Source organism: Phalacrocorax carbo, chromosome 2 (assembly GCF_963921805.1).
Source record: "Phalacrocorax carbo chromosome 2, bPhaCar2.1, whole genome shotgun sequence".
NCBI classification, from domain to species: Eukaryota; Metazoa; Chordata; class Aves; order Suliformes; family Phalacrocoracidae; genus Phalacrocorax; species Phalacrocorax carbo.
The window spans coordinates 91,679,691-91,822,483 of NC_087514.1; the positions used below are offsets into that span (position 1 = coordinate 91,679,691).

The 142,793-nt window shown below is 41.2% G+C and overlaps 6 protein-coding genes and 1 long non-coding RNA gene across 13 annotated transcripts; 5 read left to right on the plus strand and 2 right to left on the minus strand.

Annotated features, from left to right (window-relative positions):
* Window positions 1–6,296: 6,296 nt before the first annotated feature.
* KDSR (3-ketodihydrosphingosine reductase) lies at window positions 6,297–30,362 on the minus strand. 2 transcript variants are annotated; one of them, XM_064443473.1, is made up of 10 exons: window positions 30,066–30,362; window positions 23,160–23,249; window positions 22,005–22,061; window positions 18,546–18,611; window positions 18,338–18,433; window positions 17,010–17,201; window positions 14,997–15,080; window positions 12,039–12,122; window positions 10,050–10,151; window positions 6,297–9,695 (listed from the first exon to the last, which is right to left on the minus strand). In XM_064443473.1, the coding sequence occupies exons 1-10, from the start codon at window positions 30,171–30,173 to the stop codon at window positions 9,576–9,578; spliced, it is 999 nt and encodes a 332-aa protein (XP_064299543.1). In that variant the 5' UTR covers window positions 30,174–30,362; the 3' UTR covers window positions 6,297–9,575. The 2 variants fall into 2 exon arrangements, with proteins under 2 accessions (XP_064299543.1, XP_064299544.1); XM_064443474.1 differs by lacking the exon at window positions 14,997–15,080.
* A 470-nt stretch (window positions 30,363–30,832) lies between these two features.
* On the plus strand, window positions 30,833–54,949 carry LOC135311980 (uncharacterized). Of its 4 annotated transcripts, none has more exons than XR_010371574.1 (3): window positions 30,833–31,363; window positions 41,903–41,976; window positions 54,498–54,949. It is a non-coding gene; the product is annotated as an uncharacterized LOC135311980 (long non-coding RNA). The 4 variants fall into 4 exon arrangements; XR_010371571.1 differs by lacking the exon at window positions 54,498–54,949 and adding an exon at window positions 45,880–45,967; XR_010371573.1 differs by lacking the exon at window positions 54,498–54,949 and adding an exon at window positions 45,146–45,866.
* Window positions 41,808–62,221, minus strand: VPS4B (vacuolar protein sorting 4 homolog B). 2 transcript variants are annotated; one of them, XM_064443475.1, is made up of 11 exons: window positions 62,010–62,221; window positions 59,228–59,339; window positions 57,699–57,849; window positions 56,379–56,446; window positions 53,379–53,498; window positions 52,990–53,146; window positions 51,458–51,606; window positions 51,208–51,289; window positions 48,931–49,150; window positions 45,932–46,069; window positions 41,808–44,071 (listed from the first exon to the last, which is right to left on the minus strand). In XM_064443475.1, exons 1-11 carry the CDS (start codon window positions 62,034–62,036, stop codon window positions 43,970–43,972), a joined length of 1,326 nt encoding a protein of 441 aa, XP_064299545.1. In that variant the 5' UTR covers window positions 62,037–62,221; the 3' UTR covers window positions 41,808–43,969. The 2 variants fall into 2 exon arrangements, with proteins under 2 accessions (XP_064299545.1, XP_064299547.1); XM_064443477.1 differs by having other exon boundaries at window positions 59,228–59,365.
* Window positions 62,222–76,306: 14,085 nt separating this feature from the next.
* On the plus strand, window positions 76,307–92,111 carry SERPINB5 (serpin family B member 5). Its single transcript, XM_009514928.2, has 7 exons — window positions 76,307–76,357; window positions 82,035–82,209; window positions 84,782–84,919; window positions 86,002–86,119; window positions 87,529–87,671; window positions 89,144–89,311; window positions 90,646–92,111. The coding sequence occupies exons 2-7, from the start codon at window positions 82,036–82,038 to the stop codon at window positions 91,036–91,038; spliced, it is 1,134 nt and encodes a 377-aa protein (XP_009513223.1). The 5' UTR covers window positions 76,307–76,357; window position 82,035; the 3' UTR covers window positions 91,039–92,111.
* An 8,044-nt stretch (window positions 92,112–100,155) lies between these two features.
* On the plus strand, window positions 100,156–107,221 carry LOC104053482 (serpin B12). 2 transcript variants are annotated; one of them, XM_009514927.2, is made up of 7 exons: window positions 100,156–100,323; window positions 101,935–102,048; window positions 102,394–102,525; window positions 103,381–103,498; window positions 104,716–104,858; window positions 106,530–106,700; window positions 106,817–107,221. In XM_009514927.2, the coding sequence occupies exons 1-7, from the start codon at window positions 100,156–100,158 to the stop codon at window positions 107,219–107,221; spliced, it is 1,251 nt and encodes a 416-aa protein (XP_009513222.2). The 2 variants fall into 2 exon arrangements, with proteins under 2 accessions (XP_009513222.2, XP_064299548.1); XM_064443478.1 differs by lacking the exons at window positions 100,156–100,323; window positions 101,935–102,048; window positions 102,394–102,525; window positions 103,381–103,498; window positions 104,716–104,858 and having other exon boundaries at window positions 106,527–106,708; window positions 106,825–107,221.
* A 13,392-nt stretch (window positions 107,222–120,613) lies between these two features.
* On the plus strand, window positions 120,614–126,742 carry LOC104053484 (serpin B4). Its single transcript, XM_064441791.1, has 6 exons — window positions 120,614–120,781; window positions 121,779–121,991; window positions 123,269–123,386; window positions 123,699–123,841; window positions 124,578–124,745; window positions 124,913–126,742. The coding sequence occupies exons 1-6, from the start codon at window positions 120,614–120,616 to the stop codon at window positions 125,315–125,317; spliced, it is 1,215 nt and encodes a 404-aa protein (XP_064297861.1). The 3' UTR covers window positions 125,318–126,742.
* A 1,467-nt stretch (window positions 126,743–128,209) lies between these two features.
* LOC135311981 (ovalbumin-related protein X-like) lies at window positions 128,210–141,570 on the plus strand. The gene is made up of 8 exons (XM_064443479.1): window positions 128,210–128,257; window positions 133,703–133,887; window positions 134,527–134,577; window positions 135,807–135,935; window positions 136,720–136,837; window positions 137,595–137,737; window positions 138,076–138,231; window positions 140,022–141,570. The coding sequence occupies exons 2-8, from the start codon at window positions 133,720–133,722 to the stop codon at window positions 140,415–140,417; spliced, it is 1,161 nt and encodes a 386-aa protein (XP_064299549.1). The 5' UTR covers window positions 128,210–128,257; window positions 133,703–133,719; the 3' UTR covers window positions 140,418–141,570.
* The last annotated feature ends 1,223 nt before the right edge of the window (window positions 141,571–142,793 follow it).

Consider the following 142,793-nt stretch of genomic DNA (forward strand, 5'->3'; position numbering starts at 1 on the left):
TCAGGGTGACTGGGATGATAATCTCAGCTATAAACTACTCTGAACCTAAAAGGAGGAGAAGGCATGAATTAATCTGTGAACGTGAGCTCCTTTTGACAAGGGGCAGAGGGAATGCACACACGCTGCCCTCCGAGCCTCCATCTTCAGGGTCACGCTTCCTTCACACACCGGCCCATCACGCGTGGCTCACAGGCTGACAGCTCCCCGGCTTGAGGAAGGCCCACCGGAGTGGGGAGGGCGATCGGCTTTCGCGCCATCCAGAAGAAGAGGAGGCCCGGGCATCCCAAGGGGAAGGACTCCCCATACGCTCATGGTGCTGGCTTGTGCCATGGGTGATGGAGGGATTCGTTTCAAGGCCTCACCACGGGATCTGTCTCTAACGTGGACAAACCAGCACCTTTCCAGCCACCTGAAGGGGCGTTCAGGATGTTTAATTGTTTGGGCACCTTTTATTTTGGGGGAGGGGGGGGCGTTAAGGCGCTCGGCACCGTCCCTAGTGACATTTTCCCACCTCCCTGCCAGCTCTTTTCTCCGCCGGGGAGCGCAGAGCCCGACAGGAGGGATGCTCCCGCTGGCCGAGGCTCCGCGGGCGGCAGGCGGTGGGGTGCGGTACGGAGCGGTGCGGTGCGGAGCGGGGGCCGGCAGCGCCGTTCCCCGCCGGCAGCGCCTCCCCGGCGGGCGGCTGTTGCCACCCAGCGGCCGCTGCTCGCCCCGGGCGCGGCGGCTCGGCCCTGGGCAGCCGGGACCCCCCGTCCCCTCCCGGCAGGCTGGGGCTCACCCGCCTCATACGCGCCCGGGGAATTAGGAGAGTAATGCTGTGCCCCCCCCCGCCCCCACCCCGCATTCACTCCCGCCTGCTGATCTGCTGATGTTTGGGACGGGGTTGGTTGTGTTCGCGGGGCTTAAAGAGGGACAGAGGTTGCAGGACAGCAGGTGAAAAGAGGTCAAAAGAAGATGGGCGATGCTTTCCGTAGACACGGGGTAAGGGCTGTGCCCCACCGGTGCACGCGTGAAGTTCACGGCGTGGCGAAATGCCGGAGTGCAAACAGACCTCATCTCTGTCTGTCTGTCAGAAATGAAGGCGTTTGCGATCAGCTGAGGGATCACTTCTGACGGCAGAAACGTAGACAAGAGATCTGTCAACCACATAAAATCACCGCCTTTATATTCTTGCACCAAAAGAGAAAGGAAAAAAAACAAGGTCTCCTCTGAATACAGAAAGTAATCCGACTTTCCCATGTAGCTTAAATGGAACAAGTGATACAGAAAATCAGAAAAGCTGTAACCAGCCGGGCTGCTGATTCAGTCTGTCACTGTGCTGGTGACCAAATCTAATATAGTTGGTCCTGCAACTGGAAATACACCAGACACAGATGTTAAGTAACACAGAAAAAACTGTGTGGGTAAGCTGCACAGCAATGTCATAGCAGGATCAGTTTTAAAGAGGATAAATCAGTGTGGGAGTAATGCAGGAAACAAAGATGCATAAAAAGCCGATGGGCTTTTGTAAGGAGAAATTGAAAATATCACTTGATGAAAAATATGAATTTGCTTAGGGTATTTAACGGTATTTGGTATGCAGAAATTCAAGTAAGACCAACTAAACGAACAGAGTGTAACGAGGGCATGTCACCAGTAAAATGAAGTAGTTTCAGAATTTGTAACTGATTTCTGATAGAAACGGGTAGAGCAAAACTTTATGAGATGCTCTGTTTGGAATGGACTTACTAATTATGTTTTTCCCCCACCGGCTCTACATTCAGCACTTCACTATAGGAATGATAGATCCCAGCCGTCTTAAGTTTAATAGCAAATTAGTGGTCATGGTTTGTGGGAAGGCTTGCTAATACCAAACACAGCTCAGACTGTACCAAAAAAAGAGAAGAAAAACACACGGGAAAATCCTAGGAACCGTTTGCTTTAAGCAAGGGTATTAGCGATGAGTCATGGGAAACAAAAACTGTACCTTGAAGAATGACAAATTGGCACTCTAACAAAACAAAACAAAATTATGTGCATTCAAACAGTCTTTCCTGTTCTTAACTTAATGTGTCCAATGCATTGCATCTGACCTGCATTTATGGCTGCAATTGAAGGGAGTGGCATCTTAAACCCAATTATAATGCTACCTGAGTGGGTGATGAGCATCTATTAAAGTGTCACAAGTTTGCATCACAGTACTGCTCTTTACCTTGCCTGTTTGTTGGAGCCCAGCGGGATAAAACAACAGTTAAAAAGACATCCAAAACAAAAGCAGTATGCTTTTGGGGGTAGATAGAACAAACCTGCAAGAAAGGCTCAGGATTTGTCAAGGAACCTGGAATGAGCATGTAAAGTCAGCTAAGAAATCTTTATGGCGCTTTTAGGTAGCAGAATAACAAGCTGACTACTCAAGGTCTGATCCTGCAAATCCTTCTGCACACACATTTACCTTTATGTGAGCCGGCCCACTGACATTAATCAGCCTAATAAGAAGTAGCAGCTGTATAAAGAACGGGAACTCAATTAGGAATACAAACAGAAGCTCACGTGAAAAAAGCTCCTGTGACAACTACAGAGGTAAGAGAATTGACAACAGGCATCAGTCAGGTCTGGCAGTGTAGAGGACAGATTATTTTCATGAGGTGGCTTTCTTATCCGGGCTTGGGCAACTGACCAAGCAGGCAGGATCCTGCAAAGCCTGCTGGTTCTTTGATAGCTTCCCAGAGGCCCCACGCGCTGTGGATGCATTATTAACCAGTGCTCCAGAAAAGTTCTTTATGCCTGGCAACACCGAACTTCCCGGCAATCTGAAAGTGGACACCTTTTCCCTGTACCTTTGTACTAACATCAACAGGATTTCAACAGCAACTCTAGCTCCTGGTGATCTGCCCACCCTTTTATTTCCTTGGCTCATGAGCAGCCAAGTTGGAGAGAAGCAAGCGATTGTTTAAAGCCCTGCCTGAGCAGGCATGAAACAAACTGGGGTGTATGTTTGCACCATGTGACAGCACTCCAAGTGAGCAAGGGCATTGCCACATCTTTTGCTGTAAACCTGCAGAGATTTTCTTATCCTAGGGCAGACGAAAACCAGAAGATCCCCAACAAAAAACTAAATTGGGCTAACCCAAAAGCAGTTATTTAAATAGAGTGGTATCAGTAAATACAATTACGACGACTGAAGAAGTCCTTTGCCTTATGATGCTCCAGCACAGCTTAAATACTGGGTTTATTGAAAGAGTCCGCTAAGATCGTGCCCACGGGTGGGGAATTTGCACATATAAAAACCAGCAGCCAACGGCACTGTAAGTGCTTGTTGGTGCTACATCCAGGGAGGCATTTGTCTGTGCCACCCACAGCCGTGCTTCATCTGCTTTCCTCTGTTCAAGGCATTCAGTGCTTCTCCTTTCCACGCCAGCATGCACTTGCTCTGCATGCCTTTGTGCCTGCAAGAGCTTTCTAACTTGCCCCGACTACATTTAACCGCCAAGCGAATGACCCTACATGTTTGTTTCTGCACATGAGACCACGATACCCAGGGACCTACGGCATCACTGCCAAACTGCATGGAATGCCTTGAAAACAGTGCTCTTCAAGGGACTTGCATGCATGCATGCAATTCTCTGCTATCAACTGTACATCATTTATTGCTAAGACCGTTTAATCTGTTTTGCGCTCAGCGTGCTGCCCAACACTGCTGTGTAGGCAGCAGCTAGGGTCTGTTGTATAAAATGCTTTAAAAAACCAGTTTTCTGCATGTAAAAAGTATAGGGAAAAGTAGCACCCATGAAGCCTGGATGCGTGTCTTCCTAATTTTTAATCAGGATGGTGGCAGGTTAACCTGAACAAACTGCTTCGCTTCCTCAGAGTGCGTTCCTGAAATGGGAGATTGCCTTTCATCCTGCCAGTGTCGCAAATGCTACAGGTGTGGAGTGGATCCTTCTTGGCTGGAAGCACTTGCAAAGCCAAGAATGCTACTGTAAAATGCTTAAAGCAGGCTCAACCTGCAATTATAGTTTATTTCATGGGGCTTAATTATGCTCATCAGGAAAGGCAGCTGGATGAGCTACGCAGATAATATCCTTAGGGTCCAACATAGCAAACAGCTCCTGACTTTCAGGCCCCTTTTACTGTACTCATCCCTCAACCATCTTCCCTTCTTGTCAAGATACAGAGGCCCATGGTTTGGATTAGAAGGAGGCAAAACAACTGCATGCAGCTCTGGAAATCCTTCTCTTTGACATCTCGTACTTCGCCATGTGGCAACAAGGTCTTGCCTCTACAGTATCTGAGCTGTCTCACCACCCTTCACGAGCCACCGCCCTGTTCTTGTGATTTGGGCAACACTGCCGATGCCCTTTCTTCTTTCTGCTATGGAAAAAGGAATCGGAAACCAACTTCCCAGCTGAAAGAGCAGAAGCACGAAGGAGACAGTTTCAGCATTGAGGAACAGGAAATAGGAAGCGCCTGCCGGACAAATAGGAACATCCATCTCTGATCCATAAACTTTTATGACACCTCTTAACAATTCTCAGAGTGGGGCAGCATTTTTTGGGGGTGAATGCGGTGAAATAAAGACCGACACACCTCATTAACTACTTTCTGTGATGCACCTGTTAGCCTTGAAAAGGGTATTTCCTCCAGTTACAAGTTACCTAGAACATTTAAAATTTGTTCTTAGGCTTATTTTTATATACATTATTTACAGCTGGTACCTTTACAGATTTAGCACCTTATTTTGGCCAAGGGAGTTGGTTCTCAGTGCTTGGTATCATGACTTAGTTCTAGTCATGCATGTTTTGCTTTCACCCCTTGTGTTTATTTACATTGCTGTAGCAGCACTACTACAGAACAAACTTCAGAGTTGGAACTCGAAAGGTTTAAAATTAACATGGGGATTCCCCTCCAAGCTGAAAACAAACTTGTTTTCAACTTCGAAAAATAAAATTTCAGGGTGGCTTGGTGGTATTCTACCCCAGAGGAGGTCTGGGATTACATTTCTTCATCAAGGCTTCCTCAAACAGCAAACCTTCCCAAATCAGCTTGATGAAATACTCCACCCCGCCCCTCTCCATCAAATTAGGTACACATCTTTGGGGTTTAAAAAAAAAAACCACACACAAATAAAACCAACAAACAAAAACCCAACAGTATTTGCACTTTCCGCTTCCTTCAGTGCAAGTTTCAGTCCAAAAGCTCAACAGCACTATTTCCCCCCACCGCAGACCACCACCAATGGAAGATTAGGACAGTTGTCTTTTTCACCACTTCAGTGCATGTAGGAAATAAGGAAGGAAAGAAAGGAAATAATAGAAAGAGGATGGGAGGTGTGGCAAGGCAGACACCTCGTTTAAAGGTCTCTGTCCCTTGTGACAGTCTCTCCCTCCCATGACAGAGGAAAGGAAATGACTTCATGAGGTTTTACTATCATTTTTGACAGACAATCAAACATGCACCTACTCTTCAGAGTGCTTGATGCCAGCTGGGCGGGGGCGGAAGGAGCTACCAGGTAATTTGTAGCCGAAATCCAATTATGAAAAGGAATGAAATGTACTTTGGCCTGCTACTTCTACTGAAAAGGAAAAAGCAGCAGCTCCAGTTGCAACATGGCCTCCTTCCAGTTCAAAACTTAATTCTCCAACATTCTAAGATTAACATCACCCCCTCAGCTCTAAAACCCTTTTCAGACAACGTACTCTTTCCTCAACCCATCTTTGATTTTGGCTCTCTGATAACTTAATAAGAATGTCTTTCTAGAAGACTGAACTTTTGCGATTTTGGATTTACATTGAGAGTAAGTATCTGAGGGTTATTCGTCCCCCACGATTATCCTGGCGCTAGCTATCCACTCGAGCCTCCTACCACAGAGCTGAAACGTAACGTAGTCATTTTCCATACAGCTGCATGCTCGGTGGGGGTACAGGAAGACGGCTACCGTAACTATTACTTGGCTCATCAGGATTCACAGCCACGTCCAGAGAGCACAAGCACTAGTTATACTGGCAGCACCTCCTGCAATAAAGGCAGATTTTGCCCGTTTAACCTTACTTTCATTATGGTTTGATGACACTGGGTCTGCTGACAATATTCAGACACAATTCTTTACATCTTTCATCTGCCGTACACCTCTGCCCCAACCTGCCGAAATGGAGGTATATATTGCCCCCTCTGTTGTCCTACAAAATTAAGAGGATCCTGCTGAACTAATCCCAGATTTATAAAATAGAAAAGAGAAGGAAAAAAGCCAAAACACTTAGCCCTGCAAATGAATTTATCCATTGCTCTTCCTCCCCTCAAAGAACTTAGAAGTTACAGGCTTTGTTGATTCTCCATTTATTTTGAGAAATATAAAATATGAAAACTAGTTTACAGTTCTGGCACAAAAAAAAATCATGAAGCAATAAGCACAAAGTTTCTTTTTACAAATAATGCTATATATATTTTACCATTTAAAAGTGCCTAGAGCTTTTCACAGCAAATAAAGTTTATTTACCTATATCTTTTTCCTTAGTAAAATATTAAATCTATTTCAATTGCACATGAACACCTTGGTGAAGTAAACTATATGTAGAGTTACAATAAATCTGTATTTAAAGCAGAGTCATTAGAAACTGCATGGAATGGGAGAGACTATCAAAGCCTAAATCGAATCTTAAAGATTGATCAAGAAAAGAGAAAAGACACCAACTGATATGGCACAAGTGATTAAATTATTGACAATTTGACAAAAAGTAATAAAGCGTATTTGAAGTTCTTCACAGATCTAACACGCTGCTAAGACATTTCGATGCAGAGGTTTTGTAACATTTGAACTGGCAAAACAGTTTTTTTGGCTGCTAAACATTTTTCCACAAGATTACAAGGCATCTCCTTCACTTAATATTGGACCTTAAAATGAGTATATTGGTAGACAGAATGTGCATAAGGGAACAAAATTTACACCAAAGGTTGCTGTAGTTGACAGTTTACTATGCTTTGACAATAAAACATCCGAAAAGTTTAGCAGTTAAAATTAACTGCATTAACTTGCAACAGCAGAAACTAGAACTTTAACAAGGTTATTCTTTACTTGTTCCTTCAAAAAACTTGCCTCCTTCCAATTTCCAGAATTGCTGAGGCATTCAACTTACCATTTTACTGTCAATACAACCACTTACACTATGCAAAACTGGGTGTGAACTGATGTCTCTATAGATCAGGGCCGTAACTTTCACCCACTGTTCTTGTTACTCCTTCACAGACACTTGCACTGAATTGTATCGGTCATTATTTGGAGGACTCTTTGCTCAAGAAAGAGTGATTGGCGATCTAAGATGCCCAACCTGAAATATTTTAGAGGCCCAGCTGCCATACTGTCTTGTGTGTGCTCTGGCCTTCTGGATTAAGTTTCTTACGTGCAAACCCTTTAACATTCCAAGCTGAAGAACCAAAAATTCAAGTATCCACAGTTTTACTGGTTTTAAGTCCTGACCTTCAAGCTTGTGTTGATGTCAAGTCATTTACATAAGCTTTTCTTTCAAACTACAGCACAACCGATTCACCCATTTCGGTATCTTTTGCAGGTGGCCGAAATAGTATTTGATTTGCAACAAAATGAGAATTAAGATAGACAATAGGATCCAAATAGTATTGTTATGTTGCTTTAAGAAAGATGGCAAGGTTGACAATGGATGTATGGTAAATGTTCCATTATGTCACTCACATTAAGCAGCACAGGAAACATATGCACACTAGATTTCTTTGCACTGAAGCCCAGCAGTTTAAAAATGCAGGAATACACTCTATTGTCAAATTTAGTATTATATTATAGGCATGCAGAACTTCACATATCTAAACAAAATCAGGAGGCAGGACCTAAAACATAGCCTTTGTGAAGAATTCAACAATGCCTCAACATTTGCAATCTAATGAAAGTCTAACCACTTAAAATGAGAGTGCTGATGTGACCCTCCCCCAAAATATATTTGTAAACCAGGTATTAAAGCAAGTTTAGTCTATGTGAACAAAATTTGCAAAGTGATCGACCAAATTCAGAGATGGAAAATAAACAGACTCAATAAGTTACATTTTAAAGGTTTTCCAGTTAACCATCTATTATTTTTCACCTCAGTTTAATTGAATACCTCTTCTTAAATAGACAGAGAATATCTTAACAAAAGCAATCAATTTTGCCTATTTTGTTGTTAAGTACTACTTTCAAGGAAGTGAAAGTGCCCAGTTTTACAAGTAATTTTAGATTCAGATTATGGACTGAAAGTGGAAAATATGACACTGAAAACACAGCAGTGCTAACAAATACAAAATATGCAGCTTTTGGAAAAAAAAAGCAGCTCACAAGGCACTTGCTATAGTGGTCCATTAAATAAACAGTATACATAGTGCACCCTTAAAACATGATTGTTATGCATCAAGCTTTTTCAGTGTTAAACTTCAGATTAGAAACGGCCACTAGGTTCTGTGTATTCTGAAGCAGCTGAGCAGCCTTGTTTCATGTAATGGAGATGAAACAGATTAGAAGTGGGGCACAGAAGGAGAGAATTTGAAATAATTTCTTGTCATGCGAAAGTTTTTCTGTATAGGGATAAAATTAAGTGTGGAATGCCATTCTAACACACACCCCTCTCCCTCCTGACCCCCTGCCCCAAAAAGCTACATTCCTGCTACTGGAAGAGCCTGGCATTTTAATTACAATTGATTCTACCATCAACTACTGGTTTGGCTCATCATTTGCAGCTTTGAAAAATAATGTGCATAAGAGTAGCATTAAGCTACTTTCCTTTCCAGAGCAAAAACTGGCAGGTAAGGAAAAGTATCTGTAAAAATTGTACATTATTCCAATGCCTTAAAATGCTGAAAGTCATAATCAACATGCTTGATACTGGTTTGATTCCCTGCCCCCCACCCCCCCCCCAATACTTCAAAGGCCAGAAGAGCTACAGACCCAGACACATCTTCCAGCATTTCTCTGTGGGAACGGGTTCTTCATCTCCCTTTAGAAAGTATGCATATATTAAACCATACTTTTTAATTACTCCCAGACTGAGAAAGCTTGGATGATGTATCTGCCATCTTAAGGTTTCCACAGCTGCATGTTGGATTGAATAAGGAAAGCTGTCACTGGCAGAAGGATCTGTAGATTGGCCAAAGGAAAAGTTAACATTCTAAATTAAAAACAGTCCCAAAACATTAGCAAAAGGTACCAACTTGCTATGGGGACTTCGATCTACTTCAGCCCAGTCTGTTATGGTACTTATTTTGTCCATAAGCACCGAAGTGTGAAAACTTAAGGACTTGTCTAGAATTACCGCACATAGTCCATTCTCAAATTCTACTCTGCGGGATCACTTACAAGTTCCTCAAATTCGCTCCAATTCAAATCACCAAAAAAACCCCATTCTAATCCTCGTTCACACTTCTGCATAGTTTGGCATTTTCTGGAGTTGTACTTTTGTTTTCTTTCATAGCTTTTGAGGGGACTCATCTGTCACATACGCAAGTACTTCCAGTCTAAATCCTTCAGGAGAAAAACTGAGTCCCACTTAAGCAGCAAGCTGTCCACGACTGTTTGACATTCTTCTTTCAATTCCAAGTAAACATTACTCAGTTTTATCTGCACTTTCAGATTTTTCTCTTTGCATCATGCAGTGACGAACTATGCTGTCAAAACTTCCTAGGTAAAATAGGCCAACGATGCGAAAAATGCCCATGCAAACAACCTGGAAACAGAGAGAAACATCTTTCAATTCATTTAAGATCCCAGATTGTAGCATATTATTTACTTGTGAAATAAAAAAAAGGTCCAGGCAGGTATGTTATGTAACCTCAAGAAAACAAACTCATGAAAATCATAACTACGTAACAGTTCAGGACTGAGTAGCAGGTACTAATTTTAGCTTTCCCACCAACTTGCTGCTTCAGCTTGAAAATGCCACTTCAGTTTCCTAAACCTAAGTCTCCACATTATAACAGCCATTTGATGAAAAATATTATCACTGTTTGCATAATGTTCTACATTTTAAAATATTTTAAATTATAAGAAATTGTGACTACGGGCCCTTCCCAAATCTTACCTGCTGAAGACCTTCAGTAATAGAAGTGACTGGTGACATTCCACTTGTCAATATAGATAGCATGTAACCATCTGATCCAACTGAGCTGTTAAAGTTCCCTTGCTGGATGGAAGGAAAAAAGCAATTAAGAAAAAAAATTAAATTACCCAGTTGTGGCAAATCATGATGTGTCTTATTTCAACAGCTACTCTTGATGAACATAGCTGACTGATGTCACTAACAAATATTTTTATGTAAAACAACATTAACACAATTAAGATTCAAAATATTCAAAAACATTTTGTACTACACGGCAATATTCCAAAAGGCATTCACTTAAAAATGGACAAGGAAGCTAACTTCTCTTTAGAGAGGTGCACTAAATTACTGCAGATTTCTTTACAAGATAGAAAGGCTCTAAATTTCTTCTTGAACCATGCTTACTGATGGAGAAAATATATTATGGTCTTCCCATCTGTAAACATATTTCAGAGACAGAATTACACCCTGACTCTGTCAGATAACCAATCACTACTAAAATTGTAGAACAGAACACTGCTTGCCTATTGTTAAAATTAGTTTGCCATTACATGAGATTGTGCAGGGGGTGTATTTCAAATGCTAGGTAACAGGTCCTCCTTCCTCTATGGTCAGGGATTTTTTTTACCTTGCCCTCCTCAAAACCACGAGATACACAGCCTGCTAAGCAAGGCAGCCAGCAGAAGAGGGGGGACAAGACAACCAGGGAAGAGTCGTTTGGTTGGTTGGTTTCTGACTACTCATCAGGAAAATTGCAGCTCTATAGCTCTGGCTCTCAGGGCTTCTCCCATTTGTTTCCAGCAGACTTTATGCTGGAAAAAAACTTTCTGAAACACTGCAGGACTAAATCTATGGAATGTAGAAGTGAAAAGAGAAGGTGGTGTCGTGAATCAGGGTTAGGAATGAATCTATGCAAAGTAGTAGAGGATATTAGATTTGGTTATTTCCCAACACACACCAGAGAGGACTGCAAGCTTCTACAGAACAGAGCTACCTTTTAATTTCCATTTTAGTCTCTCAGCTGACAGCTTGAGTACATAAAGACCATGTCTGAACTAATATATCAACCAAAGTGCTGGAAAGCATGGTGTAGAAATACCAGATGCTTAAGATTAGAGATCAGATCAGTTTTCCTTAAGCACCAAAGCAGAATATTATGTGAGGTAGTACTTGCATACATCGACCCCAATGCAGTACTGCATGCATACTTCCATACGTTCACCCCAAAACCAGACATCATTTTGTGTTTATGTGCTGTATTTGTGAAAATATGGTAGTAGATGTAAGTCATGTTGAAGATCAAGACTATTTGGAATTGCAAAATTACAGATTTTAGGATTTAATGACTGTGCTCTATGAACGTGAAGTTTCATGTTTGTTTCCATTCTGAGGTGCTTTTATTAAGCATGCAAGCATTCCATAGCACAAAACATTAAAAAGTATCCTCAGAAAGGCAATACACCTTTAACCACCAAGAACAGCATTTTATATATTTTAATCACTCATAAATCACATACTTAAGCCATTAAAAGCTGAAAAGACTAGACTGCCTTCATGTATTGTAAAATTTTTATATGAACTCATCTTCAAGAATAATAAGACAGTTCAACAAGCTTTTGAGGTTAGACAAATGGTATTTGATACATAAAAAGTCAATAGAGTTTAGTGCTTTAAAGTCAGTCATAATCTGCCTTTGAGACATTGCATCATACTGATGCATCATTTTGTTCTGTCTAATGTACAACTTCAGATACTTCTTAGTTCTAAGATGTTGTATAAAATCATTTGTGGGCATGGTGGCAAAGGAAGAGTAAAGAAAGTACTTCCTGTTCAAACGAAGCAGCAAAAAGTACTGTTTCATGTAAATTGATTTTGCATTTAGCTCAAACATTGACTTACACTCTTAAACAAGTATTATCTGTGATCCCAGCCTCTAACAAAGAACATACTTTAAAAATATAATTTACTTACTATGGCATCTTTGACTATAACTCTGGCAACTTGTTCTGCTTGGCAAACAGATGAGGTTTCAGAAATTAACTTCGTCTCTAAGGGCTTTAGTAGAAAAACACCAATATAAGTTTGACTAACAACACAAAGGAGAGAAAAATATGAAGGCCACATTTTGGTTTTGGGTCTTTTGTCATGGATGACATCAAGTGGTATCATACTGTCCCCTGAAACATCCACTTAAGCAAAAGTAAAAGCACCTCATCCATAACAGTCTTATTTTATCAAGGGAAATGCCAACTTTTCCTTGAGTATTACTTTTTTAAAATAGTTTACTATGAATAAAATATGAAAAAGTGTTCCCCCCCCCCAAGTATTTTGTTTTCAGTAGAAACTATCAAAATGGTTAAACTATGTCTCCTCAACACCTGTATTAGTTCACTTACGTTTTTTGCCAGAAATGAAGTAAAAGATAGGCCTGAAATATTTTAAGATCCTACAAAACAACTTTTTAAAAAAATATTTCTTAAACTCCACACACTGGTATCCACTACAATCCATCACTGCATTTTATTTCTTCATGTTTTAGAGCATTTATGTCACTTTCCCTCACTAGAAGAAAGCTATTATGGCAATTATTTTAGCAATCACAATTTCTTTCGCAAAAAACCCCTCCAAACCACCAAGTCTGATCTGTTACAACAACAACAAAAAAGGGCAAAAATATACTTTAAAGTATTTAAAAGGACATGAATGACAAGCGTGCTTCTAACAAGTAAAACAATTATGGAGCTAACTGCACAGCAAGCTATTTATGTGCTCAATATATTAAGACAGATGGTTTTGTTGATGAAGAAAACCAGTGTTAAGTTAGGGAGAAAAGAGTACTTGGTTGCAAGTTGACTTGTTGTAATAGCTAATTCAGTTACATTTAATAACAAAATTTAATTGAAGCATTGAAGCCTAGTCAAATACTGAGACTAGTTTAATTCCAAGATTAATACTTAAAAAAAAAAGCACTTACAGGGAAGAGCAGAGCAACTACAGGTTTCTCTCTCATTATCAATCCAAAGTACTACAGAAATTAAGCTTCCCAGAAACAGGCCTATTTCCAAACATATGTAGAATTATGAATCCTGATTTCACTGACCAGGCTCACTGAGAACTTCGGAGTTTTTAGTACATGTATTTTAAGAGAGGGGCTGGGGGGAATCGGTGTCTTTGCCAACACAAATCACATACAAACACCTTCTAAATGCTTTCCTACAATGATACGGCTTACGTCACCAGATCTCCAACTCATAACACCCGTGTACTTTGGAGCTTACTGGCCAGTATCTCTTTCAGATTTGGTTGATATAGGGATGTCAACAATAATTAAAATACTGTAAAAATTTGGGAAAAAAATCAGCTGTTGCTTCTGTATAGCTGCTAAAGCTAGTGACACAATGAGAAAAAGGGAGGCAGAATTCAGCCATTAAATACTTGATCTGGCTAGTCAGCCGGCCAAAGCACGGTTGTAATTTTTAAAGGAGTTACCCCCAAAAAAATAAAAAAGCTTAATGATTAAACACAGGAAAGCTGTATCGTAGTTCCTGACATTTTCTTTTACTATATTCAATGATTACAGAGAAAAATAGCCTAAAGAGATGCAAACTGCAGAGACATGTTCTAAACTAAGTAGTATTGAATAAATGCAACAATAATAAATGAGTATCTGAACTCTCAGAGCAATGCGATATTGCAGAGATTTAAGGTGCACTATCACTATAGGAGCAAGTCACCTGAAGACTTCATGTATGCTAAAACAAAGTATAAGTCTTTGCTTAAAAAGACAACACCTTTGTGACACGTAAGATAAATCTCACTGCATCTCTTTTAAAGAGAAGTCTTAGATGAACAGTATATTTTGCTGGTGACTGTATTTCCCTGAAATGGGCTATTAAGAAGAAAAAAAATCCCAGAGAATATGCAAGCTCTGCAAGTATCTGCAGATGTCTACTTCTGGCACTTTATACGGATGTGTGGGAGTATACATTTAATAAAGAATATCTATATCAAGAAATGATGAAGTAAGAATTGCGTTATACAATCCCTACTGACTCCTATACACAGGGTGAAAGACAAAATGGAATTCAACCCCAATTTCCTATTATACATGATGGAGCATCTTGTAAAGGCTGATCTCATTAGATATCAGGTTTCTAGCTCACAGTATGCAAATAAAAAAATAGACACATTTTTCTCTAGTTACCTGATACTTCAGTCTGAACACAGGGCCTGAATATAGGGTTTTTTAAATTATACTTCATATGTATGGACATGTCAAATGACAAAAGGTGACTAAGTTTTTGAAGGTCAAAACTTCCCTTTTCAAGGTAAGCCAAATGGAAAAGGCCTACTGCTGACACACCCTTCTGTAAAGTGATACTGTCATTTGCACTACAAACACAATGTAAGAGTTTCCTTCCTACTTTAACACTAAACAACAGCCACTACTGAATTGTGTCATTACATATATTCATACAGCATGGTTAGTTTGCAGACTTCACTGAAGGAATTGAGGTTTACTTTGATCTGTCAGAACATCTATCAGAGCAACTGCATGTTATCAAAGACGCAAAATAGGAATATTGGTTTTGGCTCATTAAGCTTTTATATGAAAACAAATAGTGGTTTTACAGTCTACCATTCCACAACAATATTTCGACTGTGTACAGAAAGACTTTGCAGTGTTTCAGATACTAAAAGTAGGTAGTTCTTCCATTTAAAGCCAGAACAATAAGCTACGCAATTATTCTCAAATTGTTTAACTCTGACTAGTTGGGTTGATAAAATTGAAGTGTTTAAAAGTACTTCTTAAAATCGTAATATGGACTGAGTTCAAAAGTACTACGGAAGTGAATGAAATCTGAAATGCACTGCTTACTACAAAGTGAGGCTTTAAAAACATTACAGTATTACTGAAGAACAGTTTACCTTTGTTTTACTTTCTTCTGCAAAGCCAGGTGTGTCAGTATCCGGAGGATAGGCCACTGTTATGTAGATATTATAAGGTTTTACCTGTATTTTACAAAAGTAAGTGTTATCTTAATACTGACAGCCTTTACATCTCCCTCATAAGTTCATTAATTTCTCCTGTACCAAAGCAATACAGCAAGCATGAATTTAAATTCCTCCTAGTGTTAAATTGCTCTCATATTCAGCACTTGCATGACTCAGAGCTTTGCCAAATGAGAAAGCAAAACAGCAGAGATCTTAAAGACGTTTGTGCTGTTTTGTTTAATAAAAATATCTAAAAACTTTGCATTTGAGGTAAATTATTTGATGAATCTAAGCAGTTAGCATTTAGGAGGAGTAGAAAAGTAGTTTAGCTCTACAGTTTTACCATTTTCAACTTAAAAACAAACAAAAAAGAACCCAACACACACACACACACACAAAAAAAGACTAAACCATTGCCAAACATGAGCACCCAGCATTCATAAACACAAGGCCAAAAAGGCTTCCACTGAGGCTTTTTTGCTGGTTTTTGTGTCAGTGTATTTTCACTGCTGGAGAAATATGAGGAAAACACCAACAAAAATGTAAAACTCAAATTTGATATCTTAAAGATACTAAAATATCAATAATTTGTAAGAAGATATAAGGTAATCGTTATATTTAAGATAATTATCTAATAAATTAAGGTATCTTTAAGATCTCTTAAGATAATCTACATAGACAAGTTACAAGGCTTTTCAACCCATGGTATAAACTTGCAAGGGGTCAAAATCTAAGGAGACAGAATAATAAGTAGGAAATGTGAGGAAAAAATGGAAGGTCTGATGTCAAGGATTGCATTTAGTTATGTATTTGTATGTATGTGTCAGAGAATTACATCACTTACTGTACGAAACGACTACGATACAAATCTACTCCAATACAAAAAGCAGCTTCTAATGAAAATACTCAGAGGGCTAAAATAAAGCAGTGTTGTAAAGTGCTAAGCATTTTTATTTATATTATGAAGCATTCTACATTGAAAACACACACCGAAATACCACATCAGAGATCTATAAATGCCCTAATTTTTAGTTTTGAATAATTTGGTCTTCACAAAAATACCTGTCACCAGTTTGAAGAAGGACCCTGCAGTCATGTTGTTCTATTTGGCAGGCCAGAAGTGATTAAGAGGCAGTTTTACTCCATATTCTTATCCTGATCATGGCATACAACTATGTTGTGCAGAACAGGGTAACAACAGGGATTTGCAAGTGTCTAGAACTACAGACAGTTAGTATATAAACACTTAACTAAAACACATGTTCTAAACAGAAGGATAAGGAAGTAATTTCCAAACCAGTTTTACCTACCTTACTACAGTGTACTTACCAACCTCGTACCATTGAATAACTGTTTGTTTGGTTTTTAGTCTTGACTTAAGCATAAGCTTAGATCATTGCACTACAAGAAGTTCATATATACCAAAATTTAGAAGGGTGAACCACTGTCAACACCATTGGGGTTTTTTTTGTGGTCAATCCTCAAAATCTAGCTTGCAAGTTTTACTGTTTCATATGGTTCACAAACCACTTACCATGGCCTCACAAACAAGCTGGGAATCACTGGCCTGCCCCTCACGCATCCATGGGATCTTCAATATCATTCTGCACTTAGAGCCTTGAAAAAGACTTTTACTCAAAAGACTTAAAATCCAAGTCCTTTTAGTTAAGATAAAAGATTTTTAAAAATGTCTGCACATGTGGTCATCGTCAGTTCTAGGAACAGATTCAATCTATTCCCTCTTATGCAACTGAAATCAGCTTAGTTTCTGCAATCCCATGCAGAGCAATAGGATTGTACTGCTGCCAAAAAAAGGGCCAACATAGCACACAGGTTATCGGCAGTGCTGCACAAGACAAAAAGAAAACTATTTAAATGAAAATATGCTGTGCTGCTAGTTAAAAAAATTGTTTACAATCAAAAATACTTAAATTATTGCACACATACCTCCATTTGCAGGGCTTCAGCCAACCCTCGAAGAGCAAACTTTGTTGGAGAATAAGCTGTATAACCAAATAGGCCTAACTGGCCAGCCTGAGATGATACAAACACAATCCTTCCCATTCTTCGTTCCTTCATGGTAGCGATTACTGCTCGACTCGGGTAAACACTACCCAGGTAATTGACCGCCATTAATCTCTGTACAAACAGTATTAATACCATATTTGAGCCATAGGTTCAAAATCCTTCATCTGTTTGGTATTATTTATCTGAAATCCATATTTCAGTCTGCTTTAACAATTAAGTGCACTAGAGTTGTAGTTCTATCAGCTAGCAGAAGGAACAACAATTGTTTTCTATTCTACAGCTTCATAAACTGTTTTATAGCTAAAAACTCTTACTTCAAGCCAAAAGAAACCCAGTCTATCTACAAGTCTTAACAGCATCCAGGATACTGATAATGCTGTGAACCATATGGCCTTCAGTGAAAAAGAATATTTGAGGGAAAATCTAACCTAAACAGTGTCCAGGAAGCAATCAATTTACACACTATGAATGAAAACATACTGAAATAAAAGTTTAAAGATCTTTCTATAACAGGGAACAGGAAAAATTCTATGTATTCATGCATTTCAGAGATTTTAAGCTTTGACAGAATAAAGGAAAGTCTTTACTCTCTAGAAGACCTGAAACACAACTGAGAGCCTATACAAGCAATAGAATGGATAATTCAAATTTATTACAAAACTATGCCTACTTAGTATTTTGAGATGATTCAATGTTACCTGTAGATGACTAGGGGCCTGAGGGCTGTGGGCATAAAGTAATCAAAATACAGGGTTTGGGGTTTTTTTTTTTGGTTGGTTTGGGTTTTTTTTTCTTTTTTGTCTTTTCATCAGAGCAGCAGCTTCTCAAACTGCAAATAATTTGTGCACCTCAGAGCTGAACACTGATAATAGCCAAATTTTTCTTAAGCAGGTTAAAATATGTAAGAAAAAAAATCTTCACCAGAAAAAGTGAGACCATGTAAAATTCAATGCCTTTCACAGTGCATTAAACTGCAGAAATACATGCGGAGCTTTTCTGCCATCTTGAGGAGTCTTTCTACCCCAGAGGGCGAATTAGCTATTCTGACCCATCAATGGACTGATAGGTGAGAAATTAGAGGCAATCCTTGCAAATCTAAAGATACATTCTAATTCTGACAGCTACCACAAATCAGTGTAGTGTACCACTATTCATACAAAGTCTGCAAAGACACAGGAATGCAATCCAGTTGTTGGAACAGTTGAACAAAATATCATCATATAATAAAACAAAGTATGTTCACTCACTTCAAAAGAATTCACTTCAATATCCTCAAATTTTCCTGTAACTGATGTTCCTGCACAGTTTACAAGCATGTCAACTGGCCCCAGCTTCTCCTGAGCCTAGAAGAGGGGACAGAGGTTAAGATGTTCTTTAGCAGGAAAAAAAACTTCCTATAGCATCACACACAGGTAAGCTTCTTAAGATACATAGGTGAATCAGTTACTTCCTCACCTGTTTTAGAACATTCTCCACCTGTTCATAGTCTTTAGATACATCAACAGAAATACACAGTACAACCTAGAAAAGGAAAAGAGAAAGAACATTTTTACAACACAGTAAGTCCAGTAACTGTTGACTCTGAGCCTTTCAAAATGAATCAAAACCCAAGGATGTATCTTTTACAGAAAAAACAAGAAGTCTTTTTGACAGGACAGTTTGCCCTTCTCGCACACTGGAGAAAGCAATACCTGCCCCCACCGAGCTCCTCCCCCTCACATACACATATATTCTGGTATAACAAAGATTATATTAAGAACAAATAAGCACTTCAGGATCCTCAAAGCAGCTACTCATGTGCAAAGTATCAGTTCTAATTTACTGTACTAAGACACACCGTGACTAGTTATTTACAAGAAGTTTAGTAAAAACTATTCTAACTAAGGCAGTCAAAATTCCACGGTGCTACATTTAACTTTCAGTAGCGCTAAGCACAAGTCAAACCATTCACATGGCTTAGGTTAATCTGTAAGAAAAAACTTTTTTTTCCGTATCAGAGAAGGGAAAAGTGTTGCTCTAAAACTGCAGCATTAGCACTGCGAAAAAACTTTTCCAAAATGTATACAGCAAGTGTTACAAACCTGCTAACTTTAGTACTGGTAATGCACACTACCCTTTTTTTTCATAAATTAATAGTAGTAAACTTAGTTGTATACTGATTAATTAGGACACGTCAAGGACAAAACTAGAGTTAAGATTCTGTGAGAGACTGCCTGGTTGCACAGTGTCATAAATATCTAAAAAGTTAAGTAATGTGTATATGTTTACTCCTTGTCTGGAAACCAGAGATTATGGGTTTTAGTTTGAAAGATACAGAAAAGTGAAAATAAGCATTGGCCTGGGGGGTGGGGGGGTGGACAGGATGACAAAACACAGATGACTGTGATATCTAAGTTTTGTTGCAGCTAAAAGTTAGGCCCTGTTTTTCTTGAAAGTTACTTGAAGAACCTTCAAATCAACTTATGGCCAAAGGAAGCACTGCCTTTGGGTTACCACTCTCGAACTGTAAGACTGCTACAAACTCCAGCTTGGACAGGTATTTACAAATAAGCCACCCGCTCTGCTGAGCAACCAGCAAAGCTTCAGGGCAATTCATTGTCTTGAAAGGAGAAGCAATCTCATCACAATAAAAGGAGGGACTCCTGTATTCTTGTTCCAATTTCTATCCTTTCTGTTATTTCATCAGCTCATTTAAACTCAGTCTCAAGTGAAATAAAGTCATCACCAGTTTGTAACAAGTATCATCATGACCACTCGTCACAGAGCACATGGACACACACACATATATAAAAAGAAAAGCTTACCACAGTGTATAACTAACTGCTTTGGCAGCTAGTCATTTGTCAGTTTTGCCTCTAGTCAGACTACAACACCTCTTAGCTGTATAAACAGAATCTGCTTGCAATTCCTGTACAGCAGGTTGGCTATTCCTGCCTCCCAGCACTGTGTGGAGTTGGACATCAGAGCAAACTTGTGGCGCGAGTTATTGGCAGGTCTGCATGCATGTCCCCTTAGGGCATTTATTACATTTTGGAAATATTTCTCTTTTACATAAGTTTAAGAACAAAAAGGCAGTTGAACAAAAACAACATTGATTTATTATCTGGATGTTTTTGCAAGATCAGTGAGGAGGTTAACAATCGCAGTTCTGTATCAAAATTGGAGCAGTTGGTTAATATATCAGATTGCACAGATGAGTTATTCATACTGTGAACACCACAGTTGGGAACTACCACAGCTTTTATTGACTACTGTCACATTATACAATTCACCTCTCTGCTCCTGTTATCATACATTCTTTCTTCTGCTACAGTATACTGATTACCTTCACTCCAGAGCATGCACTATAGGATCGTTGGGCCAGAGCCAACAGTATGAGATTCAACAAGGCCAAGTGCCAGGTCCTGCACTTAGGTCACAACAACCCCATGCAATGCTACAGGCTTGGGGAGGAGTGGCTGGAGAGCTGCCTGGAGGTTGACAGCCAGCTGAGGGGAGACCTTATCGCTCTCTACAACTACCTGAAAGGAGGTTGTAGCAAGGCAGGGGTCGGACTCTTCTCCCTAGTAACAAGCAATAGGACGAGAGGAAATGGCCTCAAGCTGCACCAGGTGAAGTTTAGGCTGGATATTAGGAAAAACTTCTTCACTGAAAGGGTTGTCAGGCATTGGAACAGGCTGGCCAGGGAGGTGGTGGAGTCTCCATCCCTGGAGGTATTTAAAAGAAGGGTAGACGTGGTGCTTGAGGATATGGTTTAGTGGTGGACTTAGCAGTGATAGGTTAGCAGTTGGACTTGATGATCTTGGGGATCTTTTCCAACCTTAACGATTCTATGATTTTATAGATCCACACCTAGGACACAGAATATGCTGCCATAAATAGTGTAATATACCTACCCTGTTCCTCACCTTTTGTTCTAAATAGTGCATGGTGTTGGATCATTAATAAAGCTTTCACAATAAAAGATCAATTAAACTCCTAGTGAAGTAACTGGGAATATTCTATATTAGGAAAGGGATTAGAAAAATATTGCAATAAAACCTCTAAGAGCAAGGATTTCGCTCCATTGCACACTTATACCCCTAAAGGCTGCACTGTCAGCACTCGAAATAAGTCACATGTGAACATCTTTAATAGAACATTTGCCAAGTCAAATGCTAAAATGTACATAGATGCTAAACCCTGGCTGTCAACGCAACCAGATTTCATGTATGTATCCAAGAGCTGAACAGCGACAGCATAGGCTCACATAAAAAGTAATCCTTCCTGAGGATGTTTGCCTCTTGGCTCAACCTGGAGTAAACGTAACAGTCTCTGTGTATGTGATCCATATCACAAAACATATTTCTCTACACTCTTTCAGCAGTCCTTTTGTACAGCTTCTCTCAGTTCAGCTACCCCCACTTCCCAGCTTCTGATATTTTCTGTTCCAGTGTGAGCTCTGCCCCAGACTCCCTCCTTTTCCCAGTTCTGTTCTTTGCATTCAGATCAGGCAGGCTTCCCTGTGACCTTGTCTACAACCCAGCAATAGCTACAGAAGAGCCAGCCTACCTGTCACTCCCCACTGCCTATGGTTAACATGGCTGCAAGTCTAAAGCTGCTTCTGCACACTGGAGCTTGCTCAACCTTGAAGGTATTTTCTGAGATTTTAACTAAACGCTCATGAACATGCGCCAAGCAATATTTTTTTAAAAAGCCCACACCTATCAAGCTTGGACAGATTTTAACAAGAACATCTTGACACAGTGTTTGACAAGGGATCAAATTTAGTGCTCAGCTTGGGAAACTACTATAGCAGCTAAAAGAAAATGTGGGTGGTATTTATTTCTATTTTTTTCTTTTAAATGGGCAAAATACAGTTTCTCCACATCTCAAATGGGGCTTAGTTTTCCAAATAAAAAATAGTGATCTTACCTGCTTGTCATTAACAGAATACTTTTCTATTTCCTTCTTTGTCTGCAACAGTTTGTTCTGAAATGGATACAAGAACAGCTAAAACACTACAGTTGAGAGCACTTTTAGACCAGTATTTAAACAAGGCTTAAAAAACATTCCCTCAAACTCAAAAAGTTATCCTCAACTAGTTATAATACTTTATTATTGCCATTTTACAGATTTATGAATATATGATGAAAACATGAGCTCCATCAAGCCACCAGAACTTGCTTATCTGTTTTTCACTTCATCTTCTAAAGCCAGTAATGACTTGTAAAATAGATTTAATGCTTTTGTTTCATACAACTACATAGAGTGCTTAAGACTGTAGGTATTAATTTTTCTCTTGTATTTTGGTTCTATTTTATATTTATGTAATATTACATGAACTATTCTGAAGAACAATCACAAAAATTAACCTAATATTTGGTAAATTCAAGTTGTCATACTGCTTTCAAGAAAAATTGTATTAATTCTGGCTGCATTCAAGGTTACATAAAATAACGGTAAGTAAACTATCAAAGACAAGCTGGAACTGAGGCCTCCCCAAAAGTTAAGTGCTTTTATTTCCTGAATTTTTTTTCCTCTATGAATAAAATAACAATCCATTATGAAAAGCCATTCCTACTAAATTCTGAGCACCTCTTAGTTAAAAAGAAAAACCAAAGCAACCCTTTCCCCCCCAAAGCTGCCTTGATGAACAGTTTTTCACTGGTAAAAAGTAGGATATAACACTGATTAGACACCAAAATATTCTCTGAATTTTAAGAATTGTCTTTAATCCCCCAGTCATCCCCTACTGTAGGGAAATTCTACAGTTTTAAATGATACAGGGTTTTTCCTGCTTTTGCCCTCTGCCACAGATCTAGACACTGAAATAATAAATGCGATAATGAATTAACAGAAGCAACAGCACTGGCAGTGTTTTAAGGCAAGCAAATCAGAAATTCCATGTTGGGCAACACTCCTTAAAAAGGCAGCCACCTATACTCTTCAAATGCATTAATCTGAAATGCTTAAGATCCCTGCATAGTATGCACTGAAGAAAGTATGAATTATCAATTCCAAAATTATTCCCCACCTATACAGATTTTGTGAACAGAGTTTAGCCAGTAAAAACACACATACACTTACCTCATCCCTTGCAATCAGCGTTATGAAAGCACCTTGCTTATAACATTCAATAGCAATACATTTTCCAATTCCACTGGAGCCTCCAGTTACCTAAAATTATTTGAAAATGGCAGTGTTAGTCCACTATTCCCATCCTTTCTTCCATACCATAAGAGTCAAATCAAATGAAAATTCTAAAAATATACTGAGATTAAAATATCACCCAATGAGATACAAACACAGAAGATACAAAGTTAGTTTACTTATTAAGAATGAAAAAATACTATCTGAATAGATTGATGGAACATTTGTTTCTGTCCAAAAACCAGTTTTACCTCAGTGGTATTTTTCGCTCATTTCTTATGTCAGGCACACTTGGACCCACTCTCACATGCTTTTGACTAAGTTTCATGTTATTTCTAAAAGACAGAAGTAGTCAGAAGTTTGAAGGCACTATTAATGTATCCATAATAATACAATTACATACTGCCCCTCCATACCTGGTCACAGTAGAAATTTTTTGTAAAATTAACAATCGTAGATTGCCTGCTGAAGATATCATAACATAAACAGAAAATACCTTCTTTCTTATTTAAAAAAAAAAATAATCCATTAATTAAACAGTTGGCCCACTGTAGAATATCTCTCTGCCCCCAGTCTGGACCTTGAACTGTCTGTGCCATCCCACAATTCCAGTTTTGTGGGGATGCCAGCACCTAAATTTGCAATATCTTTTGTTCTTCCTCTAAACTGTAGCACTGAATAGTCTTATATGCAAACAGGAAATTAATAGTTCATCTACAGACAAATGCAGGGTGATGACTACAGCCCTGCATTGTACATTGCAGGATGATACACTGCCAAATGATACTAATATACAGGTTAAAGTCATCTTAACACCTCTCTCACTACCCTCAATAAACTTACATATGAACTCCATGTGGAACAAGACATAAACAACAATCCTGATCTCTCTTTTTGACTAAGATAAAAATGTCTGCCTGTCTGACACTGCGTTTAAACGACTTGCTCATTTAAACTCAATCTCAGTCTGCATGTGCCTTTGGTCCTTAAACAAACACTGGTATCTTCCTTATGTACCCAAATTATTTGAATTTTCTTTTAACAGCATACTAAGAGTCTATAATTGAGAAAATATTGAAACGAAATGCCTTGAGGCAGTTATTGTAAAAAAAATTATGTTGACTAAATGAGTTCTGAAATACAGATTTCCTAATAACTGGAAAAAAGTGATTCAGATTACTCTAAAAATTGCCTTTTTTTGTTCTTTATCAAAACCTTTCAAAAGGCTTCAAAGAAAGTAAGGTTATCACTCCCATTTTAAGTATGAGAAAATGGAGGCATTGAGCTAACGAGCGGAAAAGCAAAGATCCCCAATCTCTAACTACATGGACTGTAAAAAGCCTTGTGTTGTCTCCTCATCTGCCAATGCCTCAGATTTTGTTTTCAGAGATGCATTATCCTTAAAATTCTTTCCACTTCTAACTCTGACTTTACTGCCTCCAGAAGTATATTCCCATGAATCACTAAACTCTTCTTTCATGTGAGTATGTAATCACTAACCTTCAAAAATAGCTTAGTGTAATTCAATTAATCCCAGCGAACAAAGATTTACAACATGGTCCATGGTTTCCGACTGGTTCGACTGCAGTCACAAATGGGCCAAGAATGGGTGTAACATTCACAAAGACTAATTTTAGTGCTTTAGGCTTCCTCTATTATTAGAGATAGCTACTTCAGATTAGTTTCTATCTGACTCTCTCTGCAAGATTAGCTTCACACTACACTAACCTTTGTGGATGACTCCAAGATGCATGTCCTGTTCCAGAAATGTGAAAGCTGGCCTGTAGTGTTTTGAACCAAAGGGATGACTGCTTACAAAGTAAACAAAGTCAGTAAGAGCGCAAGCGTTAGTTAATGATTTGGGACTGCAGCAGAATCCCAGAATTAATTTAACGCTTCATGACAGAAAGATGTTAAGGATTTTAGTGTATTCGCAAAATAGCTTGCAAGATTTCAATACATCTCCATAAAGATTAGAAGACTCAGTTTGATACACTCAGGCAGACCTCAGTTCCACAGCGCTCGTGAGCTGCTTCTACAGATTTTCAACAGCAGCAGGTACACCAGCACATGAACTAATCAATGTGCATGGAAGACTGCTCCAGTTCCAATTCTTGGCATAGCACCGAGACACAACTGATTACAACCTGCATAAACCAGTAAGTATCATGAACAGGTCAACTACACCAGCGCTTGAGGAATTCTTTGAAGGTAAAGGTACTGGCACGAAGCCTCTGGCTTGTCAGAGAATGCTAATGCTCATTTCAGAAAGATGAGGTCTGAAGTCATGCAAGAAAAGGAAAAAGGAAGTTTTTATTGACAGTCACACCCAAGACCACAGGATAGGGCTCATGTCAGATAGATCAGTGACAAAAGGCAATATCAATTAGCTGGGAACTTTCCCATTTAGGTAGCAGGCTGTTACTAGTATGTGGGAGGTTGTTACTAATACACACATCTTTCGGGAACATTCACCATGAATGCTAATGTAACAAAAAAAAAAGTCCCTAACACTAATGAAAGCTTTGCTTTGTGCTACAGTGTAGCTAGCCTAAGCAAATCCTTGAAGTCTGTTAGTTAGGTAAGTTGCTAACATAGGTGCTCAGAATTAAGAGTACACATCTACTCCATTAAACAAGATGTTATTACAGTTATTTGCCCTTGTGTCCAATAGTTCTACAGCGCTACTGTATTTCATTAGTTCGAAACATTTCAATTGCCACTGATCCCGTTTTTAAACTTCATTATAAGACAGCCTCACAGGAGTTAGCAAAAATAAAAAACTGGTCACAGCAACTCAAAACACAGACTAATTGACAGGAAGGGACAATTAAAACCTAGTATTAATTTGGATGTTCAGCATGTGATACTCCCAGCTCTTGAGCAGTGTTATTGAGCTGTTTCTGTGTTCGAGAAGAACAGGTACCAAATTAGCTATTCCAAAAAAGGTCTGGCTCCAACTTCAAGCTATGATCCTTGATAACACAGTTCAGCTTCTAAGATCATAGGGTTTATTTCTCCCTTGATAAATGGAAGTATTGGGGCAAAGTACAGAGAATTGCTGTGTTTGACTTTCAAATTTGAGATACTGGAACTTCACTTCAATTGATGAGACAGTCCAAATTAAGAGAACTGTCTTCAGGAACGATCAAGAGTTGATTGATATAGTATCTCCAAGAGAGCTTATTAACTCTCACTTAGCACTGGATGCAAGCTGTTTTCATGCTTTTAGACAGTGCTCCCACAGAAGGTGTTTAGTTCCACTGAAACAGAACATCCCTGTAATCTGCTCTAAGTGGTAAGTTCGCCTGACTAGACTCAAAATGACCTCTTGTCAAACCACTCGGATGTATCCAAACCACAGATCATATCACTCCCAACACAGGAGCTACAATGCCGAGACACCAGGATTGGCCATCATTGAAGTTGACCACACTTATCATGTTGGGCTCTGCAGAGAGGTAGTAAAACTACTTCTAGAGTAGAGATGACCCTTATGCACATGGATTTGGCATCATCATCCTGAACTATGTCAAAGCAAAAGGCCCTTTTCAATCTGAATGGGAGGTAGTCCCAAGCAGATAACATCTTTACATTTCCTGCCATTTTTAGTCCACAAACTTTGACAAACTGCATTCGTATCACCGAGATCTTGGGGTTTTTTTCCACAGAAATCCAAACCTCATTTCAGAATGATTACGGCTGAAACAACGGAGGGAAGGGTAGCATTGGTATTTCACCAAACAGTTTCTGAACATCACTCATGAAATTTACAGAATGCTGCTTTTGCCCTAACATCTTAAGTTTTTGTTGCATTCTGTTCCATCAAGCAAAGTACCTTTGCAGAGAAATGGAATGAAAAAGCAGAGAATGTGTGTAGGACAGGTATAACATCCCTGACAAAGGGTAGTTAAATGTGATGCAAGTGAGCAATGATGCACATGAAGGAGTGGTGACTGCCTTATCCTATTTTCATTTTCCTGTCTACTATTACAACCAAATATCAAATTAATAGCTCATTCTCACAGAATAGGTGATGTGTGCTAGTATGCAGTCTGAGACCCAAGAAGAGAGTTAAAGCTAATGGCAAAATAAAAGACACATAAAATAGCCTTCTGGATTTCAAAGCATAGAGAAGTTCAGCACAAGAAGCAGATCTACAGCACAAAAGATAACTTTTAGAGAACACTTTCCTAGTCATGCTAGAAACAAAGCAAATAGTAATGAACATCTAAAAAGCATTTTGTTTTAAATAAGCTAAACCTCATGCTTAAGCCAATTTGATAGCAAAGTAGTCCTTTTTATTTCATGGTGCTCACTGGGGTCACCAAAACACACAGCAGATAAGAGGGGAGAAAAAACCCCACCAGATTAGACCACTGGTAACTGAGTTCTGTAGACTCTTACTCTGCCTAAGTACTAATCTTGTCTGACAGTCCTATGATCGTGATTCCTTCAGAAAGCATGCCTCACCTAACACAGTGAGTGCTTTCATCATGCAGATGACTCTGGGAGAGGATGGAGAGAAAAAACCCACAAGTCTTCTGCTTCAAATTTCTATCCCAAAAAGCAGTCAGAGTCAGTTACTTAGCCATAACATAAACATTTATTAACTGTAACTGTTAGGAGTGAAGATAAATCATTTTTATGAAGGATTAAGAGTGAAAAGAATGCTGTCTTAAGTTGAAAATTCAGTAACTGGTATGTAATAGCATCCAAAGTCACCCAATAACCTCTCTTCAGAAACTTAAGATATATTTTCATGATACTTTCAACAGGCCCCCAGAAGAGTTTCTATGTAAGACTGACTTTCTCTGCATCAGAAAAACAATTTATTCCAGTATATATTGAAAAATTATATTTACTGTACAATGGTAATCACTTGCCCTCTTGAGAGGGCTTAACCAGCCAAATATGCAATTTGTGGGTTTTTTTACTCCTTTATTATTTTGTTCTTTATCTCAAGGGTTTAACCGAGGCCTGACAAAGATTACCAAATGTTAATCTACAGTCTTATCTGAATCAAGTCATAAACTAAAAAGAATGTATATATGCACAACACTTAAAATAGATTTTGATACTTTTCTGTGAGAATACTTCAAAGAAGTCCTTAGATAATGTTATGGTCCTTAAGTATTTTCCATGAGGTCTCTCAGTAATTTCAGTAGCAGAGAACACTTACTTCCAGTATAAGACGTAAGAATTCACTTTACACAATGTGGAAAGCCTCCCTCAATGAAATTTCTCATTTGCAGTGCCATCATCCAATATTCCTACTTATGCGTTACACTAGAAGAGCTATGTAAAAAAAGTGTCCAGCATTATTACATCACAGAAGACCCGTACATCTGCTTCACCTTTGCTTTTACACAGTCTTGAAGGGTTCCTCCTTAATAAGCATTACTTCTGTGGGAAGAGCCATAACCAATGAACCTTAATGCAAGCTTGAACACACCTCACACAGTATATGATGCTGTAAAGCCAGTTACAGCATCCAAGTAATACGTATTGCATAAAGCAACTTGGGAATACTGTTGCAACTTGGACAGGTCTGAATTTTTCTGGGGACAGCTCCATCCTCCAAAGAGAGGCTCCAAAAATAACAAAAAAAAAAACCCAAACAAAACAAACAAAGGTACCACACAAAGCTAAAAAAAGAGTAGCTGTAAATTCACTTGCACTTAAGCTCTGGATTATCCCAAACTCCCACGGTAATAAAGGGCACTATATTCACCCCTTAAAAGCAAGTTTAACCAATGAATAAACTACAGCTTCTCTGCACAGAACATACCTCAGGGATTTAAAGCTAAGTTAAAAGACCTGATTGTAGAATGCTGATTCTTTCACCACTTAACTCATTTGCTCTCATGCCTCCAAATTCACTACTTTCATGATCCACTGGGTATTGCTCCCCCTCCTTCCCAGCAGCCCACAAGCCACACACACCCATACAACTTCTAGCGGGGTACTACTGGTGAACTGCTTGAACAGTATGTTTGTCCGAAGATTTCCTTCTAAAGACTTACTCTACCATCTTGGCTACAAGCAGTCAAAATATTGCTCACAGACATCGGTATCTATGTACTTAAGGTCAAAAAGTTGCACGAGTGTCATCTGACCACTTCCTTTGTATTAGCCTTCCCACTTCTTCACGTCTGACTTGTTTTTTAGACCAAGGAAACCATAGGTTTTTGCCTTTTGTTTATGAGCGCACGCACCCCTTGCATACCTTAGGAGATGCCAAAAGAAAACAAAACTCAAGGTAACCGGTAACTTCGTGAGTCTCAAAAAGTCAACACTAAGACTGCAGGATGGTTTGCATTTCTGGTGGCTCACAAGATCGCCTTAAGCCAACCGAGATAGGCAGCGGTTGTCAGAATCATCTGTATAGATCATTTCCTTATCGCTCGGACTCGTGGCTCTCACGTTTTGGTAGCTTGGGGTGCTACAGCCAGCTACGAGGATTCCGTGCAAACCAGCGGGCACCCCTAATGCTGAGCCTCCCCGCCGCGGGCCTCCGCCGCCAGCCTGCAGGGATGCGCCGCCGGAGGCCCCCTTCCTCCCTCCGACCGCCGCCCACCCGGCGGCGGGGCCCTCCCCGCGGGACCCCCAAGGGCTGCCGGCCCGGCTCGCCCCGGGACGCTCCTTCCCACAGCGCCGGTCACCCACCGCAGCGGGAGGGGCCTCCCTCCCTCCCGCCCCGCGCGGCGGCCCAACGGACAAAACGGCCGCGGCCGAGCGGCGGCGCCCCACCAACAGCCCGCTCCCTCAGCGAGGGTGGGGGGTGGGGTTGGAGGGGACGGACGGGCACACAGCCCCTTCCTCGCGCAGCGCCTCACTCACCACGACGTGAGCGCCGGGCAGCTTGAGGGGCTTGGGGCTGATGAGCGGCGACACCATGTAGAGGAGGAGGACGAAGGCCACGATGAAGGCGACGGCCAGGAGCAGCATGGCTTGGGTTTCGCTCGCGAAAAGGAGGTGGGGGGGTGGTGGGGAGGGGAGGGAAAGGGGGCGCCGACCGCAGCCCGGCGCAGCAGCAGGAGGAGGAGGAGGAGGAGATGCCGCCACCCGCCTGCGCCGCGGCACCTGGCGGGAGGGGGGAAGGCGCTGCCACGGGGCGAGCGACGAGGAGGAGGGAGACCAGCCGCCACTCCGCGATCTGATTGGCTGCTGAAGCGGGTGCGGGTCTGCGCGTTCGGATTGGCCGGCGAAGGGGAGAGGGGGGGAAGGAGCCCGCGGATTGGCCGAGGGGCGGGACAGGGCTCGCAGATTGGAGCCGGAGGGTGTTTTCAGGGTCATCGTTGGGGGCGAAGGGCAGCGGGGGGAGAGAGAGAGAGAATGCCTCTCGGGCCGCCGGGTCCGGCCTCCGGGCGGGCGCCCCCTAGGGGCGGGGCGGAGCGGCAGCACTGCGCCCGCCGCCTCGCGGGGGTCTGTGCCCGGGGCGGACGGGGCTGCGCGCGGGGCGGGGACGGGCGGGGACTTGGCCCGTCACGTGGGGCGGGCGGCCGCTTCCCGCCGAAAGGGAGGGGGCGGGGCTGGGGCCGGGGCCCTGGCGCCGTGAGGTGAGGTGAGGTGAAGTGAAGTGAAGTGAAGTGAAGTGAAGTGAGGGGCGGGGCGGGTGGATGGTGGTGAGGGGACGGCTTTTGGGGTCCGGCTGTACGTTGGGGCGGAGGGAAGGCTTCTCCGAAGCGCTTCGGTCGGAAGAGCTCGGCATTTGTGAAGGTACCGGCTGCTAACGGGAGGCCTGCCCGGGGGTGTCCCCTTCCCGCCGCCGTCCCTCCCGGGGGCGGCCGGGGTGCGCCAGCACGCCGCGGGGACCTGTGCGTGCTCGGCGTTAGCCCCGAATGCCCTTTCACTGGACAATAAACGCCGGTTTTGAGAGGGGAAGGGGAAAAAAAAGCCACGTTGGTTAGGCACGGCGATATTACAGCACCCATCTTGGCTTCCTCGTGTCCTTACAAAAATATCCTGAATATTACACACCTGGTTGTACGCAGGCTTTTTAAGACGTTGCCCGAGGTTACCAATTCGACGTGGTTGAGGTGGTGGAGATGTGTCAGACCGTTTCTGCTACACGCACTTGGAAAGGGACGAGAGCAGAGAGTACTCCCTCGTATGGTAAAGCGTCTTGTGTCAGTGAGGTACAAAACATAAACGTTTTATTAAAGATAATTAACTGACTTTATCACGGGCGGGTTTTAGAGCCTATTTTACATCGTCCTCTCCAGTAAAAACAGATGTGGATTCTGCAAGACTCGGTTTTCAGAGCGGTTGAGCTCCGCCGGTTTCTGCTGGCTGCAGTTGGGAGTTGGTGCTCCTCCCTTGTTCCAACATCTAAATCCCATCTTTTTTTTTCGCCGTGCTGTTCCTTGATGGGTGAAACTACAGGTTTTTTGTATTATTTGCATGAGGAAAAGATGAAATCATGGTTTTCAGCTTTAGGGCATAATAGTAGAGCAAAGATTAAAACAAAGAAACAAAACCCCCTTCCAGAGCAGTCCAAATGAAATAATTCCATATATCTGACTTAGATATTTATATATTTCTTAGTATAAATGTCTGCATTTGATTTTTTTAAATTTAAGGTGTAATTATTTGTAACTGAAAACCTCCCTTAAATTACTTTTTCTCACCAGTTGTTATTCTGTCGATGACTTTTATAAATAGTTTGCAAAAAAAAAAAACCCCACCCAAAAAAAAACAACCAAGAACCCCTAGGCAAGAGGGTGTGCAGAAGGGTGTGAAAATAATATTGGAGAGAGGAGATTAGAAGTAGTGTGTAGGCGAAAATGTGAATAGAGATGTGGGCAGGGATTATGCAGTTTTCAGGGTGAGAGCGAAGAACCTGAATGTGATGCAGTAAAAGGACAAGAAACCAAGAATTAGTCCTGAAATGGGATTGACCTGGAATATGTCTTTGGTGGCATTTTGAGTTCAGTGCTGCAGAGGGGGGAGGTATCAGGAAGTGAGAGGGAAAAATCCTGTATAATAAGGTGATAGCTGCTACAATGACAGCAATGGAAGTCAATTAGTGATCCATCTAAGAAAAGACGGCATGTTAATTATATTGTTAGCAGAAATCACAATAAGATGTGGACTGAAAAAAGCAGCACATACGTTCATTTCCTCTTAGAAGATAGTCTGTGTTATCTTTCCAATTATATTAACACAAAAGAGGAGATGGATAAGGTAATAACTATAAACCATTTATACACTTCCACTGCAGAAGACGGTGAGACTTTAAAAGCTCAAATGTCAGAAGTATGGGGATAAAGCAAAGCAGGTGGAGATAAATCCGTCTTCCATGACACCATATCACTCTCAGCATCAAGGTGAGGTGAGGGCATGGGTGAAAGGAATTTACTGCAGATTATTTCTAGGAAAAGGAAGGTTAAATATATTGATGGGGGTGCTTTAAAACCCTTGAACACATGGTACAGTCCTGATCAGTCACAGGATCACATCTGATTAAATACAGTTTAAAAGCCCTTCTAGACCGGTGTGGAGTTCCCTTAACAATAGATTTGGTGGAGAAAGTCATACTGCATTTTCCCTTTGGTTAAGAGGCTACCTTACAACCTTGAGGTTGACAATGCAGCTCAGATAATGTCTGCTCTTGCTTTGTTCCCTGGATTGTAAAGTGTCGTGAATTTCTGTGTGAAAAGTATATCCAGAGGTGAGTAGGTAAATTCAAAGGTGAGACCTTATGAACTGCATATAATTCATGAATGAATTCCCCAGCAGATTTTTTGATTCTTTCAAAGTATGCCAGAGGAAACTGAAGTTTGCCCTCCCCGAGTTATCTGGTTTGTATTCATCTCATATGACCTCATTCACAGAGGAAATGCATTCCTGGCACAAGAGAATTGTTTACTATAAAACTGTTTTCTCAATGACTGTGGAACTGGAAATTGAACGCTAACGTAAACAGCATTGCTGTCCAGTCCAAACTGCAGTTGTACATAAAGCAATACTTAATCTGACCTTCATAAATAATACCACGAAGTGTATAACTTTAAGGAACGAGCTGACCAATGTCTGTATATACCCTGAGGACTGGGAGGGAAAAAGAATGGATAAAAGACGCTCATTGTTTTGCTAAATGGTCTTTAGAAGAAGCTTCAATACAACAGTGGTGTGTGTGTAGATTAGGAGAGGGAATACAAGTAGGTGAAAGGAGCCAAACTATCAGAGCTGTTGCAGCTGTGGTTTTCTGCTTCCTCAGTTTTGTTAATTTAAATCTTTCAATGGACTTTTGCAATAACAGTATTGTGGGTTGACATATTCAATATGAAGCAAAGTGTGGCAACTGAAGAATCAAAGTAGTCATTTAAACATGGAAACAAATTTGTGAATTGGTAATACTACAGCACAAATGGCTGATATTAGAAGTGTCCGTTTGATCATCATCTTGAAAAAAATAAATGCTCTCAAAACATACCAGGTACATGTAAAAGAAATACAGCTTGTTTTAAGACACCTTCAAGAGAAAGGATGAAGTTTTAGAAGAGCAGGTAGCAAGGTTGCAGCTTGTATCATGCCTGACTATTCACCTGCTGGATTTTCTGGTTGTATTGGCATATTGGGAAGCGTGGGGAGGGAAGACCAGCATCTATAGGTTACATTGTGGTAAAGCTGGAGACTTCTTGATGTGATTTCCATCTAGCCTGTCGTACGGCATTTAGAAGAAGAAATAGCAGTGAAAGCGTAACTTCCATGGCCAAGGAAAAAATACTTTCCTTCTGCCCTTCCAAGTTTACTTGCTTTTTTTCCCTGGCCTTCCCCCTTTTTTTTGTAGCAAACATAGGTGTGGCATCCAACAGCCCTCTTAAGGAATGATCGTTAATGGTTACAAGAGATAAGAGTCACATTAGTAATTCTGGGATTCCAGTGAAGCTCCAAGTTTTAAAATAATGGCAGCCTAGACAGGTGGTTCCTGTCAACCAACTTTCTTGATCTCTTGAATGGCCAATAGGAACATAAGGGCTGCTGTACTTGGTCAGAAAAGGATCTAACATACTCTGTGTCCCTGTCAGTTTTCCATAGAGGATGCTTGGGGAAGAGGAAAGAAATGATGGCCTCTATATGGTGGTGACTAAAGTAGTGTGAGTGAAATATGTATTGCATCCAGTTGGCTGCCAGGCTGTGTTTCCCCAAACTAAAAAGCAGGTCCCGTGTAGCTGGAAAACGGCTTCTATAGTGGTCATCATGCTGGGCAGAGATCACAGAGTTGTTCTTGTAGTGCAGGGTGAAACAGCTCTCAGAGTGCTGCCCCAGTCAGGTACCCTCTTTGCTGGAGGCTGATCTCATGGGTATTCCTAGAAGGAGATTTTCAGTAGTGCCATACACAGCGTTATCATCCGGGAGGTGCTTGCTTGCAGCAGGAACCAATCCCGGGGCTCTCACAGCCTCCACCTACTCCAGGTACCCTTATCGCGATGAACTTGGGCAGGGCTGATGGCCATGGGGCTTCTGCACAATCACGCCCCAAGGTTGCCAGCGCACACGCAGGTTGTGTTTGTAGGCAGCCTGGGCTCAGGCGGAACCAAGGCTGCCTGCTGGGAGCAGAGGTGTAGATGGCTGATTGTGCAGTACAAAAGCATGGGATGTACATGTGTGTAGCCCAGCCACCAGGCTAGTTTCCCAGGGCTTCTGCAGCTGTGTTGGGATGAACGCACTGGAAACAAAAATTCTGAAAGCACTACTTAAATCAGGCTTAACTGTTTAATGTGTTTGCCATAGTTTAAAAAGAAAGGTAAAACAATATCCAAAATTAACTACTCATAAATTGTGAGCCATTATCTGTTAATTTATTTCTTATTTTATGCTGAAGAAGTAACTGTACTGATGTTTTCAATAGATCTCTTGCTCAATATGCAAATAGTGACAACCTGATAGTAAAAGAAAATCTCTACTGTCTTAAAAACGCATAAATTAAACTTGGCACCAAGATGATCTTGAATTTCATTTAGTGTCTGTGTTTATTTTCATTTGATACACCTACTGATACCACACCTCACACTGGAATAATTTTCTCATCAGATGTGGACATAAGAGACTCCTTTAGCTGGCTGAGTATTCCTAGGGATGCTGCAGATCGTGGGTTGGAGGAGAAAGCTGAGGGGCTTCCCTCTTCTTGGGTGGCATGGAAAACACACTGAAGCAAGTACTGCTGAAAGCAGGCAGAAATGGGCACCCGAGGGAACAGGCTATGGATCTCCTTTACATTGGAAGGCTCAGTGCTAGAAGTTTTAAGTATCTAAAGAAGTGAATGCAGCCTTTTTGCTCAGGGACATCCACTTTATCTCTTGACATAAGTGCACCCATTCTCAATTTTTCTTATTGCCTCGAAAATTATGTTTAAGCATGTTATTATAGTGGAAGTTCATGTTACAAGACAGCACATGTGACACTATTGATAATGACGGTTGTCTGACCAGACGAAGCCACGGGGAGGGACACAAAGCCATAACAGGCTGTACAATACCCCCATTGCCTCGCTGCCTGTCCAACTGTATTGCACCCAGCCCCTGGGAACCAACTACCAGCCCACCGTGATTGAAACATGCACAGGAAAATGCATTCTACAAGTAGAAGCAGCACACTTGTGACTTCAAACACGCAGCTCCACTAAAATATCCTTCCTCTTAAGTGTAGTAAGTATGTTTTTCTCAACTACTTACTACACCTTGAATGCTGGGTAAGAGGATATTTTGATTCCTAATATAAAAAGCAATTGTTTTTCTAATAGCAGACATACTCTAGACCTTATTGCAGAAAGCTCAGTCCTTGTGTTTTGAAGGTGTTCATCCTAAAACTAGTCTGTAGAACCAATTCTTATGGTATTTCAAGACGTGACACATCAGTCTCTTCTGGAGTTGCTTTGGCTTTCCATGCCTTCCTCCTGCAGCCTTCCATTTTTTAGCGGTGTGGAAGAGCTTTTCTTCCTTTGCCAGTGAACTTGGATGCCATAAGTCCTTTCTCCATCCTGGTGGCAGCTTCCCCCTTTCCCCAGCGTACTAGGGAAGAGCCAAACTGCTGAGTGCTTAAAGCAAGGATCAGCCATCAGAGGGAGTGTTGAAGTTGTGCTTGAACAGGGAATCCTGCATTTCAGGGGGATGGAAGAGGAGAAGGTGGCAGTGCTGTGCTTCCTGTGGGGTGGTACCTACCCCTGCTGGGAAACTGGATAATGAGAGAAAGGGAAGAATCTCACAGGCCTAAGCAATCCCACCGATCCCTTGTTTAACAAACCTGCTGTGCATGTGGGTATTGTAATCCTTTGGGTTTTGTTTTTTTTCTCCCTACCTATCTAGGAAATCCACAGCTGCTGTATCTTGCAGTTACCATCTCTAAGCGCCTGTCTGATACAGTGACAGAGAGAAATGTAATACAGGGTTTTACCTGTGGAGAAATTAGTTCCTTGGTCACTATATGTTTTCAGGTTTTCAGACAGTAATTCTAGGTGGGTAGCTGAGGGAGGAAGCCTTTCCTGGCTGTTTTCAGTTAAGTCCGTCAGGAATTATCATGGAAGCTATCACATTGCTTGAGCAATGTTTGTGTCATGTTTTGCCTTTGTCTCTGAGACAGTCTTTCCCTATCTCTACCATTATTACCTTCCTGGATATGTATTTTCATGAATGCTTTAACTTTTTAGCCAGATAGGGAACATTTTTATAATTATACTTCCAGCAACTTCTGGCCTATTTCTTTCACTTTACCTGATTTCTGCTCAGCAATTTGATAGTGGACTTGCTCCCACCCAACCCACTACTGTTGTTTTTCCAAAATAGGCATAATTTTTTACTTTATACTGTGTCTTTGGAAACACGTACCTGTAGGTAATCTTTGAAGATTGACAGGTCCTAAACTTTTGTGAATTTGCTCTGTTCTGGGATTAAGCTACTGGTTATACCACCCCAAGTCATTCAGTCAAACCATGTCTATCATGTGCACATTCGTATGACTCAATCTTACTACAAAAGGTCAAGTTAATGATCTGCAGTTTTGGTAGGCCTCTGGTTTCTCACACACTTACCTTTTGTAGGTGATCTTCTTAGGTAGTTGCTGTGCTTGTAAAGCTACTGCATTGCTCTTGAGATATTCTTTGTGCCTCTTGTTGACAGCATTTCATGGTTCTAGAGCTGCTTGCCTTACCCCATGTCACTGTGTGGGAGAGCTTCATACCCTCCCATTGCTCTTTGCTTTGTTGCTGCACTCTTAAAAAAATACTGGAAGAACTGAAATTACCTCCTCCAGGTTTGTGCCAGGTTCTGTTTCAAAGCAATTCAGAGAACTTTGCTCAATCTTTTAACATGAATTAAGTCTGTTTCCAGTTCCAGGTAACACACTGGATATACACAGCACTGGCAAGAGGCTGGTGTTTATTTCCTGGATGCAATTACACAATATCTGCCCTTGTTATCAATTCAATCCGTGATAAATTATTCTTGGCATGTGCTGCAGAGAAGTGGCTCTTAGACAGTGGGAATTTAGATTTCTTGTACATAGTTCAGTTCTCCTCTGTCCTCCTCAAAATAGCTTGCCTGAAACGAGGGAACTTCCACTTTCAGCCGTTTCTCCCCCCTTGCATTGCTATCAAGTACACTGGAGTTGCTTGTGCTCCTGCAAGTCTGTCCTCCATCATCTAACAGCGCAGCCGATTGCCATCCTGCTGGTAGCCAAGGAAAGGACAGCAGGGACAGACGGGCCCTGCCGCTTTGAAGGGAAAAAGGTGAATTGGAGAGACACTGTCAGCTTTTGCTTTGCTGCAAATAGGCTTGCTTTGATAGAAAACTGGAGAAATATGGGAACATATAAAGAGCTTTGAAATAGCATTTTAAAAGGAATCAGTGCCTTGTCTTTTATTTGAGAGAAAACATCATGAAGTCAGACAAAAAAAAACCAACCCAAAATTAGTAAGAACGGCAAAAAAATAAAAGAATACCCAAAAGCAATAGGAGAGAGGCAGGCATAGATTGCCAATTAACATTTCACATCAAAGGAAAATTCTCATCAAAACCTTTTTCTCCTTCTAAGAGGCATCACACATATCCAGTATCCACTGCAGTGAAGCAAGCACGCTCTACACAAAAGAAGGCCCAAGAAAATAAGCCTGATTGATAGCCACAGAGCTTCTGGGGACATTTTATGCAGCTGACACCTAAGACAAAAACCAAACCAACCCATAGGAGCCTGAAGCATCGGCATCACTGCCCTTGTTCATCAGTCAATTTCTACCCTGTGCCAGCTACAGGAGATGTGTGGCACAGGCCAGTGTCCGTCGCCCTATGTGTGTCTCTGCAGACACATTTACCCCTTGTAGGGCCTCAGACTGCCCAGGAAGAACACCGCCACTCTGCATCCTCTCAAAACCCCCCCACAAACGCTCCAACAACTTTGTTCGCTGCTGGACCGAGCCCATCTAAACCAGAAATGAGCAGGCACCTCACAGTGCTATAAGTGCTGGAAGATGGTAGCTTTGCAGTGACTACCCGTTAATGCACTTGGTGGGTCATCATACAGGCATACACACCTTTTTGAGGTGTTTGTAACCAGCATTCGCATATATGGTGATGTATGTGTATCACAGCCCTCTGTGTGCATTTATGCAATGACAGTATCTATTCATACAGGCGTCTCTTCTCTGTCCTGAAGCTGGTAAAGGAACAGTGAAGATGAAGGACAGAGAGATTTCAGGCTCTGTCAGCAGGCCATGTGGCTCCCGTGGAAACTATTGCTATGCTGCAACTGCACAAGGTTTGCTGTCAGGCAAGCCACCTGCTTGTTTCCATACTGACAGTGGACACGTGCATCATGGGTATGAGGTTTTCAAGCAGGTTAAGAACAAACTAAAAGAAAAACATTTTAAAATTACAGAGGCAGAGCAAGGGTGGACATGAACTAACAAGATCGCACCAAAGCAAGAGCAGGTGCAAAGCTTTTTTTTTTTTAAAAAAAAGCAGTAATTTCTTTACTGTTCAGTTGTATACAGAGCAATTCATGGCTGTGATTAATTCATCAAAACATGATTAAAACTCCAAGTGAGCTCAGACTTTGCCAGGCAAGAGCATGGGCATTTCAACTGGCATTTTAAATGGCACATTTGAAAACAGTAATCAGCTACTTTTCCAGGTTTTCTAAATTCTTACCTAAAAATAAGGCCTTGACAGGTCAGACCCTCCCAGCTACAGCCTTCAAGGAGGTTGAGGAAGAAGTGATCATTTGAATTCATGTAGTTTAAGTTTTCATTTTTTCTTAGCTTTCTATTGGGCGAAGAATTCATTTGACTCTTCCAGAGCCCAAGTCACAGCTATACGTAACAGTCCTCATTTGCCACTACGTTTCCTGTATGAGATGTTGATATTTATAGAAACTTTCTCGGTCCTTCGCCTAGCTGACTCGTTATTGACAAGACATTGACAGAGCAGTAGTAGAAGGCAACTACTCCAGCCAATATTTTTGTAACAAATTATCTGTGGACAGTCATCAGCTGACAACAGAGTGAGTCAGAGGAAATTATTGTTTATAGTTTACAGAACACATGTGACACTGAGCATGTTTGAAAGCAAAGTCCCTGCCTTGAATAGCTTAGATTTAAATTAGCTGAGGCAGCAGAGGAGGAGGAAGGGCAAGCAAAGGCAAGTCTTGCCAATTCATGGCACACTGCCTGGTAATAGGTCACCAGGCAGGAAAGAAAACCCTGGCTCCATCAGCAGCATCAGACCTGTGCTCAGGTGTTGGTGACTTATTTCCCGGAGATGCCTCAAAACACAACCAGTCTTTTTAGACGAGAACTTAGCTCCTGCTATGATGCAGATAGGACATCATATTCTGTTTCCCTGACTAATGGTTGAAAAGTCCAAAGAAGCGAGCCCTAAAATGTCAAGTATTTCTGCAAAAGACTAGCAGATTGTACACATGGCAGGTGCTGTGCACAGATGGTACGGACAGATGGACGCTGGTGTCCACGAACGCTGAGTTGGTGTGATGAAGGGAAGAAGTATCCTTGAGCATTCATTCATCAAGTTGGAGCCTCTTAGGTAGGATGAAGGATGCAAAGGTGAGTAAAGAGGAGAAAATGACACAAAACAGTGGCCTAGTCAAAAAGCTGCCATCAGAAGGGCGTGTGTTTATGTAGAGGTAGGGAGGGAGAAGAATTGTAATTAGGTCACAGGGACCAAAAGACAAATAACAGGACAAGCTTATCTAATACTTGTGCTGTCAGTACACAAGTGCCAGGACAGAGGATGAATGAACAATTAAGAGTTTTTGCACAGCTAATTATGATGACAGAGGATTTGTGGAATTAAATCACTACATTAAAATATTGTTAATAAAAAGCTAAAGAAAAATAGAAGGAGGAAGCACTGGAGCTATGCCAAGAGAGCTACAACAAAAGCTACCTAGTCGAGAGTACAAGGAACTATGGTTTGATAAGAATTAAGTATCCTTTGGAAAAAAAAGCATAGTAGGAAACAGTCCACCAGGTTCTTGCAACAGTTTACGTAAGTTATAGGAATGGCTTTAAGTCAACCATGATTACTAGGATGAATCTGGTTAAGACCAAAAACATGTATGGAAGCCAATCATGACACAAGCTTGTCATTCTGGTGGAAGGAAAGGGTAAACAGCAAAATTAAGATGTTCCTGCATATTTCAACAAATTCAGGACTATTAGAAAGCTTCCTGTCAAGATAATCCTCAGAAATGACATGAAAACATCTCAGAATATATTATTAGGAAGAAGACTAAAACACAAAAAGTAGATCAGAATGTCTGACCAGAGAACATTCAGCAGCTTTTTTGCTTCAGTTGGCAAAAAGGGCAAACTATGATCAGACACCCCTGACAGGAGCATGAACAAAAGCCAATGCAGGAGTTATCTGCCTCAGCTGCATGCGTTCTGCTCCACTAATTAAAACAAAAGCATATTTGAAGACCAGCAGATAGTCTGAAAAACAAAACCAACCCAACAAAAAGCTTCAAGGAGGTTTGTAAATGACAAAACAAAGCCGACAGGTAAATCAGGGAAGAAACAAGACTCTGGAACTTGAGGTCAGTCAGGGAACATGGGAAAAAAAAGTAACAAGTTAATTTACTGAGCTTTTCTAACCCTACAAGTACATGCATTGAGGTGTATACCACAAATGACAGGAAATCCAAAGCTTAATGTCAATGTGAAAAAAACATCTGCGAAAAACACACAAGCACCTCTGCAACTGATTTAATTGAAAAACTATTTTACCCACAGGAAGGAAAATGACATATTTTCATATTGCAGTCAGTAAGCAGTAACAGCAGAAGTTAAGAAAAAAATTCATAAGCTACCTAGCCAAAGCCGAGTCATGCATCAGACCTTATGAAAAGTGTACAGCTAATTTATCCAGTATTTACAGAGGTTTTGGTTATGTAAAGCAAATATAACCTTTCTAAAGTCTTTATTTTCAATTAACACTGAAAACTAGAAAGTGCTTTTGCAGCCTTCCCCCCCCATTTGGCTCTCATCTATTCTGGGATAACTTACCTAGGAGGCCCTGTAATATATGTTAATCCATTCCCATTTTACAAAGACAGCAAACCAAAAAGTTGTCCTTGTAGCTGCAATTCTAAGCAGCAATGTTTATTTGGAATGTATTTCTAAAAACGACTTTAAACATCAGACATTAATGCTTCTGTTACAGATGTCATCCCACAACTGAGCAAACAGCAAGATGTGAATTTAAAACATACAGTATACTTTTCTTCTACATTAACGGTAAGAGATTACACAGCTAAACTTATGGAAACCCATAGAACAAATCAGCCTACCACAAAAAAAAAAATAGTTCCTGAGAATTTTAAGATTGCAGTAAGGACCCTCATTTTAAAAAAGGTCAAGAGACAAGTACATCAGATAGTAGCTTCAAACCTCTGAGCGAGAGCCCTGCCAGTCTGTGGCTCACTTCTACAGAGCTCACAAGAGGCAACTAAGAAAAAGCAATCCTGTGCAACTAGGATTAGGTTGACTAAACATAGTTCCCTGCACCTACACTGGAATTCCTGCCCTGCCCTCCCCCTCCCCTGCAAAGATCCACAAAAAGATTTGCAGTCCACTGATTCACATTTACATGTTCCAATATATGACAAAGGTAAAGCTGTGTGTAACTAAATGATTTTGGAAAGAATGTTTCATCATGTTAGTAAACAAAATCTCAGCACCATACAGATCAAATAATTTGTAACTAAATATTTTGCTTAGCCATTAAACATAGAAACCAAAGTCTGAAAAAAAGAAAACTCAAGCAGTAAATTCTTGAATGTAACATTGAAGAAATACTCAAAGAACATAGCTGATGTTGTACTATAACATTTTACTTCATTTAAGTACAGCAAATTTCACCCATCCTATGATTTTTAAAGTATGCAAAATATGTACACAAAGGAAACCAAACCCCATCAAAAAATGATCATATATGTGTATATGTACATGTAACATACACACACAAAATGTGCAAATTTCTTTTAATGCAAGTTAAACAAAGCATATGCAGGATAGAGTTGTACAATGATAATGGAGTATTCTGGGTATCCTAATGATGTTTCGTAGCTACAGCCAGTGCAAACTTACAAGGCACAAACTCAATGCTGACACCGTAGTGTTTTAAGTTACATTCAGGCGCACCTCAATTTGTAGTTCTTCAGAAAAAAATAAATGGAAGTGCTACTTCTGTACTAAAGTGCCAGCCTTCTCTCCAAGTTTAAGCACTAAATTGATGTAACCTATATGCAATAGTTATCAGTAGGGTTCTGAGTTAATTTATCACTGGAAAGTCTGTGGCTAAAACATCTGTTATACTCTCCTTGCATGTGAAAGTATGCTATTTCCCAAAATACCTCCTATACATTCTCCAAAGACTACCTACATCTTGCCAGCCTTGACATGTGGAATCTTACTTAGGGTATGACTAATGCTTTTTTTCTAACATTAATCAAACTCCTGCAGAAAGTAAATCTCAATAAAAAAAAACCAAAACAACCAAATAAAAAACCAATCAAGAACAGCCAGCAAAAAACCTTCTGAGACACTCGCGTTTAACAAACTTTTGCTAAATTGCATAGTGATGTGTGTATCAGCTAGTAGAGTTAAAAACAAAAGCTTGCTATTTAAGGCGAAATTTTAACACAGCCTAGCAGAAAAAGCCAAACACCCGTTCTGTCAGTATTGGAACAAAGTACTGGCCCATGTAGTCTTACCCTCACAGTGTTTTCTTTCTTACTTTAATAGCAAACCCACACTTGCAGTATGCTCAATTAGCAAATTTTGTTGCCTTTCTAAATGAAATGAGAACAATTAATATGTAGGCTCAGTGACTGAAAACTGAAAACCCCTGACAAATATGTTCTCTTCCACCCCTCAAAAAAGGGTTTTTTGAGCCTACTGGGAGTTTAAAACTTACTTGTACCCAGGTCTAATATAATACCTAAAATCGAACTAATAAAGTTCTCTAGTATTTAATAGACTTTACCACATCACTTTGCTGTCTCACCCTAAAATTGTATTTTCATATTATTTTTCAATAGAAGACATTTAATAGACATCTGAGGAAAACAATACAAAAGCTTAAGAGTCTTTGCAAAGTATCTTCTATTCCTTCTGCAAAGTAAAAAAGGAGTGATTTTATTGGCATTTATTTGAAGTGCCATCAATAAAGACACAAAAATACTTAAGAAAGCAAAAAAAGTTCTAATGCTCCACATGAATCTTTGGTTTAGCCTTCCTGACCGAAGTCTTCTGTAAACTTCTTTAACTTCTCCAGGTCCTGTTCATTAACTGTTGGTTTTGTGCTGGCTAGCGACCTGAGCATATCAGACTGTCAGGAAAAAAAAAAAGGAAAGAAAACAGGTGTTTTCAGAAGCAAGTATAGTACCACTGCTAACAGCCTTGTTTCCAAGACAAATATGCATTAAACCAAGATGTCCATAGGAGCTCCTATTTACACAAAATTTAAGTAAGCCTAAACATTTCTGCACAAAGGCAGCATTTTAACCCTGTGGAGACACAGTCAGTGAATTTTCTAATAATGAAACCACAACCTCAGGTTGAGGATTAAGCCACTCATACACTCAGGTTTTGTTAATCTCTTTTTACTGAAAAGAACTGGACTTCCTTTTTTTTGGTGTCAGTTACTATTTTCAATCCATCTTTACCTACAGCAGTTTAAAGTAGAAAATAATCATATGTTCCCATGTAGTCTTCGTAGTCCAACAACACAGAACAGTAGTTTGTGATTCAACTCTAGCAAAGTTTTACTGTTCATGACTGGTAATTTTTTATCTTCAGTCAATTTCCTAGATTAAATATTTAGATACTATAAAATGGAGTTCAGAAAAATTGCAGATCTATGAAGTTGAAAGCAGCAGTTAAAACACCCTATGAATAAAAAGGGTGAAGGAAACCAATCAAGTCCTAGCCAAAGGCAACTGAAAAAAAGTAGATGCCTAGTGCCTCATATTACTATAAAATTATGGGTAAAACCAGAAGTTTGCATCATGATTTTCTAGACTTGAGATTTTTCTCATCAGATTGGAGATACCCTGCTTAGAAAGAATTAAAGCCTGATCTTTTTAAGGAAATGAACTGATTTTGGACACTGAAACAACTGCCTATGCAGCTATAGTGCATCAGAGCCCAAGTACCTTTAGTGGCACACAAGGAATTGTGCTGTTTAATTCCAGGAAAGACTGATTAAAAATATCCTTAGACCAGACGGGCAGAAGTTTTAGGGCAGGCCTACACCTGCATACATCCTTTTGTGCTTCCTCAGTATGCAAATATATAAATTCTTCTCTGAAATATAGTGACGGTTATGTTTACAAAACAGTGCCTGCTGTGTTAGAGGTTTGTGATTCCCATGAGAGAGACAGATTTTTTTCATTCGTTACAGGACTGTTTGCACACAAGAACTGACAGCAGCACAGATTTGATATCAAGTCCTTCCCTCAAACGTTGTATTTAAATTCAGAATCTCTTTTGTTGCTCTTGGAGAAAAATACTGAATAAGGGTCCAGGAACTTTTGGTTTTTTTTTTTTACAGTGAACTGAAGTTTCAATTTGTCTTATAATGACATATTTTATTCCCTAAACCAAGGCAAGTGTTTTAACATGCATATAGAAGACAACTGAAAGAGCTGTATCACCTGTGATTAAATTTAACCAAAACTACTATTACACCCCCCCCATCTTTTTTAGATTTTATTGTTTATGTTTGCATTTATTTCATGGACAGTATTTACCTACAGCACATCACTTCCCAGTTTACACTGAATATAATTTCCCATTTCCCAGTATCAATAGTAATGCTACAGGGCAATGGGAAGGAAGCGTATCATGGGGCAGGAATTCCAAAGGTTTCAAATGAATAAAAGGCAAGTGAAGAAACAGTGGAAGAACCAGGTGCTGTCTATGGATGACAGGACAGCAGCTGCATGCCAGCAGACAAGAATAATAAGGAAGAAATGCTTATCAGGGATAAAGAGCTGGCTTTTTCACAAGCATGCTGTACTGTAGCACTGTATGTTGGGAATTCAAATATTATCTGGCATGTCCAGCATTTCTGAAAACAAAACACTCATCCAATTGCCCTGCATAACCATTTGAAAAAGGGTCTTTACCTTAAAGTCTTTTCAGAGTTCTGCAAAGCAAGAAAGAGATGTTACAGAAGAATACCTACCATGGAAACTTGAGGCTCCAGTAATTTATCACCTGGAACCTCCATCCATGTCATTTCTATGGCTTCAGGATCACCTGGAGAGCAAGGGGTGAGCAAATCTACCATCATATTTGGATTAGAGACTGATGGTCCTTTTACCTAAAAAAAGAAAATACTCAGTTTATAGGAGTTTTCATTTTAAAGACAAAATCCAGAAGCTGAACAATATCTTTAGAGCAGAAACATTCCTTGGTATTATACAGGTGTCTCACCCATTGGGAAGACATGTCCTGTGAAAGAGAAATTGTATGAATGTACTGGCATTCTTCACTTTGAAAACATGCAGCCTTAGCCAGATACTTATATACACATCAGGTCAAATCCCAGGAGCCACTTCCTCCTCAGAATCAGAGGATTCCTGTGGAGAACTAACATGCCAGGAAATCTTTTTGGAGAAGACCACCCTTCCTTGTCCTTGGTCACTTTGGGAGCCCATACATCATTGGTTAACAGCTTCCTAAAAACCTCTCAATAATTATCCTTGAGTGCCCCTCAAGTCAGGAAGCCAGAAATGGCTCCTTAGTCTGTGACATACTGCACTGCAAAATTCTGAGCACCTCTTCCAACACCACCTCTGCAGCACTCGATAGAAAATAGGGCCATCTAGTGGGAGAACAGAAACCATCCTTTTTTTCCAGACACGTGGACAGACCCGAAAAAACTGCACCAGGTGTCTGTTCCCTTTCTGCAACACATTATCTGGGACCCACAGTTTGATTTTCCATCATCGTTACCTGAAGCATCACACATCCACAGGAACTCAAACCATATGCAAAGACTGAAAGACAGCACGCAAACTGGCTATTTTTAACAGCTGAGAACTGGATTCGCTATTCCAAACTACATTTCAAGCACGATGCTGAAGAGCACAGATGGTAACGTTCAAAATGCACTCTGACAAACCTGTATTATCACACAGAGCAAGGAATGGTTTACAATGAATTGGTAATAACTGAGGAAAGCACTGTTTTACTGGGGCAAGTTTTCTGTTATGATGCAAATAATTAATAAAGCTAAGATTTTGCTTATAAAAACAGGAAATCGCATCCAATTAAAATACTAACAACACAAGTGGAATTAACTTGGCTTATGTTAGAGCCCTTAAAAGTACTTCAGTTGTGGGGTTTTTTTCCTTCCTCTTCTGGGGGCAAATGGAGATAAGAGGCAAGAATTCGCTTTGGGTTGCTCCGCCAACTGTGACAACTGACGTTATTTCATTGCTCCATGGTAGTCTGAGACATGCCTCAAATTCTTCCAAATTTGAAGGAGAGGCTAAAAGGTCATGGCCTCTAGCCAGAAATGTCATTGTCACTTAAAGTCAACAATGGATAAATACTTCAGGCGTCACTGCTTAAAGGAAAGAAGCATCTAGAAAATCCTTGATACATCAAAACAGCTGCTTATTTTTAAACATTTACAGTTTACATCACAGTGTTACTGCTGAGTTGCTCACAGAAGAAACTTATCAAATCACTGTTTCAAAATAGTAATTTTGGTTTTAAACTGGGAAAAGCTTCTCAAAAACCCTTTGAAATGTGGTGGGGGGATGCGTCCCCCTCACCAAAATGACAGGCTGCAGGTTTATTTTAATAACTACAAAGCTGACAAAGGTTTCCTCAGTACAGACTCCGGAAACTTAGGCAGTCCTCTCATATTCTGGACCACATTGGATTAAAGCATTCCTTTCTCTTCAAATCTTAAGCTGAATCTGTCCCTTGGAAGAGACTACATGGAAAAGAAGAGCCTATCTTCAATTTAAAATAACTGCAGTCAGTTTAGGGCCCTTAACCCTTCTATGTCAGGCTAGGTTACTGGTGAAAAAATTGTAATTGTAACTGAGATGACCAAGAACTGCTGCCAACACTTTACCTGGTACATATCTCTTGACAGCTTAGGAACTGAAGTTTTTCCTACCTTACCCAGCCCCACTTCTACTCTTCTAAGGAGCAACAAAACAAAAGCTTCCCTTTGCAGTAGCAAAAACTTCTGCAGAATATCCTGACCCACCTTCACCCAAGATACATGAATTTCTGCAAAATCAAAGTCTGCAGTTAAAATGTAAACAAAAAAGACTTTTAGTCTGGGTCTACTCTAAAGAAGAAAACTACACAGGAGAAATATCATTTTATTTAACCGATACACATGCCATATGTATTTGGAACTCTGTTTATAACCATTGATAACGTGATCACACTTTTTTTCCGTTTAAGGGCTGTAGGGGAATAGACAGGGATCGGCGACCAGAAGATCACGGGATGTGACGGAAAGATAGACTCCTCCCCATAGGAGTGGCAGGAACAGGAAGCTCAAGAGCTATATAAGCGTGTGACGCAGCTAAATAAACGGACATTTTGTATCCATCATATTGATGTCTGTGCATCACTGTCCCCAGGGTGGGTAGAGCCCTGTGTCCCGGAGATATGCCGCCCAAGATAAATTCTCCTGTAGAAGCGTACAGCTACAAAGAGCTTAATAGTTTATGGAGAACCGTTAATTCGATTGAATGAAACCCATATGTGCAAAATCTCTGGGGGGAAAAAGTATTCCCAGATTTAATGGATTTAGATTGGTGCTAAAGAACTCTAGTTGGGTCTTTGTCAGATCCTGAGTTTCTGAGGTCCAAATATTTAGAGGAAACATTTCTTAGGTCGATACACAGTATGTAGAGGTAACTGCAAGATAAGCCAAACAATATAGTTCCTTTATATAGTCTCTTTAGAGTGCACCTAAATAAGCGTAAACTAGTTTTCACATTACAGCAGCATCCATAGGATGCCGCATGCTGCCTAAACAATGAAACACAGACCTTTCTCAGTTGTCTTGCAGTTCTCCCCTGGTTGATAAAAACGACATTCAGAAGATTCAGAAGTATGCATTCATACGCAAAATCAAATTCCGTTTACTTGCAAGGAATTCAAATTAAGATGAAATAACTTGAAACATTTTTGATTCCTACTTACTTTTTTAAAGTGAGTAGCTGATTGCACTTTTCTAACAGGCTGCATCAATGCATCACGTACAACAATGCTTATATCGGCACCAGAATAGCCATCAGTTCTTTTTCCAAGCTCTCGATAATCTGATTCTGTTAGGTCATTTGAAGTTGACCCAAGGTGAAGTTTGAACATTGCAGCCCTGGCATGGTCTTCAGGTAAAGGAATATAAATACGCTTCTCAAACCTGGTTTAGAAAAGAAAAACCAAAATGTTCCACAGATGCTAGCTCATGCAGGTGCACAGTGGAAAGAAGCTTATGCAAATAAGTATATAGCTTGTTCCTAACAATATTAGAAAGAAGTAGTTTCAGTATGATAAACCTTTAAAAATCAAAACCCAAGGCAAATATTGAACAACCTGTTCTCATAAATAATACTGTAGCTAGCATAAGCTAACATCCAGAATATAGCAACTACTTCCTTTTCCTGACAAAGATGATCTCTTTAGACTGAAGTTTTTCCCCATTCTCTCCAGCAGGGTTTGTCTTTTAACAGAAAAAACTGAGGGGGGAAAAGTCTTTAAGTGTTGAAGTATATTTTAACAGTTTTCACACTCAAAGAAAGAACTGCCTGATAACAAGCTGACACAACCACTTTCTACAGTCTCCAGCTAAATTAAAGAAAACTTCATAGTTGGAAGCAAATTTGAAGTCATACTCTCAATACAGTTGTCAGTAGAAAGCTTTGTAACTGCAGTTCTTCCTTTGAAGAAGTGCCTGTTCTCACAGTTGGGATTATTTCCCACCAAGAAAATAAGAGAGACTCCAAATTCTGTAGAACAAAATTAACTTGGAATATATGACAAAGTGGGCCAAATCCCTGAAAATTTAATTTGCTTACTGCCATTGTTGTACAAGTTCCTTTAAGTCTTATGGACAAGAGTTAGAGAGCTGTTTCACACTGCAGAGAATCACAGAATGATTTGGGTTGGGAGAGACCTTTAAAGGTCATCTAGTCCAACCCCCATGCCACAGACAGGGACATCTTCTACTTGTTCAAGTTGCTGAAAGCCCCGACCAGCCTGACCTTGAACGCTTCCAATGATGCGGCGTCCACGACTTCTCTGGGCAACCTGTTCCACTGTCTCGCCACCCTCATCGTGAAAATTGCTTCCTTATGTCTAATCTAAACCTACTCTCTTTCAGTTTAAAACCACTGCCCTTTGTCCTGTCAAAAAACCCCAACCCAGCCCCCCCTCCCAACAAAACACGCCCAACGTTTCTCCATCTTTCTTAGAAGCCTCCTTTATATATTGAAAGGCTGAAATAAGGTCTCCCCAGAGCCTTCTCTTCTCCAGGATGAACAACCCCAGCTCTCTCAGCCTGTCTTCACAAGAGAGGTATTCAAGCCACTTGATCATTTTCACAGCCCCCTTCTGGACCCACTCTATCAGGTCCATGGCTGTCTTGTTCTGTGGACCCCAGAGCTGGAATTTCAAGGATGACTGAAATTTCAAGCAACACGTTCACCTCTAAATCTGTCTCACACAAAACTATAGTCATACAGGTTGGAAGTGACCTCTGGAGTTCATCTTGTCCAACCCCCAATTAAAGTATGGCCACCTTGAATTTAGTATATAAATAAGTCAGTGACAGTCACAAAAAATTAACATTTCTTTAGCCTACAAAAATGACCATTACCCAAGCGGTGTCATCATCACAACATAATCATGCTTGTCACAGAGCTCTGTTTGTCCTCTGCTGCTCTGCAGCTCAAGATCCAGCTAAGCATATACAGGCGTGGAAGCCCTTTATCTACAAACAAGCAGTTAAAACATGCACTCAAAGATCACAAATTATGCCTGACCAGTAGAAAAACACAGTATTTCTGTGTAACATAAAGCTACATTTCCATGTAATAACTCAAGCTATTCAACAGTTTGTTAACAGCTGAAAAGGAAGGCTCTACCCCCTCTTGCCCTTCTGAGGTACATATCTTGTAACCTGTCCCCCAAGCTCACCAGAAGACCAACCAACAAGGAAACAGAATGGTTTTCTGCTTGCTCAAGCACAATCAGCTAACAAAAAGATCAAATAAACTACAGGGCCAATATAAGAGTGAACAACCTACCTCTTTAAAGGGGCAAGGGGCTATTAGTTTGGGTCAGTCCATCTCATGGAAACGAGTTGCAGAACATTAGCCATGTCTGAAAACATGAGCTGGATTACTACCTCAAGTAGTCTCAGACTTGAACCCTCGCAACAGTTGCAAATTTCATACCATGAAAAAAATGTCATCATACCGTCTCCTGATAGCAGAATCCAAAACCCAGGGTATGTTGGTCGCTCCTAAGACCAAGATTCCTTCATTGTCAACACCAACCCCTACATCAGGACAGAAATCATGTGACAATTTAGATGATAAACAGACTGTTTTAAAATGTCATCAAAATTTAGTAGGGTGGAACTGCAGATCTTTTTAGTGTTCTCATGCAAGCTATGCTTAAAATACATATCTTAATTCCTTTGACTGATTTTGAAAAAAAAACTTACCTTGCATCTGGACTAGAAATTCTGTTTTTATCCGTCTAGCAGCCTCACTTTCATTTTCACTTCTTGACCCACAGAGGGAATCTATCTCATCAATGAAGATAATAGACGGTTTGTTTTCTCTGGCAAGCTGGAACAAGTTTTTCACTAATCTTAAAAAAGGAAACAGCTTCAGTTATCTTAATGATTACACCAGTAAAACCATATAACTTAAAATTATGATACAGTCACTTCCTTTAGAGAAAGCTAAAAAAAAAAGTATTAGAAAAGTATTAACATAAAGCTACTCAGAGATATAACATTCTTCCAGCATAAAGGGAGGTTAAACATTTTAGAGTTCTCCAGGCATGGTTTTGCCATAAAAAACCCTCTTTCGGTTTACATTTCTACAAGACAGCCTGGACTATACAAAACCACCACTCTAGACAGATTCGGAAGAACATGGCTTTCTCTCATTTAACATTTTTAACCTAATCAGATTCTAACTCGAATTTTTGTAAGAAATAACATGTACATTTACTTTGTACAACTTTACTAATTACTTTTTATATGACAAGAAAAGTTGGTTTGCCAAAAACACCCTACCCATATCTTACTAACACATTTTACTAAGTTAAAAAGGAAAATAAATAGGAACATGCTGGGAAATTCTTAACATTACCAGCACTAACTCTCGGGCCATAGTCTCAAAAGAAGTCCAACATTAAAAATGCCCAGCTGGATCCAGTTCTGTATTCCTTTTATAATAGAAGAAAAGCAGCTTAAGGTTTCCAGCTTTGGGGGAGAAAAACCCAGTTCAAATACTGTATCCAATGGCCTTTCTTCCTCATGCTATTGACTGTCCCACACTTCAAACTATTAAAGCATAGATTTGGCAAGTATTCTTATCACCATAGGAAAGTCCTTTCTGTGCAACAAACACACAGCTTTTTCTTAATTCATTAAATCTTCACTGGAACCTCTACAGAAACTCCTGCACATCTAGACTGCAGCCAACATGCCACTTCAGGCTTCCTGGTCTTCACACAGTAACAAAGTGTTAGCATGAGGAAGCATAAAATTTTCTTTCATGGCTGTTCCTCTCCTTCAGCCTACTTTTGTGAGTCTCTTAGGTCTTCCAGGTTTTGTTTGGAATCAAGATAAAGTACCTCTGTTTGGACAAAGAAATGCCATGTGTTAACAGTACAGCTGCTGGGACAGATGAGTGGGGAGATGCCAAGAAGCAGAGTACCCCAACACTTCAGAATGATGTAGTGTGCAGTCGCAACTGAGTTCAGAAGAGGAATGAGCTCCATGGTTCTCCCAAAACCTTCCTCAGCTAGTTTTAAAACCTGTCTTGAGCACTGAAGCGCAGCACAAAATGCAGCACGATATCTTTACATAGCACTGCAGCACGAAGCATCGAAACACCTGAAGTTTGTTTTTAAAAAGACATGACCCTTCCCTCAAATGCATTTCTTTAAAGCAATTTATCTATATCTATATTAATTTCTCCTTGCCAATGTTTTCCTGGACCTCTGGCAACTCCAACTTACTTTTCACTTTCACCTAACCACTTTGAGACAAGGTCAGAGGAAGATACTGAGAAGAAGGTAGAATTGTTTGCTTCTGTTGCCACAGCTTTTGCTAAATAAGACTTTCCTGTTCCTGGTGGTCCAAACAGGAGAATCCCTCTCCAAGGTGTTCTCTTTCCTGCAAGAGAGAAACCAGCAGTCTTCAAAATAATGTAGAAAGACGGAACCTATTTTTCTGATGAAGCCCCTCTAATTTACTCAGGTTTTCCACATCCACCCATGAAACCTCTGTCAGACGGATCACAATCTTTGTTAAGAGCTCAGCTTGAGTCCCTGATACATTGGTGTAACGCTCAGACCCCAGTGCTGGTTCTGACTGTCCAATAGCAAATAAATGCTGTAGTTCTGACCTGTAAACAGGTGTGGAAATTTAATGGGCAAGATCACTGCTTCTTTAAGTGCTTCTTTGGCACCTTCGAGGCCAGCAACATCACTCCATTTGACATTTGGTCGCTCCATAACAATTGCTCCTATAAGAAAAGATTGCATAAATTAGTGATGCACGAATCTTTTCACAACTTCAATAAACACCATTTTGTGGTTAAAAAAAATAAATTAAGAAATCTATGCCCATGTCCATACTGAATAAAACCAAGGCATTTCTAAGTAGAGATAAACACTGAATAGTTACTCAAACAAATGTTATTTCTACAGAAATCTGTCACATTGTTTTACCACAATAAACCATAGATGAATACTCAAGAGTTAGTAGAAGTCCTGCAATGGTCAAAGCTAGTCTACAACTGACCAGCAAATATGTGTTTACTAGTCACTGATGGGTACCTTCTCTAATAGGGACCCAGGCACCATATCCTCACTAAACCACCATTGTGTTGTACTTCCTGAAAAATTTGAACATAGCTGCAGTAGCCCAGGATTTCTAAGATTCTCCAGCAGATGAAATAGCCTGTTGGGTATCTCCTGATGTGCAGCAAACAGTTGGACCATCTGATGGTAGAGAGCTTTGGGAGCTAGGGCTGAAAGCATCAGAAAGGCTACATGGAGCCTGCTTAGCTGCAGAAACATCTTAGCCTAGCCACATTCTCTCAAAATTTATCGCCAAGTCCCATCTTGCTCAGTCAACAGGTTCAGCCTGATTTTAGCCAACTGAGCTGTAAATTACCCTTCTCTTCAGATTTCAGATTGGTTAGTCTGACATGCTAAAAATTATTTTTTCTTGACTACTTTTAGATGGGACAACTTGGATCTAAACTAGTGATTAAACATTAGATCTCGTAATCCTAGCCAAGGCAAATCCAAAGAGTAAGAGAAATTTTCTCAGATGAACAAATACCAACCAACCCAACACTCATTTAAGTATTCAAATGCACTGAAAGTTTCAGTTGTCCTATTTCTCTAGAAGGGGCTTTCTAGAATTTCACAATTGGCTTTCACTAGCTATTTTCCTGACACCTTCACCTTATGCCTTCAGAGGTCTGAAGTAATTTATGGCTTGTTTTCTTCTACAGGTTCGGACATTTACTGTTACTCAATGGGTAATGAATAAAGCAAACAACACTTGCTTACTTTTTAAAGTATCTCCTTTGAGATTTTTCTCTTTTGCTTCATTCCTTTCCCATCACATTGAAATGAACAATTTCTGTTAACAATTGCAATTGTTAACAATTTGGAATTTAGCGTCCAAAAGCAACATCATACTGTTAAAAACGTTATAGAGAAAGTTCATTCCAAACTTCGCTTGCAATCTATATACTGGAATTAATTCAACCACCCACTTCCAATGCATTAAATTCTTTTGATAGGCTAATTACATGTCAGTTTTTCTTAAAGTAAACAGAACTATGTGCTCCGTCACTAAAATAATTAGCAGAACAGGTAACAGTTCAGATTGAAATAATCTCCTGTTCCTAAATTGAAATATCAGTTACCTGCACCAGACATACCATGGTAAATAAAATTACTGCACTGTAAGATATCACATGTACCAGGACACAGATGGAACAGGAATCATAGGCTTCCTAATTTTGTAGGTGTAAATTAATAGTTGGAAGATTAAACAATAGAGCACAAATGGCCTTTAAAACTGTAAACAAGAGTACATGACAATAGACCCACAACTACTATCCAGTCTGAATGTTACTGATCACTTCTCCCACAGTAAGCCAAGTTGCTATTAGGCAGCTAAGAGTAACAAGGCGGCAAAATTAAATACAGGAAATTTCTGTGGCTGTTGTGCAAAGCAAAATGATGGCAAGTAATTTGAAGGCTGCCCAGAGTTTGTATTATCAGAGTTAACAGACTCCTGTATTAAGTTTAAAGGTACCAAGGATCTCACACCTCAGACTTCCAAGCAATCAAATGCATAAGCAAGAACACTAATTTTCTTGAAAATATCAAAGAAGTGGTGGGTGCAAGAAACTATTTCTTGAAGTAAGAACTGAAGGTCAGATTCATATGGGAAGAAATGAAGTCTTTATACTGAGAGACAGGATAGGAGTCCAATGCTCATAATTTTCTGTCATTTTAAAATACAGGAAACTCTTCCACAGAACTGGATTAAAGAAACGTGTAGAGAAGTAGAAAAAGCATGGCACAGTTTTCAAGTATGATACAACAGGTCCTGGCGTTAAACAGTGAGAAATCAAATGCATTTACCAGATCTTTGTTACACTGAAAAATAGGGGGAGAACAATTAAATTTCTTCAGATCCATAAGCACCTTCTGGCAGGGAAGCTCTGAACAATTCTTCATCACTGAACGGTAATAAATATCAAACAAAGCTTCTTTTTTACTGTGTACAAAAATACTGGTAGCTCCTTTATGTTGCCTCACTGACTGTATTCAGCATTTGAGTTCAAAACCCCAAACTATTATGTTACTCAACTGGGACAGCATCATCACTACATATGAGAAGATGCTGTCCATTACCATAAATGGGCAAGAATCCAGGTTCTCAACTCCTGAACTGGAGAGCAAGGGTTTTTGTGAAAGTGTTCCTGCTTACACAAAGTGTTTGTATAATGTCTGTTCCCTTAGCCTCTAAGCAATACTCTCATGCACTTAAGAGTAAAAAAAAAACCAAACCAACTGATTCCGTTTAGCCAAGAGCTACCTGGGGTCTTGCAATTTCTCCCTCTGGAAAACGCTATCCTGATAAGCAGTACAATGTTAACATGAAGCACAGGAGATAAATGTCAACATAGTCACTGTACAACTTCATGGCACACAAACCCATATTTCCATAAAGACTTTGCTTCTGTATGTGAAGAGTACACACTAGTTGAGACATTTACAGACAGTAAGTTAATCCGTAACATTTAGGTGGGAAAAATATGAATCTGCTTGACTGAAGCCACCCCTACTTGAAGAAAGGGATGCTTCAAAATTACCTTGAAGTTGATTCTGGAGCTTCTTTTTCTCAGGATCCTCTGACTCCCCTTCCCCATCACTGTCATTCCTGATTTGGAAACAAGAATAAGTCTTGAAATACCATAAAAGAGACTGCTGTCGTAGGATAAAAATCAGAATGCAAAAAGCAGAAAAACCACCAGAATGAAAGAAACTTCAAAATGTTTCAGATCTCTACAAGTTTACAACATGGTACTCCTGCTTTTCTACACCACGTTCTCTCTAATTTGCTCTCCTCATCATTTTAGCTTCCTCTTATGGGTCTGAGCCCTCTTAGCACACTTCTACATGCTTTGAGCCAGCCCCTTGGAAACAAAAGCCTTTTTACTGAGCAACATGGAAGCACTAATACGGTTTATATGTAGACATTAGCACTTATCCCCTATCTGAAACTGCAACAGGACTTGGTCAATTCCATCTAGAACTATGAAACTCTAAACCCATGTCTTGTCAGAGCAAAGGAAACTTGAAGTTAAAAACAGAAAAAACGAGTCTAGATAGTGAACAACTGGAGTGGAGGTCATGAAAATACGTGTAGCTTCTGTGATATTACCAAGTCCTCCTATTATAAACCAGCTGAACGCAGTACAGCTCAAAAAATAAAACTGATGAGATGAGTAGACAATGAAGGAGACTGAAAACCAGGTGAAGTTTCAAGAGGCAGTTGAGCAACTCTAGCTGTTCAGGACTGCTAAAAAGGGCAATCCCACCAGAAGGTATCATCCTGAACCCTCTCTCCTATTCCAATAAAGGCAGTAGCAAATGCAAAAGTGGCTCTGCCTGTTCAGCTCTCCGATATGCAAAACCAAAACCAAATCCAATAAGAGAAAAACAGCAGAGATACTAGGCAGCAGCAAGGCATTAGAGTGATTCAGTCCATCTTATAGAACTTCACCCTGCAAAGAGCTTTGCACCTCTTTATCAAGTGTGAGACAGATCAAACTTGGGCCGCAGTAATCATCCATCTGAATTTATTTTCTAGTTAGTAAGTATTTCCATGCAGAAAAATTTTAAGGGTCATTGGGCTCACTGCCATTAAATCCAATAAGTATGTGTTAGTCTGAAACAGCTTTCATTCTTCAGTGAATTTCCCATGCAACTGTCCACACATTTTAGTAAGCAAGTACAGAAATGCCTGTGATGCTAATTCATGTTATTTCTTTTATTAGCCCACTGTATTTCAGCATTAGTAGTCATCTGAAGCATTTCAAAAACACTAGTTAAAATGATCTTTGAAGAGCTGAATTTTAGAATAAGCTGAGTTCAGGAAGTATTTTGCTTTACCTTCTCCAAAAACATACCCTTTTCCATCAGTAGGACCAGACTCTTTAACTGGTTTTGTTGCAGTTTTTTCTCTCTTTTTCAGATATTCTTTCAGCTTTTCTGCTCTGTCCAAGTATTCTGTACATTTCATTCTAATGCTCTGTTTTGCTTTATCACTCTGTGCTTCATCTAAGAGTTCAAAGAGAAACAATGCTTTGTTAACAGGAAAACACATGGGCATCAACTGGAAAACAAGGCTAAATCTCTGTCTGCTTTATATCATATCAATATAACTCTCTCAGGGCTCATCACATAACCAAATACTTCAACTACTTATTTTTCCACTATACAGTGGAAAGAAATGACAGGAAGGATGTCATTGCCTATTAGAAATCAAATATTCACCTGCCTTAAAATTTGACTGTGAAGGATTAAGGACAATGGCATTGGAAGCTTTTCTGTCAGCCTTTCAAGCTGCTATACATTGTCTTAACTCCTTTTCTAAAATAGCTCATCAAGAAGCTGCTTGTGCTGAGCCAATATTTATTTAGAAACATACGTTATTTTTCCACAGCCTGCTAATTTTAAAAGTTGTTCACATTATAAAGAAAAAAATTACATAAAACATCTGAAAGAGTTAGGTGTGGTTCAACAGCCACACTGTTCTCTTAGTCACCAATCAAAATTTACCGTTAGGTTTACATGTAAAGTTTCCGAAAGTATATCAGTATTGTTAAAAGCACAGAAAGTGATACTCTGATAAAGTCCGTAAGATATAAACGGATAGGAAGCAATAAACACGATTATCCTAAGTGACTATAATGAAAATGGGGGGGGGGGGTGTTCAAATCATGGAGATCTGTAAGTGCATTTATGTCAGGCGAGCAACCCTAGCCCACTTAAATGAGGGCTGTATCTACATTAAGAAAGCCCACTCCTTGTATGCAAACACTCGACAAGACACAAGTGGTACATGGAAGTGTGAAAAGGGCATAAAGTAGTAATTATGAGCATATGGAAACCGACGAAAAAGTACAACATACAAATCCATCTCATACATTTTGTTGGCCAAGATGAAGAGCAAGACTATGACATTAAGGAGCAAAACACGCCAGAGAGGTTGTAAAAAGGCAAGCAGCATGATTTCAGGAGCAAAAAAAACCCACTCCATAGGTAAAACAAAGACTTCTTGTGTAACACGTGGTTTTCAGCACAACAGAAATACAGGGAACCCTGTACTTATTGTCACATTCCTTCATTCGCAGTAGCCAGCCTGAAACATTGCTACAGAAGTCCGGAGGACAGACAGCAAACCCCTGCCTCCCTGTCATAGAAAAACCTAAAAGAAAACACAAGTAAGAAGCAGTCTGATTTCTTACGAGAATGGAGCAAACACAAAACACAGTAAAGGCAAAAGCTGCAAAACATATGACCTCAATCAAACTACAATTAGCAAGTACCAACTGATGATGAAAGTAAAAATTTAAATACTGATGTCAACATAAGAGATTACTCTGGGCAATTTGACTACTAAACTCTACTTAATCGTCCAATGCATTACACTTACATTTAACAACATGGAGAAAATATTGCACAGCGTGTTGGTACAAGCGGAAGGCTTCTTCATAGTTTCTTGCTTTATCTTCTTGCGCTGCCTTGCTAGCAAGGTCTATTGCTTTCTGTAACACATGCAAGTAATTAAGTGCTGCGCGAGATAATTTTGCATCATCAGAGAGACATTTTAAGCTGTTGCTCTTACTGTTTTTTGGTGGCCAGTTTTAATGCTGTTCGGCATTTACCCCAAGGTGAAGGCAATTGATTCCAAGTCTTAGGCAGTGCTTTGTACATGACACAGTATTTCTATCCTTTTATGAACAGTGGTTAACAAACTGCTGAAATTTATTAGCACACAACAAAGTGAGAACAACATGTTTCTGTGTACTAAGTTGGAACTACTACCAGTTTGTCTGTGCTGTTTTCCTTATCAATCTATTGCCTTTATTACAGAAATTATTGAATGCAATTATGGAATGGATTTGGAAATCCATTTTAAGTTTTTTCATTGCAGACCCAGACACTTTGAACTATCAGTACAACACCAGTAAACCCTGTCAATAGCAGAGTCAATACAGGAAGTACATGATTACAAAGCACTGAAACTAGCACTATCACTTTTCCAGCCCTGTGCTAGGAGACAGCTTCAAAGACTGACTATTTGTTTAGCTCATCTAGAAGGATTTAGGTTCTTGATGTCCAAGTGAGAAATTCTAATTACCACTCCAGTAAGGGTGGTGGGAGAAAAAACCCTGCTAGACAGAAAACACACCCAAATCATAAGCATCAAGAAGAGTTCTAGAAGTTGTAGATCTATTTTTAATTTACTTGCTGAGCTAGTTTCAAATAAAACTGACTGCGATCTAAGCTATCGTAATGCATACACTGGCCTGTAGGTTTGTTGGTATCACCATTATTCCTTTGCTCTTAAGCGCTCATTACCTTTTATTGCACTTTGCTTCTTGAAATGCCTATACCGCTTCAGGACAATTAAAACTGTCAGTTTGAATGACTAGTTCACGTAAGTTTAAAAAAGGCAGTTGGTTAGCCAGTTAAACAACACTAACCAAATCTTGTATAGCTCCACATGTATTTTTCCACATTCAGTCAATTTCTTTTCCTAAACATTGGTAGCATGCTCAGGATGATTACAATAATGTCAGGGAGCAAACTGGAGAGCTGCAGCAAGGAGTTTTCATTAGACATTCCAGTATGGATACTCTTGCTGCTATCCAGACACTCTGGAGCGTTTCAGGCAAAACAAGGCTAGTAAACAGTAGCCATAAGAGAAGGTACAGCAAAATCTCTCATTCTACTGCTTTGTGTTGCTGTCTTGGAAGCAAAGATCATCTCATCAGATCTACCCGAAATAAAAAAGTAATTTATTTAAAAACAATGATCCAATAAAGCAGATTCTACAGCTCTGTTGTGGCAAGTGTTGGAACACTGTAAGCATCTATTTCTTTGGAACAGAACTTTGTCTTTTCTTTTTGGAAAAGACACAAGCTGATAAGGAGTTTACTATGTACAAATGGGCAGTCCCCTCATTACTGCTCACCTTGTGCCCATCTACGCACCATTCAAATCCAGCAAAAACTAACCGAAAAAAGAAGTTACTTTTTTCTTAAAGTTCTTAAGTCCCTTTAGTGACTTAAATTGCCACAGAACAGTCCAATGATTCCTGGACCCAGTACATTACAGACAGTGATAGATGTGACACTAAGTCCAAAGAATATAAATGGCAAAGACCACCTACTAAAACATAACTGAGAGAAAACAGGGCATGTTGCAGTCCTTTTCCTCCGAAACAGAAAAAAAGTCTACATCATGTATTGACTGGTTTTGGTACACTGTTTTTGTAAATACCAAAATGACTATTACACGGGTATTAGATTCTCAGCTCTAGTACTACATTACACCGGAAGGCATCTTAGCCTGCTACTGTATATGAAGAACATTGCTATCAAACAAGAAATAATTTATTAGAAAGTTATATGAGCCAGGGCATAGATGACCAGTTCTAACTATCCACAAGGCACAAACTGTGTTTGTCAGGCTATGGTTTAATAGTCTGATGAACAACACCCTCAGAAAGAATGTCGGCTTAAACAGGTTTCATTCTCCTTCTTATTCTAGACCCTGCAATACCTCCCCCAACTTTGCCAGTGGAAGAGTTACATGGCCATAATGAATTCACAGATATGATCGTGGTTCAAAACAGCCAAAGAGAAAAAGACTATTTTTAACACAGGCAATTTCTGGATCTCGTTTGCCAACCAGCCGCAGAACCGATTATACTGTCCCAAGTGAGGGTCAACGCAATTAGAACAGAATGGGCAAGGATTTCCTACAATCGGTAGTCTTAGAAGCGAAGCCAAACTCTGCACCTAAACCACAAGAGACAACAGAGCTTCCCGGGTGGGCACCAGGCCCCACTGCTCCAGCGCCCCGTGGGGCTGGGGGCCGCCACGTGCGGCCAAGACCCCCTCCCCTCCCCTGCTTCCCCTCCCCAGGGACGAGCTCGGCGCCCGCCGCCGCAACGGCCGGTGCTGACGGGGGGATGAACCCGTGCCCTCCCCCAGCCCCACGCCATCCCCTCGCGGCTGCCCACAGAGGCGTCCCGCCGCTGCCACCGGACCCCCCAGCAGCGGGCGTGGGCACTCCCTGTGCCAGCCCGGGGCACTCCACAGGCGGCGGGGGCAACCCCGGACCGGGCAACCCCGGACCCGGCACTCCCCCGACCACCGCCCCCCGGCTCCGCCCCGCCCCGCCCAGCAGGGCCTGCGTCGCTCTACCTGCAGGTTGTCGGTGTTGCCCGCCATAGCGGACGGGGCGGGGGAGGGAAGGAGACTGGAGAGAAGAACACGGGCCCGCGGCTGCCGGTGGTGGAGCTCCCCGCTCCTTTCACCCCGCCGCTGCCGCCCACAGAACCGAAACCGCGGCCTCCACTGGACGCTTCCGCACCCCGAACGCCGAAAGACCCCCTTCCGCTTCCGGGAACCGCCCCGCGCACCTCGCCTGACGTCATTGCCGTGCGCCGGGCCGCCCCCCCGCTGCACAGGGCGATTTGCGCATGCGTGCCTCTGGCGCGGCCCTGTAAGTCTGCGGGCGTGAGGTTGGGAGTGTTTCTTAGAAATATTAAAAGGTCGTTTCCAGGGTTTGGGGAAAATTAATTCCCTCCTCACACCAAGTGTAAAACATTTTCTGACAGCTCTGCCCTCTCCCAGGGTTTGGTTGCCTCCAGCGGCAGCATCTTCTGCGTAACCTGATGGGAGTGCCCAACACTTTAATTTGCAGAAACAGGTCTTAATAAATTCGGACACAGTCATGAGCCATCAAGTGTTGCTCACCTGTGCATTAGTAATAAAACTCGGGTACTGTGTGATGCCCACAGAATACGAAGGAGGAAGTGACTCAGAGCACATGGCAAAATATAAACCAGGCTTACAAACTTGCTGTATGGATTTATGGACGTCTGCTAAATTAGTGCCGTATCCTTCCCCGTGCTACTGTAATTCCTTTAGGGCAAAAAAGGGACGTATGTGAAACTTCACTTGATTAGTAAACCCCATTGTTCAAACTACCTCCAAGTAACTGAAATGCAAGTTTGACTTAATTTCAGTGTCACTTTACAATTTTGTTTTGCAATAAAATAGTTCACTGAACCTTTTTGATACTGTCAGTAAGCTGCCTGTTCTGGGCAGAGGGTAAGGAGCGCACCCAGTCACCCCTATACCTGGGAAGGTTGTGGTAATCTCTTCCTCAAATCATCTAGTTGGCAGTTTATTTTGGTGAGTGTCCTCATGTCTCCACATGCTGGAGGATGCTTTGGTCGATTTTTAGGCAAGGTCAGTAAGAGCTGTTCTCCTTGGCTCAATTACAAATGTGAAAAGAGACGATGTGCCAAAAATTAGGTTGTGTAATCAGGCTTTGAGAAATGAGATGGTAAAGAGAGATGGTAGAGAACATGCAGTTTATTGAGTTTGTCACAAAAAACCAACTGAAATTGTCCAAGTGGTGGGAGAGCTGTTAATTTCTAAAGGAAACTTGTAGCTGTGTTGTCATCAGGATCCAAGCATGGCATCAATGGTGTGAAGTGCTCAAGAAAACTCTGTGGGTTAAATCACATATATCAATTTCTTTCTTATTCTGTCTTCAAAGCATGAGGCAAAAACATCCTTTTTACCCTTTCACTGTCGATTATGCCATCATGGAGCCTTCAGTCTACTTTTAACCTCTTTTTAATTTAAAACACACTACTTCCTCAGGGATATAATTTCCCTTCTGTCTTTACCTTCTCATTCTGACTAGTGTAACAGAGTATTCTCAGATATGTTCCTGTCACTAATATTTCTGGCTGTGTCATCTGCACCTATGATTTTCAAATCTGTAATGTTATATTTAGCTTTTAGACCTAGGTCTAAAACAATAAGTATGTCACAGGTGCGTAAGTAGTAAATGCCTCTCCAGTCACACTAAACTGGCTTCTGAAACTCCAGAAAAAACAACTGGTGTCTGCAAATGTGAATGAGATTTAAAAACAAAATCAGAAAAGGCGCCTGTGTCTCTACAGATAACAGGCTAAATCTTGTACTCCTTACTTAAGTCTTACTCATACAGTATTCCTACTATAATTTGACTTTGCAGCTAGTTCTACCTGCAGAAAGACTGCCCGAATGCTGAGTAATGACATCAAGATAAATTCCAGAGAAGCTAATGAAGTATCACGTCAAGGGTATTACTTCAATTTGAGGGACAAGTACAGTCACATTATCTAATACTTCCCAGTGCTGAAGTTCCTGTGTTACCATATTCCAAGAATCCATATCATAATGATGTGTACAACTAAGTGTAGTGAAAATAAAACTACTGAAGATGTTATCATAGGTACCTATTGGCTTTGGCTAAGTCCATCTCCTAGTTGCCTGGGGAATTGTTAATCACATTGCTATGATGTTAGGTGTCGCAGGCACGCATGACCTCCCGTGTTTCTTAAGGCTTAGTAAGCTGTTGTGGAGAATGTTTCCTGCTACCATCTCTTGGTATGGCAGGAAGGGGTCCACACTGCACCTTGTGTGAACACCTTGGGCCAAGAATAGATGGATAGGTCAATAAAAGAAGTCATGTCTGCAGCACAGCCAGGCCTCATATCTGTGATCCGTCTCCACCATGGCAAGTTGACTAATGTTAGTACCAGAGTGAGACTTCAGTATTAACTAGATGACATGAGAGCCATGCAGTTAAGGGAAGTCACTGCCTTAGAGAACTTAACAGTGCAGATAGACAAGGCAGAGAAGAAAGGTAGGAAAATATAACCTGTATTTTTCTATGTTTTTCTACCTGACAAAATGATGCAGAAAGATCAATCTGACCTAGGTAACAAAGGCTGTCAGTAACAAAACCAGCAAGTAAAATTCAGGTTGTCCAAATCCCATTACGTTACCTTGATCAGGTTTGGTGTACACACACTGAGCTCATACATCCGAGACTGGACCTCCAATGGATGTGCCATGCAGCTGTGCTGAGCATAGGCACGCAGTCTGGCCACGTGGCCTGCAAGCCTCCTCCTCCGCGCTGGGGAACATGCTGGGGCAAAAAGTAGGAGCACTGCTGTTCTAAGATCCAAGCTACCAGCTGTCCTCAGGAACGTGCCTGCCTGTAACATAGTGCCTTTGGGAGTATTGCTGCTACAGTAACGCCAGGTGGATGGCTGCCATCCATAACCACTTTTAACAGCACTGAAACCATGCCAGCATTGTGGAGGAGGACGGTGTCCTAAGAGCCCTTATTTCTAATGCACTCAGGACTCTGGGTGCAGAGAGGGTGTTGTATAGCTATGGAGCACAGGAAGAAAAGAGTTAAAGCTGTGCTCAGTACCAGAAAGACTGAAGCCAAAATAAAGCCTTGTTACATCTATAGCACTAGAGGCAAGCGCGAGCTTCAGGGCAAGACCTGAACCACTGGATTTTGAGGAGTAAGTGGTCCTCAGTGTCTGTATCCCATCCCATGGCCTGAGGTGTCAAAGCAAGCATTTCCACCACAAGTCAGGGATCCTTTTCTCAGAGCCCTTGGTCTTTGCACCCCTTTCTTCAGCAGCTGGAGCAGCAACTGAAGGAAAATAGAGCCCTGCTCTGAAAAGCAGAACCTTCATGCTTTGACGTGTCTCCTTCCCACCTCCTCCTGTGTCTGTGGAGGTAAACGCAGTGAGTGGGAGAGATAGAGGCTCCCCTGGACAAACCCAGCCCTTCTAGGAGAGCCTGCAGGCTCAGAACAGGTGCAGGGGAGGGAGAAGTGGCCTTTGGGCAGTGATTGCCTCCATGCCTGGCTCTTCCCCCACTTGAGTGTCGCTGGCAACACATCATGGCCATGGGCCACCTGTCCCTTCCTCCACACCAGATCCAGTGGTTTGCAGCTGGGACAACCCACTGCTGCTGTTACCACCAGCCACTGGTTTTAGATTTTGTTCCATAGAAATGATCAGTTCTCGAGCAAATCTGAGCTGAGGTGGCTCCTCGGGTGGGTCAGGGCACAGCCATGGCCTGTCCCACCACCCCAGCCAGGAGCAGGGCAGCTGGGAACACCGGGGCAACCCCAACCCTGGGCATCGGGCACCTCCCTGGAGACAAACTGAGGCTGAGCTGGGATGTGGGCTGATGAGTGGGGGTCAGGGTCAGCCCCCATGAGGGGAAGCAGGTTCAGACACAGCCTTGGCATGGCTGGGCAGGGCCATGGGGTCACAGGTTGTTGAGAAGAATCCAATTTAAGCCAAATTTGGAGGCTGAATTGTCTATTTCTGCAAAACTGGCATTCAAAAACTAACATTTCCTCTTCCATCTCCTGCTCTTACAGTCTGAGTTGAGAGAATGTGAAGCCTGCTGATAAGCCTTCATCTTGCTCATCCATTTCACAGAGGAAACATTCAAAGTGTATAATGGATGGTGGCAATATGTTTTGTGGCATAGTGCAGTAATGGGTCTGGTTGTGCCTCCCTGAAAAAGAAAAATTGAATTTGTACCTTTTGAGCTAATCTCTTCAGATTTCTTAGTTATGTTAATTTTCACTCTACTTCTGGTTTAGTTTTTAAACTTGGAAACTCAAAATATGTAAATGCTTGAAGAAGCAGTATGATTTTATGTATGAAATGTGTTATCTTCTGGACTAAGTTACTTTATTCTAGGCAATCGAATGACTCCAGATGTATATGCCTGTACTTCATAGTGAGGTTAATCCAGCACATCAGGAAACAGCCTGAGAAAATGATTGCAGCTATAACTGAGGGCACATTTTGAAACTGTTTACTTGATCTTTTGGCAAAGCACAGAAATAAAAATGTAGCTCATTTTCTTAAATTGTGAAATATACAGTCCGTTACTTCTCTGTTTTTTGAACAATATTTAGATAGTGAATTTAAGGACTTTTTTCTGTTGTTACATGAGTACCAGCAGAAATTGTCAGGAACAAAAATGAAACCTGAAACAATATTTTTCTTAGCTTTGTCTGTGTTGCCTTCAAGGGTAATATTTGCCCTGTACAGCATAAGTCTGGGGACTTCTGAGGCTTTCCTCATTATGAACTCACTAGACAGGGACACTCATACTGGTATTCTGTACACAGGCCAAGGACAAACATTCGACATAGGTCTCCTCTGCATAGCATTTCATATGTTAGGTCTTGCTAACTCATTGAGACTGAATGGAAGAAAATCTGTTCGACAAGGACTTAATGCGCAATTGAGCAGATGTGGCATCAGGGCTGTCTTGGTTGACTCATGTTCATTTAAGATATCCAATTTTGCCAGCTGGAACTGCCAACTCTTATACCCATACATGAGTTCAGGGAGGGATTTTGTGCTATGCATTGTTGTTTGGTGTAGCAGCATTTTTCTCTGAAATGTTTCCACAGTCACAGTGTTTAACAGGCTTACAGCCCTACTCGCTTCAGAGATTTTATTGTTAAAAGCAAATCAATAAAATGTTCCCCAGCCAATGTTTCTTCAAGTTTAGAAAGCTTCATGTTTGGACTGTGCACTTTGGATTGCTTCACATTGCCTTCATTTAAGATTTTGATGACCCGTAGAATCTTTGGAACAACTCCTAAGGATATTATACACACTGTCATCACCTTGGGGTCTTTTTTAATCACTACCAGATTTTTCCAAAATATATGCTGTAATCCAAAGAGACGTCATGGGTTTCATAAAATTGGTAGATCAGGTTCTACAGCCTGTGTTATGCAAGGGTTCAAGCCAGCTGGTTGTCACAGCTTGTGTCTCACTGTCTTAAAGACACAAATCTGTGAGTTGACCCAGATTTTATTTCTGGGAATCTGCTGTCCTGTGCAATAGAAATCCTGTAGTCTTTACTGTTGCCAGAGTACCAGAAATCTAAATTGTGTTAGGCAAGGAGAAGCAGAAAAGCGGTTCCAATCCAGTAGGTAGTTTAAAAAGTATTACCAGACTCCTCTACACACGTGACAGGGGAATAACTTTTGCCATTCCAATACACAGCAAAATAACTGATTTTAGCTGTTGCAAAGCAGAGAGTCACACTGCATGAGTAAATTTTAAAACTGATACACTTCCAGCAGACTTCATTCTCATGCTAAATTCGAAGTGTTTTTTGCCTGTGTGACTCTAGAGAGAGCTGTTTCTAACATTACTGACTGGCTTGCAGTCTGAATAAGGAGATAAAGGGAAAGAGAACTGGGACTAGACTATACTGCAGCTCCTTCAAGTAATTTTTCTTCTGAATGGTGGTTTGTCTTGCCATTTTCTCCAAAATTGTGTTTTAAGAAGTAAAGGTCTAAACATGTCCTCTGCTTCAGAACTACAGAAGACCTTAAATACAAAACAACTCTCACGGTTCTTTATTTCATGAGAGGATAGGAAGAAATGGGGCCATCCAAGGTGTCTTCCAACCAATATGTTCCCTCTTTCCACAGTATGGAAAATGCAGTGGTGGTGTATTGGGGGATGAGCACTGCAGTGGTAAAACACTTACTGTTGCACCTCTCACTTATGCAGGCTCAGGGGAGCACAAGAAGTCCCACAACCACCAAAGGCCAGCAGCTGTACTAGGAGTAGCAGGTTGTGCAGCTACTGCAGTCTAGTCTGTACTAGATTTCTGGACTAGCATTTCTCTCCTAGATCCCTCTTTATTAATCCCTAAGCCTTTTAATTAGGTCTTGTATGGAAAGGAGCAGAAACTGTATAGAGAATTCATTTCACAGAATCACAGAATCACAGACTCCCAGGTTAGAAGGGACCTCAGGGATCATCTAGTCCAACCTTTCTGGGAAGAGCACAGTCTAGACAAGATGGCCCAGCACCCTGCCCAGATGACTCTTAAAGGTGTCGAACATGGCTGAGTCAACCACTTCCCTGGGGAGATTATTCCAATGGGTGACTGTCCTCAGTGTGAAAAATTTCCCTCTGGTGTCCAATCGGAATCTCCCCAAGATCAACTTGTGTCCATTCCCCCTTGTCCTCTCCATGTGACTCCTTGTAAAAAGGGAGTCTCCATCTTCTTTGTAGCTGCCCCTTAAGTACTCATACATGGTGAGGAGATCCCCTCTGAGCCTCCTTTTCTCAAGGCTGAACAAACCCAGCTCTCCCAGCCTGTCCTCGTATGGTGGCTTCCCAGTCCTTTGATCATCTTGGTGGCCCTTCTCTGGACCCCTTCCAGCCTGTCCACATCCTTTTTGTATAGAGGGGACCAGAGCTGTACACAGTACTCCAGGTGTGTCCTGACAAGTGCTGAGTAGAGTGGGATGATGACTTTTTTATCTCTGCTGGCGATGTCCTTTTTGATGCAACCCAGCATCCTGTTGGCCGCCTTGGCCGCAGCAGCCCACTGTTTGCTCATGTTGAGCTCCCTGTTCACCAGGACCCCCAGGTCCCTTTCCACAGAGCTGCTCTCCAGCCAGGTGGATCCCAGTCTGTGCTGCACTCCCGGATTATGTTTTCCCAGGTACATGACCTTACACTTGTCCTTGTTGAACTTCATAAGGTTCTTGCTGGCCCACTCTTCCAGCCTATCCAGATCTCCCTGCAGAGCAGCTCTCCCTTCTGGAGTGTCTACTTCCCCACTCAACTTGGTGTCATCAGCAAACTTCATCAGACTACACTTGATGCCGTTACCCATATCACTTACAAAGTTACTGAATAACATGGGCCCAATATCGATCCCTGGGGGACTCCACTAGTGACAGGTTGCCAGTTTGAGAAAGAGCTATTTACCACCACCCTTTGGGTGCGGCCTGTCAGCCAATTCCCCACCCACTGCACAGACCACTTGTCTAGGCTATAACGCATTAATTTCTCCAGGATGAGACTGTGGGGGACTGTATCAAAGGCCTTGGAGAAGTCTACGTAGACAATGTCCACTGCACACCCCATGTCAACCAGGTAAGTCCCTTTGTCATAGAAGGCCACTAGGTTTGTCAAGCACGATCTGCCTTTAGTGAAGCCATGTTGGCTTTTCCCAATCACATGCTTCATTTGACTTGTGATGGCCCCCAGGAGGATTTGTTCCATAACTTTCCCAGGGATTGAGGTAAGGCTGATGGGCCTATAGTTACCCAGATCCTCCCTCGAGCCCTTCTTGTAGATAGGGGTAATATCTGCCTTCCTCCAGTCCTCTGGGACATGCCCCGTTCTCCATGACTTCTTGAAGATTATGGAGAGTGGCCTTGCAATTATGTCAGCCAGCTCTGTCAACACCCTCGGGTGGATGGCGTCAGGGCCCATTTAACTTTCTCTTCATCCAAGCCACTTTTAGCAGAATAATTTTCACCTTAAGCAGGAAGCTCTTTGAAACAGGCTATTATACTACCATAAGCTGTCTATAATCCTTCCACATGTACAACACTTTCTCCACACCTTTCAATACAATTCTCACTAACAAGCCTGTTGCCCTACTTTACCCCAAACCCACTGAAGTTGTTAGCCATCTTCAGAGTGGGCTTTGAATCTTGACCTTAGATAGAGAGATGGATAGGTATTTGCATTTCCACAAGTACCTATAGACCCAATTACCTCTTTACATCCTACTCCTGTTATATAAATGTTAATGTTATTGTGCTAATAAGTTTGTTAGCTTGCTGGAGTACGCATGCAGTATCCTCTGAAGTTTCCCCACAGAGCTTAATGGGACCATTAGATCTCAGAAGGACTGAAGAAAACTACTTCTCAGTATGTTAAATGGGTAAATGTAACTGGGAAAGTGAAAAGGAAGCATTCTATTATCAAGTCCTAGCACTTTCGTTTGTAAAATATAGAACCATTTATTGTGATTTACAACTTCTTTATACTTTTCCTATTATAGGCTAATATATTATTTTCTATGTGTTTTGCAATGCAAGTCTAGTGGTTCTGCGTTAGTGGTGGTATGAGCTGAATCAACTGCTGAATATGGAAATAGCTCCCTTGCTTGCATGCGCACTAATCAGTTTACATTAGCTTTTAACGGTGTTGGACCATTATTTGTAGATTTTACATCTGGAAGTCAAGATATGTTTGAAGTTATAACTTCCATAATTTACTGATCACAGACAATGCGCAGGGAGTGTTTATAAGAATGCACACTGTGATTCGGTTGCCTGTAACAGATCTGCCAAATACCGACTGGAGAAACAAGAATTAACATGTTTGCACCTCATCTTAGCTGCATTCAGGGATCAACAAAGGCCTTCACTCCATCCTCCACTGAAAACGCAGAGCAGGAGAAAATTCAGCCTGTGAAGACTGCCCATTTCCAATGAAATCTTCAGCAAATGCTGATTCTGAGTTTTTATTTTCCTTTAATACTCATACATTCAGGCACTAAGCAACTCTGGGAAAGTGTGTGCCTTCGCCCACATTAATCACACGGATACATAACTACTTGGATTACAGAAGAGACTCATGTACTGATGACAATGAATGAATGAAAGAGGGGAAAAAATCCCTGGTTCTCATACCACCTTCCTCTGTGCATTATAAGGAGACACTTAAGGGATTAATACAAACACAGAGCTGGAAGGGAAGCTGTGTGTCAGAGTCCAGGTCTGCGATGGTGGGCAGTGAAGGTGGTGTAATCCCTTCCAGAAACTGCTGAAGCTCTGAGTTAAAGCTAGTTTGGTGTCTGAGGGAGAGGGCTGCTTGGTCCCTTTGCTCCTCTTAGGAAAAGTACTTCTGCTAATTTACCTTATGTCAGTGTGATCTCCTCTCTCTTTAGAGTTTCCACATTGATCTAGTTATAGGAGCAATCCTATCCCCGTACAGATTTTATTTTGCTAGGTGAACGAGGGTAACTCTAAAATTACTCCTGCGCTCAGTTAGGAACCTACCAATGGATTATTGTGCTGCCAATAATTCACTAGTTGAGGACCTCCACAGATCAATAATCAAGCACAATAAATTGTGGTTATATAGAGAAAACATCATCAGTACCAGTACTCCCATGGTAAGGTCGTTTCAGTAAAGTGAATCCGTTCACCTAAACAATACTAGGGAGTGGCACTTCAAAGATTTGAAAATATCACTAAATGGAAAAAAATGACTGAGTAAACATGACAAATGTGAGTGTGTGTGCTTTTTTTTGAGGACAAATGTAAGGCAGGTGATTTTGAGTCATAGTTCCCACCTGGCAAAGGAAGCTGGTGCAGTAACTGCGGGCATCTGTGACGAAGGAGAAAGAGGATTATCTGTGTCCCCATGAGATGGCACTGTGAACCAGCAGTCCACACAGGGATCGGTTCAAAATGTGTCCTTCCTGGAAGGAGTGGATCGCAGATGCTTTAGTGAGAATTAATTAATCCAAAGCATTGCTCTCTGCTTTTGTTTCAAAGAAGTTGTTCTTAGTCTTTTTATAGTGGGAAAAAGAAGGTTTCAGGATAATGTGTTGGGGTTTTTTGTGTCTTTTACATACATGGACTTCCCCCTACATTTTGACTTCCTAAGCGTATTGTGAGCCTGTTTCCACAGGCTCTTCCAAGGAGTCAGTCAAATCTATCTCTTTATTAAGCTGATTTATTTGTATTACACCAAGCATTATGCCTGCTGCTGAGTGTTAGGAGCACCACGTTTAGGGAAGATAGTCAGATCCTGAGCAACCTAATTCCAGCACATGGGTTCATTCTTTTCCCATTCACCAGATTAAAGGCTTTGTTCTCACTGAAAGCTGCCTCTTTAATTTTTGGTTGCCTCTTTAATTTTTTTTCCCAATGAAACTTATACTCCAGTCCAGAACAGCCTCACTAAAAAAAAACCCCAAAGGTGAGCACATGTGAGTACGAGAAATTAATTTCCTGTCTGTTATTAGAAGTAATCACTGGTGAGTAATACTTCTACGTCAGCAGACATGTCTGAAGAAAACTGTATTGCTACCATACATGTTGAATCAGTGTGTTGCTATGTGACACCATCCTTTATGCGTATCAGTGCAAACGCCTCAGGAAGGAAAGGAAAAAAGAGATTGCTTGTTACTGTTCAGTTTGTGTCTTTCTCTATGGAACCGTAGAATAACACTTTATTATTGTAAGTGTTATTTTAATTTCAAATGAACTTGTGGTTTTTAACTGTGATTCTGATCTTTGCCGGCATTTCTTCTGAAAACAAGAAATATTTTGGCGATGTCTTATTCGTGTTGTTAAATAGTAATCTAGTCCCATGTTATGTGAGGACTATGAGAAGTTCTGCTGTGTATACCTGTTTACAGACGCTGCAGTCTTACCCTTTGACTTTTCCTAATTGTGTTAAAACTGTAGGTCACTGAATCAAAATAAAAGTGCACAAATGACTTTCTATCATTGTCTTCCTTGCAAGACCCAAAGCTTACTGTGAAAGATGTAACTAAATTAGAAGACCTTTCATGACTGACAGCATAGAAAGAATGCACCAGTTTGTTCCATTCATTATTCAGTCCCACTTGTAGAGGAGTTCCCATGTGGTCTCCAAAGCATGACAGCATTAACTGAAATCAGACATGCACCAAGCGTTAGTGAGTTTGGGGGAAGGAAAAAAAACAAAAAGACTACAGTGGGCGCTTTGAGTCTCTGAAATAGTTGAAATAGTTCTCCATGCTGTGTTGAGCAGCAGGAGTTTCCCTCCCCCCAAATGAACTCGTTCAAAGAGCAGAGAGAAGGAGGCTGTTTTTCTTTCCTTTCCAGCAGCATGTAAGAACAAGGTTCCTAGGAGGAGTTCAGAGGGAGTGGCAAGGAGAGCCGGGGAGCAAGGGCAGAAAGCAAGCTGAGTAACAGGAGAGTCACCTGGCTGGTTGCCTCCTTTCTGCAACAAAGTGTGTCTGGCTTGCTGGTTCACAGGTGAGGACACACATACGTAACTGCTGATCCTAGTGTCCAGCAAGGTCTTAGTCTGTGTTTTTCCTTGGGCTACTGAAGACATGGAAGAGTGAGGACAAGAGCTCAGTTATTAGTTTGTCAGTAGACTGTAACTTGTCTGTGTTACAAGGCTTCAGACTTTGATATTCAAAGTGTTCCACGTCACACATTCATTGTCTCTACCATATTTATTTACCTTGTTTTCTGAGTTAATATCATAGTAGGAGGTGTACAACTCACAGGGGGCTTAAAAATAGTTTTGATTTTTTGATAAGGAAAAATCCTGTTATTGGTTCTATTATTTTTTTGACTTGGTGATAAAAATACAGGTCATAATTATGTGTGTTGAAAAGACTTTGAGATTAAACTGAACGGGTCTAATTTAGTGAAAAGTAAATGCAGGAGACGGGAAAGCTGATGCAAGTAGTTGTCATTCAATCAGACTGAGAAGGAATGTTCCTGGACTAGGGGAGAACTGCTTCACTACTTGTGCCTTGCAAACCTCAACTACTTGAGGTTAAGCATCTTCTGCTTTTCCACACCTTCCTACTTCGGCTATAAATAAGACTCAGTCATATGTCAGGAATTCCCATAAATATAAATAAGAAGCTACTGGGAAGTCACAGTTATTTTAACGTTACCTCCAACAGCATATGAGCCCAAAATATCTGTTCTTGGGGGAAGCAGGACTGCCCTCTGAGCCACTCAGTTACCAGTGCCAGTGTGGACTCCTTCATCTGAAGCATCACAATTGCAGTAGTGATTATTAGTTTCATGGAACCATGACCAGAAATAATTCATTTCTCAGTAACTCGGTCAGGCTGAAGGATTCTGTACAGCTACATAGTGCCAGACCTCAGCTATCACAGAGCAGTTATCTAGTGGAGGGTGTGATGTTTACACACCTCCAGCTTGGCAATGTAGATTCCTTTCCCTTTTCCACTGTCCAGCCTTTAAAATAAACTGATGCAAGTGCTTATATTTGTATTTCCCAACTATCAATAGCAAGGGAACGGATCTGGTGAGTTGTGCTGTCTCTGTTAAGGCAGTCTGGTTGCTGTCCATTTCCCTGCAGCTTATACAGAAACTCCTGAGCCACTTCACAGTGACCATACTTGGTAAACCTGGGTCTGAAGGAAAGTTTCCTCCTGCAGAAATGGCAACGTTTGGCTTTTTATTACCTTCAGACATCTGAGGAGAGTCTGGCAGTGAACATTATTGTGGATTTTCATCAAAATTTCTCTACAGAAGGCATAATTAGGTACATAAAAATGATGGCCCAGATGACCCAGTTTAGCCAACTGGCTTGTGTCTTATTTTAATTGCCTAAACATATCCATACCCTGTCTTCATTATGAATTCACTTATGGCAAAGCATAAGAATTTTAAATTTGCTGTCTGGTAGTGATGGAAGGTCAACCCCATCTGCATCACAGCAGAAGGTAAAATATAATTTCCATTGGATAATAAGAGTTTAGGAGCCTTTTGGAAGGAAACATGGGTAGGACCTGATCAGGATGCTGTGGTGTGGTGTGATTTATGCTCAAAGCAACACAGGAACATGTTGTTGCAGAGGAGATAACAACTCCCCATTTCCCACTGTCACCAAGGAGGCGTCGTGTCAGTGAAAACGCATCCTCTGGTTTCCTAGCCCTTTCATTTGGGCAGCTGGGCTCACCAGCACTGCAAACCTGAAAGCAAATTCAGTTATCGTGCATTTACCTTTTGTAGCCTAAAAGTATGCAGGGCCACCTAGGGTTAGCAAGGTGTGGACCTGAGCTGTGCCTGTGGTGTGGCATACCATTTCCTCGTGGGGATTGAAGGGTAGCCATGGCCTCCCAGGGAGTACTTGCTGGTGTTCCCCACTGCGGGTGGCTCAGCTGCCTGACCAGGGAATGGTGTGGAGCAGGGTGGGCCACCTCTTCCATGCTAAGGGCTGCATACATCTTCTAAATAAAAACAGACCTGGTGGGCTGCACCATCATCTCTCCCTCTCACTTTCTTCTCCCACCCCGTCATGTTCATCAGTATGGCAGTGGATGGACAGTATGAAATGAACCCAGTGATCCCTGTCCTCGAGGTGAAGGGATGGGACTTTCTGTTCCCCTCCCACCTCCGGGGATAGCTAGCAGCAGGGAAGGCTGCTCCTCTGCAGAGGACCTGGCTGCCTATGGGAGGAAGCTCTTAACTCCGGTCTGGCCTTGGGCTTGTAAGGCAACCAAATACACACATATGCCCCTTACAAAGACAGAGTTAAGACACTGTCTTAATGCATATGCAGATGCAGAGTGCCCAGCCACACATGCCTACACATTTTGGTTGTCTTCCTGGGCATCTTTTTCACAATTACAATTTTTTCTGCAAATAGTGGCAATTCCAATGTAACTTGGAGTACTGGTTTTGCTCAGAAGGCCTTTTAATTGCACATCCACTCCTGTATTCTCTGCTGCGTAGCCTTCGCTCATTCTTGTATGGTGCCTTTTGTACTGTGCTTGCTGAAGGCAACGCACAAAGGTTGCTCTTTCCTGCCAGAGCTTGTTGTTGTCTTCAGTAGCTGGGCAGGCAAAGACAGCTCTGGTGTGAATCATTTTGCTCCTCCAAAGCAGGAGTTGCCATGAGGAATGATTAAGGGGGAAAAAAAAAAGAAAGCGAGAGTGAGAGGGAGTGTGTGTGTGCACAAATTAAGGTTGGGAAAGTGGGAGTGGTGTCAATGAGCTGGCAAGCTAACAGAGTCTTCTGCTCAGCAAGGTTTCACCACGGGTTGCTAGTTCTTCGTGCTGTACCCATTTCAGCGATTCGTTTACCAAGTTCATAGCCTTGACAAGTAAGTACAACTTTTTTTTCTTCCTCTGATACTTTAATTAATGCCTAACTAATACTTTAAAAATCTCTACTGTGGAACAATGTTTTGTGAAACAAAAAAATATCATGTGGAATTGAAGGAGCAAAAAAGCCTCCCCAAACTACAATGTTTTTGTTTCATCCCAAAATTGCTGCATTTGCCATGCTATATTTCTTCCTCCTGAAAAGCTTGATTGGAAGGAGTGAATAGGATCTGGCAGGTGAGACAGCAAGGGCATTAGGAGTTATTAACATATGGTGGGTTATTGCAAATGGCTTTCCCCCTATCAGAAAAAGCAGGTTGTGTATGATGCCGTGAAAATGCTCCATGTGTCAAAGCAGGGTTTAGACTGTTTTGTAGGTCTCTGATACAGAGGAATATTCCTGTAATTTTCTGCAGAGGTATGTGTGCTCTGCTCTGTTTGCTTTGAGTTATTAATCAAATCACTAATCGCACTTGTTTAAAGTGAAGGGCAGGAATTTAGGTCCAGTAATTGCCAATTTTATTTTCAGTGTGACCATTTAGTTTGAAGAATTCACTGGCTATTGAGGTACAGCAAAGCATATTGCCGTAGCTTGTTTCTCTCCTTCCTGGAGTGACTTTCCCTGCTATACTGCTGACAGTGCTTTTTCCCTAGCCATATGAGATGCTCTGGTCCAGCATCAGTCTGATGTCTTGCATTCCTCCAAGAGATGTCTGTTCAGAGGAAACTCTGTCCTTGTTGTGTAGCCAGGTAGTCTGCCAGCTGGAGAGTTGTCATTTGTACAGAAGTAAGGAGAAAAGGCTCACAGAAGTCATCTACTTCCTTTATATTACACGTTTGCTGAGTAAGAGCTGAAGCGGGGCCATGCTAAATAGTTCAGCTAGTTTCAAATATTAATGCCTCACTCATGAAACCTGCGGGTGGCTTGTTTCATATAATTTATCCTCTCGGTGGAAGTTTGTTTGAACTGGAGAGACTACAGGGCTGACACTCTCAGCTCCTGAGCTGTAAACCCAATACAGCTGTAAAACCCCCAGTACCGGATGGTGGGCACTGTCCACACTTCTGCTATCTGCCGCAGGTATTGTCTCCTGGAAGGTCTGCTTAACCAAGACAAGAATAAAATAAATTCTTGTTCTGCTTTATCAGATTATCTCTACCGTCTAGCTAACTTGACTTGTCAGACATTTCCACACAGACATTGCTATTCTCCTGATGGTATTTTTAAAAGATAAGCTATGTATAGCTTTTCTCCTAGTAAGCAGATAGTAAACAAAGCCTCTCTGTTGTTTTGTTTTGTTTTGTTTCGTTGTTGTTATTGTGTTCAAGAGTGACTAAGCAAAAATGGTGTCATACCAATAAACAAGTTTAAATCAGGTTTTTGTAAACTGGTTCAGTAGCCTTTCAGCTCCCTTTTCTATCTGGAAGTGTTTCTGTAACGCTGTGGCAGAGTCACAGTTTTAAGCAAAGCTGGGTGGATTACAGGATACCTGTGCTTAGAAGATGCCCCAGTGCCGCCGGCCCCTCTGGAAATGCTGACATACCACTTTCCTGGGAAAGGAGGGACTCGGCAAGAATCCATGCAGCAGGCCTTTTTAAAATTTCATTTTCAATTTTTTGACTCCTCCCTGTTTGAGGGTTGCCTGTGATTACTGGCTCTGGAGTTGCATCTGTTTTCTAAAACTGCTAATGGGCAGCTAATGGGCTTTCCTCTTAATGGGAGCCTCAACCCTTCTCACTTGACTGGAACTGGCTTTAATGGACTCATAAGGCTTGGGATGCTCAAGGCTTTAATGAAATTTAAGATTTTTTAATACTTAATACAGTAAATTCTTTTCAAGAATATGAATGTCATGAGCTCCTAAATATCATACATCATTAATAAACAGAGCATAGAAAACTGACTGACCAGGTGCAGTTGAAAAAGATGGTGGATTAGAGGTTATTCTACGCTCTGTAGTCCATTGTTCCAGGTTAAGGGTGAACCAGCTTTTTTCCCAACAAAATGCCCTAAATGGGCGTTATTTCAATAGTAGCACCAAAAGAAAGAAATAATAAGAATGGAGAGCCCTATCACTACCAGAAGTAGTTTCACTCAGCACAGAAGAAGCTTTGAGAGTATCAGCGGTTACTGGATGAACAAAAGGTAAATAAAAGGTTCACCATGAAATACTTCCCATTTTCCTCACTGAAAAGCAACATCGAAAGTTTGTAGAAAATGATCCAAATGAACAGTACCAGAGTTACCAATGAGGTCAGAAAAGAGTTTAAAAGCCATGGTACAGATTTTCACTGGCAGAAGGAAGAAGAGTTTAATACAATTTTGCCAAATTTCCTATTTTATTTTCTTAGTCTGAGTCTCTTGCAACCCAAGGAAGCAAAACACAGGTAGCACATAGGCATCTTAAAATCACCCTAGATTTGCCAACATAACTGAAAATACTAACATTAGAATGAAAGCATAACATTTGCAATATTAAGCCAGAAAGGAACAAGGAATAATTTTGAGTGGTTATGATTGCATGTTGTTTTTTAGCCTGTAAGGAAGATCCAGAGGCCTAAATAGAATCATATCAGGACAGCCAGCACTAAAGAATGATATTCTACCCCACTAGCAAATAAGATTTTTTCCAGGTGAACTGCATGCTTTGTCCTGCATTGTGAGATCCTTCATATTGTTTGTCTTCTTGATGGTGGTAGGTGTTGAATGTCACGTTCTTATTTCCCTGGGTAATTTTCCACCAGCTCCTCGGTAAGAAATACCTGGGAAGTTGGTACTTGCCCCAAATCTTCAAATTTTAGCTGAGAGGTGGGGGCAGAGAGAAGGAGAGAAGGAGACAAAGTATGCGAATGTATTGTGTGTTCATCTGTGAATGGCTGAGTTAATGGGGAAGATAAGATAGGTAGCCTATTCAAGGGAGTTTAAGACATGCACAGGCACAAAGGTGCACGTCTGAGATGAGCAACTGCAGAGAGGCATTTTAAAGGGTGATTTTACATTTGCACCCTAGGCCCTGTTGTTCTGTTACTCCCTCATCAGCAGCCTCGGTCCTTCAAATTCGTTCTGTCTTCTGCCACTGTTCTGCCCAAAGCTCTCTTCCTTTAAGGTGTGCTGAGCCCATGGTTTCTGGCAAGTTTAACTTTTCTGGTAATTAGTTGCTTTCAAGCGTGAGAAATTGTGACTACATTAATGAGACGTTGCAGTGCTGGGCTGGCACTTAGTTTTCCCTTTACAGCCGTAAGATCTCTGAGATGCATTTCCTGAACCTCACTCTGACACCAGCTCAACGCCTGCTGACACTGTAAAAGGGGATCTCACATGGATAATCTCTCTTTATCAAGCAGCTGCTGGGCACTGCCAGGCTACGGGAGGATGGACGAGTCCAGCCAGACTCGCTCTGAATTCAGGGTTCTGCCAGAGCCTCTAGGTGTTGCAAAGTATACTGTTTTTATGTGGGGATACCTTTCTTCAGTGATATATATTTAATGTTTCCCCTCTTCAAGACAAATTCCTTTTTTTTTTTTTTTTCCAGTGGGAGGGGATTTGTTAGCAAACAGTTTGTTGCTAATACCAACAGTCAAAACATTTTGCAAGAGTACAGTAGTGGTTAAGTGTGCTTTTCAAACATGGATTTAAAAAGCCTTGGTTTTATGCCAATATCTTTTTTCTTTTTACCTCATTAAATTGTGCAGTGCATTTCAGTAATTCAGTAATTCAGTAATTTTATATAGCATCTTTTAGCCAAAAAGAAACCAGTTGCCAAATAAACCAGTTGCCTTACCAAATAGATCCAAGAACATATGTAAGTTAATTAAAATTAAAATAAAGACATTTATTTTGTAAGAGGCCTTCTCTAATCAAACAGGCCTTATGAGTAAATCAATGTATTTTCTCTGTGGTATCATGTGCAAATTATGCACCAGACCTCCCATAAAAATCTATAAGTACCCCAGATTATTTGGAAGTCATTCACTGCTGTCAAGTACCACAACTGCTCCACAGCGTCTCCGTACAATGGTGTCAGATGTTCAGCTAAGTTGGGCAGTATGACACACACACTCAAATAGGAGATTGTTCCAATTCAAAATGTCTTTCCAAACTGGGATGAGAGTGAACGGTCAAGAAAGGTACCTTGCTGGGGACAATTCCCTGCCCATGTGTTCCCTCTTCCCCTGTCTGTCTTCTTGTATCTTTCTCCTCTCACCCAGTGAGATCTATCCTGGCTAGGATGCAAATGATATGAACTAGTAAATGTTTGAGACTGTAGTATTAAGTAGTCAGTTATTGGTGATAAACCCCTGTCCTTAAGGTGTTTCTCAAAAGATCAGCAAACCTCCGACCCATGTAAGAAATAACTGACTTTCCTTTCTATAATAGGATAAAAAATGACCCCTAGATCTCAGTGTCAAAGCCTGAAATGCAAATATAGATCGGTGTATGTGTCTGGATAAGAACACAACTTTTAGAATCACCCCTCCACACTGTATTTATTCCACTATTTTGCTGTTTTTCCTGGAGAGAGCAAATGCTGGAGACACCTTTTAGGTTCTCTGTGAAATCTTATGCTTTTTGAAGTCTCTCCCAGTATTCATCTTTTCCATTTCCTTTCTGTCTCTGTCAATAGCTTTGATGGAGCTGTTTAACAGACCAATTTTAACAGATCACCTTTTTTTTAGAGATACATGATATTGGGTCAATCTTCTGTGTGCTTGCTAGTTTAAAGCCAGACTTGTGCAATTGACTGAAATTCTGTGGTTCACCCTTCTTAGCTTCAATCTACATAAACATGCTTACACCAAAGTGCAATTTCAGGTACGTGAAAGCAGTCTGGAAGATGCGAATACTCTGGCTTTCCCAGAGTGTGGACTGCAGCAACTGTCCCTTGGGCACCACCCTTCCCATTCCTGACTGCACAGATCATCCAACAGCCATGTGGCAATTGCAGTTATTAAGAATGGCTAGGAAAATATTTGCAGTTAAAACAGTGTAAGTGATGAGTGGGCATACAGCAGTATTTATTTAGGATGCCTCCTTTAAGTTTCTAGGACAATTTCAACCTACAGGACCAGATGGCTTTCTGGAGACTTCTAGCAAGGCTCGGGAGAATGGGGAATCATCCCTTAGAGGGAGGACGTGTTCTGAAGCTAAAGCTGTAATGAACAATTAGCCATGAAGCAAGAGACAGGAAAGATTATGAGACTATTAAAGGCCTGTCTGAGAGCCAGGAGAGCCCGGAGCATAGGCAAAGTACCTTATAAGTTGGCACATTTTGAGAGTATCAATTAAAAACAGATTAAATTCATATGTGATCCAATTTGACTCAATATGCATGGGTCACCCTGACCTAACCCAGATTTCCCCAAGTGCTTCTGGTAATACTGACTCCATGTAACACGTGGCACTGCCAGCTGTCACTTGAGGATGGTGGCTGTTACTGAATCACTCGCGTTTCCTTGGTTGGACATGGATGAGACCTTCTCTGCTCCTCAGGAGCTGCCAGTGTGCTCTGAAGCTGGGTGGGCTCAGTCAGGCCCTCTCTCTTCTCTCCCTGAAGATTCAAGCTCCCCAATCCCCATACTGGTGCTCAGCCTCCTTCAGTGCTCTGACCCAGCCCCACCACAGCAGGAGCTAGAATTACACTCTGAGTCATCTCTCTTTTCCCTTTTCTGTTTCAGAATGACAATGGATGCTCTGCAACTAGCAAACACTGCTTTTGCAGTTGATATGTTCAAAAAACTATGCGAGAAGGACAAAACAGCCAATATTATTTTTGCCCCGCTGTGTATCTCAACGTCTCTGGCTCTGGCATATAAAGCTACGAAAGGTGATACTGCAGACCAAATGAAACAGGTAAGCTGTCAGCATCCTGTTCTGTGGCGGCGAAATTATATGGCTATCAGAGGTGGCTTTCTTATTTATTTTTTTTAATATTCTGATGGATGTCTGGCTCCTTTGTAAGCCAGGCTGCAAACCATCTGGCTGAAATTCCTGAACAATTCCACACTCCATGGCTCCACACAGCAAAAGAAGTTGAAAATCTGGCATAAAGAAAAAGCTTCCTCACGTGTGTACAAGGTAGAAGGGGACATGGCAGAGTCCTCAACAGTTGCGTTAAAGCCTTGTCTCCTTTTAGTGTAGTGTCGATTGTGGCTGCAAATCACAGTCAAGCTCACTGCGTTTTCTAGATAATTGGTTTTTCATTATTCAAAAATGCCTAAGCTTTATAGTATTGGAAATAATTTTGCCATTTTCTGTCAGCGGCGAGTATGCTTAGCGGCCCTGCCGCTGACATTTCCCCTTTCTCCTGCAATACCGCTAAGAGGAGGTGGACGCAGTAGAAGAGGGCACAACTTCAACCATGTTTCTCGTTACAGCAGCTCACGGTGTTCAAGGGGTTTCCAATACCAAGGTGCAGCATGGCAGTTGTGATGCAATCAGTTTATCAAGCTCACTCTGTGATGCAGGGAGGCAGCCTTGCAGCCTCTTCTGCTGCCTCTGTGTAAGCAAAGATTTGTGTAGCTCCTTTTTATCCCACAGTTTTTGCAGTTACATAAAGGTGGATAAAAAGCAAATTCAGTATACATTTATATGCTGATTATCACCAGGCTCTGAGGGAAATTCTATATATTTGAATATATTTTCCCTCCTTTGGGAATTCCTCCCTGTACCTCCTCATTCACTGAAGGTACCCCCGAGTGCAGCCTCCTGTGCCCTGCCTCGTGCCACAGAAATTCAATGTCTTGTGCTATTTGCAGAGCTGCACAGCAATATATCCATGAAGATCTTCTAGGCATTGCAGATTTTTCCAAACAGCATTGTTTTTTTTTTTTTTAAAATATAAAAATTAGTTCTAGATTTTTTAAAAAAACTGAAGTGACAGCCTGCAGCTTCCTTGCCATTTCAAAATTCAAGCATTGTCTTTCTAATCGGAGAGTTCAAAATATTAACCTGCCCTTAATGTTGTTTTCACTTGTGTCTGCAATTTGCTTTGAGCCATCCCATATTAAGCTGATGTACACATCCACAAATGGAGCTCTGTTACACAAGCGCGTTTATGTTTCATATTTCTCAAGTGGTATATAAAAGTGCTGACTACAGATACTAAGGAGAGCTTGGTATGCTTTTAAATGTAATATCTCCTATTTCCATGTCTATTCTAGCTTCTGCCTGCCCCTGAGTTTGTGCTTGGGTTTTAAATACTAGATACAAAAGGAGCCAGATTGGCAGCCTTACTCTGGAATATCAGTTTAAAAACTTGTGCCAAAAGCTCTCCCAGGTAGAGAAGTTGCATTAGCGTAGCTTTCTCCCCAAACATAGTTTCCAGGCACAGAAGCTTTCTGCAATTAACATGCTAAGAAATGAAATTGTTGGAGGAAAAGGAAATAAGTTGAGAAAGTTGTTTTTAAGGAAATGGCTGTGGAGTTTGGCCGAGAGCTGTGCTGGTGCTGCGTCCTTGGGAGCTTATTTCCTTCTGCACCCACTAAACAAATAGAGGGGAGGGCATGGAGGGGTGGCTAAGGCAGAGCAGCAATTTGTTTTGTTTGTGAAGGCGTGATCTGTTTAGGGAGAAAGAGCAGGAGTGAGGGACAAAGGGAAAAGAAGGTCGCTTACTGCCTGCTATGCCTCATGTGGGAATATGAGACAGGTGAGGAGGGTTGGGCAGGCTGCCTGTAATGAAACAGCCACCATCAAAGTCCCTGTAATAAGCGGGCATTAGAAGTTCAATTAATGTTTACAGGGCTATTTTCAAACAAAACCAGCAGTAACTTCTCACCTCTGGTGCCTAAAAGCAGCGAGTTTTAGGTCACCCCAACACTCCGTAGAACTGGGCTTGTCATTCACAGGAGCTGGGAGGTGGCCATGTGTGGGTCAGCAGCCCTACCTCCAGCTCATACTTTGTCTACCAAAACAGACATAGTTATCTGATCAATTTTTCCTGAAATATCATGTGATGTCATGTATCAGTTACAGGATTCAGAAAACTTGATGATCGGTTAAGCATTTTTAAAGGTGTCTTTTTACTCCACTTCTAGAAAGGAGACTAACTGTGACCCTCACTTATCTGGCTGAAAAGCTCCAGGTTTTTGGCCAGGAATGTAGGTTTGGTGAGAACATTATGACTCCGTTCTAGAGAGTTTTAATTGACTAAGCCACATCACCAGCACGAACAGCTCTATTGATTTCTTTGGACTTCTCACAGGAAGGAAGTGCATTTGGTTAAAGTTCTGGTAGGATCAAGTTTTTAAATTTATGTGAGGATGTCAAATAAATAAATTATTTTTGAGTAACAACAGCAAGAGGCTGTGTTGTTAGCTTAAATAAGAAAAGCCACAGCTCTGGTCACAAACCAGCATTATTTTTTGCTAAGCTGTTAGGAATGTTTAGATAATAAAATTAGCATTTTATTCTGTTCATTTAACAGGTACTCCATTTGCAAGATGTCAAAGATGTTTCTTTTGGGTTTCAAACACTAACTTCAGATGTTTCCAAACTCTGCTCTTTCTTTGCACTGAAAATGGTCAAACGGCTATTTGTAGACAAGTCTCTTAATCTTACCACAGTAAGTATTGCAGAATGCAATAATAATAAAATGCAGGCGCTATGAATTGCTTGGCCAGCATGTTACAGGTTGTGGTGTCAGACTGCAATGTTATTTAAAATAATTTCTCTCACTTTTGGCTGTCACTTGCCTAGACTCAGATGACAAACAACATAATATTCTCTGCTGCCATAAAAGTTTGTAGGAGGATGGATGAGTGTGCTGCTTGACCCCAAGCTACACAACTATTACTACACTTCTAATTCTTTCATTAATATCCTTTAGGTCAGTAGCTCAGTAGGTTTTGCATGCAACATAACTTCTATGCCACATCAAGGTCTTTGCATTTTAAGTATGAGCAAAAAGGAGTTTTAAAGAAAGTTGGTGGTGCAAGTGTGTGTCCAGTTCACACACCCAAGTAATTACTGCATAAGCTGTAGTTTTCTTAGTCTATCTGAGGAGGCAGAAGCCTGGCTATTGAAACGACACAAGTGAGGAAGGTGGTGTTTGGCCTTATAACTTATGGACCTTGCAAATAACCAAGAGAAATGTTGTGGTTTTGTTTGTTTTTCTTTCCCAAAGTTGGCCTTGAATAAGGCTCCAAGCAAGGACATCATCAGCCTAAAAGTGATGTTTCAGAAAACTCAATGTGCTTAAATGATGCTATAATCAGATTGCCTGCAGTTCAGCCTCTGCTGCAGCAAAGGCCAATACCCACTCACAGCAATAAACATCTCATCTGGTGAGGACAGACAGGATTCGAGCAGCCTGTGGCCTTTATCTGAGTCCTTTCTCTTACCCAGGCCTGGACTGAGGCTTGTTTTATTCATTCAAATTCTGGCAATATGATTGCTCCTGCAATACCAAAGTTACTTTAGCTCCCGATATGACACCGCTTAACTGAAGACAACCTTGAAAGTGATGTGCCGAATGCAGCTGTGCATCCTGGTTATCACCCACTGTTATTTGATAGCTGTCCATCATAATAAACTCCCCAACTACCCTGTGGTGAAGCTCGGGATGCTGATGTTGCAGGCTCTGTAAAGAGCCATTGAGTGGATGGCATTTAACCAAGGATGACTTTGGTACCTTGTGTCTTTCAGGACTTTGTCAACTCCACAAAGAGGCCTTTTCCATCTGAACTGGAATTAGTGGATTTCAAAGAAAAAACTGAGGAAACCCGACAGAAGATCAACAAATCTATTTCAGAGCTAACTGATGGTGAGTGCAGCTTAACCTTGGGGATGCTGTTTGCCTCTTTGGAGAAAGAGATATTTGTCCTCGTCACACGTCTTTAGTAATGCCTTTATAAGTAAATCAGAGTGAAAGCAATGGGACTAGACCTACTATTTGGAATCATGAGGATTAGCAATGTCAGCATGTTTTGAAATCACTAACTTTACTACTGCAGCATTTCTGAAGGTGGAAATGTGAGTCTGACCTTGCATTAGCCTTGGGGAAAGCTGCTCATATTTGACTGCAGCAGGACAGTTTGGGAGAGCAACAGCTACTGGCTGTGGAGCTTCACAAACATCTGACATCAATACATCGAATCCAGGCCCTGGTTCCCTTTAAAAGTTTTATTGTAATGGGAAGTACTTGCTGGACTCTGAATTTCAGGCTCTTAATTAATAGCTCAGCCTAGCTCAGCTCAGCTGCTTTTGCCAGCAAGGGAGCCACAAGAAGATGTGCATCTCTTATTTGCCGTTCTGTGGAAATGGGGCTGTGGACACTTTTCCTGCAGTACTGCTGAGCCACCAGCCACCGGGCCGAGTCACAGGAGATGCAGTCAGTGACCGTGAGGGTCCCTGGGCAGAACCTGCCTGGTCTGTGGGGGCAGAGGTCCAGCCCAGGCCCATGTGAGCATGCAGCGCCCATAACAGACCCTGTTTGCAGCCTGTGCAGCGGTAGCTCTGGGCTCGGTTGCTGCCTGTTGCCCTCATGTGGTATAAACATGAAAACATGGGTATGTGAGTCTGCTTCTTAGGTGCCCATGTGGAAGCACCTTGCCCCTGCCTGTGCAGTTCATGTGTGAAGGCAGGACTTGCCTCCCCAGTGCTCTGAACTCAGGGTCTTTTATGGCAGTGGTTGAACAGGTCTAAAAGAGCGAGGGGGAGGGACAACATTTCCATATTCTTCTTGAAGTCTGTAGCAGTATTTGGTTATGAACTGTAATCAAAGCAGTGCATTTTTGTTATTCTAGTTATTTTCTTCTCATGTATCAGTCTAGAAGTGAGTTGCTGCTGCTAATCTGGAACTTCCCTACAAGTCCTGCTCTCCAAATGACAAATGCTTTTTCACTTATACCTGTTGAATTTCATTGAAAATTCAATACCTTCTTTAAGGTACTGAACAAAAGCAGTAGACATATTTTTGATTCCATGCTATATAAGCCAAGAAAACATGTCTTTGGAAGATCTACCTTGATCCCAAATCCCATTTCAAACATTAAGCTGCAGTTTGAAATAAATGCTTCTTTTTCAAATTTTCCATTAGAATAAAAACCTTTTACCTGTGAGGCACAGGACACAATTTTTTCAATTTAGTGAAATGCGTCCATATTCAGTTGAAGCAATTGATATATTGATAATTTATCATTGTATTAACAACCATCTTAAACCTGTTCACAGGCAAAATGGAGACTATTTTGAATGAGGGTAGTGTAAGTGACCAGACTCAGATCCTCCTAGTTAATGCAGCTTATTTTGTCACAAACTGGATGAAGAAGTTTCCAGAGGCAGAGATCAAAGAATGTCCTTTTAAAGTCAACAAGGTATGTTCTGGGGGAAAAAAAAAAAAAAAAAAGAGTACTGTTTCCACTCAAGAAAATGCAAACTTTGAGCTAAGGAAATCCCAACAAGAGCAAAAAAGAAATGTTTATCACTACCATGGCATTCTTAGACTCTGTCTAAATCTTTATGCTCTTGCAATGGTCCATAAACCAGTTTGCCTGTTGTGTTGTTTTAAAACTTCGCTGGCCCTTCCACATCTGTCTTTCAAAGGCCCAGTGTGAAAACAGACTGTTCTGATATTATATTGAGACAATGGGAGCTGAGTACAAGTAATCAGAGGCAGCCATTGCCTACAATGAGATGCACATTCTCATGGGTGGCTTCTTCCAAGAGGTTGCAGCTTGTACCAGAGGCTGCATTGCAAAACCAGCAGGGGTGAAGCACAAAACATTGTATTTCTCTTGGTCACAGAGCTAGTGAAACATCTACACCCATGGGGTCTTTTTGAGCGTACCCCTTAGGTGCCTGGCACTGTGCTTTCCTCTTCAGGGATGATGACCCATCACTCTCCCTCTTTCCAGTCAGGCTCAGGACTGCAGCCCTCTGCATACCAGCCCTGTTAGCCACGAGGTCCAAATGGGTGCAGCACCCATGGCTGGTTCACTTCATTATTAATTCATTATTATTAATATTCATCACTTCAGGAATCTGTGACCAGTGATTAATATTGTGATCAGACAGTCAGCTTTAAACCAAGTTGAAAAGCTGAGCAACATTTAAGAGATAAAGAGATTATACTCCAAATCCATACGTACATACATACATCTATATATGTGCATGAAAAAAGTTGGAGTTTCAGGTTCACTGAAAATATGCATAAATTACCATATGAGCCAACAGTTTCAGCTAAAAAAGTTTTAAAAATTATACAATCAGCACTAAAACACTTGAGTGAAACATCTCAAGGGTTTATTTTCTAAAGTAACAACAGTTTGTAAAACTTCCCTATGAAATTGAGAGTTTTGTTTAGTTTTGTTTCATTCATGAAAAGCAAAGACACAGGGCTTTAGGTGAGCCTGAAATTTCTTCTTATTCTGTTTCAGCTCTTGGACCAAAATATCAATTATTCGTATGAACAGCTTGACCTTCACTGTTCAGATGTGCCCTGAGCTTGACACTGGCATTACGATGCCCTGTAGACAATATAGTTTGCAGCACTCAGTGAAACAGGCACAAAGGGTCACCAATATTAGGTAAATTTCTCTTTTAAGGCACATCCCCAATATGTTGCTATCATATTAATTAGAATTCTGTTCCAGTTTTCTTTGGAAAGCTGCCTACAGTAAAAAGCCAACAGGGTCTTTTACAGCTGGTTTCATTACACATGAAAGCCAACAAATTCTCTGATGGTAACTGAATGTACAGCTTCCATGCAAGCTTACAAACTTTCCTCTCTTGCCATTTTATCTGTGAATTAAAAGGAGTGCTAGATTGTTTCCTCTGTGTTTTGCAGACTGACACTAAACCAGTGCAAATGATGAATCTGGAAGCTACTTTTTGCCTGGGCTATGTAAAAGAATTAAATGTTGCCATCCTTGAGCTTCCATGTCTTAACAAACATATAAGCATGCTCATTCTGCTGCCCAAAGAGATTGAAGATGAGACCACTGGCTTGGAGCAGGTGAGAGAAAAACAGAATTGGTATGATGCCTCCCTTGGAAACAGCCCGCATATAATGCCATATGCTTATGGAAGGTTTTTGTTATTTAGATGACGTATAGAAGGAAACAAAAAGTAGGTTTCCTGTGAATTTAACTTCTCATTCTGTTTCTCTGTTCCTGATCTCATATTTGTGACATCATTGTTTCCACTGTGGCCAAGTGTGAACTTGTGAACAAGACTTTGTTTTAGATAGGGTGTGCACAGAAGACAGTGTAAAGTGCAGAAGGTGCCCATGATGCACTTTAGAAATCTGCATCGATTTGAAAATATAGACCCCCAAAATAATTTTCATCTTAAGATTTTTGTTCTTGCTATAGTGAAGTGCTTAAAGTCATACTTACTGCATACTCAGTAGTGCTGAGATCATTCACTCTGGCGTCCTCATATTTTCCAGTTGACATGTATCCATGATTTATTTTACTAAGGTCTTAACATTTCTCTAAGTTTTAATTTTGAGCAGAGGTGCCTGAAAATGGGCCATTTTTTGTTACAATTGCACATAAATTTGAAAATGAATAAGGCATTGCCTAAAGAATGACTATTTCTTATGCTATTTCTCTATGAAAATTTTAGAATATATTTTCACCTCTCTTCAAATTTTAAGAATTAAGAGACAGATGATCAGCAAGTCTCCTTTGCAATTTGCTGCAACTGGCCATAAATTTTAAAGGCAGGAGAAATCTGCCTTTGCATCTGTAAGGTACTTTTATATGTAGGAGTAAATTACAGAACACACACATCTTAAGATGCAAGTGAGGCCTTTCCTGATACCAGTTTGTTGTGGCTGTAAATTTTGCCTCCCCACTTCCCAGTATTTTAAAAATTGCTCAAACAACTGCATGTTTAATTGAGATCAGGCTCTGGATCTGGAGTCGTCTTCTGTCCCAGATACCAGCAATTTCATTACTCTCTAGGGTCGGGAATCAAGACTTTTGGATCTGCCAGTTGGCTGAGTGTAACCTGGGTGGGGACTGTCTTTCTCAGGTTCCTTCATATGGTTGTTGAGGTGATTGCCTATCAAAAGCTTGTAAAGAGCTACTAGTCAAAGCATGCACATCCAGTGGAGTTGCTCCAGAGGCCTGTCCTATGGATTAAGTCATACTTGCATCAATATAACTGAGAGTATGTTAACCCTGAATGCTGCAGTTGTGAATTCAAAAGCAAAGGTTGCCTTTTCGACTTTATTTTTTGGGGAGCTTGATAGGAGTGGGAAGTTCAGGAATGGTCTTTTTTTTTTTTTTCTCTTTCTCCTTGGACTGATCATTAATTTCCTTTGTTCCTTTATGTCTTCAGCTGGAAAAGGCACTCACCCCTGAGACATTATTGCAGTGGACCAATCCCAGCATGATGGCCAACACCAAAGTGAATGTATTTCTTCCAAAGTTTAGCGTGGAAGGTGATTATGACCTGAAGCCACTTCTGGAAAGCCTGGGCGTGACAGATATGTTCAATGAGAGTGCATCAGATTTCTCAGAGATGTGTGAGACAAAAGGTGTGGTGTTGTCAAAGATCATCCATAAAGTCTCTTTGGAAGTAAATGAACAAGGTGGCGAGTCCCGAGAGGTACCAGGATACCGGATTCTGCAACACAAAGATGAATTTAAAGCTGACCATCCATTTATCTTTTTGTTTAGGCACAACAAAACTCGCAGTGTGATTCTTTCAGGTCGATTCTGTTCCCCTTAAGTAGGGTATATTCATTATGAAAAAGCACAATTACATTTATGGTGGTGCATGTTCTTGTAAAGCTTGGCATCCTGACTATCACTTTTGAAAGGAAATCTAAGAGGTTCATACATCGACTGGGTAACACAATGTACTCTACATATGCAGCATAACTAGCTTATCTCCTTATGTTTCATCCCCTTGGGCTGAAGAATTCCCACTGTGAAGGACACACTGTATTTTACTGAGAAGCATCCCAGCCTCAGCAACAAGTATATTTTGTTCCTTTGTGACATCTCTTTCCCAAAACAAAAAGTGAGAACCTGTTTTAGATATACCAGCAGTTGGAAAGGGCTCTGGGAGGAAGAGCTACATTCCCGCTCCCTGGCCACACCACTCTCCCTTGTGACCCATGCTCTGTGGATTCCTACTGCCTAGAAGGGGAAAATGTGGACATGTGGTGTGATAGCCCTCCCCTTGTACCTGGCTACACCCTGGTGGTCCAGCGTGCCCTACCGGACCCTGCCAATGCGCAGTGACACAGCACCCAGGTTCTGCAGCGTAGCTAGACAATTCAGCCTAGCATCAGAGCTTGCATCTGTGAAAGAGCAGCTCCATGGAGACCTGTGAATGCAAGCAACAATGATCATGGTGACAAAATGTATACCCAGAAGACTCTTCAATGCGAGCTACATCAGTTCATAGATTGGGGAGGTTAGACTCTGCTGCGTGGAATTTTTTGACGCATTGCCCTTCAGACACGGAAGAGGGGACCAGTTCACTGCAGCTACGAGAAGCCCTGTTGTATATATCCTGAGAAAAAGAATGGTATACCTTCAAGGTTAGAAAACAGTTGGATTAATACTGGAAGTGCCACACTTTTCAAGCACAAATTATCTGCCATTTCTAGTTCTGCATTCAGCATTAAGGAGATTCCATACAATTACTTAATGTCTGAGGCATGAGAAAGAAATAAGGACTTCAACTTGAGTGAGATTAACATTGAAATTACCAGTCTCCAAATTCCATATGAAATCATGGCAATCAAATTTCATTTCTATCTAAAGACTTCCTGCTGCATATGTTCAGTACTGGTTTACCTAATTACTCTTCAGAATAAAGCAGTATAAAACCTGTGTCAAATGTCTGCAATATCTCCAGCGTCAGTCTGTGTGTTCAGTCTTGCGTTGTTCCCTGACAGTGTCAGTGTTCACTCTTTACCTCCAGTAAGTGGTAGAAATCGAAATTAACAGATTCATGCAGGCCACAAAGTCAAAATAAAAAACTAAACCAATGTCTGGATTGCCCTTCTGGACCACATGATGAGAGTTCCCAGTAAAGACCACGATACTAGCTGGTCACCATATACAGAGAATTCAATTATGTATACCCAAAAAATACAAGCATTTTACCTGAGAACTTTCTTGGTGCTTCAGGTATGAAAGAAACTGGAAAGAGATTTCTAAATGGGAACATGCAATCCCTAATGTGCATTCTTCTAACACCAGAGAACAGCATGGTGGTTATTTTGAATTTGGAGACAGGAGTTCTGTTTTGATTCCTGACCTTGCCAATCCATGAGAAACCTTTAGTGACAATGATTCAGTGGATTTACGAGTTTCCTTGCCTTTGTGGACCTTTAATGGTCTCTAACACATTTTAATACCAAAGGTTTAACTGGAGTCATTGGCCCATACCTTCGAAGGTACTGAGGAGGCTAACTTCCACCAAAAAGAATGGGAGCTGAGAGCTGCAGACTTCTGAGGGTCTTTGCTGATATGCATCAGTTGCCCTGATACATGGTTAGTAGTCAGAAGGGGAATGCAAAATATAACAATTACTTTGCACCCAAATATAACAATTACTTTGCAGCCCATCCTGGTTGAGAAGGAATTGCTTGCAAAGATCTTTACTGGCTCAATAGCTTCAGTGATAGCTGAATGGCTGGGAAATGTTTTGTACACCCCATCATTGTCTGATCTGTTTTGGAGGCTGGGGTCAGAGTTATCCAGAGCTGTCGTCACTGTGGTTTCTACTGGTTCTCCTCTAGGAGGTGAGTTAGGGCATTGCACATGGGGTTGACAACTAAGTAGCTGCATAGGCAAGATGGACTGGTTGCCTATAGTCTGTACGGTTTGTTTGTGTTTGGACACTGACTCCTGGTTGGGTAGTTCCAGTTGTCCAGCAGGCCATATCGCAGTTATTGCTACACCTGTGCTGGTCTGCTAGTGTGATGAAAACCTCTGGCAGATTGCCCCGTCCCTCTTTTTCTGCCTGGATGAGATTTTCTGAAGGAGAAAAGCTCATACATCACTCTCTCAGCCTTTTCAGGTTCTGAAAACATTCCAGTCCAGAAGCCAGTCTTCATTTTATGGAAGTCATACTCTGTTGAAATGCTGATCAGAGCCTTTAGCACATCCACACAAATTTATTTAAGCATGTCTTCTCAGAGAGTTCCTTGTGATAGCTTTGGCAGGAAGGGTTATCCCATGAAAGCAGAGGAATACTGCCTCAGGGTGGGGCCCATCTTTCTCCACCTCCTGACTAATACCAAGGTATCCTAGCCTATGCAAGGCAGGCAGATGTTAAGAGATATAAAACTGTCTTAGTCTACAGAAAGCAAACCCATTTAGCGGTTATTTATAAACAGGGTACCTTGCCCATGAAAACCTCAGGTTCATTTTTCACTTCCGCCTCTGCTCTCTTCCAGTCCCAGTATGAAACCTATCCATCTTGCAGCGTGTGAGGAAGTATCAGTAAGGCTCCTGCTGGTGTGAGAAATGCTGTTATGGTCTATTGTTCGGTTCCACCCGTGCTGGCCTCTGGGCCTTGGGCAGGAAATTGCATGGGAGGACATGGGAAAATGTGTGTGGGAGCCTGTGTAGAGGAACACTTACGTGCTGAAAGGTGTTGGTTATGCTGGAGAAAGTGAACATAGCTGAGGACTTGCTCAGATCGCGAAGCTGCTCCACCTCACCTTTCAACAAAGCGTTACTATCCAGGGGTGGGTGATGGCACTGATGGAAAAAAAGCAAGCTGTGGCTGGCTTTTGCAGGTGGTTGCAAAGTGCAGTGTTATGTGCCTAGTCATCACATCACTTGCTCAGCTGCACAGTCATTGCCCACTTCCTGCTCCCAGCCTTTTGTAGAAGGGGTGGGATACATCTTAATGTCTTGTGGTAACAAAAGTTGTTTGTGGGGAAGGGCAGTTTGGTTCTGAATCTCGAAAAATGCTACAGACAGCCAATTGGCCTTTCATTGGCTTTTCATTGGAAAAGCAGTACAGTTTTGAGCCCTGAATATACTATCCTAAGGGTCTAGAAAAGACAGAGTTTGCACATACATTGACATTTCCTGAGGCAAAGCAGTTAAACTGATGTCAAGGAAGTTCTGAGGGAATATATATACAGGAGAAGTAAAATAAATCAGTAGAGGAACAATGTTAATGTAGGAGGGAGGGAGAAAGCACAGAGATTGGAAGAAGGAGAGTCTTGAAAGATGCTAAAAATACTTAGACTGTCACAGGAAAGAGGCTAGGACTCATAAATGCAGAAGAAGAAGAGATACATGGGAAGGCAACGTGCAGAAATAAATAAATAAAAAAAACAGATAAAAAGACAGAAACAACTGAGGAGAAAGACTAAGAAACATGAAGGAGGGAAAACAGAAACAAAGACATGAATTTTATCTTTGTATCTTGCTTTGTTTACAAATCCTTCTTTTCGGATGGGCACTGGGGCATTGGGGCACTGGAGCCTGGGTAACTGGGTTGACACCTTGGCAGAGGAGCACGGAACAGCAAAGCTGGTGGGAGATGCACCTGAGGAAGAGGATGGCCCAGCTTCAGCACTAGAAGGGAAGTGTGGCAAGGGCAAGATGGTACTGGGAGACCTTCTTCCGCTTTCTTCCTTTCTGCCCTCACCATACCTGATCCCTCAAATATCCTATGAATCCAACGCCAGTTTTATGCTTTGTAGGAAGAAAGAAGAGGTGAGAAAGGAAAGACAGAAATTTTTCAGGGTTGCAAAGCCACGTACAACCTTAGAGGACTTAATTTTGACCCCTAAGTCCAGCTGCTATAACCCAGTGTTGCACCTGAGCTCAGTGGTGCTAACTAGGGGAGATCAAACACTCTGCTGATACAGCTCCATGCTTCCCATCTCTACTTCCACCTCACTTTATGCTGGAGACGTAACCTATGTGATCAACTGCTCCTGCCCTTTTATTCTTAACTCCAATGGCTTAAAAGAATACCCCCTGGCTGGGGATTCTTGTTCCAGTTCAAGGAAATACTTCTTCCCTTCTCTAATTAAGCTCCTTCCATACGCAGAAAGTTGACTCCTTACCTGAGAGAGAGAGATGGCTGTAGGCAACATAAAGCTCATGCATTTCCCATTCGTTTGCTCTATCTCTGCAAGGAAGCTCAGCTCCAAACAAGGCTTCTCTGAATGCTGGCATGAACCCTGCACACCCCTGTGTCCAGGCCAGACCCCATACATTTGAAAGGGACTACATACAGCAGTACAGCCATAGATCTCCAGCTGAGGCTGACTTGGCATTGCAATCAGGAGATGTTGCCAGCAGATATTGCCTGCCAAACTCGTTGGGCAGCTTTGAGAGAAATACTATTAGTATATTGCTAGATACAGGTTTCCCAGTCTTCTGTGGGGAGAAGTCTTCTCCCTGCAGTCTTCTGCAGTGATGGTATTTGCATTGAATTGCAACATGCTGCTATCATCAACAGTTTTTTAAAGGCTGAACTTACCTACAAGAGAGTGGGAAGTTTTTGTAATACAGTATTCGCAAGAACGTGCTCCAGAGCTCAGCCGTTGTGCTCTTCATTTAACCTCTTCAGGCAAGAAGGTAAACAGTTTTTTTTTTTTTAAATAACTTGTGATTTTTGTAGTCTACAGGTTGGTAAAGTAAACATCATGTTTACAGATGGGACAGAGGGGGAGATACCTTTACAGGCTGCAGGCAGCAAAACACACTGCTAAAATTCAGGTGGCTCAAGAGCTCACACAAAGGGAGCTGGTCTTCAGTGGGACGTAGATGGGGAATTTAGGAAACACATGCCCAAATCTGTGAATCTAAAGATTCTTGCCTAAATTTCACAGGCTTTTGAATCTGAAATTTCCCCAGGACTGCTCTGCCCATCCAGAAAGCTTTAACTGCCACAGGACTGATCAGCTCAGTAGCTTATACCAGAGAGCAGATGGTTTCCTGCCTATGTCCCTGGAAGGGCTGAAGGGCAGGCTCTTTCAGAGCACCTCTACCTACTCAAGTAGAAATGGGCTTCACATGAAGTGATGGTGCTGATGACTTGGGCAGATCCACCCATGAAGTGGGAGATACAGGTTAATTTCCCTTCCTTACTCAGGTTTCCGTGGCACAAGAAAAAGCCTTGAAATGTTCACTAGATGAGAGAGAGGGTGTGCAGGTCTTTGGCTGGGTGCTTAGGCGTTTCCCTTGCACCCTGATCCCTGCTGCCAGGGGATTGTTTATGTTCTTAAACAATGACTATATAAAATAGGAAGGGTGGAGTGGTATTCAGATTTTGTTTTGTTAGTGGGGGTGCTAGTCTTCGCTATCAACATATTAGCTCTTGGGTTTGGCAACGATGTTTAGAAGCTTGCTGAGGATCTCATGCAGCTGCACACAGGCATAGCAAATAACATGCCGCTGTACAGCCCGTGACAGGCCAATGTACATCTGTGTCTGTTTATGCAGGAATAATTGTTGTAGAAAGAGGTAGAAAAGATACATCCTGGAGTTACTGATGCAAAATAATAGAAGCAGTCAGAAAAAGCCCTTTTTGGCATAAAAGTAGCAGCCTGAGAAGCTAAGTTGTTTAGAAAATGAACTTGGTAACATTTCCCTTGAAAAGTTATTTTGTACTGAAATGCATTGGGTTTTAACTTAAAACATGTTGCTTTGGAAATGTTTTGTGTCACATAGAGATGATTAGAATTTCTGTGTTGTAGGAAATTTCATTTTTCATATGTGCTGTTTGTCCCTTTCACTCCAAATCAGCACAGAAACACTTGGAAATGTCTTTTTGGATGAATGGGCATGAAAAATAAGAAAGTCACTTCTACCAGTGACAGATTTTTCATGTGAGGAGGCAGTGAGGAGGCATGTGCTCCTTTTCTAGGTTAGACACATGTCATTTCTCCCAATTCTGTCTTCCTTTGTGTATGAGAAATGAATGTATGTTAAAGCAGCTTAATGGGAGGCAGATAGAATAAGTAAAACATGCAATGGGAATTACCATATGGCATCAGGGAAAACAGGTTCCTTCTTGCTTTGCCTTGTATTAAATATAGAATTAACTTAAGAACAAGGCTACAGCTCTCTTAGCCTCCCCACCTTATTTACTGCCTCCTCCTGTTGACTGCATAATATAATCTAATACACCTATTAATTATGATGACTTTGAGCACAGCTTTTTATTCTTTGAGAGTTTTCTGTCTTGATTTCATCTACCCTTAGCTGAAAACAAACTGTAAGGAGAGAACAGGTCATGAATATTTATAGGAAAGGAGTGTTCCTCATTTCACACAGCCGTGGAAGAAGTTTGTCATGTTTCCAAAGTCTCTGGTACGCAGTGGTTTCTTCTGAAGCAAGCTCTTTTCCTGGGTAGCTTCTTGCTAACATGTAACAGCGCCAGCAACCTCCATCTGTCAGACTATGTTAAAAACTACTAAACCATCATGCAAAGCATCTCCCTTCATCAGCTGTAAAGCCCCAACCCTGCTTGCTGTCTCTGCACTATTGCTAATGTTCAGTGCAGACATTTTGGCTAGTGCAGACCGGCAGCTGTGATCTTCCTGGAACAAGTCGTTTGATCTTATACCTTCTCTCCTTACCACTCTTTTAAAAGTAATGTTACCATTTGTTTACCGCCATGCAGGCGTTCTCCAAACTCCACCGTCCTCGCACTAACTCCAAAACTCTCACCGACTGAATGATTACACAGATTACACACGTGGCTTTATGGCATGGAATCATTCATACACTTGTGTCTGCCCCATTTTACATTAAGAAAATTCACTAAATCCTTTCATTCTGCAGTAAGAAAGTTCCTCCACCAGCCCACAGATCCCCTCCCTTGCTTTGGGTTTCCAGGGCAGCTCTCTAAGTAGTTCCCACTCATAAAACCATGGAGTCGGCCGCGGTGTTTGTGCCTGGCCATCACCCTGAGGACAGCTGGCTGCTTTTTCTAAAGGAGTAGCCACCTCCGTATGCCAGGAACTGGCTTTTAAAACCTGTTCCCAGCTGCTGCGCTCTCCCTCCATGCTTGGCAGTCCATCCTCTCCCTGCAGGGTGGGGTGGAGGTGCCTCTTTCCTGCTGAGGAAGTTCATTAACTCTTTTTTTCCCCTTGACTCTTTCTGAGGTTTGGGCACACCTACAATACACCTCATGACCTACATTCGCTGTGAACAATTTCACAGCTCCATTTCAGATCTTTCAAGAGGTGTGGAAGTGGAGCAATACAAACTTCAGCACTAAAGAAGCGCTGAGTTTTGTTTTCAGAATAGTTCTGGATAGTAGGTAATGAAGGTAGAAGAATAAAGAAACAATTATTTAGTGCGATGTCTTTTTCTTGTGGTAAGATGACTGTGTTATTAAAAGGAAAATGAAAGACAAACTTACAAAGACACAAAGAGCAGAGCTAAACAGCTGCTTTCAGAATTAATGAGATATAACTCATATTTAATTTGTTCAGAGAACCTTTTGGGCATTTCTCCTCTGTTTTGCCCATTTGTATTAGGTCTTTCTGTGAAGTACTTCAGGACTTCAGGGTAAAACAAATGTCTCAGTATGAAACATATATGAACTTTTTCTTTCGGCATTGCAGGTTGTTTCCACAGATCATCAGTCAGAAACATGATGAAGCATTGATTATTTCTGTGCTTTTCAAGGGAGTCAAAAGACAAGAAATGTCTGCATTTGCTGCATGTGGCACCTTTGTATGTTCAGCAGCTTGACTTTTCAGCTCTTCCAAGCCACTGCAGCAATCTGTCTTAGGCTAAGTCTGTTTTCCTATAGGCTGAGTTCACTCGCGTTGTCTGGCACTTACTGCAGGCTAAGGAGGTTTGCACAGACAAATGTTGCATCTCAGCTGAGCCTTAGCAACTCTCTATGTCCTGGTAACTTCTGGCACCTGAGCCCCAGCTTCTCATGCAAAGTCCGTGCCTGGCTCATTGGCTGAGCAAGAGGCAGCATGGGCTCTGCATCCTTGAGGACAACACAAGACATTTTGAGTTGTTCTTGGAGTAAAAGCTCTGTGAAAGGCAGGCTCTGTGTGTGAGTGGGGAGCTGTGGCTGTGGTAGAAGAGCTGGGGCCTCAGTGGGTGAATGGGGTGGCAGGGAAGCATTGTCTGGGGAAAGAGTAACACAGATCTAGTCATGTTGTTGAGCAGGAACTTACAGGTGCCTTATCAGGGTTGTTGGGCTGTTGCTTTGTTTGGAAATTTTAATTGTGTATCCTGCCTGAATCTGTGGCTCCTGGAAAACTCATGATGAGCGAAAACGTGTATTTCAAACTGTTCATGTTTCCATATGTAGTTCATTCTCCATGGCTGTTAATGACTCTTATGAAAACATTTAATTACAAGTTATTTTATTTTTATAAACCTGCTGTTTGAACCCTCATACCACAACTCAGCTTACCAGACATGGTTATATGCAGGCGTAGTTTCTGTCAACAAGTTTCTGTCACTAATCGTATGTTGTTACAAGAGGAAAGAGTCGATATACCTGTATACATCAAACCAGTTTGGAGAAGGAAAATTTTAATCTACAGTTGTCTGATTTCGATATCATGACCTGCAATAAGATACACCATGGGAAAACACAGAAAAATGGTCCTTTCTGAGGAATCATATATGTTGTGAGTGTGGGTCCCTTTTCCAGACCCACTGTGCCCTTGCTCCTGCTGTGTAGCATGGACTGACAGATGTGTGCAAGGTTGGCTGTTTCAAGCTCTCAGAATTTAGCAAACTTCTATTATTTAGCAACCAGCTATGGGACAATCTCAGGGCAGACAGATGCTTCACAGTGTGATCTAGCTAGGCAACAAGCTGCCTCAAATTTCTTCTTTCTTTTGTGCTCCTAGTCAGCAGCTGCTTCATGATGGGCTCCCTTTCCAGACCAGTTACTGAATTTTGCCTTGATCTCTACAATAAGCTCAACAGGAATGCAGAGGACACAAACATCATCTTCTCTCCGATAAGCATCTCTGTTGCCCTGGCCCTGGTCCACCTAGGTGCAAAAAACAACACTGCTGCTCAGATAGAGAAAGTAAGTATTAATGAAACATGCCGAGATGCTTTAACATTGCGTGCTGTTCACTTAATGGAAATGTTGGGCATCCTAGCATGGCACATGTGCACGGGTCTCATAGGAAACAAGCACAAATATAAGCACAGGTGTTGCCTTCACAGTTGTGCTTGGTGCACTATGATCCTTGCCATCCGCTTATGTGAGTCACACTGTGCCCCCATGAAGACTCAGGAGCACGGAGCAAGAGCTGAATGAGAGGAGGCCATACACCGCAGTGAGGCACTCCAGCTTTCCCCCAGCCTACTGCTACCATGCCAGCCTTTGCTTCAAAATTATGGACAGGCATTTCTCGTGGTTGCTATGAGAATGCTGAAAGTTTGACTCTGGGTGGGTAGCGGGGAGAGTTGCAGAAACCTGAAGTGATCGCAGCTGGACGGCTGGAAGCATTAGCTCACTTACCACTTATGATATTCAAAAGTCAAAATGTCTCACCTGCAGAGCTCACAGGGACCCAGGTGGGCAGGGAGGGGATGAAGGAGGCCACCCCTCTGATTTCTGTGCCTTTACTCCCTGCAGTGCAAGTTCTGCTTTCTACAGTCTTTCTTCTCTTTTCTTGTTTGTGCCCATGAGCTGTAAAAGACCAATAATCCTAAAACAGAGATTCTTGTCAGTAGCTGGCTCTGTACTGGTAGATCTTCATCTATCATATCCTAACACTGCCATGTGCACAGTCTGACTGCTGGGGCACCTGCAACCAAGGTAGACATGCCCTCCTCAAGAGGTTCCCAGGGTGTGCTGGGTTGACCTTGGCTGGTGGCTGCCAGGTGCCCACCCAGCCACTCTCTCACTCCCCCGTTTCAGCAAGGACAGGGGGAGAAAATAAGGTGAAAAATCTTGTGGATCAAGATAAGGACAGGGAGATCACTCACCAGTTACTGTCGTGGCAAAACAGAACTGACTCATTCTGGAGCTGGCTGGAACCAGCTGTGTTTGACATGGGGGCAGTCCCCTGACCTCTTTGCCCAGAGGCCACCCTTGCAGCCCACTGGCTACCATAAATTTGCCCCATAAACTCAATACACCAGGACTCTTTCTTACTTTAGGAAAGCAGTGGGGTTCCAAGATCCTCAATAAAAAGATTGCATCGATATATGATGTAACATTATTATAATGGAGAAGCTGCTGGAAATGTTTCAGTGAGATATTTGCACATTAGAAAGAAGGACTTGTTTCCATTGAGAGCACTGTGGTATTGATATACTTCCTAAGCTGATGCAAAGATTAAGAATGGTTGCAAAAAGCCAGTTTTGTTGTTTTCAAAGGAAACTATTTTTATGTCTTTGCCTGAGGCAACTTTTTGTTTTGAAATTTAAGATAACTGTAGCAATAAAACTGTAAACACTTTGAGGGATTAAGTGCAAGTTCTTCTTGGTTTGCTAATATAGAAATGTGTATTTGAATATGAATTTATGAACAGTTTAAAGTCTGTCCTTTCAGCCTGACTGAAGCTGAGAAAATATCTTGCATAAATCAATGCCATTTATCCAGGAAAGCATAGCAGATCTTTTAAATAAGGAAAATGTTTTTAGCCCAGTTACAATTTCCATAATTAGGCATCCTCAACTACAGGTGCTCCATGTCAGGAAAGCTGCAGGAGGAATGAGCCTTGGATCTGACCTTGAGAATGCAGCCCCAGAAATGGAGCCAGAACGAAGCCAGGAAGGACAGTCATCCCTCTCACAGGTACGCCCTTGGGTGGGGAGCACAGGAGCCTTTTCTTCACCGCACGGCAGATTACTAGTTACAAAGCACTAGAGTCTACCACTGGAGGGAGTCACGGTCACATGCACAGAGTCTGCCTAATCCACTAGGAAATACCTGATACGAGTTGTTCCCTTATTAAGGGCCAAGTCTTCCACGAAGTCAATGCCAAAGACTGCAGCGATCTCATCTGAAGGAAGATCAGGCTGGATTTAAAAATCAGCACATTAGGAATTAGCCCTATAATGTAATCTAATTAGGATGCAAATTCTCAACCAAAGCTATATAGAGGAATAGTTATAATTGTTGTGTTTATAATATTCCTAGTGTAACAAGGATGAAGACCTTAACCACAAAGCATTCCACGCACTGCTTTTACAACTACAAAACCTTGGTGAAAGCTATGTTTTAACCCTGGCCAACAATCTCTTTATACAACAAGGATTTAAACTCCGGGAGGTAAGTTACCTGTGTCTGCTAACTGCTGTGGCCCTGACCTCAAGCTTCCCTGTAACTGTGAGCCTTGCTATTGCCCCCACTGTGTATTTTGGAGCACTTGATATGCTTCCTGGAGCCGTATCTTCTGGGACTGGTGAAAATGAGACAAAAGTGTTGGCTTTCAATTCTTCTGTTTAAAAAAAACCCCAACACCCTGTGGGTATCAATGGCTATAGAGCAAAAACAAAGCAGGGGTCTGTTCACTTTTGGCATGTCTACACTTAGCCAGAGGTGTGACTGCGGCCAAAAATGGCCTATTCAAGCTGTCTGTAAGCTACTTACTTCTGGGCTTGCAAGTGGCATGACTGGGGCAGCAGTAAGTTTGGCAAGGGCTTATCACCTGAGATGTTATATAGTTTCATGTGTAGAGCTTCTATGCTGAACTTCATGTTCCTTTCTTACTGAATGACAGAGTGGTCTCTAGATTACCTCGTATGGATATCTTGCTAGTCACATCTTTGCTTTGCTGTCAATTATGTCTGTGGAATGATTTGGATACTTAAGCATTCTTGCATCCACTCTAATTTTTTACTTTTATCCAGACCTCAGGTTTGCAATTCTCCATGGGAAGACTCTTTCTTCTGGCTTTCTTTTTACTTATTTAATTTTTTGCCTATGCAATAGAGTAATTGTCTCTTCTTCAAAGATCCTCTGAATAAACTTCAGACAGTTGAGTTTTCCAAAATGAAATTTTGTCTTAGGGAGTCAACAGGTCCCTCACCATTTCTCAAATAGTTCTGAACCATTGATTTATTTCAAAAGGGGGTAAGTGCTTAACAGATTTGACCAATTCATAATCTTTGTTTTGCTTTACAGCAATTTCTAACGTGCACTAAGGAACTGTATGGAGCAATGCCACAGACAGTGGACTTTCAGGGTGCTACTGAAGCTGCCAGAATAAAAATTAACACTTGGGTTGAAAGTCAGACACAAGGTAAAACAAAGCAAAACTGTAACCATATGATCGCTGCCTTCTTCCACTGCTTCAACAAAAGAAAATCCAGGGCATGAAAAGCAAAGACTTGTTCACATTTCTGGGTGTTCAGTCTTATGCTGTTTAAACACTGTCTTCCCATCCACCCTTGAAAAATTAGAGCAAGTTATCAGCTATATTATTTCTGAATTAAAGCTGGGTTTGTTGTCAAATACTTTTATATTCCCACCCTTATGCCTGGCATGATAATTGTAGTAATACCTATAAAGCTTGACCAGACATTTTGCTTCCATGAACAACGCAGACCCAGGACAGCAGGGGGTGGAAGCTGTGAGTTTCATGGTGAAACTAGGAATAACTTGGGGGAAGAGGGAAGACGACTGAGAACCTGGTTATATGTAGAGCGATGCCCACAAAGATGAGAGATGTGACCACCAGTGAGACCCACTGTCGCAAGTGATAATCAATTCCCTTAAGAGGCTAGCAGGGGCCATTGGCTCTTGCTGGTTAGATTAAACATGAAATATGGCATTTTCCTTTAGTTTTGCTAGAGCTGCAGTAGCAGCAGGGTGAAAATTTTCTAAATCTTCTGGCTGAACATAAACCAGAACTTAGTGGGGGACAAGCAAATAGATTTGAAGGTGTCTGTAATTTCTCAGTTGCCCATCTCCTGACCAAACCCGTCCTTGTATTGGCAAAGCGGCCTGTAACTGGTATGGGAAAGAGCTGTTTGGCTCCTAGTAAGAGGTCCAAAGGTTCAGGAGCCACCTAGCACAGGGTTAGGAGCTATCATTGCTCTGGGTGCTCATATGAAGCCTGTGGACCTGGTAACTCTTACTTCAGCCTCTGTGTAGAAAGTCAAAAGCTTCACAACTGGTTAGCTGCTGTGCTTGGTGCAAAGGGAAAGATGCCCTCATGTAAACTGCAATGTGTGGTTAAAGGTGCTGCCTCCTTCCCTGTGGTTAATGTCACCTGGCACATATGCATGGTCACTGACACTAACAGCTGGCTAATTTGGTGAAGCCAGTCCTCCCTGGATGGTAACAGTGCAGAGGAATCTACCATTTGTTTACCTTTATTGTCCATGCCCTTTGAATAAACCAAGAACTGGATTTCTATGTTTCTCCAAAACTAAGTTCACAGGTAAGTAATTAAGTCTCAGTCCAGAGTCTTAATGACAACTAGCAAATACTTCTGTATTCCAAAATTTCCTTTAGGTAAAATCAAGGAACTCTTTGCTCCTGGTGTGATTGACATACATGCATTGCTGGTGCTGGTGAATGTAATCTACTTCAAAGCATCCTGGGAAAACAAGTTTGAGGAACAGAAAACTGTACAGAGAGATTTTAAACTGAACCAGGTACATCTGCATTCTGTAAATCTTAACATTATTTACCCTAGATACTGTGAACAATGAAGAAAGCACAATGTCCAAGGCTCAGCTGCCCTGTGAGCAAGGTGTGAGTGTGTTGGGAACTTAACCTACCTCTCCTGTTAGGAAGAGGTAGCAGGAGGGTTTTTCACAGTAAAGCATAATCTTTACTAAAAAAGCGTGGAAGACTCAGAAGTTGCAGTGCCTCTGAGTTTTGCTTTGGTGACTGGCAAAACGCAAGCGTTAGCCTTGATTGGCACTTTGGAACACAGTAGTCATTACAGATAGTTGTCATGGATGGAAGCAAATCTGAACATCCCTTTTCATCCAGGCTCCAGGGGTCATCCTGGCGCTTATATGTTCAGTACTTTTTAACATTAGCGATGCATTTGAGAAATTAAAACAAACAGACCAAACAAACTAGGCCAGATAGTAACAAACTACAAATACACAGTTACAATTTGAAAAACAAAAAATTTTTATGTGTTATTGTCGTCTATATGTAGTATTTGCAACATTTGAAGGCTTATTCTAAATATATTTTAATATTTGGCCTTTTTTTTTCCTGCCATGGGGATATCGCCAAAGCCATCATTTTTTAAGTAAGGTTATTGTAAATATGGTTGAAAAGTTAGTTCTTTAACAAGCACATTCCTCTAAGTATTGTGTGTGCCATTTAAGCCTAACAGATGTTATCAGAAAAGACTTTCATTTAATTAATTTTTCTCTTCTTTCCATATCTTGTGCCAATATTCCATTAGCTGTCATCCATAACAAAATAAAAAAAAATCTAACAGATTTAGATCTGATCTTAACTTGCAAAGCTTTGTATGGGAAATAGTCTCTTTTGAGTGTTCCTCATAGATCAAAGAAAAAGGATAGAAACCCATATATTTCTAGTTATCATTTGCATTCCATTGTTAAGACACCAGTAAGAAACTGTCATACTGAGTACTTATATTTGTGTCTTTAAATATGGATATTGACAGTGGTCTATAGCTGAGAACATTTGGTGCACTGCTGCAGTAGGAGACACTATGAGATGGGGGGAAGCTGTATAGATTTTTCTTCATGTGCTAATCAATGCTAGCAGGATTTTTTTCTGAAAATATGTCATCTACCAAAATTCTTCTTACACTACTTTAGAAGTTAGCTAAGAAGTTAGCTATCTGGCAAAGGAAACTCGAGTCTTTACACAGCTTTCGAACAACCCCATCACAAAAAAGGCAAGATAACAAGACTAGGAGAGTGTGCCTGAGAAAGGCTCTTTACCTATTTGTTGCTTCCCTTCTTAAAATTCAGCCTGGTAAATGACAGCCTATGCAATGCTATTTCTTCTTTATCCCTGTCCAAGTTAGGACTTGCAACTCCAACCAGCATCAGCCTGTTGGGAGATGTAACACTATTAAGCAACTTCACCATCTGATCAGTTGCAGGGTAATTGTGGTTTGTTTGGGTTTATTTTCAGAGAATTATCCCATTTATTTATGCATGGCAAAGCTGATGTTTTGTGTGTCGCTATAGATGCAACAAAATAAAGAAAAATGTTTAGCCTAGCAACAATTACTGCTGAAACCCTGACTACTGATATTACACCTACAATAACTTTAAATGCTGAGCTGTATTGCTTAAGTGACTGTATAATCTTCTTTTAAATAGAATGAAAAAAAACCTGTACAGATGATGTATCAGAAAGGCACATTTAAATTAGGCTACATTGAGGACATTGGTGCTCAGATCCTTGAACTCCCTTATGCTGAGAAGACACTGAGCATGATCATCCTGCTGCCAGGTGACATGGCTGATGGATCTACCAGTGGGCTGGAGCAGGTAAGGCAGTATATATCACGGTCTATATCATGGTTGTTTGAATTAAGGCTGGGTAAAGATGTAAACTTTTCAAAGCTGCCCACCTATTTTAAGCTCTTTTTTCCCCCATCTTCTAGATTGGAAGCACAATGACCTATGAAAATTTAACGCTGTGGACCTCTTCAGAGCACATGTTTGAGACAAAAGTGGAGGTATACCTCCCCCGATTCAAGCTTGAAGGCACCTTTAACCTCAATGAGGTATTACAAGAGATGGGGATGACTGACATCTTCACTGAATCAAAAGCTGATCTTACTGAAATGTCGTTTGCAAAATCTCTGGTGCTGTCAAATGTGGTCCATAAGACGTACGTGGAAGTCAATGAGGAAGGCACTGTAGCAGCAGCTAGTACAGGAGCTGTCATTGTGAGGAGGTCTCTTCCTCTCACAGAGGTGTTTATGGCTGACCACCCTTTCTTATTCTTTATTAGACACAATCCTACCAATACCATTCTTTTCTTTGGCAAACTCTGCTCACCTTAAAATCAGGGCCATTTTCTAACATTGTGAGAAACACCTGGATGAAAACTGTACCACTTTCTCCCCAGTGATATGTACTGTATCTGCCTTTGTGCTATTCTGCACTATATAAAAAGCTTATGCCAGAAGCAACTTTGACTTTATTTACTTATTTAGATGTGTGCCTACATCTAAAGTGTCATCAGTTGGAAGACTGGTGTGATATGTACTCCTTTCATTGAGCCCTGGATCTTTTTGTGTGAGTTTTTATTAGTAGCATTGGTTTTCATTATAATAATAGTAGGAATATTCAGTCATGGAAAAGGACAGGATTCTGCCCTCCTGGACACCTCTAGAAAGGGAGTTGATACAACACTAATTAGGTATACAGGAGGGCAGGATTTGGACCCTCTTTTTACTGGACTTCTTCTGCATTAATTTTTTGAAATAAAAGCTCACAGAATCTGACACAGAGGTCAGAAGGGACCTCTGGGGGTCATCTGGACCACCTCTCCTGCTCAAGCAGGGCCACCTACAGCTGGTTGCCCAGGACCATGTCCAGATGGCTTTGGGATATCTCTGAGGACAGACACTCCACCATCTCTCTGGACAACCTCCCCTAAGCCTCTCCGAAGTTCTCAAATGACTCCAAAGAGAATTTTGTATGCAGTGTCTGCAGGAACAGGATGCTGGTTTAACATAAGTAACATCTTCCTCAGAAGGATTTTGCATGAGGTTTAACAAATTAATGTTTGCAACGTGCTTTATGACCCATAAAAAGGAAAATATACATTAGCCGTTCGCCATATAATTGAGCGTAAACCACCCTCATGCTCTGCATTCATGGTTACCATAGCTTATGCACCATAAGCTACCTGGGGCCCTTTGGACAAGAAAGTCTAGGAAATAAGAGTGAATGATAGCTGAGTAAGAACAGACAGGAGCAGGACAAAGAGTCAAATAGACAAACTACTCTTGACTGTCTAATCTGAAGGTGCAATACAGTTGCAGCAGTAACTCTTCAGGCTGTGTCCATGTTTCCCTTCTGGAGGATGGCAGCCCAGTTTGCCTATTAGACAATGTTTTTGTTACCTAAAGCCGTCATCATATAGGGTTTGCATTCCCCAGAGGAAGTTCTGAGCACTGCGACCTCAAAAATCAACAATGTTTCTGAAAATGCAGGGACAGCAATTCCTGTGATGGGTGGCAAATACCACAGGGAAAAAAAAACCCTTCCCTTTATTCCCATCTTTTCTCAGAAATGATTATACAGTCCCCAACCCCCAGCGTATCCTTCTTCGGCACTTTTGAGTTAAAACAGGAGTTTCCATGACACTGTGGGTTAGCAGGGGGATGGATCTGCACTTACTACCAATTAAGAATGCAGGAGCTTAGTCCTGAAAATGAAAGAAATAGAGGGGGAAGTTTGCAACAGAAGTCTCTTAGCCCGGGCTAAGGTGGGCAATTCCTGTGGCGCCAGAGCACAGGAGCTGTGAAGATGTGTGGTGAGCCCCGTGTGGTGTAAGAGATGCGGCCAGGCCATTTCTGGTACATGGCATGGCAGCAGTTTTACTACTGCCACAATCTCATGACCTATGAGAAGAAGAAGGAAAAAACCAAACATCTATCCAGCATAGGTTTTCTCCCATTTTCTTTCCCCTTGGCACCAACTCTACTGAAGAGAGCGGCGCTTTCTGCCAATCCCCATCCATGCAAACAAGGTCTCTCCTCACAGCTCTCAGCTTGCCAGGGGAGCAGGCGTCCCCTTTGCAAACAGCAAGGTTCAGATGCATTTGCTGCCCTGCCCCAAGCCCCTGGAGTTGGACTAGGTGGTCTTTAAAGGTGCCCCTCAACCCAAACCCCATTCTGTGGTTCTGTGTCTTGCACACTGGTTAGCTGAATTTTGCTAACCCCACTCAACTCTGGTCGGTTACTGATTTACAGCTGGTCAAACTAGTTTATAGTAACCACGTTGTATCACAAAACAAATGAGTCGGTAAAAAAGGGAAAAGTTATGAGGTATTGTGTCTTAGACCCAAAACATACATGCACATTTTGAAATCTCAAATTCTCCTGACTTTAATATCCTGTGTTATACTTACCGGACTGCGTAGGATCTGCCTTGTTTTCCTACTCCTGTTTGGAATTGGAAGTGGGAGGAACTCAACTGTGATTAGAATAATGGTTATTGGCAAAATATATACCTTTTAAGCTATAAGGTGAAGAAATACTACTCTTCAGTATATGTGGCCTGGGACTGGATTTAGAGACATGATCAGTCTCACTTTCACGGTATCACTTCTAATGTTTGTGTTCAGTCTGAGCAAACTCTGCCTGTGGTTTCCTCTCGGTGGGAGGCAGGCAGCAGCAGTAGAAATTTACACAGCAAGTCTCTGCTGCTCCTTTTGAAACCTGGCACAGTGCATTCGGGTTGCACAGTGTTTCAGCTTTCTTCTCCAAGTTGCAGGGCCATGAATTCTTAGACGATTCATTACTAGCTGTGGCTGCGCTCTCATGTGGTGCTCGTCGTCTCACTGAATTAGGTACTCACTTCTTCCCTGGTATCAGCTGAGGGAAGGGCCACAATTTGGCCCTTAAATCATAAAATCAGTCGGTACTTTATGAGCAGTAAAGTGGAATGCTTACCCCATTGTCATGGTTTAGCCCCAGCCAGCAACTAAGCACCACCCAGCCACTCACTCACTGCCTGTCCCGGTGGGATGGGGAGAGAATTGGAAGAGCAAAGGCAAGAAAACTCAGGGGTTGAGGTAAGAACAGTTTAATAATTAAAACAAAATAGTAATATTAATAATGTTAATGATAATGTTATTAACATATTATTATATTATCAATATATTAATAATTAACATTAACTTAACATTAATATTAACATATTAACATTAATATGTTAATGATAATAATGATGGTGATAATAATAATAATAAAATGAAAAGGAGAATAATGAGAGAAAAAAATGAAACCTGGGTGGGGCGGGGAAAGAAGTGATGCAACTGCTCACCACCCGCCTACAACGCCGCCAGTCTCTGAGCTGTGATTGCGGCTTCCCTCGGCCAACTGCCCCCAGTTAATATACTGGGCATGACATTACATGATATGGAATATCCCTTTGGCCAGTTTGGGTCAGCTGTCCTGGCTGTGCCCCCTCCCAGCTTCTTGTGCACCCGGCAGAGCATGGGAAGCTGGAAAAGCCCTTGACTAGTGTAAGCACTACTTAGCAACACCTAAACCATCAGCGTGTTATCAACATTATTTTGATGCTAAATCCAAAACACAGCACTATACCAGCTACAGTGAAGAAAATTAACTTTATCACAGCTAAAACCATGACAGTCTCCTGCTGCGAGCATCGCGTGTAGACACATTGTAGATCACGTGTAGACACACAGTCTGACACATTGCATGCCATGAGTGCGTGCGGTTTTCCAAAGCTTGATACATTTACAAAAATCAGCTATAGCTTAGAAGTCATTTTAACTATAGTAGTCCTGTTAAACTGTAGCATTTTCCTGAACTATATAGTGTGGGAGCAATAAAGGTATTCAATGCATTTAATTGGTCTGGGTTTTTGAATCCTGATTTGAAAGATGCCTTAGGTACTCAATGCTTTTGAACATCTTGCCATGTGTCTTGTCTTTTGCCTGTTGTATTTCATCCATGAACTAAAAGCACAATGAGGTGTAATTTACCACCACCAGGAACTTAAATGTCTTCCACCTGCATTTGTCTGACTTGCCATTCTCAAAATAATAATGGATGCAAAAGGTGGAGGATTTTTTTTAGTATCACTGGGAAACCTTTCAAAGAAAACTCTTCCCCAAAGCTCTGGTGTTTGACATGTGCCTGAAAAACAACACTCCTTCAAGTCCATAAGATGTTTGGCCTTGGAGGAAGATTGTTCTAAGTCTGTAATCTCTCATCCTGCCAGTTCTACAGCTCCCTGCCTGATGAGTGGGAAATTGTCTTACTGAACAACAGAGGGGTAACCACTGAGGGGAGAGATTTTCTCAATCCAGAATTTCATAATGGAGAAAAGTCCCTCTAAAGTGCCATATTCTCCAAGTCATATTTACAGAATACATTAATGCAATCATCTCATATGTGTACTGGGGTGCACTGAGTGTGATGGGATGGAGTTAACATTCTTCATAGCAGCCTGTATGATGGTCTTTTGGATTTCTGGCTAAAACAATGTTGATAACACTAATATTTTGGCTGTTGCTGAACGGAGCCTGCACAGCATTGAGGCTTTCTCTTTTTCCCACTCTGCCCCTGTCCCCCGCATATAAGTTGGGGGTGGACAAGAAGCTGGGAGGGGACACAGCCAGGACAGCTGACCCAAATTGGCCAAACAGATATTCCGTACCATATACCATCACGTCAGCTATAAAAACCGGGGTAGAGGATGGTGGGGTTTTGTTTGCTTCCAAGGTATCTGTTTCTCAGAGATTGGCTGGGCATTGGCCTGCTTGAATGAGATGGTGAGTGATTGCTTTTTCATTGTTTGTTTTTTTTCCTTCTTTCTTTTATCTGTTAAACTGCCTTTATCTCAGCTCAAATTTTTTTTCCCTTTTGCTCTTCCTGTCCTCTCCCCCATCTGTGGGTACTGGGGGGAGTAAGCAAGTGTCTGTGTGGGCACTTGGCTGCTGGCTGGAGTCAGCCCACAACACAGGGTTCATCTGCAGTTTGCCAAATATGGTAATATAAAGGGAAGTATTTTAAAACTGCAAATAGGTAGCAATATTTTTTTTATTTTTCTTGTGTGGTGTTCATAGGTTTTAATATCCATTTTATAATATAGCACGAAATAGTAAGCTGAAATGTTTTCCTATGCCAAAACCCACTTCATGTAAGGCTTTCAATCATTAAATTTGTATTTACTGATATTCAGTGATAAGAATTGATGTCTAAGTGTATTTGAGCAGTTTACTCAGTTTGCTTCTGCATAGCAAAGCTCATTTTCTGTCTGCACAAGAGTGAGTGAAGTACTGCAATACATATAGGTTTTAGTGAATGTTAGTAACTCCAAAGTTTGGAAACCTGCAGTCCTGGCTGTTGAGATTCACAACTGGGACAGAGAGAATGGAGCTGTACCACCTAAATTAAATTGGGTCTAATTATGATCTCTTCTGCCTATACAGTTTTCTGCACTTACATAGTATGTATTTATAAGCTATTAAAATATCAGTGAACTGATATTGGGAGAGTTATGATAGATTTACACCCATGCCTGAGAACAGAATTCAGACCCAAGTCTCCAGCTGAGTTACTCAGACACCTGTGCATACCAGGAAGAAAAAGGGGCCATCATGAAGTCTCAATTTAGAAATGAAAACACACTGTTGTGTCTCTCCATGCAGCACAAAGGCAGACAAAGGGTGAATATATTTATGGGCACATCCTGTAGCTGGTTTCCAAATACAGGGATAAAAAATGAACCACATCTTAAATATATAGTAAACTGCGGCTCTGTGAATGAAGACATGTAGTTGCAAGCTTTCCCACTCTCAAATGAGAAGGCTCACTGGCAGGATCAGAGCTTTGAAGTCACCCCACAAGCATCTGTTGGCATTCCAGCTCTTGTTTACCTTCTGTTGCTTAGTGCTAAAGTTTACTTTGTATGAGATGGAGGTTTGGGAAAAGGGTCAAATGGTACTTTCCACCAGCAGCAGCAGTGGTTGTGTGTGCTGCAATAACATGGGGACACTGTTCCTCTGGCCCACAAATAGATAATTGTGTGGGAAACGTTGTACCGTGATTTCCCAGACACCCTTAATGTCCCTTCATCAGCATTTTGTAGTTAGCTAGCTGCCTTCATCTGGAACAGTGTAAGACACTTCTGTGTGTGAATAGATTTCACACTGATGTCCTAGGCCAAATGCCAAAGCTATTGGACATCATGATCTGTCAAAGCATTCTTGTTCACATCCAATGAGCATGCAAAACCAAAACAGAAGGGACTATTTTGTGTGTTCTGCATGAAATAATAGTTCATGGAAGCACGTTGCTTTAAAGTCAGCTTTTCTCTAATATCTTATTCTGTGTAGTAAAGGTATATTGTTTTATGATGGCTGTTGGTAAGTGATGCTGGTCACAGGTTCTACATTAGATTATGCATAAATGTTTACAATCAGCTGAGATACAAGTATCTGGTATTGACAAGGTGATGTATCTGGGTTACAGGGAGGCCAGAAATGAAGAAGCTGTCATCTTATCCAGGATAATACGAGAGCAACAACTTTATCAACAATAAAAATCAGTGTGACTGAAAGAAAGCAGGAATAGGGAGAGATGTAGAGAACTTTATTTTCAAGACAGTTTAGTAGTCCGTGGTTACCCCAGGCATGGAGATAGGGAATTTGAATTGCAGAATGGTGAGATGATATATTATATAAATTCCATTGCAGGATGGGAAAAACATACCATTTGCACATCCCCATTATTCTGTGGCCTGAAGAAGAGCCTTTTTACCATGGGAACAAATTCTCTTTTCATACCTCCTCTGGAACTGAATCAGTTTACACTGGCTGAAAATTTGACCCTGTGTTTTCAAATTATACACCTACCAGTTCCTCACGGGGCTTGGCAGCTTGGGAAGGGTATTTCCAAATTTTACTTGGTTTTCAGAAACTCAGTCACTAACAGTATGTGCACAATATTGGCTATCACTTACAGTCCATTCTGGACCATAATACATCTGATTTTGCTAGCTGTAAGGACTGGCAAGAACATCCCCTCACTAATTTTTATGTGAATAACATATTAGACTACCAAGCAACTGCATAATTTTGGCTAGCTATGGAAATCATACCACAAGGATGGTCACAGGAATGAGGAAGAACAATTCTTTTAACATTCAGTCTGATGGCCAAAAGCAATACCTTTCTCCTCAGAACTGTGAAAATTATACAATGCTTTACAGAGTTGAGCAGCCCTGAAGGGCGTTTCAGGTTTCCAAGTCCCTAATTTGTTGAAGTAGCTCAGTAACTAACAATACCCACAGTGTTTTGGGTAGTGTTATTACTGTAGTAATAAGTTCTTGTTCACAAGTACATCTACAATAATTACCTTTTATGACCAGGGAGACATTCCCAAACACTACGTCTTATGCAAAGAATAAATTGACTAATAAGTATTTGCATGACTTGGCCAGTAGCATATGTCAAAGTTTAAATATGCCTGGATGTAACTGTTCTAATTTACAGTCAGGACAATTTAGGACAGAGGTGAGTTAAAACTCTGGGGATAAGGAAGCACTGAAGCATACAGAGGTTTGGAAACTCTTTATCTAGAAGCTTCTAAAAACAGGTTCGACAAACATCTATCAGCTGTAATCTAGACATCTTTGATCTTGCCTTAGGGCAGCAGCTACACTAGACAATCTCAAGGCTCCTTCCAGCCACACATTTCTGTCATTTCCAATGAAAGCTAATTAATGGCTACACAGAGTTGTGAAAGAACAACTGAGATTTACTCAATGTATCTGTCCAGAGTTATCACAAGATCTGTTGGTGGGAATAGACTTTTCATTCCATTTTCATACATGTTACTCTTGGAAACTTCATTTGCCATATGGACAACAGGTTTTATTATCAGCTGCTTCTATACTAAAACTATTGCCCATCCATTGTATTTTCCATGGTTGGGTACCAGAGCCCCAGAGAAGGAGTCAGCACACCACGTAGATTGCAGTCAGTGAGTGAATGCAGATTTTGCAGTAAACCCCTCCCATTTCTTCAGGTACAAAGTGTTTCTAAGCAGTCCTGTGTTCTTTACACCTCAGCTCCAAGAACAATGTGAAAATGAATACCAATCTGTGTTGAATGTGTTGCATTCTCAAAAAAGTTTGGGAATTCTTCACCAAATTTCATTTAAATCAGTAAATTAGCCCTGTATAAATTCTTGTGGTAACCCCCAATTCTCTGAAGATATACTTTGTTCTATGATACTACCTATGCCTCTGTAAGTGATGAAACAATAAATGTTTGTGATGAGAGTTTATCACTCTCCAATGTCCTCAGTAACATTGAATAAAGCTTGAGGATTCTAAGGAGGAATGCTTAAGTGACAAGACCCAAGGAATTTCCTTTTCACGGATGCATAAACATGCCTAACTCCCATTTCTGTCACTTGAAGCATCCCAAAGTCCACCAGAATTATGAGAGGCAACTTTCACTTTGAATTTGTGCTCTGGGTTTTCATAATTTTTTTGGCTGCAGAGTGTCTGGTTTGGAGGATTATCATGGCCTCAGCAATGAAATAATAAGAACCAATGTCAGAGAGACCACTGCAACGTCATCTATTGATTTGCTAGTTGTTGTTGTCTAGTCTAGTTGCCTAGACTGAAGTGCCAAAATCCTGATGTTTCATCTCAGCAGAATTTTCATTCATGCACACATTTCATTGTTAAAAAAATTTAACCAGTCACTACCTTTGTAGAAATTAAGTTCAAACTGAAAATCAATATCTTTTGCACTTTCAAAAACCCCAAATAACAGCTCCATTGCATGAAAATATCTATTATCTTTTTCAGTGGTTAATCAATATGGAAAAACAGCTCCTTTTTTAAAATGCAAAGGAAGATTTCTACTGTCTTCATCACTGCACCCCACGATGCTGGCTGACAAGAAATGTTGTTGAGATGGACAGAGAAGACAGACAGGAACTACTAGAGGCAGAGCTAGGAGAGGAATATTTATTGACGTTCTGTATCTCACGGCTTTAAAAAATGCTGCATTTGTTATTTAGGTAAAGAGACCTGGCTTATAAAATGATTTAAACTGCCACAAAGGAATGATATCCAGAGGTACCATAAATTAGATTAGTCACAAGGCCTGGATCAGCTGGCATTGTAAAATAGGCTCATCATGCAGAAATAGTTGTCTAGCCATAACTCCATACTCTGTGGAAGCCAGTTAAGATGACACATGCAGACAACCTTGCTTAGAAACGTAAGCAAATGTTCCTGTTAGTTATGGCTCATGAGCAAGTGAGAAAGGGTGTGAGCAGAGAAGGTACAACAGGCAGAACTGGCTGCATTGCTGGAGATTTTTTTTTGGATGCTGATAAGTGAATCCAAGATGAAGAATTTTTGGATGCTGTTTTGTGACATGTCTAAATCTCCCTGGAGAGTAAAGGGGTCCATTGCAATCATGGAACGACTTCTGGTGCAGAAAGAAGTTCAGGTGGAAAAAAACAGTGCTGGGCTCACCTCTTCCCCAGCAAGTTGAATGATCAGCATGAGGTGGCCCAAGTCTCTGCAAAGTCGACACTCATCAATTCCTGCACTCTGTTGTCAATAAATTCATTACTGGAGAGTCATCAGACAGCAGTGCAATTTAGGTGATACTTGCTTCTCACTAGGTTCTTGACTCATACAGCCTGAAAATCACAAGAATTAATATCAGACATTGCTCTTGTGGTAGTTCCCAAATGAGCTGAGACCATCAGCAACGTCTCCCACTTCTTCGCCAACTTCAAAAGGTATTCTTCTGTCATGCTGAAGTTGCTGTGGATCACCACAGGTGCTTTGTCACTCTAATTGCTCTGGTGTGATGTGCAAGGCTTGTTATTTTTTGTGATGCTTATGTAGCAGATGTCTGGCAAATAGGGTGGGCCCTCTTGGTCCTTGGCCCAGTGAAAATCACAGCAGTCCTTGTTTTGTTCTTGCTATTCAGCAATACTACTTATCCAATGGTACCTTTACTCACAGGCAACCTCAGACACATCAGGTACCCTGTAATTACCACCTGAGCATCCAGGCTTACTGCAGTGTGTCCACTGGCAGCAAAGAATAATCACAAGGGGCGTGCTGATGGTCTGTTCTGCATACACTGAGTCATTGCTTCTTGCTATGGAATTGTGTTCTGCTGGTTGACATCACTGAGTGGATCTCTTGTTCCTCATTTTTGCCTTCCTATGCTTATCTCATCCATGTAATCAGAACTCTTTGCGATATGTAAATCATATAGAAAAGTCTTCATGCCCTTGGTCCTGGCCCCACGGCCATCAGAAGTGAAGGAAAAGTTTGAGACTTTCAGCCAAAATGACTGCAAACAGGTAAACAGTGCTCAACAAAACTTGTCTTGCTGCATGAAAACCATCTCCCTTCTGTTCTGGGAGATGACTGAATGCTACTCTGACTTAGAGCTGTTGCATCTTGCTGCTCCTACCTGCATACTCTCCCCTCTTATATTCCACAAAATTTTTCCGCCAATTGTGCTATGCCTAGTGCCAAAAATAAGAATGCAGGGAACAGCCCACCACTGCAAGAAAGGAAACAGCATCTACCTGGTTCTGCTCTGCACTTTCCTGTAGCCAACAACATGAGGAAGAGGGTCAGAGGCTGGGTTTTGAAGTGACTGTGTAGAGACCAGCCACTTCCTCAGCAGAAACCAGGAAAGCAAAACAGACACTTCTCTGGGAAGTTTTCTTTCCCCAACATTAACCAAGCAAAACCAGACTCGGTGGCTTTCTTCCCTTCAGGCAACATCTGTGCAGGTCTAACTGTCTTCTCCTCAGGGCTTGAATGATCAGCGCCTTTTAAACTTCTATTTCCTCCAAGAAAAAGATATAAGAAAATTCTAATCAGAAAAAAAATAAACTCATGAGTATCTTATGTCTGATATGAAACTGCCTTCAGAACTTCCTAAATACCAGAGAAGCCTAGTATCTGATTGGGTTCATATATAAGTATATGTTAGTAGTGATAACTAAGTACTTCTTGCAAAACAGTGTTATAAGTGTTTGTGCTTGCATACACGCATGCAAGTACTTGCCCACACACACACCATATCAACCTGAATGTGAAGGAATACAATTTTTTTTCAGGAAAATAACCCCAGCAACATACTACTTATAATTAGGTTGCTCTGTCCTTATGCCTTGCTGAAGCAATGTAAGGCAAGGACCAGACTTCCTCAGAGTCACTGTAAAAATGAGGAGTAATGAGAAGTTCTGGGCTAAACTTAGCTGATACATCAGTGTCTTGTGCAAAGCCTGCCTGGACAAAACTCACTCAGCTTTCTTGTAAACACACCTGCAGAATGCAAGGTTTTGAAAGAAGACTATGTGGACAGGGATAGCTTCTCTATGTTTTGCCCCTTGTGCCACAAATGCCTTCCCCACTTACAGCAAGGGGAGGAATCCCCAGAAGAGGAGCAGGACTCTCATATTTCTGCCTGGAAAACCTAAGGAAGTGCAGATGATGCATGGGGACCCCCTAACTGCAGTCCCTCTGTGGGAAGCATAGCATCCCAGCTGTGCCAGAGCTAGTCTGCACACGTTGCATGGCGGATACAAACGCACCCATTCTGTGCCGGATCACCGCAACAACTGCAGAGTGCTCGGCTGCGGCATGGCCTATGCGTGCACCTGGCACGGTCGTGCTGCGCATGCACCGGGCCTGCTCTTCCAGGATGTCACGCAAATGAAACCAAGCTACCGTTTGTCCAGTCTGTTGGATATTCAACAAACTCTGGAAAAAATGGCTAAATTCCTCTTCTCCATTAAGGACTAAATTTCCAGCTGAGGAAGAAATCAGCTAGGGAAAGCTCCCTGGAAGGCACCTTCAAGTCAGAAGCCTTCAGAAGCATAGAAGTGGAGCAGGCAAAGGGAACTGCCCCGCCTCCACTCTGGAACCACTGCCTCACATCACAATTGGCCAGATAGGTACTTCTGTATTTTTCTTTCCCTTGCTACTGTGCTACCTGCAGAGGTTTTGATAATTAGTTTCTATTATAAAAACATATGTGTTTGCATTCTGGGTGCCATTTCTGACAGCCATACACATCAAATTTTGTAGAGTTTATTTTTTTTACAGGTAAAAAACCTGAAAACTCCTTTGCTTCTAGGTGTTGGCTTTCTTTTTTATAACTAGGTAGAATTTTTTTACATTTCAGTATGCATTTGAAATGGTGACTTCTTTCTGAACTCCTGGGGATAAGGGAAAATTCAGGATTCCACAAAAGGTCCCCTAATTATACTTCTTGTTTGCAACAGACAGGAATGTGATCCGTCATGAATGAAATTATGCTGCCACTGGGAGTGGCAGTGGCTTTATATCCCATTGCTCCAGAAGTCCTGTCATCGAGCTCAACAGTCAAGCTGACACCAACAGTCCTGAGGAGAAGGTAAATATCTCCCATGACATTTAATTCTAACATTTATGCTACAAATGACATAATTATGAAATGTCTATAGACTGATATTTGCATTAGTGACGTACATATCTTCTTAGCGCATATATGCTGTATATAATGTATTTTGAGGAAGTGAGAATATTTTCAAGGTGCTGTGCAATGTGTTGGGATACATTAAAATGCATGGGCTGTGTGATGAAGCTGTGCTTAACTTGCACAATGGCTTTACCAGGTGTGTTTCCAAAAGAAGATTAAAACCAAACCTTTTCCCACTTTTTTTCTGCATTATCCAGATTGGTAATTTATAAGGACATAATCTTTCTACACCATTCCGTATTCTAAAGATTTATATGGATAATTTAATTCTTCTTGTGTAATGGGGGAGAGGTATCTTCCGCATCTGTGGAGAAAGTTATTCAATCTCAGTAAGAATCGAACCAAAGATGACTTAGAATAGTGGAAACTCTAAAATACTGGACTGACTTTCTAAGGGATCGGCATCACTTTACTGGATGAAAACACTTGAAAAAGACTTTCATAAGAAGAATTCTGTCCTAGGTGTAAAATGTGAAGAGTTTTGTGGAACATTCAAGATCATCTGCTAGTAATAGTTGCGATCATAACTGAAATATATTTGGGAAAAGGGGTAAAGCTGCAGATGAAAAATAGGATTTGAATTTTCCAGTAATACACAATGTGCCTTTGTTGAAAATCTTTCTAAGTGAGTCTATCTGTAGTTCAGTTTTCTGTCAAACATTCATTAAGGAACCAGCCTTAGAAGGACACAGTATATGAGGCATAGCTGATTAATACCCACAAAGTTTTTAGAGAGAGACACAGAGAGTGAGGCAAGATCAAGGGGTATAATTAAGAAGTGCTATGCCTAGAGGACTCGAGGCAGGAAAGATCGGGACATAAAGAGAGCTGGGACTGTGGTTAGGACAAGGTTAGTGCTAAGTGACAAACCCATAGCTGTTGTTTGAGCTGGAGAAACAGCTGAACTCAGAATACTGTTTCTGAAAAATGTGTTTCTCCTGCCATTCAGGGTGCTGGTTTTCAGATGAGTTGTTTCAGTCTGAAGTTCACTGTGAAATCCCAGATGTGGTGAGTCAGGAATCTTCCATCAAGTGCTGAACAATTCAGCCATGATACTGCAGAAAACCCTATCGTGCTCTATCAACGCATCTAAGCTTAGCAGGCATAATGATGAGAAGACTAAATCTTTGTTTCCCTTGTTGCAGGCGATCGCAGCGCCACAATGTGCTCTCTCAGCGCAGCCAATGGCAAGTTCTGTCTTGACTTTTTCAGAGAGCTGAGCAAAAGAAAAAGAAATGAGAACATCTTCTTCTCCCCGCTAAGTCTCTCAGCTGCCTTTGGGATGGTTGTCCTTGGAGCCAGGGGTAACACACTGAAACAGATTGAGAAGGTGAGTTTCCTTTGCTCTGATAAGGGGTCGGTGGCAAGATATGAGCCAAGAGGCTCATAGTACCAGCTGATGTAGTTCCTTAGCATGCAAAGGTCTGATGTGCAAGCATACCGTTAAAAAAACACTATCTTGTGCTATTGCTAATACCAAACTTTTTCAGACTAAACAGTATTACAGCAATTGATCATTCGATGAATACCTTAGAGCTAAAGAAAGTGTTTTGGAGGTATTACTCCAAGGTGAAAGATTTAAAATATTTTATAAGCTCACTCTCTGTGAAAACTTCTTGTTCACTTGTAAGGATTTAATGATAAAGGACAACTGGACTTTCCACACTTACAGTGTCTGACTGTGCTTTGGGATAGGCTTGCAACACTGTGTTTTAGTTTGAGGTACCATCGCTCAGCTGCATTTACTCAACATTTACATTGCAGGTATTTCATTTCGGTGAAGTTTTGGGCAGTACAAGCCAGGGAAACAGAAACCCTTCTGAGAAGGTAAGACACAGTTGTGGCGCTGGGATGAAGCAACAGGTGCTGGTTTGTCAGCCCTTTCTTTGTAAACCATCACTTAATCAGAAAGCATGGCAGGGCTGAGCAGCCTCTCTGTCTAGATCTGCAGACCTGCTTATTACTGTTCTTTTATTAGTTATTTAAGGAGCCTTGTGAGATCACACATTTCAACAGCTAAGCCTTCTTATTACAGGTTTCTAACCAAACCCAATCTAAAATATGGTAACTGCTTAAATTGCCGCCCGCAAAGGCTTGTCCACAGGGCAAACCAAAGGCACTTCAGACCTTGCTCCTCCCAGGCTCTAAGCCAGCAGACTTTAGCTCAGTGTGTGCAGAGTGATCACTGTAGGATACAGTGTGATTTGGAGGTGGACGGTGTGGGTCTGAAAGGGAATTGTTTCATCATTCTGTACATCTGGTACAGGAGAGCTGGAGGTGGTGTCTTGGTGCAATATCAACTGTGTCGAGACAGTCTTCTCATACAGAGGGAGGCTGCACTTCACCCTCAGGTCCAGCTTTGCACAGGGAAGCTCAAGCCTACTAAGAAACTTCTGGTTTCCTGTTTGAAGTGTGAAGAAGCTGGAGGAGTCCATTCCCAGTTCCAGGCTCTGTTAGCTGCAGTCAGTGAACCCAGACCAGGCTGCTCTCTGACCATTGCCAACAGGCTTTTTGGAGAAATTACGTATCCATTCTTCCAGGTAAGTGGCCATGGTGTCCATTTTAACAGCTCCTGGGAGTTACAAGCTCAGTAGAATTTCTTCCATCGTAAAGTACAATGGGAAATGAAACACAGTGGCGCTGTCAGGGTGTGCTGCCAAAGGGCTGCACTCCACAGCCCCTGCAGTCAGGGAGCCTTTCCATCTCAGTTGCCCAGCAGTTAGATTTCAGGAACAGCAGAACGCTGAGAAGCCATGACTTAAAAGCTTTTATATAAAGAAACAGGTCTACGGTAACAGCTCTCCCTGGGCATTCCAGAAGATGTGATAGCATTAATAACTGTCAATATATCCTTGCCACGCACACCCGGTGTCTAACAGAGCTGGTGCTTGCTGCATCATTTCTGCCCAAGCTCCGTGACCAGCAGAAGACTTTTCTCTCCCCCCGTGTCTTCTCTGCTTCTAATAAAATGATTGTACTCACTCTTCTACCTCTCCTTCAGAGTCTATGCAAATTCGGGACACACTGATTCCTGCTGCCTTTTCAAACAAGGCTTAGAAGAAAGCAGCATCTTTGTGATTAGTGTCCATTAGTCTAATTTAAGTGGAATTGACCATGTCAGAACATTCCTGTGGAACACTGACAGCCCAGGCAATGCAAGTGCACACAAATAGTTTCCTCAGGAAACCAGATGTTTCTAAGAGTATCTCTAGGAACAGTACTGTTTCATCTCTGTAACCACCTTTCTCTCTTTAAGTCAAGATTTCATCTTGCTTCCAAAACTTTGCACTTTAGGTAAAGAGAGGTTTTCAGAGCCAGAGAAAAGTGACCAGCTGCCTGGAAAAGTGTTACTCTTAATGCAAGTTATAAGTTTTACTGTATATATATCTACACAGAGTAATATATATACACGCAGTCACGCACATATCTCATTGTGATATTATCAATCCCCGTTATTTGTTCAAAATAAGGCAACCTTCTTTTGGTGGGTGGAGGAAGATAGGCAGCATAATGATATATAAACTTAAAGAAAGATACTAAGTTGTGGTGTTAGATACTTTCTAGTGTGATGAGACATTTCTGCTGTTAAGTACAACTTGAAAATGCAGAAAAATATATTTGCAATATGATTTTTTATAAATAATCTCTCTCTAAAAACTGCATTCTTGAGTTAATTCAATGAATTTTTTCATATATGCCTGTTTTACTCATTCCTTTCTTGCTGATCTACTCCATGGAATTATCTGGAAGCCATGAAATTATCAATCTTATAAATAACATCATGTTGTGATAAAATTCTGTTATTTGTACTTTCCAGCAATACCTGGATTCCACAAAGAAATTCTATCGAGCAGAACTCGAAGCAGTCAATTTTAAATACACTGAAGAAGAAGCCAGGGAGAAGATTAACTTCTGGGTGGAAAGTGAGACAAAAGGTAAAGAATAATATGTGCAGGTTGTTTGGTTTGCAATCCAACCAGTGAGGAATATCATGTCTGAATTTCAGTTTCCACCTTTTCTTTTCAAAGATAGCAAGACACTGCGGTTTTTTGCTTGATAGGAAATAAATTTAGGAAGAAGTAGAAAAATGCCTTGAGTTCCTGCTTCAAAAACTGTATATAAACTTTTTGCTATTTGTCTGACAGCATTATACTACTTTTCAGATTTACAGGAGTAATTATTAATAGTCAAACGCAGCTGATTTCCTGAACAAAGTAATAATTCTTTCTAATTCTTTTTTTTTAAAGGTAAAATCAAAGACCTATTTGCTGCTGGGTTTATTGATCCCTCCACTGTACTTGTCCTGGTCAATGCTATATATTTTAAAGGACAGTGGGCAGTAGAATTTAAGAAAGAAGACACTAAGGAAACATATTTCCGACTGAACAAGGTATGGTATGGGCAGGAAATGAAACAGCTGGGGGATGAAAATCAGATGTCAGTCTCCTATAACAATAGATGGGAGCTTTCATCCTCTTTGTTATCCCAAAACAAAACACCGGTCTTCAGCTAGAACAATGGAAAGCTACATCTTCTCTCCAGTCTGACAACCAAATATGTAACTGTTTCTATCACTTTCCATCAGAAATGGATCTCGTGCAGCTGAGATCCTGGTTGGGTCAAAGTCATTGAGCACATACACTAAATTTGTTGGGATTTCACAACTAAAGATGCTGTTTCAAAAACAGTCTGCTTTTGGGACTGAATTTGAGCATTCAATTCCTGTGCTACTATTTACGAACCAAACAGTGTTTGTTTTCGGGAAAAAATGAGCTAAAGAAAAATTATCTGAGGAGAATGTATACATTATTCATGAAAAATTCAGATTCATGGTTGCATCAGATGCATCAGTTTCCTCATCTGACATGACAGAAAAAAGAATGACATAACAAGGGAGTTGTGAGTAAAGTAATCTAGCACAGTAGAAATGGAAAAGTAGGTTTTATGCTTCTAAAATGGATAACTTCATGGGAACTGCAGTTAAGAGGTAGGAACACATCAATGCTACAAGTATGTTAAAGCCATGACCAGTGTGAACGCTAATCTCAACACTGAAGCCAACTACAATAAGACTGATCACTTCTGCATTTCTGTATTTTCTGCTTGATATGTTTCATGTGTTCCAGAATGAGAAAAGGACAGTGCAGATGATGTTTCAAGAAGGTTATTTTAACATGGCCTTCATAGATGAAATGAAAATGAAAGTGATAGAGCTCCCGTACTTTGACAATGAACTGAGCATGTTCATTCTTCTTCCTGAAGTTGCCTGTGAGGACTTTACTGGCCTAGAACAGGTAATACTCCTTTTTCTCTCTAGTAACATACTTAAGGGGCTGCCAACAGAGCAATACTTTAATCTTGCTCCAGTGTGTCCAGAAAACAAGTGGGAAAAACTGAACCGTATTATCTTTTCGTTCCATTCATTATGGTGTAAATCATTATTATCAATACCACCTTACAGCTTGAATGCACACTCACGTATGAAAAACTAGCAGGATGGACCAGCTCAGCTAGGATGCAGCAGCTGAGAGTGAAGGTGTACCTGCCCCAGTTCAAGATGGAGGAAAGTTACGTTCTCAACAAAACTCTCCAGGAGATGGGAGTGATGCATGTTTTTGACTGGGGAAAAGCTGATTTGTCAGGAATCTCTAGGAAAGATGGTTTAGTTGTGTCCAAGGCCATCCAGAAGTCATTCGTGGAGGTCAACGAGGAGGGCACTGAAGCAGCTGATGCCATGAGACTTGTTGCAGTACCTCTGTGTTGCCCAGTTTCTTATGAATTCAGAGCTGACCATCCATTCATCTTCTTCATCAGACACAACCCAACCAACACCATTCTCTTCTTTGGGAGATATTCCTCCCCTTAAGTGGAGGTTATATTGGAAGTTAGATCTTTCTCCCCACTAACATCCACATTGGGAAACACTGAGGACAAAAGATGGGCACATTTTTGTTGGGCTTTATCCTAATGTGTTAATTTGCTGTAAAAAAGACTGTCTGATAAGAGCCAAATTAGAGGTAAAAACCTAAAACACATTAACACTTCCCTTTCTAACATCAACTTCAGGCATGTTTTACCTCTAGGAGGCCTCACCAAGATGACATCTACCTTAAAAAGAGCTGTAGGCCTCTAGAGACTTATGCACAGAAAATCTTATTTTGATCCTTTCCTAATGTAGCATGTCTCCAATAAACCCATGATTTTAATGCCCTAACAGGAGTGAGAGATTCTCCCACATGAAGGAGACAGGAGGATAGGGATCTGCATTAAAATTATAAACTTGGGTAGTCAGTCTCTTTTAGCTTTGCCTACCCAACGTTTGTACAGATCTTAAGGAAACGCGACTTTCTATGGGAGGACCAAAGTATTCCCATGGGACCTCCCCTTTAAACATTGAACAGGGGTAATGGTTCAGGCTGGAATGAGGCTCTTGATATTTGTTTTCAGAGAGCAGAGAAAGCAGAAGTCTTTTCTGGTGTAATCTTGTTTGTTCTCAAGCAGGGGGGACCCATTCCTTATTTTTTCCTGTGAGAAACCCTGTATGTGCTAGAAAGTTCTCCAACTTCTTCATAAACTTCTATGTAACAAAACCAGGGTTTCAGAATAATGGAAGGCCTCTTCTGACAAGGCCTGCTCTGTGATGGCTGTGAATTGGACACTTAATTCCCACATAAAACTTTAAGCTGTGATCAGCCATTCTTGCTTTTAAAAAAGACCAGCTCTCTTTCTTTGCACTTCTGATACCATGAGTTTCTTGTTCTGTCTGTTTTATTCCTCATCAGCATGAAAAGCTAATAAAAACATTTATAGTGATGGCATTTAGATGGGTAGCCTGTATTTGTTCCATTTATCATGATAACCACTGCAAACTAAATATTAACTGTAGTAGTCTGCAGAATTAAGTGGATAGAGGAACAGTCTAATATAGCAGGTAGAAATAATGGTAATGCTTTCAAAACTAAGTGACACTGAAGTCTACCTCCCATTTTTAAATATTCATTGTGCTAAGTTTAGGCACTAGACAACTTGACATTAGGACAGGCAAACCCTGAGCCTCACCTACTGCTTCTCCCTTGCATTTGACTTTACCAGGGAATTAAAAGTGCAGTTTTAGGACATGGCTGTGTCAGTTTAATGACATTGAGGAGGACGATGCTGCTGCGCCCCTTGTCTCCTTCCTTCCATGTGTTCTTGCTCCCTCCCTTACACCACCACTATTACTTGCCTGACTAGGGGACGAACAGTTCTCTGGGACCTAGATCAAGAAGAAAATTTTTAGTAACGTTAACTTGCTTGCTGATGACCTGGTTCCCAAAACCACCTCCTGGATGTTGCGGAGTAGGTGGTGGGAAGGCATAGGGAGGGGTTATGGAGAAGAGAGCAGCCCACCCAGACTGGCAGCAGGCAACGTCCAAAATCCACAGACACATGAAAACTACTTGCTTTTAAAGGAAAAATGTTCCACCTCTTTGATGACGCACTCTCATTTTCCTGTTGCTCACTGATGGGAAGAAGGTAAACACTGAGAGCATATTAGTGCCATTTCAGAACTGCAGATTCAAAGGGCTCTTCCAAATGCTGAGATATACAGGAAAAAATTACAGTAAGCCACAGTAGTCAACACAAATTCCATTGCTAAATAAAGCAGATTCATGATACTTTGTGGAGCAGTCTCACATGGCTGCAATTTCAGTATGAAATACAGCCTTAAGTAGTAAAATTACCAGTAGAGGCACAGTTTCCATATCAATTAGCTGGTAAGAGAACACCAAACACAGGATGTGGGCTCTCCCGATGAATACGGTATGGAAAAAATAGCCATGCATGTTTTTCAATGACTGCCATCAGTATTTTGTGTATAGGTGGTTTGTCTCAAAAGAACCCTGTTAGAATGTATTAGCTTGCATATTCAGACCTACATATTTTGAGATAAAATGTAAAAGAAAAACAATTAATGGCATATGTGATAAAGGCAAGTGCTGTAAACTATTATCCTGAAGAGCACAAGTCTCATAACAGGAAAAGGAATTCTATATGACAGCAAAGGAGAAGGTGTGGCTGGAACAAGGCTTGTCACTTAGCTTACTACAGCTGAAATAGTCACTTATGATCTTTGCATTTTTTTTTAACTTGTTCCAGGGATATCCAGATAATTTCAAAACCAGGAACAAAATGTAGTATAAATAATAATAAAAAAAATTCTGTTTTATCTTCACATAATCTTTTTTCTAATTGCCATCTTAATTTATAAAACATCTAAAAAAATGTGGTGAAAACAACCAGGAGCTGGAAACTAGCCACCTGCTGCTAGTATAGTGGTAGCAGGTCCTAGTGTAGAGGGCCAAGTTCCTGCAAAATGATGTTTACTTAAAAATAGAAGTTAAACCCTCTACTCTGGCAGCAGATGCTTCTCCTGTGGGGAACTGTAGCTTGTAAAAGTGCAATGCCAAACAATAGAGCTTGCAGAGGAGAGGAAAGCTGGAGACTCCAAATGGTGCCTGGAGCAGACAAGATCCTGAAGTGGATGCCACTGCCTCTTCCCCAGGGACAGGCTTGATGTACAGCCTGTTGAACCATGCCAGCATACCTCACAGCCTACAAACATGTACACTGCCAAAAAGCAAAGCAAAAGAAGTCAAATACTATTTGCATGAACATCCATGGAAAGGTAATGCCCATTTGTCCCACACTAGACAGAGCTGTGTCTTTCCACAGTCTGATTACTGAGTAACCCTGAATTTACATATTCACCTTTCCACTGGACTCTAATCTCTCTGATGGTTGCAGTTGTCTTCAGCTTTCTCCGGTATTTTGCTTTCTTTTAAACTGTTTCTTAGTACCTATGTATAAAATCATTGTTACTATACCTTCAAAAGGTTTGCAATGGATGGACAAGAAGGGCAAAGGAACATTTTTGGGTTGTCGCTGAAAAAGCCAAAAAAAGCTGTTTTGCGTAATACTTTTTTTTTCTCATATGAAGACTAGTGCTTATTTCCTTCAAACTATAACTGGTAGAAGGTTTTATACCAGGAAGTCCTGGTTCCTTATGACCCCAGTAAGAAAGGCACTCAGACTTCAAAGGTATAGGTTCAAATGCCATTTATTTGAGCTAATACTCTAAAGAAAAAGAAGAAAGCATTGATAAACTTGGGTCCCTTCAGAGGTTGCACAGATGAGCTACTCAGCAGCTGTGTGCACCAAGGAAAGAGCAGCACTGCTTGCCAGAGAGCACCACAGGCATGGCACAGTTGCAGTGAGTGAGATCCAGCCACCTGAGGAGTGGCAATTGGGCAAGCCTCTTTCTTTTGGCAAGTGTGTGCAGCAGAAAAAAAAGGTCACAATTTTACTGCTGCTTTATTATAACAAACTGAGTTATAGCTACAACCAACCAGCAATCAAGGGGCATAGAGGACTGGTGGATGCGCTTGGCGTCCTTTTACCTTGGGTTGCTGTGCAAACACAATACACATTGACATACGAGCTACTATGAGCTCTGAAGGGGAAAGGACATGTTACGCATTAACTTTTCCCTGGACCTGACACACTGACTCTCTGAGAGGTTTAATACTGGTTGTCTTAAAAGTGCTAGCACTAACACTAATGACAGTCTGCCATGGACTGCGTGCACAGCACACAGAGCTGATCATCTCCAGCACAGCAAAGACCATGACTGAATAAAAAGCATCTGAAATCCTGTAAATGGGACTTCTCTGGCCACATCTCAGCTCACTGAGAGGTGCCAGTATAGCATCTGCTAAGCAGGATGCAGATAGACAGGCTGTCCAAAGCATAATCAGACAATACCCCCAAACACTGCAAAATAGTTGCTGACCAATCATAAGAAATGGAATGTGAAAATCTGAACAGAGAAATGTTGGAAGGAGCTGCGCTTTTTTGCTGCTTAATATCTCCTTGATTATGCCAACACTGGGGAAGAATGACAAACCCTATGAATTGGTTTAGAAGCTGCTCCACGATAGACTACCTCACAGATAAAAGGCAGCAGAGTCCTTGCTGACCTCTTTCCTAGGGCAGACATGGATATGGAGCAGAATTTAATCTGCTTGTCTTGCTTTACAGTGCTACACTCCTAGCTTTTGAGTTTCAGGAGAAGCATCTGATCTCCCTACATCAAATGTCCTATTTAAAGTTACATCACAGCACTTGTTTGCTAATGACTGCACATGGATAGCCTGCTCTGATTAAAATTTTCAGCTTCTCACAGGTTGCTTCTGCAACCACTTTTGCACTGCTATTCAGTGTAGGAAAAATATACAAAACAAACCCAAGGGTGTGTAGTGACAGACTCCTCTCTGGAGAAGTTGTACTGCCCCATGACTACTGGCGGAACCAAATTTCCTCTCTTCCATGAGGTCATTTACTTTGGGTGTTTTAAACTATCTTGCTTGCCTTGACAAAGTAGTTTTTCACATTAGGGTAGCTAGCATAATTCAGAAATTGAGCGGTTACCAGATATTCAAGAAGCTTATCTGTGTGGAGAACTGTGGTGATCGTGCTGCTGCAGAGGTATGAAATGTAGAGCATACAAAGAAGGCAAATATATTGGCTGGGAGAACATACCAGAAACACGTACATGCCCTCTTCTAGAGAAGTCAGTGCAACAAAATGTTTGTGGAAAAAATCTGGGACATAAGGCAAAGATCAGTCCATCTGTACAGGGCCAGCTGTGTCCTTCAGGTGCACACGCCACAGATGTCCACAGAGGACAAATGTATTGAACTAGAGGATGCAAAGCAGTGTGGGTGCCCAAGAAAGCTCTTCATGGAAGCCCCAAAGGCATGTTTGAGCAACTGCTGACCAGTAGCTGGAACTCTAATGTGAATATGTGAAAATGCAAGAATAAGAGAAGACACACTACACCTCTTTCCACATAAAACCTGTGCTCTTGTTCAGTAATGATTTGATAGGATAAAGTAAAAGCTACAGCATCCCAGCTCACACAATAGGGAACACTGAACAAGGTGAGAGGAAAGCTGCTTACTGTCTTTAGATTCTCCCATCTTCATCACTGCTGTAACATCCTCGGACAAAAAGCTCATTCTGGGTTGGGAAACTGAAAGCCACACCAATTATCAGGCTCTGCACGTACATGCCTGCATTTCAGCAAAACAAAACACACTGTTAAGGGTGAAGTAGCTGCCTTTCCCTTTCACAGAGGGTGCACCTACTGCTGTATGCTCTGTGACTTAATATGTACAAATCTGGGATTTCTATTATCCACCCCTATGGCCTTTACAGATGCCAGGTTTGTTTCTTTCCTGCTCATCAAATCTATTATTCAATAAAGAGTAATAGCTTTTTACAATTGAATTATATTTGATATTGTGCATTATGATTGTCTAACAGACCATGAATGTTCCTGCAGACAGATTCTGTGCTTTATTCACCTGCCATTGTAAAAAGGGAGGTATGGAAGATCTATGAGAATGGCCTGTGTATGTACCACGGGCCTTGTTGCCATGACCTGCGGAGAATGAAAATTAAAAGCTGACCCTCAATCATCCTTTAAATCCTACTAGCTGGTTAAAAGCCAGTTCTGAATATCTGAATACTCTGACTTACAGCCCAATAAATATGTAATCCCTGACTGGTCCTCATATCTCTTCCTCTGCCAAGCCCACCCTCAGTCATCTAATTCATCTCAACACTGCTGCTCTGAATGTTTTCATGAAAATGAAGTTTTAGCAAAATGTGCTTTCTTCTCAGAGCCCTTCCCCCCTTCCTCAACCTGTATGCTGTGGACCCTATAGTTTGGCCTCAGGTGAAAAACAGTGGTCTCACCTAGGTACAGAAATAGACGGGGCTGTGCTTTTAACAGGTACAAGCTATAAACCACACCAGTCCTCAGACTCCAGGAACACACTTCTGCATTTTGACAGACCAAAACACCTTTCAGTACTATTTTGGTCTTGAAAAAGAAACAGAAACTTTTGGGTTTCTTCTTACATGGAAAAAATCAATTTCAAAACCCTCTGAATAGCATGACCATCCTGCAGCTGGCTCTGCTTGGTATTGCATTATTTTGGCACCATCAGATGGTCACTGTCCATGAGACACTTCCCTTTGTTCCACTGCACAGGCGCTGTAGTAAGTTGTTGCGTATATATCAGACCTTCAGCAGTTAGCCCAGGATCTACTTTTCCCTTCATACTTGGTGGGAGTACTGTGTTACAGTGCTTTCCAGACTTACAGTGTCTCCTAGGTGAGAAGAGAAACCGCTAGGTCTTCAGGGACTGATGCACTTTTTTGCCCTCCCTGGTAATACAAGACTCTTTCCTCAGCTATATCTATGGATGGTCACTAACAATGGACTGTGGTGGGAACTGTTTGCTACTCCCAGATCACTGCACTATGACTAGGTCTTATTTTCTTGTAATATTTTGGGATCTTTAGCTTCTCTTGACCGTAAGAATCACCTGATCTGATGTTACAGCTAGGTTTATTAAAAATGTATTATGTTTTCTTGGATATATTTGTAACACCGTTTTTCCTCAGTTTTTTGCATTTGTTTTTAATTTGGCTCTAGTTACCTAATATAGCCCAATCAGATTAATGTGTTGATTCAATAGAACTGCATGAAACATAGTTTTAGACTTGAACTCCAATTGCTTTGGTACAGCCTTATAAGTTACAGGAAAAGCTTAAATAATTCATTTTTTTAAATTATGTTTTACTTCAGTAAATAAGGCTGACTTGCTGCAGATAGAACACCGGTCTAATATTGGTCTACTCAGTGTTTCAAAGTGCAATGAATCAAGAGATCGTGACGAAAGGTAGTGACTCAAAAGATGATTCCTTGAAGGCTAACAGTGGGAGTGTCTCAAATGGTACAATATATATCAGCAAGAGCTCAGAGAATCTGTTTAGGTTCAGCTGGCAAGCTGGATTGTTACATGCCTCTTTGAAGTTTGTGGGGTAAGTATTTCTCCAAGTAAAATGTAATTTCTAATTTGTATTCTTTAATATGGAAAAAAGTGATATTATGTTTACGAACTTTAAGGTAAGTATAAGACAGGTATGTAAAAAGACAGCATATACAGTAATTTTACCTTGCCGAATCAATATATCTATACTGTTTGACTGTCAAATACTTTTAGGTATGCAAAACCTGAGTGTTTGCACATCATAGCTTTCAGAAGAAATACCCCTTTCTCACTGATAATCTGGTGTCACATTAAAACTGTTCCTTTGTAATTTTAATAATTATTTTGGGAATAAAGCCATTTCTCTTTTCTCAGCCTCACTCTCTGAAGAGCACAGGTGATGTACAGTATGACAATTCACAGAGTCTGTGGTTCCACAGTCATTAGCGCCAGATGTCTCTCAGGTCACATAATCAACCACATCTGCTCCAACCTATGGATGTGCTGCTATTCCTCCACCTTTAACTGTTTTGGAGAGACAAGAACAGTATGTAACTTTCTTGGTCTCAGATTCAAAAGAGAGAATGACTGCAGGTTTCAATGAATATCCTTAATGTGTCACATTCATTTGCATGTACGGGGCTTACACCTGACTGACTGAATGCAGTTCTATGCTGTTTCAATCTGTACTGCCAAAGCCAGTATTTATGATATATATGCTCATGCTTTTTCTCAACAAAAAGCATCAGCAGAGATTAAATGTCCAAAATGGGACTACAGGAAAGAACCTCCCTGAATCTATAGTTCAGCATCTAAGCAACTGGCTGGGTTTACAGAGCAATTTACTCCCATTATTCCTATAAACTACCAGAAAGCAACCTCCAAATTTGTGGCTGGTTGCACTAAACAACGGTAAGAAGAACACTAAGAGTATGGTGAGTTGACTACCTTTGATTTAAAGATCCAGAGCATGGTCCAGAGCAGCCACAGAAGAAATGAAATAAGAAGTTTGCATTGTCTCAGATATCATTCAGAGTCCTCTGGACAGCCATAGGGAAACTCATCCATTCAGCATTATATTTATCATATTGAAGCATGGACAAAACTATTTTCTAAAAGGCAAGTACAAGATACTATCCTGATGATGAGCTAGTATCTTGCTGAAAGAAAACAAACACACATTCAAAGATAAATGGCTCAGGAGTTACAATATTTCTAACGATCCCAGAATTTGTAGGCTTCACATCATGTATTGGTTCAGCATCACAAAACCAGCAATGTACCGGCAGTTTCTGGGCTATTGACAGTACTTTTTAAAACAAGTGTTATGTATTGCCACTATACAGTCATATTTCTGTTTGTTTCAGACAACACTGAGATCACAATGGGCTCCATCAGTGCAGCAAATGCAGAATTTTCTTTTGACGTATTCAAAGAGCTGAAAGTCCACCATGCCAACGACAACATCTTCTATTCCCCCCTGAGCATCATTGCAGCCTTGGCCATGGTCTATTTGGGAGCGAGAGGTAACACTGAGTATCAGATGGAGAAGGTAAGTTACATAACTGGGTACAAACTCATTTTGATCCCATTCAACACAGCAACAGGTCAGATTTACATCTTTGGGAGTTTCTCCAGTTGAGGGGAGAAAATCACAGTCACATTTGGTACTGGATTCAAACCTGCTTAGAAAGAGAATGGCATTCCAAACTATGAGTTTTGGATCTGGAGCTGAGTTTTCACTTACCATTGCTTTTCACTGTGAAGGGCAAGAATGGTCTTTGTTTTCCATTACGAGCAGTCCTGAAGAATGGTTTAGGCAGGTCTCTTGCTTCAGCTTATGTTATCTCCCAAACCTGATCCCTTCCAGGTGGAAGGGACAACTTGTAATAGACAAAAGATGAAGCAATCAGAAAACAAGAGTCACAGTTATAAATACAATATAGTAAGGCTGTAGCTAGTTTTTAGACTGAATGGAAAAGAAGGGATCTAAGCTGAGGAGCTTAGTAACAAAATTTCAGCATAGTACTTGTAAAAAAAAAACCTGATTTAAAGCTCATGTGAAACTTCTTAGTTCATCTAGGTGCTAATCAGACCTGGTTAGACCAAACCTATAGTTTCAACACAAACATCAGTGACCCTCAGTGGACTTCACATTCTTAATTTCTTCTATTGCTATTTTTGATTGCAGGTTCTTCACTTTGACAAAATTGCAGGACTTGGAGGAACTATTCAGACCAAGGTACAGAAATCTAAGGTACATTTATTTCTCTTTCACATTTTTCTCCTGAAAATAGACTGGTCTGACTGTGCTTCAAGTAGGTTCAATGCCCTCCCAAACCTTTGCTAATTCTCTTCATCTGAGAGATATAAATAAATAAAAAAGAAACCAAGCTAAAAATGGAAAAAGAGGACAGGCTACACATGTTGCACCAGAACAAGTGACAGGACAGGACAGGATACTTTGGGCACAAGGCTACCTTCTTGTGTAGTCGAGCATCTGCACACCTGCAAGTGCTGTGGGGGACAGCACTTGAAAGGGGCTCAGCACCTGGAGCCAGGGTACAGCAGTCAGACTCGCAGCTGAGACTCCTGAGTGGGGCAGGAAGATGCTTTGGCAGAAGAGAGCCCAGAAGCCTCAAAGACTGGGAAGTAACCACTGTTCCAAAAGCTAAAGGCACTTTTCCAGCCTCCAGTTCCCACTGTTATCCCAAGAGCACCATGAGGCATCCCAGTACCTTGATACCACCTGTGTGCTGAAGCTTGTTGCACAAGCACAAGGTGGGGCTTGCAAAGAACAAGACAAAGATTTTTTATTTTAAATAAAGAAAAAGAAAGGTAATATCAGCTAGAGCATTTAGTGGCTGACTAAGCATTTAGAAAGGAACAGTTCAACACAATTCTCCTTCTCATAAAATGAAGTCCCAGCCGCTGTTTATCATTGTGCATTTTTCTTACACACTTTTAGCCTATGTCACCTGGAACACTATTCTTGGGGCTTTAGACAGTGATCCATTTTTTCACCATATTATGAGACACTTCCTGACTCCTGTGCCATCAAGCACTCTTCTCCCATCTGCAGCTTCGGCGGAAAGCTGCCATGAAAATGCATGCAGAAGCTGGGAACTAGAGGCTTTATGTCTATGATAACTCATCAATTGTAATCATTGACACCTCAATTTTCCTTTTTGTCACTTCACTCCCGAGACATACAGTTTCAGATTCATCACTATGGTTTTCTGCTTGTTATCACCTAGAATGAGTGTCGTCATATGCTATGAATTAATTGTACATCATTAGTTGCTTATATTGAACATCCCTCCCATGGAGCTTTTAGACTGTAGTACAAGTTCATTTATAAATGTACGAACACTGGGTGTTTTCCCTTGTTATTTGCACTTTATAAATAATTATTTTCCTGGTAAAAGAAGCTAACAGCTATACCTTTTTATCTTCTTATCAACAACTCAGTGTGGCAAGTCTGTGAATATCCACATACTGTTTAAAGAACTTATCTCTGATATCACTGCATCAAAAGCCAATTATTCACTCCACATTGCCAACAGACTCTACGCTGAAAAGACATGTCCAATCCTACCGGTGAGTTGTACATTAGAGTGATTTCTTGCTAAACCCTGCATAAACCTGTAATGCAGGAGGACTGGCCAGAGTAGGTGTTCTGTTAATCTGGTGATCCCCGCTGGTGTAGACCTCCATGGCTTTTTCCCTTTGCCACAGCCGTGACAATAGCCAGAATAGAAAGCAATTCCAGGCAAAAAGATGACTCTATTGAAAAATGAATGGAGTAATAAACAAAACCATTTGGTAATGTATTACCATCCTCCCTGCTTGCTTCCCCAAAGCCTTTTCATTTTAATAGGTTGGTTGGGTTTTTAGGAAACAATTTGACTTCAGCACATTTCTTCACTTAAAAATCTCAACTCAAAAACAACTTTTGAAAGTGTCAAAATCTTTCATTTGAAATTTTCAAAACAAACCAGATAAATATTCTAAATCAAAGAAACTTCTTATCTTTAAAAATAAGGAAAAATGCTTTAAGAAAAAGGAGTAGACATAACGATAATCAAACACTCCAAAATGAACCTGAAGCAGTGGTTTTGGATCAGGCTTTCTTCAAGAAAATATTTAAACATTTCTAATATATACTTTTAACCGGTCAAGTAATAAAAATGTCAGATCGGAAAATGTCACGGATCAGAGTAATTTTTCTGGCCCAGTTTTAGCAGATTCTTCCAGGAAGTAAGCAATGAGAACAGCCTAACCATGGCATCACTATAAAAATCTTTTTAGCCATATTTTATTTCACCTTCATACTGTTTTTAAAATATGACTAGTTCGGTGGCTAAAATTTCTGTCTTTACAGATCTACTTAAAATGTGTGAAGAAACTGTACAGAGCAGGTCTGGAAATGGTCAACTTCAAAACAGCACCAGATCAAGCCAGACAGCTCATTAATTCCTGGGTGGAAAATCAGACAAATGGTAAGGTCAGACAAGATTTTGAAATATACTTCCCTCTCACAATTCTGTTTGAACAACTTCTGGAAAGACTAAACACTGGAGGAGAAATTTTCTCCTCCTGTCCTCATTAGTGGTCATTTCTTGTGAGAAGGGATGACTCTATTGCACCTGTGTGGCAGTGACAGTGTGTTTTAAATGCATCAGGCAAAGGCAGAGGTGCCAGGATATGCACACTCTATATGCACTCTTTTTCTGTCTGGAGAGTTTAACTCATGCAAGGTCAGTCCCAGTTTCTCTAGAACATTGGCATAATTTTACAAAAATGTGCTGGATGGGTAAGAGTGGGCTACCAGAGGAGGAAGTAATGCATGCACTAGGCTGGTGGTAGGAAAGGAATGATTCGGGGGCTTGTGTACATTTATCATGCTGAGGTGGGAGGAAAAACAAGAGTGAAATGTAAGAAAGAAGCACAGTGAGAAACAGAAAATCTATATCACTGCTTCCTTCTCCTGTTCTTTTCTATACGAACCTTTTTCCAAGCACTGGTTAGAAATATTCATGGGGATGTATATGACTCTTGAACCTACCCATCTTCTGGCAGAAATGTCTGTCCAGTTCCCAGTCATTCTGTATTAAATCACCCTCACGAACCTGAATTCCAGGTACAGACCTTTGAAGATGAGGAAGTCAAGTCAAGTAGCAGCATGTCAATTGACCTCTAAAATGCAAGACTACTGGTATAAAACTTACAGCTCTCTACCCTGCTTCTTTTTTAAAGGACAGATCCAAGATTTCCTTGAACCAGGCTCTGTTGATCTCGACACTGTGCTGGTCCTTGTGAATGCCATTTTCTTCAAAGGCCTATGGAAGACAGCGTTTAAAGAAGAACACACTCAGGAATTTCCCTTCAGAGTGACAAAGGTTAGCAGGGCACGGAGGTAGGAGGGCCTGGGCACAGCTTCTGGCCAGGATGGCTGTTGGCTTACACAGCCAGCAGTCTGGGTGTTACGCACACCACCTGTTGCTGTCACAGCCCAGGTGATTTAGCTGGGCCCCCCACTGTCAGTACCTGGGCCAAAGGCCAAGGAGTGTTTCTAAGAGCTGTGTCTGACCAGACTTCCAGAGCACACCAGCAGGCAAGAGCGGAAGATGGAGACACAGCTCTTCTTCAAAGGCCCCTTTCAAGGGGCCTGCACATCTGCCTGCCTCAAGGGAAAAATTGCTGCCTGGTCACATCACCTCACATTTTGCTTTTGCAGGAAGAAAGCAGACCCGTGCAAATGATGTGTCAGAACAGTACCTTCAAAGTGGCAGCAGTGGCTGCAGATAAAGTTAAGATCCTGGAGCTTCCGTATGCCAGCGGAGAGCTGAGCATGTTGGTGCTGTTGCCTGATGATGTCTCTGGCCTGGAGCAGGTACGGCCCTGGCAGGGGAAGCAGAAGAGTTATCACTTTGGTGGGACTTGGCGACTGTCAGACCTTTTGCTGTCCATTTACATCACAGTTGCCCACGCCGCAGCTGTGCTGGGCAGGCAGGGGAGCGCAAAAGCCCCCCAGGTGCTACCAGGTGCTCAGGCAGAGACTGCCCTCTTAGGAGAGCCCTGGACTCAACCTAATAAAACAAAGGTAAAGGAGCGCGGTGCTGCTGTAGCCCTGCAGAAAAGGATGTTGCTATATGCAGCGATCTCTATAGGTACTAGAAACAGACACGCTAGCAGCTTTGGGGTTTTTTTTTCATTTTGAGTGATTTCAACTTCCAGGAGAGCACTCAACGGTTTGCTAACCAAGAAAAGTTTGTCCAAGGACAAATAAAAAAGGAAGTGATGAGGAAAGCATTCCAAGAGCTGACTAACAGAAAATGGGAAAAGTATCATTAAAATGAACTAAGATGAGGGAAAGAATCAATAGAATATGCTCCAGGAGGTACAGTTTTGGAGCCAATTTGATTTGATGTTTTAAAGAGCTGTATTTTCACACAAAAAGCTTATGGGCACATAAAAAAAAAAGCTTATGGGCACATATTTCTTTCTGTTCATGTAATTTCACCCACCCCTCATATAAGCTGATGAGGAAATGTTGCTAAAACTGATGAGAATTAGGCATTCTTTGCAGGAATCAGTAATGATTTTTTTTAACAAAATCCTCATTAAATGTCATAAATGGGCTGCTTTCAAATATTGCTCTGATTATGTCATCATACAATGAAAATCAAGGTTAGATAAAGCATGTTCTTAATAAAATATCCTTGATTTTGAAATGCTGTAAATAATCAAGCTAAACTAACTCATCATTAACACTTCAACAGTTAAGACTTCAGAGAGTCTTAGATATAGAGATGGAAAGGCAATGTATGGAAGGTGTTTGGAAATTACACATCAAACAGAAAACCAAAGAGACTTAGGTCTGATGGGATGAACATCAACAGCAGAAAGAATCAGTGAATAGAAAGGCAGAAAATGAGAACAGCATAGAAAGTAAAAGAAAACAAAAAATGCTTTAAGTCAGGTTGAGTCAGTTTTTGCCAGATGCATGAAAACCATTTAAAAATGTCCTTTAAAGAAAAAAAAAAGATATAAGTGGGACCAGTATGCAGTAAGGCAGGAATACAAATATAACCTACTGACTGTGCAAAATTAAATGAAACTTCTGTCTTCATCTTGGAAGAAAATGAGTGAATATAGGATGCTAACGGCAATCAGGAAATAAAAATGGACAGATGCAAAGGACAAACAAAACTCAAAACCTTAATTTGTTTCCGCCAGGTGGACTGAATTATCTTCATGCAGAATTTCTGAAAGAAGTAGCAAAAACCCCAGAATTCCAATGTCAAACATTTAAAATAAAGTTATCAAGGTGTTATCAAATTACCTATCTGTACTCAAGAAAGGGGAAAAGTGATTCAGTTTGCATTATATAACCCATTTCACAGCTGACTGCTTTACTAGGCAGTTGGGTTGTGCCTCATGAGACTCAAGATTAGTTGGACAGAAGGGGATATATCAGGTGAGTAAGGAACTGAATAAAAGGACAGTGACACAGGCAGCACTGGAGAGGCAAATAATACACTACAAGAAGGATGTTAATAGGATGCACTTCAGGAACCATCCTGGTTTGTTTTTTTTTTTATGATAGACTTGATGAAAATGAATGGTAGGAAGAAGTTGTATTCACATCTCAGGTGTTTCATTCCCCGTCTCTCTTTCCAGCTTGAGAACAAAATCAACTTTGAAAAACTTACTGAGTGGACCAGTCCTAATGTGATGGAAAAGAAGAGAGTGAAAGTCTACCTCCCGCGCATGAAGATTGAGGAAAAATATAACCTCACATCTGTCTTAATGGCCTTGGGCATGACTGACCTGTTCAGTCCTTCAGCCAATCTGACTGGCATCTCTTCCACAGAGAGCCTGAAGATATCTGAGGCCATCCATGAGGCGTACATGGAAGTCAATGAAGAGGGAACTGAGATAGCAGCTGAGGTGATGGGAGACATCAAGCATTCCCCTGAGTTTGAAGAGTTTAGGGCTGACCACCCTTTCCTTTTCTTGATCAAACACCATCCAACCAATAGCGTCCTCTTCTTTGGTAGATATCGTTCCCCCTAGAGAAAGAAAGAGCTGGAAATAATGCTTCCCTTCCCCTCAGGAATAGACCCCCTTTACCATAACATTGTTGCTTAATCTCATCTCTTCAATATTTTCTCCAAGTGGAAAGCCTAATCTAAGAAATGATCATTTAAAAAGCTTCCATAGCAAAGACATACCAGCAGGTGAGGAAACAGCAGCAAGCATGTTTACTCCTTTCCCTTCTCTTAGTGGTTTCAGTATTGCTTGAGCTGAGCAAAGACTGAGCCAACAGAGAACTGAAGCACCCACCAGCCAGGAAGGACTCAAGCAGTTTTCACAAATTGCAGGGATGGCTCCAAGTCTTGGGAGTCCATTACATAGAAAGCCATGGGCTGTGCTCATCCCATTCCCCGGTAGCATACTGCTGACCAAACCATGTTGTTGTTCCTGACACATGGGCTTTAAGATCTCCAGTCTGGAGGAGATCCTTGTGGATAATGTTCTTCTATGTAGGTTATTGACTGGTGCCTATGTAAATTTTTTTTTTTTTACTTAACTGTTGGGAAGTGTTGTACATGTCCACTATCACCAGAATTGTCCTCTCACCATAAGCTCCTCACCAAATCCTGCATTTCTCACAGAGGTTCTCCAAAGTCAAGGAGAGTGTCCCTTCCACTTCAGAGAGCACAGAGAGATCTAACTTTATGTATGTGCAGTTATGCCTTCTCACAGGGTGTAGATTTGAAGCCTGAAACATGGATATCTGGGTGATCCAGGTAATCCAGAACTCAGTGAGAACTTCCAGCCAGCTGTCCGAATTTTTGTTTAAAACATTGGCAGACACTTCGAATTTGAGAACATTTTCATTTTTGTGAAAAATCCTGCAAGAGGTATTAAAGAATCTGATTTCTCCATGGGAGCTTTATGAAAAAATACGGCTTTCAAAATAATCCCTGCCTCTGTTGAGGTTGCTTATCAAGTAAACTTCAGTTAGTCCCTGGAAAGCTCTCAGATGAAGTTCAAAACTCAAGTGTATTATTATTCTGTGAATGCAGCTGGGCTTCTTTGTTCCTATGAGAGTTCAAAGCTACATCTCTTGTTTTTAAAAAATACTTGAGAATCCTAATATTCTCTGTCTTTTCCTTCCTATGTGTCCATTGCCATCTGCAAATACAGATATATTGGCTCAATACTACGTCCTGTTTTCATTTTAATCATACATTATGGGTTTTGATGCATAGAATTGATTTTTTTTTTGTTAACATAATAAAAGAAAATCACTTGTGTTTGTCATGAGAATTATATTAATTTTCTGGACCACAAACCCTTAAAAATATACTTACATTGGTAACTGTTGTGAATAAAATGGGATTTAGCATGAAATCCTATCTCTACAATGAATAAAGCTTGTAGATATGAAGTTTCCTAGGCATTTATGAAATGCATAAATTCACACATCTAGAGTTTGATTCCTCTCTGTATTACAGATTACTGAGAAACAGCCTAATGGAATACGAATCTATTATTAATGTCTTTTTCAATATAATTCCCTTGGGTAATAAAGATGCACTGACAATTAGTCTGTTAAATATTTCAAGGAACAACTATTCTAGCAGCCCTGCTATTTTAGATGATGAAATAATCTGAAAATCATATAACTCAAAAGGCATAAGAAAGAATAAGGTGATAGACAACTATTAGGCGAAGCATTTCCTCATTTAGAGGCTTGAGAGGAGGAACTCTGTCATTAATATCAGCTATTTCCACATATGTGTGGTATGATAAAAGCAGACCTGTAGAGGAAAGCAGCTGGTGCTACAGGTCTGCCATCCACATTATTTGAATACCATCAGGAGATTTGTGATACAGACTCAGCTGTTTTTCAGTGGTAAAACTACCCATTTTACCAAGTATACTTTAATTTTTGTCTTTAGAAATGAAAGCAGTGATATTAACAGTTCCAAGAGATGCAAAATTTCAACATCTCAAGATTTATAATAAGCATTTTATTAACCTTTTCCATGTCTTGTAGCCAGAAGCAGTTGACCCAGTTTGTTAAATTTAAAAGCCCGTACACTTAAACAATAAGAAGACTTGAAAAGAGTTACATTTGCAAACTGGCCTTCCTATGATTATTAAACTGGAAAGGGCTTAAAGTACACAGATATGCCTCAGTGACCAACGTTGTTTCCTGAACGACAACAAAGGTCAAAATGAAGGAATGGGAAAAAAGCAAAGGAGCCACGAGGCTTTCAAGCAAGTACAAAGCTTCCCCTTTCTCAAAAGAGAAAACAGAAGGCATCAAAAAGTGCAAATTCAGTAATACTGGACCAAACCTGCAGCAAAGTACCAACAGCTAGGACCTGGCCCTGGACACCACAGCCCAGGTAGGAGGCACAATAGTTAAAGGGCAGT

Excerpts from the sequence above, each read along its gene's own strand:
- LOC135311981 (XM_064443479.1), top strand. The coding sequence starts at position 133,720 with ATGGGCTCCATCAGTGCAGCAAATGCAGAATTTTCTTTTGACGTATTC. Across the intron at positions 134,578-135,806 it reads GAGGAACTATTCAGACCAAG|TGTGGCAAGTCTGTGAATAT; the intron begins GTACAGAAATCT and ends TCAACAACTCAG. Across the intron at positions 137,738-138,075 it reads TTCCCTTCAGAGTGACAAAG|GAAGAAAGCAGACCCGTGCA; the intron begins GTTAGCAGGGCA and ends TTGCTTTTGCAG.
- LOC104053484 (XM_064441791.1), top strand. The coding sequence starts at position 120,614 with ATGTGCTCTCTCAGCGCAGCCAATGGCAAGTTCTGTCTTGACTTTTTC. Across the intron at positions 121,992-123,268 it reads TTACGTATCCATTCTTCCAG|CAATACCTGGATTCCACAAA; the intron begins GTAAGTGGCCAT and ends TGTACTTTCCAG. Across the intron at positions 123,387-123,698 it reads GGTGGAAAGTGAGACAAAAG|GTAAAATCAAAGACCTATTT; the intron begins GTAAAGAATAAT and ends TTTTTTTTAAAG.
- LOC104053482 (XM_009514927.2), top strand. The coding sequence starts at position 100,156 with ATGGGCTCCCTTTCCAGACCAGTTACTGAATTTTGCCTTGATCTCTAC. Across the intron at positions 104,859-106,529 it reads GAGATTTTAAACTGAACCAG|AATGAAAAAAAACCTGTACA; the intron begins GTACATCTGCAT and ends TCTTTTAAATAG. Across the intron at positions 106,701-106,816 it reads CTACCAGTGGGCTGGAGCAG|ATTGGAAGCACAATGACCTA; the intron begins GTAAGGCAGTAT and ends CCCATCTTCTAG.
- KDSR (XM_064443473.1), bottom strand. The coding sequence starts at position 30,173 with ATGCTGCTCCTGGCCGTCGCCTTCATCGTGGCCTTCGTCCTCCTCCTC. Across the intron at positions 18,612-22,004 it reads ATTCTGTTAATGACAAGCAG|GTTGTACTGTGTATTTCTGT; the intron begins GTAAGATCACTA and ends TTCCTTTTCTAG. Across the intron at positions 9,696-10,049 it reads TTACTGAAGGTCTTCAGCAG|GTTGTTTGCATGGGCATTTT; the intron begins GTAAGATTTGGG and ends CTCTGTTTCCAG.
- VPS4B (XM_064443475.1), bottom strand. The coding sequence starts at position 62,036 with ATGGCGGGCAACACCGACAACCTGCAG. Across the intron at positions 51,607-52,989 it reads TGGTTAGGTGAAAGTGAAAA|ATTAGTGAAAAACTTGTTCC; the intron begins GTAAGTTGGAGT and ends TCCTTTTTTAAG. Across the intron at positions 46,070-48,930 it reads CAGCTACTCACTTTAAAAAA|GTAAAAGGACCATCAGTCTC; the intron begins GTAAGTAGGAAT and ends TTCTTTTTTTAG.
- SERPINB5 (XM_009514928.2), top strand. The coding sequence starts at position 82,036 with ATGACAATGGATGCTCTGCAACTAGCAAACACTGCTTTTGCAGTTGAT. Across the intron at positions 84,920-86,001 it reads AGTCTCTTAATCTTACCACA|GACTTTGTCAACTCCACAAA; the intron begins GTAAGTATTGCA and ends TGTGTCTTTCAG. Across the intron at positions 87,672-89,143 it reads GTCCTTTTAAAGTCAACAAG|ACTGACACTAAACCAGTGCA; the intron begins GTATGTTCTGGG and ends TGTGTTTTGCAG.